Here is a 141044-nt window from a genome sequence, read left to right as displayed (position 1 = left end):
AAAGTTAAAATCAAATGCTACACTTCATTTTTCTCTCCTTGCCTGAAGTTGCGAGAGACAAGATAGGATTGTAATCGCCACTTTTAAAATCATCTCCTATGACAGGCAAATTGATCAAGTGGGGAGGCTGGGCTGCTTTTGAACTTGAACAAACTGATTTTCCATGAAAGATGGTGTTTACATTGCCTCTCAATAGCCTGCTGAAATATGCATACCTCTTGCCATTTCATCACCAAAATTTGGGAAGAAAGAGCATTTCAGGAAAAAGAAAAAAAAAAAAAAGAAAAAAGGAAAAAAGAAAGTGTGCGCAAATCTGGAGCACATCATAAATTCATGAAGCTTTCTGAATGCTGTCAGAAACAAACACGTTTATGTAAACAAAGAAAAGCTGAAAGTCTGCTGCAATAGTATTTTTGGATAGCATGGAAGAAACGTTAATATTTACATTGCACCTGAGACTGAAGTCCATTGTGCAAGGTACCGTGCAAATAGTGAAGTCCTTCCACGTTGAATTTACCCACCGCAGACACGCCAAGCAGCACTTGCATTACTTCCCGTTGCAGCACTCTGCGTCACGGAGGGGAATGGAAATACCCAGGGAAAGCCAGACAAGGAGCAATCCCCACCCAGCCCTGTAAGTTATCTCAGAGGACCTCTTCGCTTGTAATTTCTGCCTGCCCATCCTCACGTGGGAACGGCTTCCTCTGAAATGCCAGCTGGGAAACTCCCGACAGCACGAAATCGAAGCATCTTCCACGACACCTAGAGCACCACATGGTAACTCACAGCCCCCAGCCTCCGTGGCACTTAATGCGAGAGGATTTGACAGCCGTAGTCGGGAAAGCGTCTCCGTTACCACCACGTGCCAGCACATCAACTGAGCCACTGACAGGGGTAAGTGCTAATGCTATGCCAACAAATTAAGTCACTGCTTGTCATTAACAAACATTAGTTATATTTAGGTGGGGGGAGAAGGGGGAATCAAGTTCAGTGAATTTAATTTGTTGAGCTGACAGTATTTATTTCAGTGGGATGGCTTCTCATTCAGTGGGATGTTTATTAAGGCCAGAAGATTTTAGTTCGCCTGCTTCCCGCAGGACCTAGGAGATTGCCACCTCCCCTCTGCTGCCCGGTCGCACCGCCGAGACAGGACGGGTTTGCAGCCACCTACACGAGCGAGATACATTGCTCGGTGAAGCAACCCCTCCATCACGGCAAAACTCGTGCTTCGTATCAGCCTCAACCGCTGAGGTCGGGAAGAGCAGCTCCATGGGTTGCCACAACCCAACGCGGCGAGTAACGATACCCTTTGCTTCCTCCACCTTTCAGCAAAGGGACCCTCTGGGACAGCAGGGTCTCCTGAGCAGCCTGGCTTCAAAGCACATTTCTGAGGAGCTACGGAGAAGGGCAGGAGGACCCCGACTCACTGTGGGGTCACCAGGGTGGAAAACTCCATCCCACAGGCATAAATGGCAAAATCCTACGTAACCTAAAACGCTACGTAGCCGAAATCTCTGCCGTGCGCCGCAGCGCAGACTCCTCTCTCCAGGCTCTTTGAAACAAGGGAGTCCTTGCCCAGAGATGCCGTGCACACCAGACATCTGCCGGGGCTCAAAGAGTAACCAAATCCATGACGGCAAACCCATCACAGCAATTAAATAAATGGATGCCATCTCTGGCTCAGGAATGCATCCCTGATCCAAAAATCCTGCCTGAGACACAGAGCGTGTCCTGCTCTCGGCGACCCTCTGCTCTGACCTCCTCCAGCGGCTCCTGGGTTCGTACCTTCCTCGCCGTGCTAAGCTGCTTTAAACACGGAGATAATAGGGCTTGGAGTGAGATCCTTGGAGCGCCTATCATTCCCAGTAATAAAATACAGCAAATTAATTGCACTTTATTGATTTTTTTTTTTTAATGTAACTATTTTGGCATTCAAACCTCAAGAGACTCTATTGATCAGCCAAAGAGTCAGGTGTCAGTGAATGGAGCTTTGCAACCAAGCCTGACAAATTGAAGAAAATAATCAAAACCGAAAACTAGTGAGTGATGTGGACTTCCCCATTTCAGATACAGAAAGGAGGCTGCAGCATCAGTGACAGGATATTTTTGACGTGAAAAATGCTGCGCAGGGCAAGTCACACTGTTGCCTCTTGCATTCCCAGAGAGCCCAACACCGATCACAGCGGTGATGCATAAATCCAGAGCAGCTTCACTGACTTCAGAGGAGCTGCTCTGGATTTACACTGATGGGAAGTAAAATCAGAATATCTGAAATATATTGCTCTAATGGATGCTGGAGCAAGAGGCAGTATAATAATTTCAGACTTCTCCCCCAACCACGCTATCCCCCAAATCACATCAGTTTGGATGGTCATTGCATAAAATGTGGAAATCTGCACTAATGTGGGGAGAATAACCTACATTTCAACAGTTTGTATGATCACATTCTGCAACTCTATTGTACAGCAGATAATACAGGTCTTTCATTTTTGTTCCTGAAGAGCCTCTGGATAAAGAGTGCCTCCATATTATGTAGAGTGATACAGGGACACATCATAAAATAAGCATAATGTCTCTCCACCCACACCTCCCTGGAGCCAGAGTCTAAAAGCAATTCACAGGTCCTTCCTCACGCACGGTTCACGACAGCCCAAGCGCATCTTACAGGGGCTGAAGCAGTCGGGTTTGTTCAATAAGCCTTGAACGTCCCGTCCCCGCGCTGCCATACCCCCCACCGTCAGCAGCCAGCCCCGCGTTCCCACGCCTGCTCCGGGGTGCACGGCGCTGCCCGCGCACAAGGCAGGGGAGCGAGCCGGTGAGATAGCGTCAGGCAGGAAAACAAAATATTCAGGTAATTCATCCAGGTCATTCACAGGATACCTATTCGTACAACCTCGGAGACAGCTCCGCCACCGCCAGCAAGGAAGACGGCCAAAAACCCTGCCTAGATGCCAGCAACAAACGGGGGCCTGCTGCCAGCAAGAGACATCCTCGAGCTCGGCGTGAGCGGCCTTCGGCTGCCAAACACACACGCACAACCTCTGCTCGCAGCCGCAGGCGCGCCAGCAGCCGGGCCCGCCAGAGACCCGGGGACAGGAGAGTGATCTCTTAATTGGACCTTCACAAAGCTATTTAGGGGACCTGCCTGACAGGTGAACAAATGCCACCCGCTTTGAAGCTGCTGGGGGAACCCAGCCCGGTGCACCTCCGGTCCCTGAAATGCAGCCTGCCCAGAGCCAGCCCCGGCAAGGGAGCGAAGGCAAATAAATAGAGAAAAATGGCAAGTGCCCAACACGACCGTCTGTGTGAGCTGGGAGCTTTGCAGAGATGGCAGCACCGCGACATGACTCATGCAGGTGTCTGCAACAACCCAAACCAAGATGTGGTTCATTAACCCCCGTAATCCAGAGGAGAAAGGCGACTTGGAGCACAGCGAGCCGCAGCAAGGTCAGCACAGCCCCGGAGGGAGGCGTTCCCGGGCACTGCCGCCACTCGCCTCTTTCGGAAGAGGTTTCCCCAGATCCCAAACCCCCTCTTCACAGGCAGACGTTGCTGCGGTCCACGCCGGGGGTGGGACAGGGCAGGGGCAGCGCTCCGCTACGAAAGCAAAGGGATGCTACAGCCTAGAGAGGAGAAAGAGGCGCAGGCTGGGGACGGATTCGTTATTCACAGCTTGAGCTGAAAGCACACTGCGAGTTTCCAACGTGCACATTGTGCAGGGAGGCATTCAGAGAGCCGGGGAGAGGGATGGGTACGACAGTAGGTTTGCAGCCACAAACTGTTTCAAAGTGGGTTTCCGTATGTTTAAGCACTCAGAGCGCTGGAAGCATTACACCCACAGCCCAATCTCACCATGGTAGCTACCCACACAGGAGGAGACGGGAGGGGGGAATATCAGAGAAAAGATTATCATTAAAGTGTCAAAGCAATAAAAAAAAAAAGAAAACCTGCTCCTTTGCTGCTCTTAACTCTCTCCTTAAATAAAAGGAGAGCTTTACCGAGTACAGGGCATCGTGCTGGCAACAGAAAGCCATCGCTCTGCCGGGGCGGTACTGACCCGCAGGCAGCTCATGCTCTGCGTCCCGTGCTCGGTGCCCCATTCCCCACGACCTGCACCCCACTTTCTGTGCCCTGCACCCTAAACCTTGCACCCCATGCTCCCCATGTCCTGCTCAACAGGATTTCCAAGTGGCCCCATGGTTGCACACACCCCAGGGAAAGGAGGGAGCTGGAGGGCAGGGGCAAGCAGTGCTTTTTAGGGTAAGCAGAGCAAGGACCCCCTTCTGTCCATCATGTGTGTGTCCCCTCAGGACTGATGCCTCCTTCTGAGCAAATCGTTCCTCCTGTGCCCATAGGGACCTTTCCTGAAACGCTTCCCTACCACAACGCATTCCCTGTGCCCTCCCCAGGAACAACAGCTGCTGCTTTTACCCCTCCCACGGATCACTCCTTTTTCACCTAAAATCCTTGCATTTTGGCATATTACTAAAGCCCTGGTGAAGTTTCCCGAGGCTCCACGCTACAGCCAAACGTGAGCACCGTCCCGAGCAGCAATAAAGGCAAACGAATTGCTGAGCAACTTCAGCACCGATGCACCTTAATTAATTTGCTTTTAACAACCCTTATTTATTAAGAACAACATCTGCCAGGGAGCTCACGCGAGCAAGCGGAGGAAAACATGCCAGGAGAGAAGTCCTGCAGAAGACTTTCCCAGGGGCAGCGCTTCTGCTTGCCAGCCTGGGGCGAGCCTTTCCCCGGCAAACACCCGCAGCTGGGACCCAAAGGGCTGCTCCCGAGTTCAGCTGGGGGGGGGCGGGGGGGGGGGGAGGAGAAAAATCAAAGGAAAAAAGAGAGAGCTGCTCCCAGCCGCGCTCTCCCAAGCCGCAGGTGTGCTGCCCGGCAGCTGGCCGCGATTAGGAAATCCCCCCTCAGCTCCCCTAAGGGCCTGATCCTGCTCCCCGCCAGCCGATGGAAACCCACTCTGCTTAAAATTCAGGGCAGAAAAGGCGACACAAGCATTATTTTACCGAAGAGATTTAACTCCTGTACATCTTTCCCCCTCACCCACCCGAGGACGGCCAGAGGCGGCGGGGAGCAGCAGGGAGAAGCGGGGGGTCGGGAACCCCGTGGGAAGCCCCAGCCCCGCGACCCTTCCAGCGCTCTGGGAAGCCCAAACTTTTCCTTTTTTCCCCCCAATCCGGCAGCGACCCGCCGGCAGCGGTCGGAGCCGCGGGGCAGCCCCTGCGCAGAGGGCCGGGAGCCCGCGACACGCGTGGGAAGGGGGGGGGGGGACACGGGGAGGCGACTATGGAGGCAGCGGGGGGGCTGCCGCGGTGGAGATGGATGGGGACAACTTTGTGCACCCAAGAGAGGTCTGTGTGTGTGTGTGTCCCATCCGCGGGCGCGGAGGGCACCGCGGAGTGCCCGGGGGGTCCCGCCGCCCTCCGCGGCCACATCAGCGGGAGGACTGGGAAGGGGGAAACAGCTATAAAGTAAAAACAGGGGAAAAAAAAAAAAAACCAATAAAGAGTTAAAAAACAAACAAACAAATAAACAAACACACACGGGGTCGCGGAACTGGGGGTTACCTCGGCACAGGAGCAGCAGCGGTGCCAGCAGCAGCGCGGGGCCCCGGGAGAGCATCCTCTTTGTTCCATGCCCAGAAGTAGTCATGGTGCTGATTTATTTGGAGAGGGGCGGCTTAACGGGGCGGGGGGGCTGGGGGTGTCGCGGCGGAGCCGCTAACCACTCCCCCCGCGCCTGCCCGCTCCCCTCCGCTGCGCGGCTCCGTCCGCCCGCCCGTCCGGCGGCGGGGCCGCGCGCCCCGCGGAGGGGGGGGTCCCCCCGCTCCCCGCCGGCCCCGCGCTCAAGGCCGACCCCGCCGCATCGCTGCCCCGGGGGGCAGCCGGCGCCGCCCCCCCCCCGCCCGCCGCGGCGGCAGCAGCGGCGGCGGCAGCAGCAGCAGCAGCAGCGCTCCCCCGGGGCAGCCGGGCGCTGTGCCGGGGGCTGCGGCGGCGCGGACGGACGGGCGAGCCGGGGCCGGGCCGGGCGGGGGCGGCGCCGCCGCCGGGCTCACCTGCGGGGGGAACGGGGCAGGGGGGGCTCGGCCGGGCCGCCCCGCAGGTGCCCCTCTGCCCCCCCCGGGGGGTCCCGCTGCCCCGAGCCGCCGCCGCGGCCGAGACACGCGGCTCTGGGGAGGCGGAGCGGGGCCAGCAAGAACGGGGGGCCGGGAGGGGGGGGGTACAGGGAGCCCCGCGTGCCCCTCTCTGCGCGACACCCCCTTGTTGGCGGCCCAGAGAAGTTTCTCACCCGCGGTGGGCTGGGGCCCGCCCGAGGCCGGTGCGCCCCGGGGCCGGGCCGGCACCCCCGAGCAGGCGGCGGGGCGCGGGGGGGGGGTTCCCGCGGCGGCCGCGGAGCGCCGGGAAGAGCGCGGCTCCCCCCTCGCGGCCGCCGCCGACACTGCGCGGGGCCGGCTGCAGCGGGCGGTGCAACGGGGGGTGCAAAGGCGGGCACAGGGGTTTGCACAGGGCATCCGAAAAGGTGTGCAAAGCTGTTTGCCAAGAGGTTTGCAAAGAGCCTTGCAAAGCGGCGTGCAGGGGGGCATCCCAGGGGGTGTGCAAAGGGAGCGAAGGGGTGTGCAAGGAGTCGTGCAAAGGGAGCGAAGGGGTGTGCAAGGAGTCGTGCAAAGGAATGCAGACGGGAGTTCGCGAAGGGCATCCAAAGAGGGGTGCGGTGGCAGTGCGGGGTGCGCACAGCGGTGCGCAGGGCTGCCCCAGGGCCGTTGCACAGACACTGCCCCCAGCAGCGCGGGCACAGGTGAGCTGCGTTCCCCTGCCCCCGGTGTGGATTGCGTTAAGTGGCGCTTTAATTACGAAGCCAAGTGCTGCCCGTCTTCTGTAGACCTCTACCCTCGAATCCCAAAATAACCCACTCCTCGAACCAATATTTCACTGAAAATAAACTCAGCCCTTTAAGAGCTGGGAGTTGTTACTGTGATTGCAATAAAAACAGCGAGGTAGGAAAAGGAGAGGAAAAACTAAAAAACTATCCCCTTGGGTTCTTCTGCAGTTTTGCAAACATGTCTCCGAGTTTGACTTTTTTTTCCCTCCCTGCATAAACAAGCTTTTATGTAGTACTTGCTGTAATCTTGTTTGCCTCCATAACCACTCCTATGAATGTCATAAAAAATTTAAGTCTAATATTTTACCACTCCACACGAACAGAAACGTGAATAAATGCTTATCTCCCGTGCAGGGAAATGTATGGTGGCATGAGAGTCATGCACACCGAAATCAAACTCAGACTGGAGGAATTGGGCCCACACAGGTGGGGGGGTAAACCAAGAGAACCCAAAGGTTTAGTTTCCTCAAAGAAGGTAAAACTAATAAATAAATAAAAAAAAAAAAGCTGCAGTAATGAAGATCATCTTGCTGTCTGCTTTTGGTACTTGATATAATAAAATACAAAAAGAACATGTAGCTGCTAGTGGCAACTTGGTGATCCAACATAGTTAATAAGCTACTTTAGCCACCCCTGTTTCTTTCTTGGGGAGTGCGGGGAGCAATATTTGGTTTGCTGTGGGCGGCCAGGTGGGGGTACGTGCGCTGCCCCTGACCCGGCGGGTTGCTGTGAGGCTTGTCCCACTATCAAAGTGTGCAAAGGGGTGTGCAAAGGGCACCCCAAGGGCTGTGCACAGGAGATTGCAAAGAGCATCCAAAAGCTGTCCATGAGCTTTGCCCCGGGGCTCGGTCGCATTCCCTGGGGGTAGCGGCGCAGGGAGGGGTGGGGGTTACAGGCGCTGTGCACGGGGCGCAGGTCGGTACGAGACACCTCTCCTTTGGGGCTCAAAACCAGAGACAAGCCCCAGCTGGCGTATGCTGGACCAGCACCTTCTCCTGTCCCCCTCATCTCTCCTGCGAGGCCTGCGCAGAGCCGAGGGCCTGGACCACAACCTCACCTTTACGGCAACGCTGGAAAGTGTTTAGACTTTATTTCAGCATTGCTACACATTTGTAAGTGTGATTTTATAACCAACATTTGAAAGAAAATCCAAAGTGAGAAATTCTGCAGACTGAAAAAGTGCTGACAAGGAACCGATCCTGCTTACAAAGATCCTGAGAGGGGCTCAGCCCCGATCCTGTTAGCTGCATATAGGACGAGTCTGGTTAATACCTTCCAAACTTGTGCTTAAGATGAATAGTAAAGCTGTACTGATCCATCACGTGCCTCTCTCTCAGCCAAATACAGCAGTAAGATCTTCTCCCTCCTCTACAAAACACTTTAACGCTTTTATTGTCTTTTAATGAAGGCTAATATCATGCAGGTAAAAATGAAGTGGAAAAAATGTGGTAGGTGATGTCTACAGACTGTAAGATGGTTGCTCTGGCTTTGCCCTCTCTCCTCTTCCTGCGGGTTAGCTTGTTTGTGTTGCAAGAAACAAACCCTAACAAAATAAAATACCAACGATAATAAACTCTTCTGAAGGTTTTGCCACTGAACACTAGGGACTGTGTACAAATAAACGGGTGAAAACAGAAGTTATCACGGAGACGGGGCATCAGAATTAGGGATTTCCCAGCACGGAAAGCACCCCACAGGGTGAGCCCGCAGCAGAGGAGTGGCTCCCGTAGCGGGGGCTATCGGGGACCGCTGCAGGCGTTTCAGTCTGGGGGAGCAAACCCCTTGGAGAATCCAGCTCATCACTAACTATAAGGGGAACCGGGATTTATTTCCCTTGCTGAGTTTAAAAGAGGAAGTGTGAGAAAACAGAAGGGGATTATTGGGGAATTAAAAAAGCGTAAGGAAGAATTGCAGATGAATCAACAAAATAAATCGCTACAGCTGATGAAGCGCAGCTTCCTCGTCAAAGCAACAGGACAATAAATGCTCGTTTGCATGTGAGTTTGCACAATTCATCAGAGCTTCTGGGTTCTGTATCAGCCACTGAGCCGTTTCCAAGCTCCTTAGCTGGCTTACAGCGTGGCTCGTCTTTTCCTATCTTCTCCTGGTGCGAGAGCAGCAAAAGGTAAGCAAGGAGCTGCCGCCGAGACAGCCGAGCCGCCCATTGGTGCCATAATCTGGGTCTCCCGTATGTGATCCTCAAAATAATTCTTTTCCCAAAGGAGATTTTCTTTTAAGTTATTCCCGTAGGATGTTCCTCTGCTTCCTTTGTGCCAGCACGAAGATTTGTGTGATTTTGCACACAGAGGCAACCCGTGTTATGAAAGGCTTGGAAGACTTTGCAGCATTACGGAAAGCTGTTGGGTTTTTACATCACTCAAATGTCAAAAGACTGAAGGTTTCGGGAGCGCCTCTAAGTAAACAGTAAGGACGAGAATTTTAAAGATGTCTTAGCATATTAGGAGGCAAAAACCCGGCTGGGAGTTAAGGGGAGGTAAGGATGGAGGCCAGATCCTGAGCTGTTTAGACACTTATTTCCTGGAGGGAATAAGGAGCCTGAGTACCGCCGGGGCTCTGTACGGCACACGGGATTGCAGAGATGCCGTGATTTGGGCTAAGTTTGACTCGTCCGGTCACCACATACTCAAAGCAGGGTGAAAAAGAAACCTCTCTCGGGGAAGGCTGGGGGTCCCTCCCCATCCTGCCCCATCTCATCCGAACACCCGGCGCAGCTGGGGGGAAACCCTGGGGTGACGCCTGCTCCGGCGGGCGAGCGCTCCCTCCTGCTGCTGTCCGCGTTTGGACTTGAGAGCAGGGGAGGGAGGATCTGCTGCAAAGGATCTGCAAAGTTACCATCAGAATTGGAGCGATATCCGATAAAGGGGGCAGGCGTTGAATATTTTCTTATCCCAGCTTTTCCTCCACCAGTGTTTTGTAACGATGGGAAAGAATTCCGTTTATTTACCCTTTGAGGTGTGTTACAATATTTGAAAGCTCCCCATAGCTTTTATCACTTTGTACCCTTGTGGCCAAGCTCATTACATCAGCATTTATAATAAAAGCCTGCCAGGCCTAAAAACAGGTGATTCCAAAAAAAACAACCCTGATTTGTCCTAAAACTGCTGTTTTGAGGATCACTAAGGCAGCTTGTGAATCCAGGTCAAACTCTGCAAACAGTTTTGGCTGGGGGAAGAAAATGGTAACATCTAAATATTTTTGGTCCTTTTGAACGGAAATATTTTGATTTTGTATGTTGAGCAGCCTTTGGAAATCGACCCAAGTTATTTATTTAGTTCTAAGTACAAAGGAGGAGATTATAGGAAAGCAAAAGACTGTGGAAGATCCCAGCTGGAGAAGTCATGACCCGCGGTGCGCTGCGAAATCAGAGGGGCTGCATTTGTCAAGGCATCAGGAGCCTCCAAAACAAGGAAACCTGTGAGCAGCTCTGGAAAAAGGCAATAAACCCCGGTCCCGGCTGCTGCGCGGGGGGTGCCAGCACCACGACTGCCGTAAAGGTCCCCTGGAAGGCGATGAGCCCGGCTCCGTGGCTGTCCCTGGGGGACTGCCCTGACGGACAGGGCAAGATTGGGAAGAAACTGCTGGTTTAGCTGGTGGATTTGCCACTACTGAAAGCCGCCAACCACTGCCCGAGGGGTAGGAAGAGGCTTTGACAGGACCGAGATAAAAGTTGCTCCTGTTTTAGCTTTTCCTCCTTTAAGTGATCGGAGCTTGTGAACAACAGGGGCACTTTGTCCTATAGCTCGTATGGGGCCTCAGATTTAGCTCTGGGAGAGAAACCTTAACAACGAAGAGAAGCAAAACTCAATCCCCATGGATATCCCCATTGCCCTGTGGACGTCCCAGCAAGCGGTGCGGCACGTTTGGGCTCCGGCACCCTGTGAGAGCCCAGCACCACGTTACTCAGTGCAAAGATCCTGGGTGGAAACATAAAACGCTGCTGCACGAGCCGCCAGCCTGCTCAACCTCGGCTATTAATCGGCACCAACTGGAAGCTGCAAATCAGTCAGCCGGTTTCCTTGCAAGAAGCCTCCCAAGTGCGGCGTGCAGAGAGCGGAGAGCCAGAAGCTCTGCCAGTGGTGCCATCTGGCCCCCTTAGAAAGCCTGGTTCATTTAGAGCATCATTAAGGCATGCTGTCCCATCAGACCATGTCTGCCGACTGCTTGCTTGCAAGCATTGCAAGAAAGAGTGTTAGCTCCAGGTTAGAGAAAGCCCAGATTTTGCAAAAATATAATTGCATCCATTTTGCAATGTTGGAAAACACTGGGGTAATGAATCCTCGGTCTGTAGGACCGAGGCTGGTGCGTCGCTGGTGGCTGCTGATATGGAAATTACTGCCAGCAGCCCGGCCTTGGGATGTACCTGCTCCATAGGTTGTTTTACTCTACCTAGACCAGACGAGGAGAGAAACCATCACAGTCCCCATTTTACAGATGGGGAAGCGCCTTAGCCCTGCTCTTCAGGGCTACTTTGAAGAATCCCAAGCCCCGTGAGCTGTCCTTCCCCCGCTGTAGGAACTTTACCACCTGCCCCACAGCTTGTACCCTGGCACCCCAACTCTGCAAAATGGGGTCCTGTGGGGATCTGCCCCTCTCTGGTCCCCGGCATCATCCACAGAGGGAGAAACCAAAGGGCCAAGTCGGGGAGAAGGAGCCGCTGTTCACAGCGTGGGGCCGGCGTGAGTCACGGAGGTAAGTGATTCACCCAGCATCACGCAGGAAACCTGTGAGCAAGGCAGGAACGGGGTGGGTTTTTTGCTTTTAATCATCTTTTCTCTCTCATTATCCTTAAAGCCTCTTCCCAGAGGTGGAGGGGGCTTCGCTCGCCAGAAGGGAGCAGGTTAATCACTCCCAGGAGGAAAAGCGCAGAGCGGTGGGAATTGCGGTGCCCCGCTGCAGCCCAGCACCTGCGGAGACTAAAAGGTGATGAATTGCCGTAATTTCCGCTCCCTCCTTTACCTGCGTTTAATTAAATTGGTTTAAGACAGGTCTAAGCAGGAGACTGACTGCTTTCTCTCTGTGTAATTTAAAACACCTCTATGTGGGGGGTAGGTGGAGTGGGGGATGCTTGGCAAAACCCGCACGCATGTGCCAGGTTGAGGTGCCCTGTGTCTGGCCGCTGCGAGCAACCAGGCAAGACCCCCCGCCACGGCCAGCAACGCCAGTGACCCTGGCCCTGCGCCACCCACAAAGGAGATGGGGCTTGGGCACGTGGTCCCCAGCCCCGTCACGATGTCTCCTCTCTTCCTCTGGTCCAGGAAGCACCACTGTCGTGGTTTAACCCGGCAGGCAGCCAAACCCCATGCAGCCGCTCGCTCACTCCCCCCCCACCCCAGTGGGACAGGGAGAGAATCGGAAGGGTAAGAGTGAGAAAAAGTGTGAGATAAAGACAGTTTAATGGAACAGAAAAGGAAGGGAAAATAATACTAATGATAGAATATACAAAATGAGCGATGCACAATGCAACTGCTCACCACCCGCGCTGACCGATAACCAAGTAGCGATCGCTACTTCCTGGAACACGCCTACCATTCATATACTGAGCATGACGTCACATGGTATGGAATACCCTGTTGGCCAGCTGGGCCAGCTGTCCCGGCTATGCTCCCTCCCAATGCTGGTTTTGTTTTGTTTTGGTTTTTTAAGCTGTATGTCCTTGACTTACAGGGTACTTAGCAACAACTGAAAACATCAGTCTGTTATCAACATTCTTCTCATCAACACAGCACTAGGAAGAAATTTAACTCCATTCCAGCCGAAACCAGGACAACCAGAGAGGGTGAAGGCAGGATCAGACCTAGAGAAATGGCTTATTTATTTATGGCAAGGAACGGGCTTTGCTCCTGTGGCTCTGCGAGCTCAGAGGGCTGGGGTGGGAGCGCAGGAGGGTTTCCAGCACGGCCGAGTCTGTGCCGGCGGCCAGGAGGGCACTGGGGGGACGGGGACCGTGGTTGATCAGGTAGTGGGGAGCACAAAAGAACCGGGGGACGTGTGTTCATCCTCCCTTGGGCTCCAGCCAGAGAGGCTCAAAGGATGATGCATGAAACACCCCCCTTCCACCAAGTCAAGTTCACACAGTCACGGGGAGCTCACAAGAGCCTGGGAATTGCTCAGCCCTGGGGAAAAACAGAGCAACCCCCCCTAAAAAAATAAACAGAAGGAGAGCGTGCGCCACGTGCATGCGTTGTGCTTCCCCCAGCAGCCCGGGGCGCTCTCAAACTCGCATGGCTGCAGAGAGGTTCAGTGCTGCCCTTGGGCCAGGCTGCACCAGCCCAGCTCTCATCCCATCCTTCCCAAAATCCCCAAAACCGTCCCCCACCCTGTGCCCTGATACCCGCCGTGCAAGGACGGGCTGGCACAGAAACATGCTGCTGCTGAAGGATTTTGCTCAGTTGCTGTCGCTAGACTGGGACCAGCTTGGCAGGAAGCAGACAGGCAGCCCGCAGCCCCGCTTCCAGCGCTTGCTCCACAAAAGGACCAAATTCGTATTTGGGTGCTGTGAGCACAGGAGCAAGAGTCTCCACGAGCCGGTATGACACGCCAGGGTGGGAAAGAGGGAAAACAAAGTGGAATGAGTTAATCTCAGATGACACCAGATGCTCCATCCCTGATCTCTGCTCACTAGGAAGGTGTTTTTCAAGGCACCAACAAAATTCCCCAGAAGAGCAGCCCTGGGTTTGGGATGCAGGGGTCAGAGGAAGGGTCAGGTTAGGGGAAAGGCCCAGTCCGGTTCCCATTTCCACCAGCAGAAGTTTCACCGCTGACCTGAGGATAAGCAGGACTGGGACCACCTCTGCACTTCAGACCCTGGGGGGACAGACAGATTATTGGGGACAGACATGCAAATCTTTGCAGAGAACAACTTCCATTACATCCTTATTAGGGGCAAATTGTTATCCCGACGGCAAACTGCTGCGTACGCCGGCTCGACACGTTGGTGCTGGACGTGGCGTGCCGGCAGCGGCACAGCGTGCGCTGGCAGCAGTTTGCGATGGGCTCCTTCAGGCGGCACACGCTTTTCTAAGCATGTGATCTACTTCTCGCAAGCCAACTTAATATCTTTAGGAAAACAACAGGAGCCCAAGGCCTCTCGGAAATTCCTATCATAAAGCATCCTTTGATTATTCTTTCTTTATTTATCCTAATAGCCAGTCATAAAAACCGTTCTTTAAGGAAATAATTGTGTACAAAGAAAATCAGTCGTATGCCACGTGGATGCTGTTATTTGCATAATTACAAGGAACCTGAGTTTCTCTCTTAGCTTTGTCAAAAGAAAGAGAAACGATCTCGTACCATGTTTGGGATGCATCGTTTTCTGATGCCTTTGAACTGGTTAAAACGCCCTGCCCCGTACCTCTGGTGAACCCGGGGCCTGTGGCAGGTCCATCAGCTGGCTTTCATTTACCGCTTGGGACCGTGGCCGGGTTGCAAGGACAAGCCCCGATTCTGCCCTTTCTGAGAAACCTTCTACTCTCCTCCCAGCATCGCAGGGAGGGCTCAGCTCAACTGCTGAAGCAGGGGGAACATCGCACCCAGGCAAACACCGTGGGCATGGGGACAGGGGGGACACGGCCATGCCTGGAGGAGCCGCCCTGGGAGGAGGATGAGGAGCTCAGCCCCCGATAGCATGTGCAACTGGGACCAGCGGATGCTCCCGCACTCCTCAAGACTTGGTGGTATCTAGAAAACAAAACCAACACCAAAAAATCGAGCGTTTGCCATGGAGGTCACAGCTGGGAAAATTCTCAGGTAACTCCGTCACCGAAGAGTTGCTAAAAACAGGAGTCACACAAAGCTACCTGCCTGCCAGCTCATTAAAACAGGCTTTGTGCTCCAGAAATGCATATAAAAGACGCACATAGGTCCTGTCATTCTTACAGATTTTTTCTCTTATGTTTGCTCATTCTCAGCTAAACTAAGAAATGCCTGAAGCCGTCAAAGGGGCTCTTTCAAAGGCAGCCTGGAGACAGAAAGGGAGCAAGCCGGCGCCTGGAAAGCCTCGCTAATCAAGCCGGGGGGATGCGCCTGCTTTCCTCCCTCCCCAAGCACGGCTCGTGCTTCGGCTTTGAAGACCTGTCATCTGTGACGCTGCTTTGCTTCAACTTTGTACTGAGAAATTTTTGCCTAGAATTTTTTTTTTTTTTTTTTTAAAACCAGTCCGCCCACCTTCGCCTCGCAGCACAGCTCTGGGATCTCCGGGCAGGAGCATTTTAGAGCCTTAAATAAACCATAGGGGAGGTGGCCCAGGTGCCAGGACCACATCCCCACCCCAGGCCATCATCTGTATAAACAAAGGGATTTTTCCCAGCGGTGCCAAACAGGCTGTATCGAACACCGGGATCTTTAGAAATTCTGGTCTGTCTCTCAAATGAAAAGGAGAGACTTTTGCCCCCAGGAGCACTAGAAAAATTAATGGATATTATGACTGTAACTATTTGAATCAAATGCAAAGCCATGTGTCACGCAGCCCTTTTGCTATTTTAGCAGCTTATTACAAGCCTGTTTACATCTGTCCCTGCCCGATTTAAGCCCAGCAGGAATAAAACTAATAGAAAGTAAGCAAAGTGAATTAGGCGCAGAGATGCTCTTATGTGACTTGTCCGAGTACAGCCCTCTCCTGGCACCGGGCAGACGGGTCCTGCTGCCGTCTGCAGGGGCAAAGCCTGGCAGGGACCACGGGGAGACCCAAAGGCACAAACCCAGACATGTCCCATGCCCAGGACCCGGTCCTCTTGCCCGGTGTCACCTGTGCTGTGCAGGCAGGGGACATCCCACTGCCCCGCGGAGCTGCCCCTGCATCCCTCCCGCCAGCAAAGCCCCGCGGGCTCTCCCGGCAGCAGCGAGGGCCAGGTCGGGGCATAGAAAGGGGATTGAAAACCACCATCAGGATGCGCTTGAAGTAAAAGCACGTTTCTGCAGCAGCCCCAGATGCAGAGGTGAGTTGCGGGTGCGTTCATTAAGCCGAACAATGCCTTTGGATGATATTTGAAGAGCTGATGGCGTGAAAGGCAGAGGTGTGCATTTTCTCCCGTTCTGCGCCGTCGGCGTCTTTAATCTCAACCTGCTCAGCGAGCTCAGCCCTGACACCGTCCGCATCCCGGCTGGCAAACAACTAATTAGAGACGCATCAGAGGGGGGTTGCGGAGCAAAAAGCGGCGGTGGGCGCACTGTCTGCGGAGGGGGATTTGTCTTGCAGACAGGACGAGTCACTGCTCTCCCCCTTCCTACGTGGAACAAGGTCCCTGGCTGAAATTTTAAGAGATTGCGTTAATAGATCACCAAACTCATCCGTCTGTCAGGGCTGGCATCCCCTGCCCCGAGTTTTAGAGCAAGCGGCAGAGCTGTCACACTCCTTCATCAACCGCTTGCCATCGCAGCGGTGTTTTATGAATTACTTACAGGTAGTCGTAGTCCCTGGGCTGGTTTAATATTTTATTGTGTTTGCATCGGTCAGATGCAGGACAAGATTCCAGAGAAATCAGTGTCTGGGGCTGAGTCCTGTTAATGCCACCACTTAAGTTTGCTGAGGAGCCGCGGCTGTGCTGCTCGTCCCTGCAATTTAGATGTGATGCAGGAGAAATTATTCATACCAAGGAATTCTTCCTGCCCGTATTACCTTCTGGGAGAGGTTGCAGCAAATCCACTGGGCCATACAAGCCCAGAGCTTCTGCTAAGCAGCTACTGAACAGGAGCAGATCCGAGAGCTGCGTGGCAAAAGGGGAGTCGGGCAAAAAAAAAAAAAGCTCAGGGTTATCAAAAAATCACAACAAAACCAGCTGCTGGGCAGGGCTGAACCAGAGTAGCCCAAAATGAACCTTTGGCTGCCCAAAGCCTCCACCACCCTTCCCAAAGGGGCTCAGCTCCCACTCGGCTTGTTTAGCACAGTTTTACCTTTCCGTTTACCTCAGGGCACGGCACCGTTGTGGTTGTCCCTCGGAGCACCAGGCAGGTTGGATCGAGATGATCTTTCAAGGTCCCTTTCCACCCCAAACCACTCTACGATTGTATGATGTGGGTTGCCGCTGCAAACCCCACAGAAACTGGAATTCGAAATCCCTTTTTTTAAGGAGTTTTCCCCAGCAGCCTCCCTGGGCCAGAGCTAGCAGCTCTGGGGGGCTGCGGGCAAGGCCTCTGCGGGTCGGTCTGAGACCAGAAGAGCTCAGCTGATGAGCAATCGATACGCAATAAAATTTAAGAGGGGCCCATCGCAGCACGGCCTGCTCCTCCTGCGTCCAACAGCTCTCGGCACCCGCCCCGCAGCTCTTCCCCTGCCTGGCAGCTCGAGTATTTTTGCAAGGTGTCTTAAACCCAGATTTCTCTGGAATTCAGAGCAGATAAACATTAGGCCAGAGCCGACCGCCCTCCCGGCAGCTCAAGCGGCACGTTTTATTCTGCAGGACAAGGACGTGGACACGGGCCGGGGGCCCCGCTCGGCTGCTGTCGGGGTCTTGCTAAGCCCGGGCAGCCCAGGCGCCCGGACTGCGCGATCCTGAACTATCAAGTGCAAAACGATTGATTTCTGTTCCTACTTTAATAAATGAGTGGGAAATTTCCACTACTTCGATCAGGAGAGGCTCTGAATATTTATGTTATTGTTCACCAATTGGGGAAAAAAAAAGTGCTATAAATGAACATATTTGGTGACCCAATTTGAGTGGCTCATTACAATTAGATCAAGCTAATTGCCGGTCTTGTATTTCATTTGGCAACTTGTTAAGCTAATTGAACAAAATAAAACTAATGAACAATTATAATGAAGTTTATAATTAGACCATTGGAAAAAACTCAGTGTGAGAATATTTAAGGCATAATGAATGTTCGGGAGGGCTGGGGGGTGTCAGTAAATCACACCACTCTCTCCCACCAAAATGCTTCTTCCCAGGAGCTGAAGGTTCTTGGCACATTACCTATTCCCAAATTATGTCAACCTGGCATTTTCTTAATTATTCATTACATTAATGCCTTTAATGTACATACATGGCATTTACAGTGATCCCAAATTCAGGAATTAGCCTGCTAGGGAGGCAGCTCAGAGTTGGACATTACGTTATAGCTCTTCTCAACTCCATCTTTACAATACGAATCAAAGTCTGTATTAAGGTTTATAATGCTAAAAGTGAAAAACAAGCATGTGGTGCAGACAGAGGCGTTCACAAACCCCGACAAGCTGATCTATCACCTCAATATACAAACCTGCATTTCCAGTTCAGGAGCCAGGGAGGCAGAAATCAGGGACAACAGAAAGAGCAATGCTCTCCACGTGATTAGAGCCATTTTTTAAAAATAGAGTTATTTTCGTCGCATTCAATTCCTACATAGATTTGAATAAACCCATTCCAGCTTCCTTTCCCCCCCTGCCGCTGAAGCACAGAAAATTAAACACCATGATAAGACACAGACTGTGACCTTTCGGAGTTTCAATTTACAGGGTCAAGCAGGTACCCACCGAAACCTGATAGAATTGTCACATCAGACTCTGCACCGCTTGAAAACTTCTTTTCCTCTAGTTTGTACGTGAAAGTAATTATTTCATATACAACATGGCAGGAACTGAGGTTTTGGGTCAGGGAATAAAGGCAGAAACTCAAACTAGGGTGGAAACGTGTTCAACCTTTTCTCTTACACTTCTAGAGGTTTCCAGCACTTCTTGCGCTCTGAAAGCAAGTGCGGGTTTTCGTGTGGTGCCAAGTGCCATCAGTGCAGAAGGCAGGGAGGAAGCACATGTGGCCCGGATAGACCAAAGGGTGGGAGATGAGGAGAATCATCACCGGAGAAATTAAACGGTGTGGCGCTGATCACACTCGCTAGCTGTAACCCCTGTAACCCCAGCCTGGAGCCCCGGTGATGATAGGTTTCTTCTTCCCATTTAGATAGCTGCTTTACTTTCCCAAAGATTAAGATAGTAAACTGATTCAGGAAAATAAGAGGTTTATTTTTATGAGCTATCAAAACCACAAGTCCCCCCTCCCCAGTTTTAATTCCAGCTGCATTAGGAGAAAATCTCCGTTCTTGCAGCAGCATCTCAATATTTTTATGCCATCAGAACCAGCTGTCATCTTTCCAATCTAATTACGGGTTTCACCAGGGGAGTGATAACATCCTGGTATCAGTGTGGGTTTGTAGCTGTCTTTGGCACTCTCCGTGTTTCATCACCTCACCATCAGCCTTGTTTTGGGTTTTTCTGCAGGTGTATTTTCATCTGTCACGCTGGAACTGCTGGCACGAACACGCTGGGGCCAGGGCTGCCCTCCCCTTGGCTTGTGCCACAGGGAGCCGGCTCCGGTCCCACTTCAGCATGGGCAGGAGAGAGTTTTGGCAAGGAGGATGCAGAGCACCATGGCCGCCCGCCCCCCTGCATCCCCCTCTGCAGAGATGCCCCAGCATCACCTGTGAACTTATCTCTTCCTTACGCTGGCACCTGGAAGCCCAGACACGGGGCATGAGACAGCCGGTGCCTCTGAGACCGTCTGGCCCAGCCAGAGCAGGTGGAGGAAGGACGTACATCGCCAGCCCTCGTGTACAGCCGCGGCACGGAGACGGAGAGAGCCACCCAGAGAGGGGACGAGCCGCGCTCTCCCCAGGACGCCCAGAGCGTCCTCCTCATCCCGGGCAGGACAGCGATGCTTTGCCTCTGAACCCCAACAGCCACGGGGCTGCCACCCAGCAGCACATGTAACCCCCGCGGGTTACATACAGGGATTCCTCTCATTACACCAACCCTGGCAATACCCGCATTTTTTTTGTCCGTTACATGAAATTAAAGAGAAATCCCTCTGCATGCTTTCCCTGTTCAGCAAAGCACCTGGACAAAAGCAATCAGACCTTCTTCTCCCCCACCCCAACAGCCCAGTAACCCAATTCACACCAGCGGAGTTTAATAATGCCTTCCACCAGACATGCTGCAGACAGCGGGCTGACAGGCTGAGCTCTCCCACTGCCTCCTCCCAACCATTTCATCGCTCGGTAACAACCCCGAGGGCCCCCCATGTGCTAAAAGCTCACACACACGTGCAGGGGTTCCTACGGGCTGTGCTGGTCTGGGCATTTCCTTCCTAATTTCCCTCCCCACGTGCACGCAGGCACCCTTCAACAATAAAACGGTTCAGGAAACGGGGACAAACCTGGAAGCGAAGCGTGAAATAGGCTCCATGATTCCAGATAGCCAGGGCCGTTTAAAGCCTTGCTTGGCATTTGCATTATAAGAACAAATCCTGTACAAGAATCTCTCTTCATGCTTTATGCTCTTGCATTAATTCATGAACTGTCATGTATCTAGCATATTTTATTAGACATGAGAACTCAGCAAATTAAAATTCTCGGTTGAGTATCACGTTTGCACACTCAAGGCCACCTCCTCAGGCCCCGTCAAGGCTTAGAAGTCACACCTGTTTAAACTCAGCTCACCTTTTAAACCGAGTTAGTTAAACTAGCACAAATTCTCATAGTTTTCTTCAGGCAATTTATTTCAATTTGGCTTTAACCTCTTCGTAGCTAATATAAGCTGAAGAGAAATACATCTGGTTCAAAGGGACATAAATGCGCTGCCAGAGAAGTTAATTACAATTGAGTTCTTGGGGTGCAGCCACCCACTTGCTGAACCGCCACAGCCTGTGCCTGTCCCAGTCCCGTCATCCAGGTGCCCACAGGACCAGGGAAGTCGCATCAGTTTAAAATCCACGGCAAAGGAAGGAAACGCAACTCCTCATGTCGGTGAGCTCTTAAAAAACACCTTTTCCTGGGCAACAGAAGATGCCGCAGACCCAGGCAGAGATCACGAGAGGTAACAGCATTATCATCAGGCTGGGACCCTCCTTCTGTGGCTGCTCTAGAAAGAAGAGTCAGAGATAAGCTCTGATTTTTAGAAAGGGAAAAAGCCCCTCATGCTAAGCTGGGGCTTAATGAAAATTGGGCTGCTTGAACATGACCCTAGAGCTCGTCCCCATCGAGGTTAAGAGAAATTTATCGGTTGAGTGAGACTAGGTTTTGCATATAGCTTCCAAAATGTATTTTTCAAAGTACCGAAGCCCAACTGAACAGGCATCTCCCAGGAACGGGCATTCAGCTACAGGCTGAATTCACGAACACGACAGCGTCCCAGGGCTGCAGAGCGAAGAGCGCTGCCGTGACCTCCTCCTCCGGCCTCGCCTCCTGCTGCCCAGGCACACACATCCCCATCCATCCACCCTCAAACCTTCACGTTGCTACTGGTCTCAGCTCTCCTCTTGACCTGCTCTTAGGGCTCAGCTTAGAGCTAGTTCTTATAAAACAGACCCCTCCTTGAAAGGGTGGTGTTCGAGCCATTTTCCGTGATACCACATCCAGTGCTCTGGAGAACAAGGCGATATAACCAGGCCATTTTTTAATGGCATGCAAACCACACAACGAGAAGAAATACTCTCCTACTCCTTGGCAAAACAAAGACTATAGATCAATAGGCTGGAAGTGTCAGAAACGATCTCTTTGTAGAACGAAAACAGAACACACAGGAATATACCCATCAGTGGGACCGTTACCCTGCAACAACCAATTCTTGACTTCCTTTAAATCACTACAGAAGAGGGAAAAAGGGAAAAACCGAAAAAGGGAATTTCTTTGAACAGGTTCCCCGTTAGTGATGTGAATCTCTACATGTATACTTCAATATGCTATTGTAAACTAATTAACGATCCTGGAGATGATGTTTTTTCCGAGGGACATTATCATTTCAGCTGGAGTCTCAGGCTGAATGCTGATAAGCCTCTTGAACTTTGCAAAACCACTTGTCAAAAGTAGTAAGATGAGAATTCGTTAAGGTCTTCTAATTAAGAAGTACAAGGTCCAATTAAGCTTTCGCTAATGTGCTAGATAACCCAGTTAAACAACAGCATGCCAAGGATTTTCCCACCCCCACCAACGCTGTTTTATCACAGAAGTTCATCTCTGACCAGTGGTTTGGAAGAATTTCTCTGGCCATTTGAAGCAATGATGAGAAATTGCGTGGACAGCTGCAGCCTGCTACATTAATACTTTGGGACGTCTTATTGTTCTGCAGCTGAAATTGTTCTGAGACACTCTTTGACTCACTAATAGCATTTCAGAGACTGCTTCCCTCTCCTTTGCATAACAGATTCACTCCCACTTTGCACACAGATCATGTAGAGCAAGATGCTCAAACCGATGTTGATTTTCTCATTATTTGAATCTAAAAAGGCCCTTAATTCCCAGCAAGGAAAATGTGTGATTTCATCAGCTCGAAGGCTGCCGTACTGGACTGTGGCCACGCTGCTTCACAGCGATTCGTACCCTGATTTTATTTCTGGAAGAATACAATGTATGACATGTAGCTTCCTCTTTCTACAAAAGATGTAGAAGAAAATTAAGTTGCATCTTGTTGCTGTCTAAGACCTGATTATTTAAGGGCTAAAAATATCATCCTCACGAAGGGAGAAAGATGAGCCAAGCCTTTTTGGATTTATCATCTCAGCTCTGTAGACATGAGATCCAGCCAGTAGACAAGACACCTCAGGAAACCAGTAACGAGCTAAAAGATTTAAGTGGAGAAATTGCTCAATGCAGAACTCCGAAGATCACCAGTAGGAAGACCAAAGCCTTCCTATCTACTGAAACGTCTGTGATCAGAGTCTCCGAAGTGGACAGAGGTTAAATGCTCAATAAAGTGACCCTCTAGAAGAAAGGGAAGTGCAGAAGCAGAGAAATAAAGTGTTATTCTTCCAAATAAATGGCTGTTCCATGCTCTGACCCAAGCACAAGCACATCAGGCAATTTCAAATACATTAGTTGACAAACGTGTCTTTCCCACCTCACCCAAGCTCTCGTACCTCTGAGCACCAAGGACAAAAATCATGGAATTTAAAGGGCCTGATCTTGTGCCGCTCCTGCACTGTGCTCCACCACCAGCCTTCTCCAGCAAAGGTCTCACACGTTCGCAGAAGGGCTGGCTATCCACGAACCTTCTCCTCCCTCAACAGCCTGTTGAGCACCCAAGATTCACACGCTATCTAGGAAGATATTTAATAACTCCGCCTCGATATTTAGCCACACCAAAGCCCTGGTGTGTGCCAGCTGGAGCCGCGCTTACCAACATGAAGACTATGGCAGCACTTGCATCCAGGGATGCGACATGGGGAAGATCATTCCCAAACATCTTCCACAAAAATTCACTTGGACACAATCCATCACCTGGACACCATCTCCCTACCTACAGCATTCCCTATAGACACCGGTTTTCCCCAAACCAAAACCCTACAGTTCTGTCTCAAGAACAAACTGGTACTTCTTACTAATGCATTTTAAATATTATTTTAACACCCATTTACCTGTGTGACTGACTGCTCTGCCTTGTAAATGATACCCTTTTAAATATGTATGCATTAAACTGAAAGACAATAATGCCCCAGGGAAGTTGCATTCCATCAGGCAATTACCTGTGTTTTTAAAATCACTGAATAAGTAATTCACGCAACCATTTTCCCTTGCACATAACAATAAACAATTTTATCAGCTATGCCCTGCTTGGGCTGTTGTGTACCAGCTCATTTTATTTCTTTGAGAACCATCACTAACCAGGGAAATTAATTGAAATCATAAGGTAGCGGGAGGGGGAAGTACCTGCTCTAACAGCAGCTGACAATAGCACATTTTAAAAGGGGAGTGATAAAACGATGTCTCTCAATGAGTCAAAGGCAAATGGGCTGATTCTATCACATAATTCAACAGTAGCTCTCAAATTTGCAGAAGACTGAGTGAGAAAAGCACCTAGCCTGAAGTACCTCTGCTCTGAATTTCCTTGCTGTTAAACGTTTATGTCAGAGGCTTAAAGCAGTTTCCAGAACTGCTGTTCTACTTGCATGCCACTAAAATCTGCATATGTAACTTTCCAGCCAAAACACTGTGAACCCCCAAATTATAAATAGGCAACAAAAGCGAAGGCTACACATTACAAGGTACGACGAGTTACGCACCGACAGCCCTCAGGCATCCAGACTTTCCGGATTACAAACACCCGAGGTAGATCAGCACTCCATCCGCTCAGACAAGGGTTACCTGGCTGACGCCTTCGGAGCATCGCAGAGCTATGGCGCTCCCGGGATCTTTTGTTGCCAACACTACGGTATCAGGAGCTGCACCACCACGCCAGACCTCTTCTTTGTAACCAAGCATCTGGATGCCACCAGTTTGCAAGGACCTCCTTGAAACCACCTTTGACCACAACTACCCTAGGCCCAAGCCCCGGAGAGAAGCAGCTAATTCATAACCAAGAATGGGAAGCAGAAGGAAAACTGCTCTGCTCTTCCTTCGCAAACTGCCATGACTTTAGTTCCCTGCTTTCACGCCAGTGGTATTTTGAACTATCCCCAACTGGAGTATGTTCATGTTCACAGCCATGTTCACAGCTCCATGGCAGTATCCAAAGAAATGGATCACCTGCATTTATCTTTGCTTACCTGTAGTGCAAGCTGGTTGTTTGGAGGACAGGATTTGGAATGGGAGGAGCTGGAGTCAGGAAGTCTGGATGGTTCCCAGCTCTGCCACAGCCTCCTTTCGAGTGCTCGCACAGCCCAAGGCAAGTACCCACTTACCTCTCCTCTTCCCTGGACTTCCATGAGCTCAGTGTCCAGCACTTCTGAAACTCCGATCCTTGAAACCAGCTATGAAGTACATAGATCAATATATAAATATATCTACTTTAGATCAATATATAAACATATCTACTTTTTTGTTTGTAACTATAGTCTAGGAAAAGCTTTGCAACATCTGACATTTGCAAGAGATCAAATTATATTCGTTAACAAAACTTTCCACAGTGTTTCCAGCAGGATAAAGGATTAAAAAAGCAGCCTCTAGGCACTGTGTATGTTCTTAACATATTTGTGCTTCTAAACTATCTTTAATTAATGAAATATCCCAAAATTACTTATTAATAAGGATCTGTGGGCTTCGTAAACTTCAGACATTTTGCATGAATTAAAGAACAATATAATGAAGTTTTAATGAATACAAAGTCACAGTTAATGTAAAATTTATATATAGCATGCCAGAGGGGAAAGGAATTTAAAAGTACTTTTAATCATAGGTTATTGGCAGCTGGATAGCTCATTTTTGTATTTTTCTAATGGGTGCTTGGTATTTATATTGTCACATTTATCATGCCAGCATGGTATATTGTCTGACTTGGTACAGTTCAGAAAGTCAAATGGAGACCAGCTCATTTAAAGCCTCATTTGCTAATGAGGCGTTTCTGCATCCTGCAGCGAATGTGGAGCTGGTGTCCACAATGACTGCGTTCTTTTGGTTCAGTCATCGACCACCTGAGAGGGGCAACGCCGCAGCTCCATGAAGAGGCAATTTCACTCTTACTGAGTTTTAGCAGCAATATTAGACATATTCTGCAACAGCCTTCAGCTTACTGGAGCTAGCGAGCTGAGATGTGTCACAGGGTGGAATAAATATACAATAAACTCTCACTAGCTGCAGCTAAACATGAGCATCTAGATTTTGCCCTACGGAATGGAGTACGTACCTTTCAGTGCACAGATGTATCCCTTTTAGCAGCATTAATATATCGCAACCTACAACTTCTTTCTGTACTGACACAAGGCACATTTTCAGCAGACTTTCTTCCACTCCTGTTCACCTGTGACCTTCTCAATGAGCCAACCACACATACATAACTAGCAGCAGTGTTTTACTTGTCCTGGGCTCCGCATAAGAAAACAGGGTAAAACTTTCAGAGAACAGTAATTTTGTAGTGGGGTAGACTTAGATTAAAACCATTAAAATCAGTAACAAATTAAGCTAAAAAGGATTCCATGACACCCAATCGAAAGGAAAATAAGACAATAACTGAGTGAAAGTTGAAACAAATGTAATATATATTATATATATAAAGAATCAATTTATTTTAATTAACTCTTTATCAATGCTGAATGCATTCAACACAATTGTAAGGATATCCATGATTTTAATGCATTAAATACTTAACCCACAAAACTCAAATAGTGCAGGAGACACTGAATGCCAGAGATTCGGTACAACTACCGCAACTGTATTTTATGAAAAACAAAACAATGTTTTAGTGCTTCCATTTTACTGTTTTTAGTATGCTCATTACAGTATTTTTCCCTTTATAAACTGGAAGGATACAGAGCTAGAAAACATTTTAGTCTTTCACTTTCAACATGACATTTAGTAAAAAAAGTTACAAAAACCATCAGCTTTTAATAAAACAAACACACTGGAATTCTTCAGCTAACATAACACGGGATTGTTGTCTTACAGCCAATAAAGAACTTCAAAACAAGGAAGCAAAATGCTGTCTTCAACTGCAATGATGTTAATCCAGAGTAATGACAGTAAATTCCATGGAAATAACCTGGAGTTACACCAGGAATAAGGAGGAGGTGATAGCTCCCCTCGCCGTCTGAAAGCCCAGAAGTCTATCAACTAAAAGCTTAAAACAACAGGAAGGTTACATCACAAAATGAAGCAGCAATTACCTTCAAGGGTACCGTGAGATATTTCAACACTGAATTTATTCTGAGTCAAGTCAAATGGGTTTAGTGCATTATGATTTGGCTTTTATAAAAACATTTAAATGCACACTACATATAGAACACTCTCATGTTTCACAGTCAAGTAGTTAAAATCGCTGTATATTCCTTACAGATGACTGAAACACATGGATTGAAATAAAATGGTGCTAAAAATCCAGTTTAAAAAAAGAAAGCGAACATTTTACGAAAGAAATATTCTATTTGCAACTGAAACTTATGCTGTTGGTGCTCCCATTTGATGGGCTGCTGATCTAACCAGAAAAGATGCACTCATACATATAAAAATCAAAACAGGCAGGTTCCTCCTTCCAGGCTGGAAAAAATGTCCAAGATATATGGCATATTTAACCAATAAAAGGGAGCTAAGCTTTACCCAAGCCTTTCATAATGCACTTAATGAAATATTTTTTCTTTTAAAAGAACCACTGGTATTAAATAGAGCTTTTTCTTTACATACAGTATTGGTATATACAAAACAAACACAGAACAAAGACAAATGCAAAAAAACCAAACAAGTGACTTCAGAAGTTCTGAAGCTCAGGAATATTTTGGTACAGGTCCAAAGTCTCTGGGTTTGAGAAAGCTCCCCGCTGCTCAACTTCTTTCCCTGCAATTATCTGCTTCACAGCCACTTCCACTTTTTTCCCATTTATTGTATACTGAAAAACAAAACCAGCAATGATAAAATTACACTTTTCATGTAGTAGCTTTATGGAAATATTCATGAAACCCACCACCCATCCCAGAACTCAATCAAAACTTAGCACAATGTCTTCCCTTCTGTTACACTTGACGCACCGGAATCTTTCTTCCGAAAATCACTGGAAGAGTAAGTGGAATTCAAAGGAGAGTTTATATGTGATTTTAATTTATTACTCCTATTTGGTAATACTGTGAGAACATGATCAAGCTCCAACTTAAACTAATGAAACCAGATCAAGATCACGGTATAAACACTAAAAATCTTTAATATTTTACGTTCCGACACATCCAATTTTCAAACAACTTTTGATTTTCTAAGGGTGGGCTCAAAGCCCAAATCCACTGGACTTTGAGAGAAGAAAACCATGACTTTTGTATCTTAAATAGGCAGTCTTTTTCTAATAGGGTGAAATGAAATACTGAGCTTAAATGGTCCTCAACATTAAAATGTTTCAAAACAAACCATAACAAACAAAGGCTTCACCGCCACATATAAATCACAAAAATTATATTACATTGTGTTACTCTAGAAGTAAGGACATTGCAGACAATAAAAACCCTAATTCTTCTCTTCTTGGGATCAGACTTACTGACTAGTACAGTTCAGTAAGGAAGAACTACTCCAATGTTAACAGGAACTGTCAAGGCCCATTTTAGATGATCTCTGCTTTTATAGGCACCAAGGCTTTAATATCGCCTTCATTTGGGCTGGTATCACTGAGAACTTTTGGGAGACGACAACTTTAAAAAGCTGCCCTCCAAATATCTCCTTAGTCTTGTCTGTCTGCTCTGGGAACAGAAACCGCACTTGCTTTACTACTGAATCTGCTGATCGAGCAACCCAGGTTGGTCCTGGCCTCCAAAGCCACTGAAACTCCTGAACTCCAGGCATCACCACTTTTCATTAGAGATCTTTCAAAGCTGGCTAAGTAATCCTCAACGCAATGCACTCTTGCAATATTGATCTTCATACTAAATCAAACTTTTCCTTATTAAAACTACCGAACTCATGTGTAATCCTACCCTCCTGAACCACCTTAATCAACCACTCTTCCTCCTCAATGATTAGCAACCTAATTTTCACAAGTGCTCAGAAACCACAACACCTCAGTGGCCTGCAAGAGAACTGCCCCCTTTAAAAAATATTAGACAGACTGTTCAGCAAAGCAAATTTGTTTACTTTCATCAGTAAACATCTTGTGGATGGTGACCAGAATGCTTATCTGGTCAGGACAGGACTAGAAAGATTCACACAGAGCTTGCAGTATGTTTTTTAACACCTGGATATCTCATTAAAAGCCACGCTTTGTATTACTAAAGTCCTAATCACTTCAACACAGCTATACTATTTCTACCAGTATACAGTGTCAGTATACAGTCAGGATTAGATTGTGTTTTCAGATGAGGATTCAAATACATTTCTAAAAGTAGCAGAAAATAGAAAGAGGTTTTCCTTCCAAGCAAAACTTTCAAAGAAAGGTGGGAGTCAGCTTTGATCACTTTACCACTGGCATATTTACCTGAAAGGTAATTAAAATTCACTCAATTGTAAATTCAAAGCGTGAGCTAATTAGTGATCTAAGCAGGCTTTCCTGAGGGGCAGCCCATCACAAACACCTCACTGCCATCAACTTCATGCTGTACATTCAGGTGATTTACACAGCTTACAAGTTCAATGCTTCATGCAGAAGCTAAGTTGCAGCCCAGAAAATCTAGACTTCACCATTTAACAGGTGCAGGGGATTTTACACTCATGCAAAGAAGACACTTTGAGCCAAGTAGTATTTGCCAACAGTGGTCTGAAACAGAAGTAACTCAACAGATCAGAACCAGATCGCTATGTGCACTGTGGCAGTCCTGACCACTTTCACATAGAAACCTACGTTGGCAGTAAATGGGTTTCAGAATATCAGACGATTGGTCTGAAGTCTCAGGCCTTTTCTCTAGACACACTCAAGTCTATGTGGAAACGGCCTTGAGACAACTGCACCCCCATTCTGCTGCTCATAGAGCTGTTGAGGAGACTCTAGCATCAGAGAAGAGTACAAAAACCAGGCATTCCAGCTGAAGAGTTCGTACAGCAAGGAAGAGCGCTGTAGAGTAACGCAGCTCCAGAAGACTGAGCATGCAGAACCTTTAGCTATACACATTTCTCCCCCTCCTCTCTCATAAGCACAAAGATTTTGTTTTAGTTACTGCTACAGTTAAGACAATGATAGAACTACATTTAAGTGGCTAAATAGATGTAAAAGTGAAATGGTTTACAAAATGATTTTATAAATTTGCTCAGTGCTCTCAGCTTTCATAAGAATGTCATTCAAAACAGGAAAACAAAACCAAGATAAGCTTATGGGTAGCCAGAAAAGCTAAAGTTAAATTACATTTTTAATATTTTCATTTAAAAGGCTTAAGTATATATTACTGCGCAAACGCAACACATTTATAAACTAAGAATGGGCATTTTTAGGTATTGTTAAAAAACAAAAACATGCTTAGCTGAAAAGGACATGAAATGATGTTGCTAGGCAACATAGACAAACTATTTATAAAGCTCGAATACACTTTTGAGATGCTAAAATTTCCATGCATGTGGGTTTGAAGAGCAATGACAACTGCTCCTTAATTACTATTCAAGGTGACAAAGAAAAAAAGTAGGCAACATTTTTCATGACATACCGGAATGCCTTTGGTTTCTAGAATGAGGCTTGGAACATGCCTGGCAGAAAGCGCTATACGTATTGCATCTCGAATTCTTTTCACCAGATCCTCGCTGAACGCATGGTTTAATGCCATCTTCAGGAAGAGAATCACCCTCTCCTCCCCATCTTTGCTGTACTGAGGGACACACAGGCTATCGGAAACCTCCTCAAAGGCTTCAACTGAAAATAAAGGAAGAGTCCTTATAAGCACTTGCATTTGTGTATTATCCGGGATGCACATTTTTTGTGGTTGCACCAAAAGAAATATCCCCTCCCCTAGAGCTGCAAAGGCAAAACAGACATCCTGGCTAGGTTATTTTAAATGAGCTTCCCCTCTGGGTGCTCTGAAATTTTAACTCCTGCTCAGGGGAAAATCCAGGTTTAAGGACCACATATATTTAGGCCCAGGACAAAAAAAAATTTGCTATAACTTTTGGGACAGATAACAAGCTTTTATACTAAGCCATTCTCTTTGGCTTTCCTCACAATGCCCATTGCTGCATAGACAGAAAATTAACATGCCTGATCACACAAGAACAAGGAGAGGCATCAGGTCCTTAAGTCTCAGATTAGCAACCTTTGCAGGCATACAGTTTCACCACCTTTCACAAGATAAACCTTCTTTGAAACACTAAAGCACAAGCTCAAGAACTTCATCTAAGTATTAGGAAAGATACAATAAAACCAGTGTCAAGAGCTTGTTTTGGGGGAAAAAAAGAAAAGCCTCAGAATTCCAGTATTCTCTTAAAAACCTGCATGATATAATCAGTCTGTAAGGCCTTATTATATGAAAGCAATAGCTTATGGAGAACACATCTCCACTGCTCATCTCCAGTCCTACAGATACTTCAGGAAAGCAACCAATTTCAAGTCTACAAAACAGAATTTTACTGTTAATGCTAATATGCTCTGTACTGTCTTTCATTTGAAAAACAGCAAGTCTTTTATTACTTAGTCCTTCCAAACACCTTTATAATGCTTACATTTCAGATTTAAGGCAACAATGTCATAGCTGAAGAGGTGGAAAGTTAATTCCATACCTATGTTGTAGATTTCAGAACTTCCGAATCTTACTCCATTTGGATTTAATGTACCATCACTGAAAAATCACACACAAATAAAACAAAGCAGCATTAAAATGTGATTAGAGTTTGATGAAAAGAGAAAAATCGATGCAATTAACCAAGTCTCTCTACTTTTCATGCAGTGAATATGCAGCCACATTAGAAACAGAATTTTAAAAGAATTTGAATCAAAAAGGCATTTTGCTCATTAGAATGAAGTTGTACAGAGAACCTCAACATTATTCATTCACTCTTCCTAATCCCTCCCCTTTCCTGTAGCCTACAAATAAACACACATACCACTGACGACAAAACAGACCAAGAACCTGCGGAGTACTCCATCATATTGCAACTGCATATCATTACTTTCCAGTCTCTTATAGCTGGAACTTGTGTTTCATATATAGCAGCCTCACGCTGTATGTCTGTTGAGTAGGTCTATTTGTGACAATGCCAGACACAGCTTCAAGGCATTCACTCAACTTTGTTCCGAACAGCAACTTTTAAATGCAAGCAGATATTTTACGCACAGTTGTGATCTTGAATGTCTATGATCGCTAACACAAGCACAACTTAATACCTGACCTTCTATAATTAGTTTTGCTGTAAAGCAAGTCAATGGCAAAGCCAAGACCAGAAGACAAGTTTCCTGATTCACCACTTTGAATGTGCTGCACTCTCAATTCAAACTCTCGTACAGATGATCATTATAAACCATGGAACACAAAACCAAGTCCAACATTGTCTTGTGTTCACATATACAAAAGTGGGGTAGAACTTTGAAATGGGCTTTCTTCCCTCTAATCCAGCTGCTCTGATTAATTTAAGAGTTGAAATCCTCAATACTGTATTTAACAAAACAAATAAAGCTAACAGGCATGACGGAGAATCACGTACATTATGCTCTAAGGTGAAGTGTGCAAATTTTAACACTTGTTTACTCAAAATACTATACCTGCGACCCAGCATGACAATTCCTCCTGTTTTGGGATTAATTTTGCAGTAATCACCATGGGCCCAAACACCTGTTAGAGAATGACAGAGATTAAGCAGCTGATTTCTTATTCATCCAGTCACAGCAGACATTTGTGTAACTCAACTCACGTAACTTAGTAGAATACATACAAAAATATAACGTATCAGGTATACTTTGAGAACTACCCACAGCAAATGTAGCAGTACTTAAGCTACACAAACAATCCACCTCGCATTTACTACAGATAGCTAGCACACACAAGAGTAGCTCACATATTAGGATCAAGCCTTAGGTTATCTTCTAATTGCTTGTTTGCATGACTATAGAGCATCCTTTAGAAAGCAGATGAATAGCTGCTCTGAATACCACATTTTGAGGAAACTGGAAGAATCTTCCACAAAGGTAACTATATTCCCACCAGTCCTTCTTGATCCACTTCTTTTATGATGTACAATTCTGTGCAAGCAGCTTTCTGGGTTTGCACAATAGGTCTCAACAATTCCCTAGGGAGCTTATGTGCTTAATGTTCTTGATTTGTGTTAATGTAAAATGAGATTTGACTTCTCAGAGCTGGAATAACTTTTATATTATTTTTAAGATTGATAGCACTACAGCAGCCTGCCACAAACAGAAATACAAGCCAATTCTACTCAAATTTTTCTAAAGAAAAAACAAACCTCAATAATTTGCACATGTATATGCACATAAGACCATTTTCTAACTTAACTGTTGCAACCTTAAGCCCATTTACAAGGAAAAATAAAAGAGCGGTTTCAGACAGAACCTCTGGACCACAGTGATTTCAGTCTAAACTGCCACACAGATTTTTTTTTTAAATCATTTATTGTTGTCAGGCTTACATGCAGACTGCAACTTCCACATTCCCTCAATTTTCCTGCATGATTATCTCCTGCTGCACGTCCTGACTCCTCTTGTGAATTCACTCTGTATTGCTGCTATTTATAAAAAAGCTTCCATCTCCAAAAGGAAGCAGCTTGAGGTCCTGCTCCTATAAAAGCCCCTGCCCAGTAGGCAGCAGGGAGTTCAGCATTGCTGTGCCACATAAGCAAAAGCTCTGGATGAGCAGAGTCCTCCACAATTATTAGGAAGAAAGCCTCTGGCCCACAGTACCTGTTCTTTTACTCTTATCACCACTGGAAGACTGTATGAATGCAGAATATGCATGTCTGAGGCAGCATATACGTAAACCTCATGCTAATGAGGTAGCAGGTCAGCACTTATCCCTTAGGATTCACTCCTCCGGCTAGGTAGGAGCAGTCTGGCAGAGATGCAGTGGCACTTATTAATGGAGGATTGCTCCCTGACCTATTCAGCACTTTCATTTCACACTCTTGCCAAGCAGCCTATGTCTGCACTACAAATTATCAGGCTGTTACAGTCATATCTGCCTAATGACAGCAGGAGCAAAATGGGATTGGAGCTTTCCAGAGATTCTTATTAAACTGATTTGGATCCATATTCAAAACAAAGCACTAGAAAACAGAGTGAGATATTATGAAACATGCCGTGGAGTTCTCACCCTGGAAATCTAGATTCAAAGCTGCACCTGCCTATCACTGGGCAAGAATAAACCTGTACCTTCCTAACAGCAGCAATACAATCTATATCCTTGGTCAGTTTGAGCAATATCCGAAGCCCTTCATTACATACCTGGGAATTTTGAAAAATAAGCCTTCCTGTATTTGTTTCCATTCTCATCGTTCCAGAAGTGCGTAGGCTGACAGGGAATAGGCTTGGTACAAACCAGCTCTCCACTTTCACCCCAAACTGGTTTTCCTGTTTACAAACAAAGAGGTATTTTCTGCATTTCCCTTCTGCAAACAATACAGTACCAAAGCAAAGAGCATCTACAGTTATTACTTACATGCCAGATGCTGATGTAGATATGAGATGAGCCGTGACTAGTGGTCTTAACAGCTTTTGTTCAATTCTTAAACTCATCCCTATCTTAACCTCAGTAACTTCAAGAGAGTTACACCACAGGGTGAAACCAGCCTGGCATCCACAGCAACATAGCTAATTAGCACGCACATCAGAGGCTAGAATTTGGCCTGATGTGCTTTATCAGATTAATGGAAAAGGGCCTTTTTACACATTTCTTATCTTCACCAGAGTCCTGTACAATCCAGATCAAATGGATCCAGATCCAGGCTTTACAGAACATGTTTCCAAAGTGAAATCACCCATTTACAGCTGTTTACCTTCTGATGACTGAAACATAAGGTCATATAACTACTGTATTTTGTAAGTGTACATAATATTTTGGATAATAGTTACCTTCATCATTCCATGCTTCTACAGCCATTGCAAGATTTCTGGCCTGAATTTCTCCTTTGTAAACTGGAATTGTAACATTCTGACCCATGAAACATGAAATTATATCTGTCCCACCTACAATAAAAGAAGTCTATTAAAATATACAGAAAATACTTCTGGAAAAAGCAAAACTTCTAGAGAACAGCAAGCTGCCACCTTTGCCAAATGCTTCTGATCCACATAAAGCAGCATAGAATATACAGTCAGTACTATCTAGGATGTTATGTGACTTAATAGAAAAAGGTTTCTTTTCTTACTTTATATGTCTTTTTATATTTGTATGCCCTTCATGCAGAAATATTCCTTAAGGCAAAACTCTTCCTCTTCCAACAGTTTCTCTAATCTCTTTTAAGGAAGTTTCCGTTTATATAAGAATGAGAAAATAAAGAGGCCCTATTACAGACTTAGATATCTAAGATCACTAAGAAATGTTTTCTTGTTTGTTTTCATTAGTTTAAACTAACCAGTCAAGCTATTCCACTCAATGTTTACTTAGCTTTTATACCTTGTTCTCATTAGCACAGAGGCTGGGGGAACCATGCCTATAGGATGAACAGTTATCTTAATAAAAATAGATACTGTCAAAGTGCTTACTTAACTGGAATACTTACAGTCTTTCTACGACTTCCAGAAAGTAGAATTGTAAGATACAAATCAATCTGTTAGCTTTACTCATAAAAATAGTCTTCTGCATTTGAGACTATTAATGTCTATAGTAGCAAGTTCAAGATTCAGCACTACTCTTACTAAGACCAGAGTCAGAGGTGACTTTAGTTGCATAATAGTCAAGACTTTAAAAATCAAACTACACTGAGTTAAAAAGCCCTTTGAAAAAGTCAGCCCTCATTACACAGCAGAATGAGGAGTTCTGTGGTGGACCTTACGTGAATAGAAGTTGCCTCAGCTAGCACTCCTCACAACAAACTGCACAGTATGTGGGCTTGATATTTCTCTAATTATATAATTTACAAAAAAATCTGTCTGCAGTGCCAATTACTTAGCACAAAAGAATTGAAACGGGAACATGGAAAAACCTCTCCAAGAGGTATTTTCTGCTAAAGTCAGCTCTTGGCAGAACAGTATGTTCTGTAGGTTAATAGACTCTTCTTGATCTCACCCTACTACCCCCTAAGGACAGCCAGTCAAAATAAATGATCCTGCTGAAAAAAAAAAAGCTAAAATTCAAAACATCCACCATGTCAGAAACATTCCACCTAAAAGCCTTTGAGTGTACGAGCTTCATTATGGCACACTGAATTATGCAGAAAATCTCTGCACTAAAAAGACAATTAATTCCAGTTTAACTGTAACCAGGCCTGAATGATCCAAGGCTTAAGCTTCCCAACTATACAGCAGCAAACGGGCAAGAAGGAAATGCACAGGCAATGAACAGAATTAGCAAGATGTATGCAGCATAAAAGCATCACCTGAAATGGATCCCAGGAGGACACTGCTTTTTATGTGTTTGTAGACATACTCGTAGCTTTGAGATTTGAGCGGTGATCCTGTAGACAGTATAGTGTGGAGCGTTTGGAGATTGTGTGTTTCACCTTAAAAAGGAGGAAATCAACAAAATAGGTTAAGGTAGAATTTTTACAAGTTTGTAACTATTTGTCACTACAATCCGGAATAATTACATAAAAGACTGTTACAAGATACAGGGCCAGAACCTGGAGAGGAAAGGCAAGAGGGAAGATAGAAGGGATTCAATAGCTTTTTGAAGCTTACATGGTTTTAAATTTTTCTCTTCTAGCACAGCCAGCCACTTTGCACCCGTTCCAAGGATGGTGATCCTGGAAGGAAAAAAGTTTAAGTGTTTTGCATATTTAAATATGCTAAGATTCTGAAGACCTGCAATTCCCACTGCAGTAAGCAGAGGCTGTAGACACTCTGTACATTGATCAGTGAAGCAATGGAGTCTCTTAAAACTTTCTAAGTGCAAGGCACATCCTTTTGCGCAATCAAAATTAGTCAGCTCACATGTTATTTCTGCAGCTTTGAAGCTTTTAATTCTATCTTTAATATTAAGCAAAGCTTTCTGACCTCGTGGAAAACATTCACTTTCATTTACAGGAATTCATAACTGCCCAACACTCCAAAGACATCACAAAATGTTAAAACATCTTCTTCATTAATGGCCTATAATTGCCACTAAGCTGTTTAACACAGAACTGCTGCCTTGTTACACTCTTAGATATAAAAATTTTGCCATTTCAGGGCACAGTTTAACAAAGAATACTTCACTCTGAAGACAGCAGCCAGTGATTTTCTCTTAGATACCTGTTCAGTTTCCACTGATGAAAGTCTGAGTTGCAGGTGCCTAACTCAACATGAAATTTGGCCTAGCTAACTGAACAATTGAATTCCACCCTTGCAAAGAGTGTTTTTAGAGCTCTCCAATACAACATAATTAAAACTTGAAACAAAGGCCGTACCCCTTCCCTACTCTATTGATGGAAGTGCTACTTTAATGTTTCTGCTGACTTTCTCTTCCCTGCCTTCTGCTAATTCATTTTATATTACAGCAATAAACTCACCTCACGAAAATGCACAGAGACAGATAAGGATAAGGGATACAGTCTGAGTGCACTCAACATGGGCAATACATACATCAGTAGAACTTAAAATAAGATCCTGCTACCTTTGCTTTTACTCCAAAGGCTAGACGGAAGGTAGAACAGCTCTTGAGACAACAATACAGCTTCAGAAATGGAGAGAGGGCTATTTCAACACTATCAAAAGGGGATGTCTTCCTTTGCCATTTAGGTGGATGACAGTTACTGAGAGGCTGCCACCTCTTGGGCAAGAACAGGGACAAGCTATTTGCGCAAACACGTTGGCGCACAGAGCAATTTATCAGGTACATGGGAACAGCACCATGAGAGCCCACAGAAGTATATCGCTCCTCCAGTTACGTACCATAATCACGTGAACTATTTCTACTCTTGTGTAATATCTTACTTTCCTTCCATGCTTCAAATTATTGCTTTCTTTCACATTAGAATACATAATGCTTCTCTGTTTATTTTTAAGCTCTTTGACACTTCCTCTACAGCACATGTAGAGCCTAGTCTCCTATTATTTCCTTCCAAATGCTACATAATTGGTGGATGGTGACTAAATACAGATCTGTTCACTTGAACAGATCTTTAATTGATGTCCACTTAAGTAATTCTTGTCATGCAGTATGAGTTATCTTGATGATACCATGAAGAACATGCTAGCTGAAAGAAAGTACGGTACATCTTCAGAGAAGTGAGGTAGCCTTACATGTTGAAGCCTTTTTTTTAAATATGTAACATATGACTGAGTTGGGAACAGACTGCAGTATGAAGTACCACACAGATGGCCACCACTTTTAGCACCAGATTACAAAAGTGAGACATGCAGACACACTTCAGTTATGTTCACTTACTTTTGGCATGTAGAAACAATGCTTAAAAATAAGCCGTGTTATTTCTTGATTCTAAATTTTTGCCTGTTGTTCTACTAGGGGTTTTTTTTGGGGGGTGGAGGGTGTCTTAAGTTTGTGGTTTTGTTTTGTGTTGGTTTTTTTTTACTGGACACATTCTGACCAGGCATTAACCTTCAATTATAATAGTCAGAGACAAAATGTCAGTCTTTAAATATTACATGTCACAAAAGACAGTGAAGTTTAAATTATTAATTATCAAGAGTCAGAAAGTGAATCTTTCGGCATCCACTTTGCACCACAAATGAACTGATTTTAATTATCAATTAAAAATGACACTCATTATTTTACCAGTAATATCATTCAGATCTATTCCTTACATCCAGTTGGCAAAATAGGGAAGTTACCCAAAAAAAGCCGTTAACCAGTACAAAGCTAAATACCACCACAGGATTTTACAGCTGTTTATCCAATACCTGCCATTTCTCTAGGCTTCGAGAGAGGGCACTGTGAGCATTTTTAGGCGCAAAGAACTGTGACAATCAGCTTGACAGAGAGAATTAGGCATTATAGATTAAAAAGCAAAATATGAAAATATAAGCAACCCTGCTAAGCCTTTCCAGTCAATTTACATCTTTAAGTCAAAGTGTTATATTGAATCTTATGTTGAAGTGCTTGAAATAAAGGATTCTTATTTTCTAACTTCTGAGTGTGCTCATAAATTACTCTTCAGATTGCTCCCAATTACTGCCTTTTGAAAAGGCTGCTCTTGAAAACTGACTATTGAACCAAAATTCTTTGTTTGCTTGGAATCCAAATACTTGTCTCAAATTTGAAACAGTCAGCTCTTTGTCTCTTCTGCTCTCTCTCAAAGACTGTTTTAGTACAAAATTTTAAAAAGTAGTTCCACTCAAGGCTACAACAAAAAATAAATTAGGTCATACTACATACTCGTTTCTGACCAAGGGCACGACACCTTTAATAAGGTTGCTTATATGCGGTCATCGTAACAGAAGCAAAGACCATTATCCTTCCATTTAATCTTGTTTACATACCCTAGTCTGTCAGTCAAGTCCCAGAGCACGTTTGGTGATGGAATTAGAGGAGATCCATCATACAGGACCACTGAAGCTCCTGTAGCAAGTGCAGTCACTAACCAATTCCACATCATCCAGCCAGTCTGGAAAAGAGAAAATACCTACATTAGTTTCTATCCTGGTCAGCTAGCTGTCTGCTTTCCTGGCAGCTCTATCACAGGATCTGGAGTGTTGCTTGCTGTCATGCGCTGGCAGAGGAGCTACAGGCAACTAGAAAATGATGGACAGGTATAGCTCTTGGCAGAATGATCTGGACCAAAGCATGCTCCCTGCCCTTATACAAGAGGTGCCATCTTCCCCTCCACTTTGCCCGAAATTTTCCTGTTTTAAGAAACTGTTAAATGAACACTTGAGTTTATGCCCATCTCTGCTAATTACGTCTAATCATATTATTTAGGAATCAGAAAATAAGGCTGGAGCACTGTTTTATCTTCTCACCTGCACAAGACTGAATCAGCTACGTGTTCCTGACGGATGTTCATCTAACTTACCCTTACAAATACCTAATGAGATGGGGATTCCACACCTCCCTATACACATACCTTTAAAGCATGAAAGAGACAGCATGAGAGAGCAAGAGACAGGACAACTTTGGGACAAGGTAATTATAATGATTCCTCTATGGAGATATTACAAACTGACTATAATGTTAAAGTTCAGAAAGGAACCCATGAGGAAAGACACTAGCCTTCTCAAACCATTCAGTAATAGAAGACTTTGGAATAATTTTCTTTACCACAGTATTAGTAAAAAAACCCACCATATAACTGAACTCCCACATAGATCAGTTTTATTCCCTCTCCTTTACTGAAGTTAAGAGTTGTGCAGCTTCCTTCCTCCCCACCAAAACAAAGACATAACAAATTCTCATCTTCAGTATGGTCAAGCCTTGCATGATGCAGGAAGGTGGCGCCTGTTTCGCAGGTGATATTGATGAGGCAGTTAGATCAATAAACCTAAGAGACTGCAAAAATCAATCCATTTTCCTCCCTAATTAGATCAGAAACATTTAACATGGGTTTGACCTTTCATCAGAAAGGTCCCTGTTGCATTTTATTATTCCACCTTATTTTTTTAAACTCAGTTAAGTAGGACAATCCCTTGCAGAACAAGAATTAAAAATACATAAAATTGTACTTGTAGATTTGTAGGAAAAGCTCTCCCACCCTTATAAGAAAAATATATTAATGTGTTTTTTAAAATGCCTTAATAAGCCACACTTGCCGTTGTATAGTACATAATAATGTCATTGCTGGTCACGTTGCCATGAAGAATGTGTTCCTTCAGATGCTGTATTAGCGTACCCTGAAAAAACAGTGAAAGAAAAATAAAAGTTCACGTAAAGGAAAAGCAAAACTCTGACAGCACATTAAGACTTCAAAAAAAACTAATGTTGTCAATGCTTCGCAGGATGTACTCCAGGATTACAGGCAAGTATTTCCTTTCAACCACAGCTGAAGTAAATCCCAGGGCCTATCTACAGCAGCAGCAATTGCATTCTCCATTTTCTCACATAACTTTTCAGCCTCTCTCATTAGGCCTCAGCAATTCCCACTGCACATCACTTGTAATCCATGGAATAAATAACTTCCTTCCCTTCCAATTCTGCCCAGCCATCAAAGTTGCAGAGTACGCCATGCAGGCTATAATTTTAACAGCATGCTTTTACCAGTCAGATTTTCCAAGATAAGCCCTTTGACAGAGTTTCATTTTCAGTATATCGGGCAACTGGCAAGAATGAAGGACCTAGAGCTGCTATAAACTGCAGCAGCTTGTTATACATTAACACTGTTTATCCGAACTATCTTATCTATTAACATCTAGGAGAGGAAAGACCTAAGTATACACATCTCTTGTAAATACTGAAGTGACTAGCAATGTGAAAAATCTCACTGCTTAAAGCATCAATATTAATAATAATGTAGTTAAATATATTAACTCTTTTCTCTTTTGTTGGAAATGCCATTGAAGTACCTTTCTGATCATCATTAAAGCATAACTTGTTAGGATAAATAAACTTACAAGCTACTTCACTCAGTCACTTCAATGCAGTAACAAATTAATGTGGTTGATTTTAAAATAAAGATGCTTGTTGCATTTATGCAAGGAGTTACAGCAGAACTATTAAGAGCCTCATAAGCATGAAACAAGATTTATGCTGAAAGAAAATAGATTATAGATAAACGTTTGAAATGAAAATGTAGAGTCATAAAATAGGCACACGCTTTGGGAGAAAAAGCAGAAAGCATTAAATAAAGGAGTAAATCTTATTTTCTCTTCACAACCCAAAGGACCCAGGTCTGAATTCACCTGCTACTGTTTGAATACACTAAGCTGACACAATGCTGCCACCTAGCTATAGCTACCATTCTCTACATGTAAAAATTAAAAAAAAAATTCACGATTTAGAAACACTGTGTCTAACTTAACTGTTAAGGTTGCCAAAAGAATTGCAAGTGTTAACATAATTATTCCATTTACAAAATTAAGCTCATTGCCTCTGCAGGAGAATCAGAGAGCCACACAAAGTAGTGAAATTAAAAGTCAAATTCAATTAAAAAAAAAATTGGCTTTCCTTTTCCTCCATTTAGTTGTTGCTATTCCACAGGTTTGGAACCAAAAGGACATTTTTTAACAATAACTTTAGATAGAGGGTATGAACTATTCCCCTGCAAAATCTGGTAACACTCAGTCTGGAGAGGAAGGTATTGTGTAGAAGGCATAGCTGTTCTAAAGAGCTAACGGCCCAAGATGCTCTCTCAAGTTTATTTATAGGACTTGTTTATTTATAGGATTTGTATGACCCTCAAAATAAATCCTAAGCATTTAGCATTTCATGACACAGATCTGGTAGCTGATAAAAACTTACGAGTTTGCTTGTCTTCACTGGGCTTAACATACGGCTGATAAAGCGCTGAGCATCTGGAGTGTCAAAAAAATCAGAAGGCACTGCTGCTCCTGAGCCACACTATCGGCACATAAGGGACCAGTGCTAAGCGGTTACGTAGCTGAGGGAGAACAGTCGTGGCTGCTGGTCCTGGTCTCAAACCAGCAGTGTTCTCTACACAGCGTTCAGAAAGAGTCCGAGCACGAAAAATCCTCAGAGCGATTTGCCTACAGTTACAAGAAGCCTGTAGCAGCGCAGCTATTTAAGCCCAGGTCTTGCGAGTCCTTACGATGGATAGAAATGAACTGATGAGGATTTTACCAAAAACATTCTCTCCTCAGATAGTCGGGAATATGGAATAACTGAAAAGGGGCCTGTAGGAATGGGGTAAGAAGCAGAACCAACATTTTTAGGGCTTCAGAATAACAATTACTCAATTAATGTTTTTCAATAACCCTCCAAATGTCTTTCTGTAGCACACCCAATTGTTCAATACCATACAGCTTTGCTCCCAAGACCAGAGAAATCTTACTGCCTCTGAGGCACTACTTTTTAAATCATGTCCCATGACCTGGTTTCATTTTCATTATTTACATATGCTATTTCACTGTGCGTCAAGAAAACAGACTATGTGCAGAGAAAACAGACCAGAAACATACTGCAGAATTAGATAAACTGAGTTGTGAATTTAAAGTAAGCTGCCTATTAGCATCTATAAGATCAGTACAGTAACAAAACAGCATTGAAGTGCACTGCAAATAAGCAATAATTGAAATGTCTTTACTGAAATGTCATCTCGTCTTACGTTTTTAAACTATCAAAATCAAACTTCGGTTAATCTGAGGCTGGAAAATGAGACAAAGACCGTGGGCTAATTCTGCTTTTGTTGAAATCAATGAGAATCCTCCTATTAATTACAGTGGAAACAAGATTAAGTCAAGAACAAACAGAGGAATGCACTCAAGTGTGCCGAAGACATCTAAGAATTTATTTGCATGGATTTTACTGTAGGCCTATTCAAACTGACACATACAAAGCATGCAAACCAAGGAAGCCTCTGATGCAACAATTTGCTTTTAAGCCAATCAGAGGTGTTAGCACCAGAACTTAAGAAAAAAAGTCACCCTGCAATACAGGAACTACAGAGCTGCCCAGTGGGAACACAGAATCCTCACAAATAACATACCCTATTCAACAAACCATCACATTCTCTCCTCCCCAGCAAGGATGAGTAGTCTGTATCTAAACTCCAAAGCAGCTCTGTATGAACTGAAAAGATGATTCAGATGGAGAGCAGAGGCACGATTAAGGGCAAGCTAAGCAGCCATACAGATAACATGGGAAGAGAAAGAACTTTGCAACAGAAAAAAGTCCTGTTGTCTGATCTACATTGGTGTTTTCTATCTCCCTACTGTTTATCATGCAACAAAACACCTGTCCTGTTTTTGCTAATCCATCTTTGCAAGTACTTAATCAGCCTAAAGCCAGCACAGCTTCAAAACAGCTGTAAAACTTCAAAATATACCTCCTCCTTTCCTCTTCACAAACATAGGATTTGTGTCCCAAAGGGACCATTTTGTACGCCATGTGCAGCCTGGTGTGATCTCCTATTGATAATATATAAAGCAGAGTGTTTACAGGCAGCATGGGATTTGTCTGTGGGCAAATCCTCCAGTCCTTGCCATCCAAGCGAGGCAAGAACATACACACACCACTATGGGTGTAACATCAAAGTGATCCTGCCTTCAGGCTACCTAGAGAACTCTATAGCCAGTCTCACAAGATCTCGCAAGATCCTGACTTTCAGAGCAAATAGCAGAAACAATGGACACTGACTAATAGTTGTGCAGTTACATTACACAAGTTGGTACAAATGTGCTAGACGACACATTCTGCCTGCCTTAAGGGGAAAAAACCCTGCCTTTTATTAAGGACTATACTAATGGCAGAGTTAAAGTTTCGACACTATGCCTGACTGCTGGAGCTGACTTCCTGAGCTTTTGCCTAGAACAATTTCTAGAACATGAACAGTAAATGGGAAGCATGTGAGCATCGGTGATTTTGGCATTAACGTCGTATATGCCTTTAGTCATAACAAGACACTGCCTAAAGCAAAGCTTCCATAGAAAGCAAAACGTACACCCGAAGAGATAGCTAACCTTCTGGCTTCCTTCCTTAAAAAAGATTGATGAGGATGACATGCTCTGGACTGATAAACATAGGGACTAAATTTTAAGGTAAAAAAACTTCTAGATAATAAAACCTGCAAGTTCCCTACGGGCCTCAACTTGACAGTGTCCAAAAGTCAGTTCCAAGCCCCCAATTTAAGTTCTTTGGCCTTTTTTCTACAAGTATCAGTTAGGCCAGTTCTACTCGTGCTTTTGTGAGAGACACTTGCTCCCAGGAAATAGCTGAAATCTCTGAAAGGTCTCCACACCAATCTCTAAACCAAATTATTTTATATCCTTATTAATCTGTATTTGCTTTCAAACAGTCATGTTTCATTCAAAATAGAAAGTTTCATTGCAAGTTCCTGAAAACCTGTCAGCAATCAATTCTTCCTTAAAGTACATTATGATATCATACTGTTAAAAGGAAAAATATAGCCCAGGCAGTTATATATAGATAGTGCAGCTCCAGGAGGGAAGACATACCCCTGCTGAATGAACCATGCATTTTGGTGCCCCTGTTGTGCCTGATGAATACATGATAAAGAGAGGATGACTGAAAGGCAGCTGTTCAAACTCCAGCTGGGGGGCCTGGTCTCCTTTCCCAGTAGCAAGGAAGTCTTCTAAAAAGACACTGCATAGGAGGAGAATAAAGGAACATTGCATTTTTTTTTGACAGCATTACCCCACCCCATATATAAGATTACCTCTGTATCTGATAGTTCTTTTACAATAAACTATATACTCAAACTATACATATTATTTTCATTCCTAGTCTTTCTACTGTTTGAATTGCTAGTTGTTTTGTTTCCTTTTTCTGTTTTAAAATAAAACCTTAGTATAATATTGAGATGTAACACAACAAAATCAAGCCGATAAATCTGCACCTATGATCAGCTGCCAACCCTAACAGCACAAAGCAGACTGGAACAATCTGACCCTCAACACAAAGTCTGGAACTCAACCATTTCCAAAAGGTATCTAACATATGTAATCCAGACCAGTAAATAAGCAAAACAAATTATGTCACTTAAATTACTAATTGTTCATTTCTGGAAGCCACTTTCTTCTCCCTGCTGTATGTTATTGAATTTTTCCTTCGTTTGAGAACCATTAATATCAACAGTGGTTTTGTAGAAGCAAAACATCTGCAGCAATGTGCTACTACTGTTTCCAGTATGAAGGTGGACCCACATTAAGAAATCTGGCTAAATCCTAGCTTTTGCAAGTTCAAGAGGTCAAGCAGTTTCAATAGCTATCAGCATCCATCTCATCCCTAGTTAGGACAGTCACACCTCAAAAGCTCTCATTACCTGTTTGGAATCTTAGAAATATCTATGGTTTCTCTTGAGGAGACATATGGAATCACCACCACTTTTTTTATATCTGGAAGCCCTGGAAGAAAGAAGAAAAAAATTATTTCCTACATTCAGTTACATAAACTGAAGGTCTTTTCTGTCTGATTGGATCATACAGTGTAACGCACTATGTAACAGAAATAATTCTGATGTACCGAGTATTGGATACAGTTTTAAATGTTAAGAAACCTCAAAAGACTAAATTGTTACCCAAGATATGATTTCCTCAATATTGCCAGCCTTTTAAAAATACATGTGTAAATCTGCAAGCTTTAGTGCTGTAATACCTCTTCATTTGTCTTCAGCAGCACTTCACTTGGGCTTAAAAAAAAACAGTATTATCAGTCCCTGTTCCCCCACTTATACTGCTGACTAATTTATGATGACATATTTAAGCTAAGCTAGCAAAAGACTGTTAGAATTACACAAAAGATTGGTTAGTTTTTACTCAAATCAGTTCTGAAATTCTAAGTGGCCACAGAGATACTGTAAAGAAGGAAGGACAGCGACAAGCAATCAAAAGTGCCACTTTTAGTGGAAGTGCAGGCTTTGAGTGCTCACAGAACTACAGCATAACGAAGACTAGATGGCATGCAGTGAAATACCTTTTACCACGCTAAGCAGCTTTTCCAAGTGGTTATGTTCTTTGCCATTGTATGTAACAGCTTCAACAGAGAAGATGAGCTTAGGCTGAATTTGGGAAAATCTGTCCAGTACACCCTAAGGACAAAGAGAAAAACAAGTTAAAAAAATTGCTACAAGTTAAAAAAATTCAAATTAATTGCTACAGCAGGAAAACTCACCGGATGCTAAACGCAAATCTCAATTCAAGCAAGGAATAAGGACAGAAATTAGCAGGAGAATTGTTAAAAGACTGCCTGCTTGTCTTTCACTCACTCAAGATCTTCAAAGTACAACAGGTTTATAACAATCTATTTCATGACCCCCAAATATATCAACCAACAACAAAGATAAAATCACCACAGAACATCGTTCACTGAAGGATCAAGTTCACAAAGCTATCTAAGCAGTTAAAAATTCACCTTGAGAATCAGACTTACTATCTAAAGAAGATAAGCACCTAACTGATGTGAGCAGGAGGTAATTTAGGGCCCTTAATTTACTTGAAGGCCCACAAGACTCCTGTCTGCATCTGCAGGCAAGCGCTCTACATGCCCTTGTAAACCGCCCCCAGTGCTGCTACAATGTACCAGTAGTTTGATAGTATGCATGGGGGGAAACTGAAAAACACCAGTCTTCTGAAAGATGCATTCATCATATGGCAAGGTGGCACTTACACGAACTGGCAGCTTTGTCCTGCTACGATTAACAAAGGAAACTGTACCACTGATTTTTACCAGAACAACTAGATATTGAAAACACACATACATACTACCAACAAAAACCTACCACAGCTCCTTTAGAACCTCGAGGGCAGAACACATTCAAATGCTCAATTTTCAGGTGTCTCCTCCAGCTTACACTGCTTTCAGGAATTTACCATAGCTATTATCACATTTGAGAGAAAAACCCTTCTGGTATTTTTTTTTTCAGGTACACTGCATGCAGCAGCCTACCAGAAATGGATCTTTTTGTATTCAACAGCGAGAAACAAATCCTTTTAGTAAAAGCCCTCAGCACACAGCAATGTTCATCCCTCTCTAGCTGCATTACTTGAATCACTCAATACGGTAAAACTGTCAGCTAACTAACTGTTCAAGAACAATCTCCTAAATCATTTTGCAAAAATCAGACTTCAGATATGTGCTTATTCTTCCTAGCATTCTTTATTCTTCTCTGTCTCCTGCTTTACCCTCTACTTTGCAGCCAAAATGAGAGACAAATTATTACCAAACCAAAAGACCAATGCAAAAACAATCAACTAATCTCTATTAAACTCCTCCTTTCCAAGCTGGGCCGGTGAGGGTTGCAAGAAGGCCTACTGCAAAAGTACAGAGGTCCTGTCCTGACAACTTCTCCATGTTGTCTTTTTAGGAAAGCTCACTGAACACCACCGATAAGGTACAGGGATATGACTAAATACAAATATGCAACTGTCTCGGCTGAATATGTCACTTAACAGCTTTCTCTCCTATCACCCGAGATGCATTTGCTTCTCCTTGTTCTCATCATAAGAAAATACAGTGACAATGTATTGACACCTAACTTTATCGATTAGTTTGAAAGAAAAATCACCAGAATCTGTTTCAGTGGTAGAAGAGGTTTTCAAGAAGCCCCTAATGCATTAGCTAACAAACTCAGAAATGTAGATTTAGTTAATACATTAAAGCTACTCTCTAAGGGAGTATGATATCGAATTTCCTGCTTTCTTAGATATGTTATCATACCTACTCCTTTGTACCATTTTCAAAGCACAGACCAAGCAGCCAAATTCAAAGAACAGACCAAGCAGCCAAATTACACACAGCATATGTGTATATATATGTGTGTGTGCGTGTGTATACACATTCATGCTGAGCACAGAGCATACATACCCCATATCCATGCTACCTGATGTTTAAAAATTAAGACCTATGAGAGGACTAAGGGTACTCTAACAGAAGAATCAAATCTGAAGAGAAGTGTGAATCGGAAACAGAGATGACTACAATTCTCAGGATCTTACTAATCCTGCTAACATACCCAGTTGGATTCATTAGCACTGGCAGGATCAAATCCCACGGGGCAGCCTGGTATGATACAAAGGCAATACAAACAGATGGAACATGTAATTGCTACACTGGAACTTTAATCCAACCAGATGGCTCAGGAAGGAATTGCTTTCATTAAAAGCTCAGGTATACCACAATACCAGGCTATTCTACGAGCTTCAAATCCAGTACTAAAAATTGTGCTGGGCCTCAGGAATGGAGCTGCACTGACTTTGCTAGGGTTCACCAAAGGTTTCTCACATAGTTCTAAGAGCAGAGCCTCTTTTTAAACTTACATGTCCAACAATTCTTTACGCACAGGCCGCAAAGAACCACTTTCCTATTAATATACGTAAATGGGTAACAGGGACTAGAGAAATGAAGCAAAAGCTGCCAGGAGAGGCATTCTGCGTGGGAGGGAGCTCACTGGTTCTCTGACAGCAGACTTCCTGAATGCCTGAGAAGTCTTTGGATGTACAGCATTCAGAGCCTGCAATGTGTAGGCAGTTCTGAAAAGTAACATTTCTAAGCTTCACAAAACATATATACACAATTGGATTTGAAATGTTGAAAATGCTACACTATTTCCCAAAACACAAACAAAATCTTCATTTATGTTAACAGAACCAATGCAAGTGCACAGAAGGAGGAATATCTTTTCTTTAGGGTGGAAGCCAATATCCCTGAGGACCCCTGCTGATCTCCCTCAAGATTTTAGGGTTTGAATTCATGCCAACACATGCTGCCAAGCCAAAGGAGAATAAATGATATCAATGGCACTGCTGCTCCAAGGCTAAGTTTCATTAAAAAAACTATCACAAAAACTAAATAAAGCTGGGCACTGAGAATAACAGCACATCAACATGGACAGAAAATATACCAGTACTCTGTAATGCAAGCAAAATGAACAATCTTCCCCCAGATGAGAGATCAAATCACATTGCAAAGAAAATACTCCATACTGTCATTTTCTGAGCAAGCAGAAAATATTTGTAGAACAGATTGATCATTACATGCTGTAATGATTTTTTTAATCGTTTTTCCCCCCAATGATACAACCTCAAGTGTAAGAAAGTGGAATGCTGCTGCCCTCTAGTGCTAATCCAGAGATGACAGGTCCATACATTTAACCAGCTACTGGGGTTAAACACCGAGACGGAGGGTATATATTATCTAACAACTTTGGTATTTTCTGTGTTCTGCAATGCACAGAGTACATTCTCCAAATGCTTTCATGCAAACTTTTAGATAGAAGAAAAGTTCAACACTTCATTTTAGAAGTGATTTATATCTGTTGCTGCTAAAGACTTTGCAAAGAAAGCAGAATATATTCCCAAAGCTTCCAGGGCACACTGTAATGTCCATTGGGATATCATGATAATTTTTACCGTATTTTATATACAACGTTTATTCCTACACTAAAAAGAGTTAAAAGGTTGGTGATACTAGCCTGAAATTCCTCACCTTGTTGGCAAACATAAAGCCTTCTGGAAAAGACCGACTGAGGTGTGGCTCAGTTTACCCACATAGGAGGCAGAGGAAGGGACTACTTAGGCAAAGAAACTGGAGTGTGGCTAAGCAGCCTGGGGAAAGATTTGGGAAGGAAGGGCCAAGCCCCAGACAACTCTGTTGCATTGCTGCTCATCTGCACATTTAATATAATAAAAGCTCACCAAAACTATGGATTCCGCCTGAAAATATCCCAACAGTGAGTTAGCTAAAGATACTCAAATTACTACGCCAAAAGTCATTACTGACAACTGAAAGCATGGGTTTTTGTTCTAGTAGTAGCTAGAAAAAAATCTGGTGTACTTGGCTGTGCCAGGAGGTGGCAGTAAGACTAAAGTGAACAGAATCTGCCGCTTTAATTTATCACCTTCACATTTTTCTGAAACACACTGATAGCTTTCTTTTCTGCAACAGGCAGTAATAAGGCTACTCACGTTAATGCCAAAGTCTGGTGATGTTGAACTCCAGATAGCACCAATACTTGCAGCAGCCAGCATTGCTTCCACTGCATGAACGCTGTTTGGCAAGTAACCTATGGCAGAATTTGAATGGTTAGAGATGGAAGAAAACTAAAAAATATCAAATTGTACAGTAAATATAATGTATACAATAGCCAGTTGAAGCAGATTAAAAAAAATGAAAAATCCTAGACTGAAGCATCCTTTAAAGTTTTCTGCACAATCGTAATGTCCTCCTTCAAAGTCAAATCACTTACACAAGGAATTAGAAATAATTCCATTTTTATAAATAGTTGTTTCATTTTTTATATCTAGAAGGTTACTCCCAATTTACAAATGTTTCTGCTTAATTAATGAGACTTTCAGGATAAGAGGGCAGCACGCTGAAGAGAACTGGGAGAGCGAGCAAGTTTGTGGATCAAATAGGGTACATAGAGACTAAGAATACAGCACCGTGCAGGGGAATAGAACAGGTCTACAGAAACAGCCATTAGAGAAGGAACGAAAGAGTATAAATATTCAGTTCAAAAGTGGAGATTCAGCTTTACAAAGCTAAACATTGTCTGGTAGACACTGCCAGAATCTTAAACACAAACAAGCAAAACCAGTGTCTCAGCTGATAAGGGAATAATACAGTGGGACAAGCCCTGGAACACTCCCACACAAATGTAGCTCTTCAGGTTTATCTCATTAGCTTGCAGCAAGATTTCAAGCTTTGAATTCAATTTATCAAGGCATACAGAAGAAATCAATGTCAAGAAAGTTAGATTTTCAGTAGGCTCAATTTGAGCAATTCTCCAGAATCCAACCCACAAATGAAAACATGCAACTGAAATTCACAAACTACACTAAAGTAGATCAAAGATCTGGAATTTCAGATCATCCTTCTCAAGCAACCAAAAAGATGTCCAAGTACTTAAAAAAAGGCACATGACAGGCCTAAGTGCAGTACTTGGGTATCTAATTAGAATTCAGTGTTTGAAAGCAAACTTAAATGGCCATAAAAACACTTTCTAACCCATTTAACAAAAGTGGTGAGCACTGACAGATCTTGGACTGCAGTGCGAGTTGCAGGTGCTCCACAAGTATCTACCAGACAGAAAAAATTCACTAGTGCTAGGCACTTTTCAGAGAAAGATATTTATGGATGTACTTTTCAGGACAGGAACAAAGATCACAGATCTTAGCAGCAATTTCTGTTACGTTAACTTTATCAAGTAGGAGGGTACTGAGCTTGATTTTTGCCAGTTTGTCTACACAGCTTGAAAAAAAAAATCTATCCTTTTTCAACTTCACAAGTAAGTCTTAATTTAAACTGAGATTTTTCTTCACAATTCAAAAATCAGTGAAATCAGTTTCTTAAGCCAGCTTGACCGCTTCAGTTAATCTGTAAGCTGCTATGCTTTTGGGAATAGCAACTTGGAAAACAGCATTATGACTTAAGCCCAACAATTTCTGGAAAAAAACCACAACCGTGAATAAAAACCTGTTAAGGTTATAAATGTTAAGATATAAATTACTCCCTAGAACCACCTACAGTTTGTGGTGTTTTGTTCGGTGAAGTTCTTAAGTACACAAAGTGCAGCAAAACCCCAAGCCCGTAAAGGCATTATTTGTTTTGCTATTTTCCCCTTAGGGTCAAGGTTTATGAAACAAGGTACAGTATCCCAAAATTCTAGTGATTTTTCTTTTAAGAGAAATCTTCCTCCCTGAACAATAATTTGAAATATATAACCAGAACAGACTAAAATGTCATTTTGTGTAATGGAAGCAGTTCTTTTTTAATTGATGCCAAATATTTCCACTGAGCATTTCTTGGATGGGACTATCAGGGGGCCAGAGTGCAATGAAAACTAAAAGATGTCTCTTCGTGCTTTGGAGCAGTTATTACCTCGCCACAGCTTACAAGCATCAGTTCTATTATAAGCAAGTTCTCCTTTTCACCACTCCTGCAAAAGCCCTCAGGGCAAGAACACAAGTCTCTGCGTATTATTGTGAGCCAGACAATTAAATCATTACTTTCATTTGTCAGTTGGCTTTGAGGTGGTGTTTGAGTTTCAGAGGGTATCAGCCAAAACTGCCAAAAGGCATGAAACATGCAAGGCAACTTACTCTGCATTTCTGTATCTTTACCCGATCATTGCAGGCAGCCAACCTGCTTGCTCACTGGGATTTTCATGTATTTGTCCTAATCCTCAACACCAGGTCTTATGAATAAAAATGTGGTTCTATTCTGGAAAGAGATCCTCCAAACATAGCAATGTAAGAACTCATGTTGCTTTTCTCTTGACAGCTCCCAACTCTAAATGATACAAACCACTTCTCCTGTCAGTCTTTCAGATTAAAACTGGATTCGCAGAAATAAAAATGATTTCTCCCCTTCTCGCATCAGAGATTCTGCAAACCAATTACAGCAACTGTCATGCATGTAAAAGTCCCTGCATTTGACTGTGCCCAGAGATATCAACTGACTCCTCAAAGCATTCAGTAGGCTGACACAGGTCATAAGTGTCTAAAACTTGGTAAACAGGAATGTTGCTGACAGAGGATGAAAAATCCAACTTTTTTAGCTGGATTCACATCAGGGGTCACAGAACAGTGACCTATGTACAGAAGCTCTGTAATACAGAAGAATAATGGTACAGCTAATTTAAATATTCATCATATGTTTGTTCATATATTTAACTAGAGCCTCCACGTTCCTTGATACAGTATTTCAGCTAAGGATCAAAACTAGCATTTGTCAACATGGGTAAAGTCTACAGAAGGTTCTTCCCCATCTCTGTATCTTAACTTACCCCTTTCTTCAAGCTGGTAAGAAAGGTGGAAACTACCTTCTGTTAGAAAGAGGAGGATCTTCATACCCTCTTTGGGTGAACTAGAAAGCAATTGAATAGAAGGCTCAAACACAGGAGATGGGAACCCAGCAACTAGGAATCCAGAATATGTCATATCAAGGGTCGTAGCAGCACTCCTCCTGACTTGTAAGTATGTGTAAAATCTCCATAAGGGCAAAGAAATAAAAGCTTTACTTTGACATAAAACCTGTGACAAATCTCTAAGCAGAACAAGTGATATCTTAAAAACACTGTACGGATTTTTTTGAGAGGCACTTACAGCCTGATCTGCTCAGGACAGCATTTTCTATCAGTTGCTTTTCACTTATTAGCATACTCTGAGATTAAACTTAGATTTGTTCATTTACTCTTAGATTTGTTCATGTACACATTAGTACTTTACCAACAAAATAGGTGAAAATTATAGTCCACAAGTTTCTGGTATAATCATGCTGGAAACTATGTCAAAAGCCTCATTTCTCAGAGTGCTGAGAACACATTCCCTGCAACCATCTAATGCCTTCATAAAGTAGAATAAATGCATACTCAGAAACAGAGGCATCCAAACATTTGTAGTCATCTGAATGAAAAAAAAAACACAAACCCAAAACACCAAACAAAAACTTGTACCCTGCATCAAAGATTTCATTTGAGCCTTGAAAGAATGCATCAGGAGGAAGGAAAGCAGGGAGCTGCAACTGAAATATCCTCTCAATAGCTTATACTATTGATTTACACCAGCTCTCAAACAGAAGAGACAAATCAAAGACCAGGCTTCCAGTTCCTCTTTTTGATGTTATACAGCATTTCATACTCCTGTAGGACTTTAAAGTGGTTATCCTACCTAACATTACTGGCCTGAGACTATTAGTAACATGTTAATCTTCTTACAAAGCTAGTTTAAAACCCACGTAAGCAACTACAGCTAATACAGTTACTATAGATAAATCACCAGCTTTAAACAATGTAATTCACTGATGTTTTGTTGAGGATTTTTTGTGCGAACGCATGGGGAAGATTAGTTTGTTTTTAACTGCTGACTTGTAATAGAACAATGCTGGCTACAGGGATATAATAGAAGCAACCTATCCAGAGATTAAAAACACAGATACTCCCTGTTTTATTTTATTGCTGCTGCAGTCATTGTTATTTGCCAAACAGATGGCCGGTGGGAGACCAGGAGTACTTCACATGTGGATTTGTGTAGCTTGCATTAGGTACTGTATCTGTTTCTTCCAATTGTTTGAGCATCATTGACAGTATTGCAAGACATCTTTAGAAGAGATGTTTCACCACACATCTGCTTCAATTATGTTTACTATTAAGTGCTATCTCCTTAGTGATGGAAAGGAAAGACTAGGATGAAATCAAGCTGAAAAAAAGTGCTCGACATCGCCGCTTGTCCACCCACACTCGCCCACCTCCAACTTCAACATACTGTTACTGTCATGATGCAACCATAAATTGCACTGAACAAACTAGGGGATATGTTAAGTTTAATGAAAAGTTAAAGTCGTCTTGTCTTAGAGGCAGTAAAGCATGGAGATGAAATTCACAAGAAGAAAACAGCTCAAGATTTTAAGAGAAAGTGGCAACAAAGGGCATCAGAACCTGGCAGGCTGACTAGGTGTTAGGCAACCATAATAAAATTAATAAAATATCTCCGTTCTATTTAAAAGCTGATTTTTCAAAAGCATGCCCTGTATTACTGCTATAAACTACATGAAGAATCACCCTTCCTTCTGCCATCTGCTATAAATTTTGGAACAAATTAGGGCCCAGTAGATTTTGGCAAGCTTTGGAGAGCCTTATCTTTGATACCACAAGTGGGTGTATGACTCAAACTTTCCCACCCAACACTTAACATCTCTCCCCCATTTCAATTTGAGATTTGGAGAAAAGCCTGCAGCCTCCACCTCTGACTGCAATGTTACGGTTTAGCTCTTCCAAGGACTGCCAATATCCTCTGGCACAGGAGAGAAACATATGAAAGAAGTTGAGACCCAATTTAAAGTATGTCTCTTTCTCTAAATAGCCGGATCACTGTTAAAAAGCCCATCGGATTTCTTTCACAGGGAAGCTCTCCCTAAATATGGGCTGCTGCCCAAGGCAAAGCAATCTGTCAGGGTCAGGAGTCCAGGACGGGGGACACCAGGGGAAGGGAAGGAGGGGAAACTGCGCAACAGCTCAACTGATAGGAGCTGATATGGTTCATCTGACTGAAGATTACAAGGAAAAGAGTCTCTCACCAGCCAGGGTAAGAGGGCAGAGCGGAAAAAAGTAGAATGTGAGAAATTGCCCAGAAGAAAAAAAGCATGTGAAGGCTCTGGATAATCTAAAAAGCTCTACCTGAGCCCAAAAACATACCATGATTTTAAGGAAACAAAGAGGTTGCCTAGATTCATTAATCTTTTCTGTTATCAAAAGTAAAGGGCTTTGTAAGAACTCCTAGCACAATGCAAGCCTGCTTCCACAAATAAGCTATAACTGCTCATAAAGACGTACTTAAGCTATTGAAATGCTCAGGGGGCCCAGCACAGGTACATGGTACCTACAGCAGCTCGGCAGAAAGGTTTCTGCTGTGGAAGTGCCAGACAGGAAACTTTCGCTCAGGAAATGCACAAAAAAGCCAAGGGAAAAAACAGAGCTGCAAGCTTACTCAAATGATGGGAGCTTAACTCCAGAGATTTAGGGAGCTGGGATCCAAATAGTGTTTTTCATTACATTTTCAATGTATTTGTTTCCTTTTTCATTTGTTTTCATTTTGGGTTTGGTTTTTTTTGGTTGGTGTTTTGTTTTTTTTTTTGGGGGGGGGGGTTTGTTGGTTTGTTTGTTTGTTTTTTGTGGTGTTTTTTTTGTTTGGTTTTTTTTTTTTAAATAACAGTACCACCACCAGATAGCCAGAGGCCGCAATTTGTGCCTCCTCTTGAAATCACTAAAAATCCTTCCAGGCTTCCCATTGGAGTCAATGTGCACGTTTTCTCTCCCAAGAACAGGACAAAGTGCACAGTTAAAATCCTGTCCTTTCTGTGGATTAAGGATGCATTTTCACCAGAAACTTGGAATTGCTACCTTCTGCAGGCATGTAAAAAACCTTTATAAATAAAAATAAGCAGTATCTAAAGCATGCAATTTTATTCATACAATCTTATTTTTTTAAAGTATCAACTACGCTTTTCAATTTAAATAAGTAAAGAGGTGAGCCAGCTGCCAAAACAAACAAGATTCAGGAGTTAGCCAGCCTCCAGTTGTGCTAAGTTGTGCTAAATACAGTCATTAACTAAAAGGAACTGTTATTGAAATTATAATAATAGCATTATTAGCTCAATTATTAGCACCACTGACTACAGCCGTATTTCAGTAGCATGTTGTCTCCAGCTACAGAGCACATTTCCCCTGCACAGTATACCTTACTAAGAACTGCTCACAAGATGAGCATAAAATTACAGCATCATATGTTGTCTTCTTTTTCCAAACGCAGTATTTCTAACTGGTTTTGATTAGAAGAGTTCTAGCAGTGACAACCAGGTTGCGAACAGGCCTTTAATTCGCACCTTAGCACACAAAACAATCTCATGTAGGCAAAATTCTTTAATCTTAATTCAGAATGAATGTTCCCATTAAATGTGACTGCACCTGGTCATACTTAAACATTAGTATTACATCTGTTACCCTAGTGAGCAGTATTTTCTTCCCAGAGATTAAAAAACTCCCATTTAGCATCAAACATCAGTATGTAAAGTCTAAGAAATGGACTTTAACCTGAGAATTAGGCCAGCAGCAAGGAACAGCAGGTTTCTACTCCCAGGAACACACCAAAGCTACAGCTGTTGCTACTCACAAGTTTACAGCTACTGTCCTCCCCCATCGTAGTGTGTTCACACACAGTTTTCATTCACACAGAGTATGAAAACATATCCAGTAACTACTCTTCTGCATTGTCCATCACTTTCCCACAACACATTTCATCATATTATGGGATCTGAAACTGGTACAGAGCACCCTTTTTGCCACTTACACATGAGATTTAATCTTTCAGTTTACCATAACCAGCAATACATATGGAAGAACTGTTTCGAGCCCTGTTACGAATTTTTTTACATCCTTATTAAACAATAAGGAATAGTGTATTGTGTCCCCACAAGCAGCCTACAAAACAGAGCATTTGAATTTGTTTTGTACACATCAGGAGAAATTCCACTGCAAAAGTCAAAAAAGAGTCCCAAATTGTGCGCTTCACAATGACAGAAAGCATTAAAAGAGGTCAACAAAAACCTGACTAGGACTTTGATTGGTTTCATGATGTCCAAGTTTCCAGTTATATGCATAATTACATATTATTTTGCCAATGTGGTTGGGGCAACTTTTTAAAATACACGCAACCCACTTTTACCACTTGATGTACACATTAGAGGACAGGTAGTAAGAAACACTACACTTAAGTTCTAAATACTCAAACTTTGTAGAGTGTAAGTTTTCCGATTCATTAGTTTGGTTTCAGACAGAGGCTGTTGCTCCTAACAAGTCAGCTATGAACATGACAGTGTTAAGATTGAAAATGGAGACAAAATTGGAGCATCTTAACTTAGTCTTAATTCAGATAAACCTTCCTGACTTTGCTGGATGGTTCATACCCAATTAAGGATTTAGCTCTAATTCTATGTAAAAAAAACAAGCCACCAGTGCTGACAATTAAGTGTTCAGTTACCAGTTCCGTAGAATACTTATACCATATGCATGAAGTATGAGCTCTCTTGAATATATTTTACATTTGCAGGTCATATTTGTGGGTTTAATAAAAATAATAATGCATACCCTTCTGTTTTTGAAGACATGAGTTCAAGTTCTGGTTTGTAACATGCAGAAAACAAACCAAATAGTTTCATCGCTTTGGGTTTGCATCATATAAGAATTCACACATACTTAGGATAATGGCCAAGTATTGCTCAAAGAACATGTGATTCCAGTAGTAAGATGGATATGCACATCAGCAGAACTACCGGGTAGGAGTGAAGGAGCTTCAAGGATAATACAGTTCTGACTTGCACCACGCTGACAAAACTAAAGAGCATATGTTACAGAGCACATGAAATACAGAGATGAAGCGGCTCGGCTGGAAGATCAAAACCAGCAATTTAGAAATAAATGGACTGAAGCCAGCAACTCCTTCCTATGCCTGGACTGTATACTGTACAAGCTATTCACGAGACAAAAAAATGTTTATATAGAGAAATCCACATGACAGTCTTATGGCAGGAAACATTACTCTAGAAATTTTTGTGAGTTAGAGAAAGGATCACTGGGTTCTAACCACTAAGCCTGCGTTGGTGTGACTTGAGAAGTTACTGCTCACCAGCTGTTCACTACCATCATTCTGGAAGTCACTACTCCCAAAAGTACTGGTGGCAGAAGGTAGTAGAAGTCCATTCCTCAAGAACTGCAATTCACAGTGCACCGTATTTCCTGGGGCCATAGGGTCAGTAATTGCCAGCTGGCACCAGAACAACCAACCTGGGACCATAATTTCCATGATTGCCCCCATGTGAATCTGCCAGACCTTTGAGTCAAAGCTCAGCTAGATGCAAAGTCTCCATCACCTCCGCTTCCACGGAGTGCTTATGAAGCAGACCTTAGTGAAGCTATGAATGAGGTATTTTCCTTCCCACTCCAGTGCTAGAGAACTTGCAGGCTAGTCCAGGTTCCTTCCCTCTAGAAGTGTATTTCATACAAATGTAAATATAGCAGCATAAGAGCCTTTTCTTTACAATGTTTCTGTGAAATAGTATTTCATATTCATGTTTCTATAACCTTGACTACTCACTTGCATATTTCAAGAAAATTTCACCTCTTGTCCTTTAAAAGTTACTCACCCACAACTCTGTCTCCTACTTTTACTCCCATCTTCCTCATGGCTGCAGCATACAAAGCTACAGCTTGTCTCAGTTCTTCAAAAGTAACTTTCAAAATTTCTTCTTTGCCTTCCTCTGAGGAAAGAAGATTAAAACAACCAGTCAAAAGTTATGCATTGCAACATAAGTAGAGTCTAGTACAAACAACTAATTCTGGAAGAAAAAGAATATGAAGGAATTTTAGGAGAAGAGTTTCCACTAACATTTATAGTTTTTGCTTTTCAAGTTCCTCTTATGCTGTACCAAGCTTTTCTTTTTAATGGGAATCAAGTATTAATCAGTAATATTCATTCAGCAGGCACCAGGACATTTTTAAAGACAGGAACATACATCTGCAAAAATGCAAACTATTCACTGGAGAAAGGTGTGTTCTCAAAGAGTATTCGTGAAAAATAGATTGCAGTGACCAAGGCTGCTTTCTAACATGGAAAGAACCACCTCATTTTCCCTTTTTAATCAGTTTTCTCATTAGGTATAGGAAGCAGCAGCAAGGTGCCAACTTTAGGTTTTATTATGGCAAGTCACCATTGACTAGAAAATGACGCACATAAAATTACTAAGGTCTGACTTTCAATATGCTTTTTAGACATCTGCGTTTGCCAACACACCACAAAGCAATTAAACTGAACTGGACTCCATTCATCTCTGAAAAGATCTGCAGGGTGTTTTCATTTTTGTACTGAATGTCAGATGTTACATAAGCTGTTAATAGATGACTCGTGAAACAAAATGAACAAATCTAAATGTTATGAAAGGCAAAGTTTGTCATCTTAAAGGTCCCTTCCTGTACTTCCTCAATGTGACTCCTGCAAACCATTTGGCCTGTCCTGTTTCCAGTATCCAGCACTTCTTATGAACACACATATGCCAAGGATGTCGCAACAAAAACGTACTGCATGCCCTGGTAGAGCAGGTCCTTGCAGAACTGCTACCATCAGTCTGATTTTCTTAAGCAGGGAACAGTATTTTTACTCTTTTGCCTTCTTAGACTTCCATTCCAGTAAATTTAGACCTACATGGAGCAAAAGAGCAGGTTGTGATGGGAAACAAAGCAGAAGTCAATGTAACATGTAGTTCATAAGGTGAGCAGGCACCGCTGACAGATTTTGTGTTCCCATACAACAACAGAAAAACGGGACTCTGATCTTGCTCCATGATTAAAGCCCCCAGAAGAAGGGAGTCACAAATAAGAGATTCACAGTAAGAGCCAGAGACAAGTGAAATTGTTTAGGAAAGTTACATTTACATTCCTGTGCTCTATCACACCCACATTGCTCCCACAGAATCATCTCTAGTGAACACACGAATCGGACACAGGTTCCCTAAACACCACTCTGACCTAGCAGTGAGGGGTTAACAAAAAATACTCTGACTTAAGAGATCTTAAGAAGATTAAATACAGCAGAAGGTCATGAAAAGAAATGGAGGTGGAAGTCTGTTCACCACAGAGAAGCAGATGTGTTCACTCCAGGACTGATACAGCATTCAATTGGAAAATAATTTTGCTCCTGTTGGTATCATCACCCGTGATTATGTGACTCAAAGCAGTGAGTCTCCAGTACACCCCATAACTTCCTAACAAGAAACAAGATCTACAGGGACAACGTAATCACATATCAAATCAAATAATTCACTAAGTTGATAATAATTCCTTCAATAATTTGAACTGGAAGTATTTAACTCCACTTTTTTTCCTCAAGTTGCATGTTTAGTTTTTAGCATTAACAAATCAATGACATCAATTCTACATAGAGTTGACTTACTAATCAGTGTTTGGCTTTCAGCTATTGCACAAGATGTACTTAATAACTACATTGGTTTTTTTTTCCCCCCATTAAATAATACATAAGAAGCTTTTCTAATGATCTCGAAATTTGAAAGTGATGAGTTCATCACTTTGAAGCCAGCTTTCTGTTACATGCCCCATTTCTATCAGACTTTACCAGATCAATTCTTATTACACCAAAACTGGGTCACAGATTTTCCCATTCTCTCTGAACTGGTAGTTGATTTTTTATATATATATAATATATCATATATATTATTATAATATGATACATAATATGATATAATATGATCAGAGAGGTTACTTTCAATACCTGTAAGCAGTAAAATGCAACTGATAAGCTTACTGCTGAAGAAGAAATACTTACAGAAGACAATTCTGTTGTCTCACGTTGTTTTTAAACGGCTATCAGAACAGTAATACACATGTGATTCAAAAACTGATCTCCATGCATCAGAAATCAGAAACTAAGATTTTTAACACCTACACAATCAATCCATAGTTCTGCATAATTTTCCCTGCTAATGAGCTGTAAGACTGCATTGTTTAGTGTTAAGCTATTAAGAAGCATCACCGCTTGGTCAGTCTTATGATAAGGATTAGGTCCAGCAAAAGGGAAGCTCAGAATACAACTCCCTAAGGAAGCATCACACACCTGCACAGAAGCTAATCCCATCTAACAGAGATTCGAATTACCAAAGTCAGCAGATACAGGAAAGGGACTTTCTGTCTTAACACGACCATCCTCATTACGACTATACCCGGATTTTACCAGATTTATATCTCCTCTAGTATAACAAAAAATTAAGACTGAGCTTTAGTGTTCTACAAAAGTGAAATTCCAAGCCTTCCATGCATGTAACTGCCCTTTCTTTTTGTATGTCAAAAGCAGAGTTAATTCCTACTACCCTGTGTAGTCCTTAGTATTCCTAAAATATAAGGTATAGGAAGAGGGTGGGAAGGACAATATCAAGCAACAGTGCCAAAATACTTCCTGAAGGCAAGCATTAGGCAAGCGTTTATGAAAAACGTGAAGTAATAGCTCAAATATTGAGTGATGCTAAACACAGCATGATCTCCAATACCTTAACACAGTTAAGCACATTTTAAGAAAACTTCATTTAGTTTGCCAAGGAATTTTCAGAACTTCTATATTCCCAGAGCATGTTTTGCTGGTTTTTTGCAGAGTTGTATCATAGATTCTGCAGAGTTTATTTTCCCCTTTTCTCCTCACCCAAGCCAGTTTATTTCAAGGTTTCGTAAAAAGCAGAGCTGTTCTATAAGGCCTAGTCCTGCGAACTATAAATAAATACAAGCCATTAGTTCTTTCTTACTTGCTGCATACAGTGCAATCTTGTCATTGTCCTTGTGCTTCAGAAGATTTTCTGCATAGTTCAGACGGCTACCTTTAAACCATTCCGGGACATCTGCAACGCTTTTGGATGTATCAACCACCTGAAAAAAAAATACAATACATTCCTGGAAAACCGTAACATAATTTTTTTTTCAGAGCATTGTACAGAAATCAGCTAGTTAATTCCAAGCTCTTTATACACTCAATTAGGCAAGAATCATTTCTCCCAGCTTACAGATGGCACACACATACTAGATCCTGTAATTACAGGCCTGGAAAGATTAATTATTTGTCAACTGTCACAAGACATCATTACAACAAAACTAGAAAGAGTTCCTTGCTGACAGCTCCCTCTTTGGACCAGCCTTAAATGCACTAGTGAAGCAAACCACTATGGCTACATCCAGACAAGATACATGCAAACCACAGTGCACGCTGGGGTTTTGCCTCTGGGGACATCCCGAACAGGGACTGAGCTACAGCATATTGTAGGTCTCTACCAGGCCATACGCTCCAGCCTCCCTCCTACAAAAATCAAAACATAGGAAGACGCGAGTACCCAGTCCTCCCCAGCAGGAGTCGCAAGGTACAGAGGCCAACATCAGGAACTTAGACAATGGTAATTCAAATTAACCCTAGGCTAAATAAGTGACCTGTATAGTCAAACGTAACTAAAAAGTTCAAGCTTTTTATTCCAATTTTCCATTTTTTAAGAATTAAGTTGCAGTAAACATTTAAGTACTCCACAGCTTCATTCAGAGTGCAGAAATACTGCTACTAACCTCTACAACTAACAAATACTGCATTACAAACTGTCAGAGTGCACATTTCTACCATCCCTGATTTACTGTTTTCTAAAAAGAGTGTTCAGCAACCTAATAAGCCCATATTAAGTAATGCCCTATTTAGGACTAAGACATGCAAAGAATTGAAAAATGCAATGAAAAGAAGTCACAAAAAATATGTTCAGCTGAAATAAGTTCCCCCCATCTTTAACTAATTAAGCCTCAAAAATATTAAATTATCCCTTGATAAGTCACAGTTAGGACTATACCTTTCATAACAGCGATAGGTAAAGAACCCCTTAGCATTAGCCACAAAGGTCTGTAAATTCCTTCCTAAATGCCCCACTGTTTGGAGATTCAACTGCCCAGCAGCACATGTATTTTGTAATCTTTAAATTGAAACTTTATTTTATAGCTGTGTTTTTGAAAGCTTCAGTTTATACCCTCAGGTTCTCTCTCATGGACTGCACATGCATTACAGAAACAGCATTCTTTCAGACCAAGTAAAAGGCTCTTCTGAAAGCCAGAGAGAACTCAAAATACCTCCCATTGCAGAAAATCCAATGGTTTTGTGCTTTGAGATGTACAGTATATGCACTACTGGAGGCAATCCCAAAATTAATTTTTATAAGAGAAGTTAAAGCTCATGTGGAAATGCTCTACTGTATTACTTTATTTCAAATGAATTTTCTAAAAATGGGAACTCAAGATTTCTTTGCTTGTAACAATTAACTAGAGCTGAGTTATAGCATTTACAGTTTATCAACTCAGGCTGCAGAAATATTTTTTTTTACATCAACATATATTACTGAAGTAATTAGAAGCCACTCTTAAAACTGACTCATTACTGACTTCCTTAGCTTGAAGAAAACTGAGCAGAATGTTTTCAGCATTTTCCAGGACAAGACCTAACCCTATTTTTTTCCTGAAGTGGAACACCCCTTTGAAGAGCTCTACTAGGATAAGATGCTGGAATCACATACTTGATGCTCCATTATTTTCCACTCTGGTAACACCTATGACTGCTAGTTAAGCCAAATCTCTTTGGTAGAGATACTCTGTTATATGAACAACCTGATCGCTCCCTTAGAGGAAAGTTCTCAGCAAGCAACAGAAACTCAAGGTCTGCTAATTTAGTGAAAGATCCCAGCTAGATCTCAGTTCTAGCAAGTCTATAAAAATGCAGAGCTTTGCCACAAGCCTTTCACTTCATACAGTCCCAATAAATGCCCAGCAAGTCTACAGGAAAGGTAAAGAAGTGCAGTCTACAGTACTGCTGACTGCAGTCCTCATTAAATGACTAAGACTCCACTCCTCCGCACAACAGCTCTAAGGCATACAAGGCCAATTTGCGCGGTTAGGTGAACAAGCCAAGTATCAGCTGTACTCCCATGCCACCAGCTCCTGTTCTACAATTGCTCTTCACAGCAGCTAATCAGTGACCACTTCCCAAGCCTCAGTAGCTACGAATAAGCATCACATTAGCAATATCCTCTATCCACACCTCTACCGCATTTCCCCTCCTTGAAGTGGTTTGCTCTTTGTGCTATAATCATGCATTATCATGCCCCAGAGATCCTGCTTACCCTAAGCAGAGACTACACCTTTGAGAATGAATCTCACCATCACCATTAGACAGAGAATCTTTGCCTTACTGCAGTACGTGATGTTCTGTATGACCTGAAGAGCAAAATAGCATGCCTCACGAAAAGCGAGAAAGCAGATGCTATCGGAATGCTCAAAGCAGCCCCTCCACAGGAACAGCTGTCAGGTGCTTCTTGCAGCAAAAAGAGAAATACATTTAGACTACATTCCTCATTTAAAATCAACAGCTACTTGTGACTTGACATAACAATGCCAGTGCTGCCATGCCAGGACACTGCAAACTTTGTACACTGCAAGTACCTTTGTTCTTTCCAGAAATGACATGGATATCAATTGCTATAGAGCGACATGAGCCTGTCGACATAGAATATTTCAAGCCTTTACTAAGTTTAAATAAAACACTGGCCATCTGTATTATATATACACAAAATTTTATTGTTTTTCTTAGAATGACCTGTGAAAGTAGACACTGTTTCACTAGCTAGGAACAAAGGAGTCAACTCCGGTTCATGAAAAATTTTATTTTCCTCAAAGCATAATGCTTACTTCCAACAAGCAGCAGGGATCAGGTTGTAAGACACGTCAAACTTTTCAGCTCTTTAGCTACCACAGAACAGCTCAAGTACTGTGACCAGCCTTTCCTCCAGACATGCAACAGAAATGGACCGATGGTAAGGACTAACAGTAAGTCAGCTTCAAGGCTCAATAAAGCTGGAGTCAGGCCTTGAAGCTGACACTATGCTGACACCGAGGGAACATTAGAGGCAAACGGGTCCATAAAAAGTAAGTCAGGTATCTTTTGCAGTACTTGTCTACCAGCTGACTCTGCCTCTCCTGTTTTAAGATCTCACATCACAGCAAGACCCTTGTAGAATAGGCATGCAGGGGCCTAGAAGCTCACAAGTAGTCTAGTTAAAGCCTTCCTAGATATCCCCATCTTCTTGCTTCTCATCCTCAGGAAACATCCATTTTTAGGCCACCATTGCCAGCTTCAGTCTCCCTTCCAGTTCACCAGCCATTGGTGGTGTCTGGAGAGACAGACTTCCAGCAGTGCCAGTCCTGTAAGACAAGAGAATGAGAAGCGTTACTGTCCAGCTTGCTCAGTACAGACACAAGGGTGTAAAATAGCTCCTCTGAACTACTCGCTCGGGACAATTTGCATTTATGTGGAAATTTAGAAAAATAGCCTTGCTAACAGCACAGAATATGTAGAAAACAGACAGTATCCAAACACAACCTAGCCAGATTTCAAACTACCATCTATAGAAAAAATAAAAGATTAAGTGTTTATAGCCTTCAGACTACATATACTGCAGAAAGCAGGCTAGTTCTTACATTCTTGCTGAATTTGCTCTTCTAAAGGGTGGGTCACATTAAGACACCTCAGCATGCAGTTTCATAGCAGGAGGAACCACTTGATCTATCACAGCATGCAGTACAGAAATTTTTAAGACAGGAAAAAGCAAAAGAAACTTACCGGTTCCCTCTGCAGAACTGCCAGTACTCTGAGTGTTCTTGGAACAGATGGCCTCCAGGGATTAAGATACAAGTCCAGGCCTCTCTCTACTAAGTCCCAGGAAGGCTCCTCTGCATCAAGCTTTTGAAGTAATTAGTCCATCTTCCTCAGATGGAAAACCACAGGGTGATGCTGATATCCTACAACGGGACTGTACAAGGGCTCCAGCTTTGCTCTCCATTTGCAAGAGCTTCAGAGTCACCTTTATCTCAAGGCAACACTGTGGCATGGTCTGGTATTCCACCTGTGATTGCATTCAACCGCTACCATTCCCTCAGAGATATTTCAAGCCTACATCTGATTGCAGAGACTTCCATAACCAGTTCTACAAAACTGGAGTGGAACAGGTGTGCTGATCAGGTAAGCTGACTCAGGGAACACAACATGAACTTGACTGCATGCCAGCATTTACAAAATCAAGATGACATTCTACCAGCACAATCCTAAAGCAGGAGGCAGTATATCAGTAGACTCCCCACAAGCAGCCGGGACTGCCAAGGTGTGAGAGCACATGACCACAAGGACAATAAAACTTGAGGAGTTCACTGTCCTGAAGTGTGTCAGCAACAGAACACCACCATCCACCACACAAGGAAATTCAGGACTATACACTTGACAGGTTCTTCATATCACTTGCAAAGGTTCCACAAACAGGTCAAAAGATTGATTGTAAAACTGGTTTCTGTCCCCTTTGTGTTGCACTTGACTGTTTAAAATAAATACTGACTTACCTCATCATACAGGCGAGAACACGTGATGTTACTGTACTTCCAGAATTCTGCCCAGAAGTCTGAGTAGGATTCCACTGACCACTGGTATAAGTCATCGTAGTTGGCTAGAAGTAATAGATGTCTGTTAGTGTTATGCAGAGAATTACAGGAATTTAGACAAACTACAATTACGGATATCCCGGATAAAGAACATTTGTGGCTAAAACAACCAGTAAGATAAAACTGATCACACAGAGTAGATCACTTCTCTGTTCAAGGCAAGTGACTATAGCATCAGCAGAAATAGTCTACTTGAACACCTGAACAGATGGCATCATCTCACCTGACTGTGTTACAAGCCATTTGCCACCACAAAGACAGGGACCTTTTCTAATAACTGTGCAACATCTACACACACATACCCACCTCCATCACTGAAACTGAAGATGAGACAGCAGAACAGAGTCCTGCTTGCTGACACTTCTGCTCCCTATCATATCATCAACATGATGCTTTCATACAGCAAAAGATAAACAAGTCTTCCTGACAAGATATTTGCTGTATGGTTCTAGTCTGGGACCAAAGACCTCTGATAGCATGGTAACATGGAGATTAGATGCACTCATTATCTAACTGTAATATCAACAGTGCTGTTACAAAGGAAGCATGCACTATTCCTCAATAAATAAGGAGTCTGACAGACTGCAGCTTACCTTTTCATGCTAAAACAGCATGAATGAAGTGAAACAAGATGTTTACTAGCTAGATATTAAAACCATGACCTGGCATGAAAAAACATGGAAATCAGCAGTTTAAGTCTTACATGATTGAGACAGATAACGTAACATGAGGAATACATACTAAAAAAACACAATTCAAACGAAATACTGAAATTCAGTGTGTAAAACAGTTTTAGGTATGAATAACTGAAGCTGATTTCTCATCACCAGCTTAAAAGTGACATTCCCAAGTCATGTCCATGTTGTCTGAAGCCGTGCCAACAGCCAAATTAATCATTAATATCTATAAATGCTATCAGTGACAGTAGTAACAGTTTCCTGCTCTGCCAAGTGCATTTCCTATTTGATGCTTTCAGCTAAACGCCTGAAGTCATTTTCTCCAATTATCTTTGGTTTGTCATCCTGTTATCCAGCTGATTGCTTCAGAAGTCATCTTTGCATCCTCTCCCTATGAGGAGGACATCTTCCAGCTTTATAAGAAAAAACATTCAAAACCATCTCTACACTGTTACTCACACTTGATCACTACAGCTGTTTCCCCACCCCGTCTGTCCCTTCCACACCTTATTCCACTCAATTTTTTCCATTAATGTGAGATTACTCTCTAGGTATTACTGACATAGTAGAAGTCAAGGCAAAGACTCTTCTCCGTAACTCAGCTTTTGCCCACATATTGCCTCAACCCCAGCCTCCTACATTCCTTTTTTACACTCCACCCAAATTACTCTTCGCTATTCTGCACATCAGCTGGTGTGGGGGAATAAGACTTTACCAGAGAAAAGTTCAAGCTTCCATCTCCTCCTTCAAAAACCAATCGTAGCGCATGCTCTGAATCATTTGATAAATGCAAAAAGCTACAGGTAAGCACTAATTTGATTTCTTGCAATATGAACAGTTTGTTCTGTCTTATCTATACAGTTTGTCCCCGAATGAGATTTAGCATGCAAGTCCTTCGGGGCACAGATCTGTTATTCAGAAATTAAACACTGCATCTCATCACTGTATTTTCAGGGCTGGACAGAGCCAGGCTGTTTAAAGGGTTATATTGCCCTTAGCCCTCCTCAGTCAGTCCACATCTTGATGTTACATAAAGAATCCATTCTTGGTTGTTGAATAGCACACAGACCAATGAACATCAGTTCAATTCTAATGGAAGTTGACAGAGGTTTCTATACAGGAATCCACTTTTAACTGGAGATAGCCAGTTCAAAATGGGGTGAAAAAAGTTCTAGTTGTTACAGCCATAAACATGGGCAGCCCATCTGAAACTGCATTCAATCTTGATCATGAGTACCAGTTACATGTCATTTCTCCTCAGAACTTAGATAAAAATCCTGTAGTAATTTGCTTCTTATGTAGCAGAAGAGTTAGACACTATACATTTGTGTTCAAATGGGAAACTCCCCAGCAGTCAAACTAATGACCTGGCTTGCCCACATATTAAGTTCCCAAACAAGATGCACAATTGTTTTCCAGACATGAACTGCTAAAAGCACCAAATACATTGCTATTACTCCAGAATGTCTCTGCTTGCACTACAGACACATTTATACCAGACTGACCAACTTGTCAGGCCACTTGCCAAAACTACTCCCTCCATCCCCTGTCAGACAAATGATTACAGGAAAGCTACTCAAGGACCCCAAGTACTCAGGGAGAATGGATAGCATAAAGCAAGCCAGTCAGAACTGGAGGGTTTGACCCCCCACATGCACTGAAGTCCACCTGGCCCATGAGGTGAATGAGCCCACACAGCCAGCACCACTGACTCCTGATACCCTGGAGACACCGCCCATAGCCAGCAGTCATTGGAAAAACCAGAACAATCTGAGTTGAAAGACACATTTGGAGGTCCAACGCCCTACTCACAGCAGGGCTAAATTCAAAGTTGACAGGTTGTTTTTAAGTCAAAGGGCTGCACGCCTATTCACAGCCATACAGGTATTTCTGAATGAGCATGAAGCAGAGCCTGAAGTTCAAGACTTTGGGCAGATGCATAGCAAAAAACCTTGGTTTCCATCACTAAACCTTTCACTTCTCAGCATACTTAGTAGTTACAAAGACATACTCTTCACAAACAAAGATGAAATTACAATCATGGCCTTAACTCAAATCTCTCATGCATAAGTTGTTAAAGCACCATATTAAGGCTTACATTAACCTCACAGTCATGATGGCAGTGATCCCTCCTTCCCACACCCCCTTAAAACACCAAGTCACTTCAGTATTGCTGCTCTCCCCAGTAAATCCCTGCAAGCAGGACCTCGGCTGTGCACAGGAGCAGCCAGGAGCACGCAGCAGGTACCAATGCCGACGCTGCCTGGGCTGACATCTAGCAGCAGCAGCACCAGATAAGGCTGTTTGCATTTCCCAGCACCGTGTACCTTCACGCTATGCGAGATGCTGCGCCGGAGGCCTCTGCATGAGGCACAGGCAAAGCATCCCACTCGCAGCCTGGACCATTTTGCCCCCTCCCGCCCCGGGGAGGGAGGGGTGTCCGGGCACCCTGACCCCTCTCTAGGGTAAGGGCAGACGGACGACCCGCAGCCCTGCCGCGGGCCCGCGGTAAGGCCAGCCCCGGAGAAGCAGAGCCCCGCCGGCCCCCACAGCCAGAGCACGACCCCAAGAGAGCCCGAGGGCCTCCCCGCCCGGGCGCTGCCTGCCTGCCCGCCCCCGCCCGGCGCTCACCCAGGCGGAGCCCGCAGCTGCTGGCCACGGCGGCGCGGAACCGGTCCATGTGGGTGTTGCGCTTCGTGTCAGGCTCCCACATCACCTGCGACTCCATGATCTCGGGCTCCCGGGACATGGCGGCGGTGGCAAACGAGCGAAGCGAGCAACCGCCCGTCCGTCCCTCCTTCCCGCGGGGCGCTGACGCTTCACAGTCCCGCCACAGCCCCTCAGCCCTGACTGCGGGGCCCCTCCTCCAGGCGCAGCGCTTTAAGGGCCGCCGAGCCCTTCCCGGTCACCTCACTCCGGAACCTTCCGCCGGCGAGAAAAGAGTGCGGGGCGTTGCGCCCCGCCCCCGCCCGCCGAGGGGGCGGTGAGCACGGCGCGGCGCCGAGGGAGGGGCGGTGAGGCCCAGCCCCGCCCCGCCACCGCCCCGGCGGTCCCCCGCCGGGAGAGCAGGGGGTCATCCGGCTCCCTCAGGACAGCGGCAGGAAGCGCCGTCGGTGCGGAATGAATGGGGGGGCAGACGCGGCTGGCGCCCGGCCGCGGCACGGCCGAGCCGGCGACTGCGGCGAGGCCCCTCGCGGCGGCAGGGCCCGGCCTCGCCCTGCCGGGGGTCTCGGCGGTCTCTCGCCTCAGGCGGCAGCGACCCCCCGGGCCCCTCCCGCCAAGTAATCGCGTCCTGTCCCCCCGGGGCAGCCCCGACCCCGCGGTTCTCCACCCTGACAGGAATCCCGCGGCGGGACTTTAACCACCGGGTTGTAGCAGGGTTAAGCGGCAGATCCCGCCCGCGCCCCCGCGGCGGCAGGTATCGTGCGGCGCCTGCGGCGTCGGGGCCATCTCCCGCCCGCGGAGGCCGGTCGGGGCACCGCCGAGAGCCGCCGCTTGGGACCCTGTCACCCCTGAAGGTCATCAAACGCCCTGTCGACACCGCGGAGGAACCATCGCTTCACGCTTTTCACGAGATCTCTGCAAAATTACCGCCGCTTTATTTTTTTTTTTTCCCCAGAGAGGTCTGAAGAAGTCTTTGACCCAATAATGAGGCAAGAAACGAATTTCTCCATAGCCTCGCTATCCCAGTTACACTTTAGTAACGCTCTCTGCCTACATATCTTGCACCTTGGATTAAAATTGATTGCTTCTCTTCTTTCAAAATGTAAGGTCTGTCCCTTATTGTCAATCGCTAAGTCGCAACAGCCGATTTTAGCCAAGAAGTGGTGGTAATGAAGTACCTGACAATGTGCAAGTCACTGTGTTCACATGCTGTTTATGTAACATTTTCAACGTCATGAATCTCTAATTCATACAAGCCTCGACAAAGACAAATTTGATGGTAAATTGTACAGACATGCAGTGTAAATATGAAAGTAAAATGTATGTACTAGATAGTGTAGTTGCTATAAATTTAATTTAGATTTTTGTGCTACAGGAATACAACTTTATTAAATTTGCAGGCCATGGTAACATGATTTGAACAACTCTGCAATTTTCATTTGCCTCAAGAAAGACCTTACATATAGCGTATTTTTAAGTAACTCTCTCCAGAGCCTAGAGGACTTCAAGACACCGGGGAATCAGGACACGTTATCTGCTTTTATGCACCTCCTTGCGGTGCTCAGAGAGATCAGCGGAGGTGTGAAATCCGCGGCACAGACATCCTGCCAAAGCCCCGAGATAAGAGAGGGACGCAGGACACATGCTCCGGTGCCCAGGCCCCGGGTGTTTCACCGTTTCAGCTGGGCTTGGGAGCCACGGTCTGTGTATGGAGAAAATGGATTACCTAGAAATCCCATCTCTCTGCACGCCCATGGAAAAGTAACTTTTTTTTGTCCTTCGGGTTGTGAAGACATTTATTACAGTAACAATGCATTAATCAACGTGGATATATATACTAGCTTGAGACACGAAGTATTGCGGTGCAGCTGCCAGGGTCAGGTTTTACGAGGGTATTACCTCCCCCGCTCTGCCAGGGCTCGCCAGGGCCAGCAGACGTGTTCCTCAGCCGCTCTCGCCCTTCGCAATTATTTACCCGCCGTTGATACATAGTCTGTCCTCCTCTGGGGTGTAAAGTTGAGCTTTTGGTCAGGTTTCCTTCAGTTCTCCGAGAATTACACCTGACGCAAATACCTGGTGAGCCTGTCATGGCCGCCGCTGACGCGCTCCCAGCAAGCACAGGAAGCGAACCTGCCATTTCCCATTTTTACCTCACTTGTGCTTCATCCGGCCCCACTGTGAGGCCGCCCCCGCACCTGTGCCCCGAGGGAGCCACAGCGCCGACCTCTCCCGCCGTCCCCTCGCTCAGGAGGGTGGCACCCAGGCACCGCCCGCCGCCGCCCCTCAGGCGCCGCGGGACCGGGCGGCCCCGCGCTGCGGACGGATCCCGCGCGGCGCTTGGAGGACAGGCCGGAGGCGCGCCTGATTGGCTGCCACGAGCCTGGCCCCACATCAGCCCAGAGCCCTCTCTCCTCACGGCTGGGCTGACGGAGGAAGAGCTGACACCATGAAGAACCAATTGGACCCGAGGTTTCTCAAGCCCTCTTCTTTGTTGACCAGTGAGCGGCCAGATCAGAAGGAGGTGTGCCCAATCGGGAGGGAGCTCTCATCCTGCTCGGCGGGAGAGGGTGAGGTCCCTCCGTGATTCCCTTCAGCGCTGAGGAGATTCCGGTGTCATAGCGCGCCAATGCCGATATTGCCCGTTTTAAGGTCAAAAAGCAGCAGCAAACCAGCAGCTTTCCTCCACCCAAAGCAACCTGTGCATCTAAAAAGAAAATGCGCAGGCAAATCACCTGAGAAGGGACCCAAAAATCCTCTCACTGAGCTGAAAAAGGCATAGTTTAAAATGGACTGACCCACTTACTGTTCAAGGAGGAAGGGGCACACTGGGAATTTGGTGATAAAACCTGGGCTTTTAGGAGAGCCTGACAGACCTTCTCATTTATTAACAGCAGTTTTACTATTGCATCCTTGTTTAGAATGGGCCATGCCTCCATGTTCCTCACCCTCATTCCAGTTTTTCCTTATCCAAACCATTTTTTTCTTTCAAAAGTGACTTTGGAAAAATGGGAAGAAAAAGAAGGAAAATTAAACAAGCCTTTAATGAGAAAACGGGCATTAAGAGGACTGCAGTGACTACTAAAAATAGTTTGGAGACTAGATTAGGATAGCTGGAGGAAAATAGCCTGAGTAAGATTAACTGGAATTGGCCATTTTCAAATCTTTTTAAGCCTTGCTTTATACCTACTAATAGTAGTAATCGGTTAAACATTAAATCATGTTTTCTGCTTTAGATTAGATTAGGGGCCCTTCAGAAGAGGCTTCAGAACCGATTAACAGTAACCATGATGATGGCACTGCCTTCCTTGTGATCTGCAGTCAGTCTGTGAAATTAAAACGAGTCATGAAATGCATGGACCTGTGAAATAAAAGTTTTGTAATAATACCTCACGGCAATCTGTGCAGTATGCTGAGGCCTGACCATGATCCATTGATCCAACAGCTGGGTTAGGAAATCTAAAGATTTTGGAAAGTTTAAAAAAAATCCTGTATTCAGAGTGGCCACCAGCTGGTTAGTAAGTCTGTATAAGAATAAGAAACTTCTGGCTCCTTTGACATCCATGATCTCTGCAACCTCTACATGGTGTCAGGAGTGCAAGTAACCAGAGTCAAAATCAAAAGCATTTGCAGAAAGGGAAGAAGAAATAAAAGGAAAAGGAAAAGAGACAAAGAAGAAAAGAAGCAGTGACATTGCAAGAAAAGCCTCACAGAGCTAGCAGCAAAACATGAAGATAAAAGGCCTAAAATGACAAGAGGTCATAAAGCGATCAGCTCTGAGAAGTTGAGGCTGTGAGACAGAAAAATAAGGGTCAATGAGGGTAAGGAGTGGTCCACAGTAACCACTCCTTTGGGTTTCTTTGTTGGTTTTCTTTAAGGCTATGCCATTTTTTTCAGCATAAAAATTATTTAAAAAGAGAGAACCCTATGATCTGCTAAACCTTTGACATCTAGAAGACCCCAATTTATTCTAAATACTGTTCAGATTGTTGTTAAATCCTTATATCTGAGTAAGACATCTTACGCAGTTTCAAGTTCAGATCAGGAAACAGGAGTACACTCATTGTACTTTTTTACAGTAAGACCTTCATCGGAGGATCTTTCTAGAAACCTCACAGTTGTCCTAATTAAAAAGTTCAATGTGGTTGAGATCAATGTCTCATGCCATGATGCAATGTATTCTTTGAGCAGACGGGATTTCATTTATTTAAACAAAAAGGGTGAAATACTGTGTAATTTCATAAGAGCTGTGGATTTGGAGAGATGAACATACCTGAAATAGGCCCATTGAGACAGGTTAGGAAATCAATTAAATACCAGGGAAGATTCCCAGATTATCCTGACCTCATATGAAGGACAACCCTGAGCGCAGGCTTCCAAAGGCAGCCACTAAAATAGGCCTCTGAGCCCCTGTGAAGAATACATGGAAGGAAATAAAAAGCACTCTGCAGAAGTGATTTTGAGGGGGATCCCATGATGGAAACTCACGTAGAGAAATAGGAACATCCCCAAATTCACAGAAACAAGACCCATCGGACCAGAAACAGCACAAGGGGACCCAGAGAAGGCCATGCCAGCTGGAAGCAAATTGAAGAATTGTGACTGGCACAGGAAACAACACTCATGACAGTTAATTACATTATAGTCGTGTTTTTCTACCGCAAGATTCTTTACATGGAAGAAATGCCGCAGAAGCGGACACTTTACCATGTTCTGGGAGTCTAGACACAGCATGATACTGAGGGCAGATAACCAGAAACCTCATAAGAGCCTCAAAAATACCTGTCATCAGTTACCAACCCGTTTTGAAGAGTATGAGATAGACACTTCAGAATATACACAGGTATTAACACATCAGGAATTTCAGGGCCACCTTAAAAGAAAATGAAAGCACCATTTATAAATATATAAAGAATCTATATCCTACTGAAATCAAGTAAGATCCCAAGTACCTTCCTGGATCTGGGCCCAACCCTTTCAGGGCCAAATATAAATAAATGCTAAAAGGTCTAGGCCATTCTGCTAAATGTGAAAATAAGTGTTTTGGCCAGACTAAAACTGGGAAAAAGGCCATAATAAAGATGTCTATATTCTAGATGTCTACTCGACTACTCAGCAACCAGGCTTAGGCTCCGTCACAAGGTTTAAACATCGAGGACACAGGGTACAAAATCGGAAAGAGATACTTCAAGTTATTCCGGTGACTGGAAGAGCTACCAGCTGTGCCCCTGCCTCTCTGGGAACTCCCCAGGAAGGGGCAGGAAAAGCAGAGCTCTGCCCCGTAAGTTCGGAACAGAGATCCTGAATGGTGCGCAGATGTGGTCGTGGGCCGCCTACACCTTCCCAAGCACAATCAGAAGCTCAGGGGAGGGTGTTGGGATTCCCTGTGCCTTGAACTTACTGTTGGGCAATTTAGCAAACAGCCCCAGCTCACATTATCAGTCGGTGCAGAATCTATACTACAAACCTATGGATGTGTTTTTATATTGCCAACGTTGTGTTCCTATCTTGTGTAACTCAGACTCCTGTCAATTAATGATGAATCAGAATGTGCTCTGAAGGCAATAAAGTACTTCTATGTCTCCTGGGGATTCTTACTTCACTCTGCTAACATCCTGACTGGGTTTCACTACCCAGAAGGAGCTAATAACATTGTCTAATTTGTACTTCCCAACTGGTCTTTTGTTGGCCTGGGTACTCAGGAGAGATCAACATAAAACCTGTCAGAAGAGGGAGTCACACCATTAAGCGTGCTGAATTTCAGCATATGCATCTGAGTCAGAGTTTCTCAAGGGTAAAGGACACGAGAGTCCTTCAGAATGCCTTGATCTGAAGTTGGCAGTGTACTGAAAAGATGTCATTTTTTGACGTTAGACTTCTATATTCCCTTTGTCATTTGGGGATTGCGCCTGGGCATCTCCTCAGAGAGGGATAGCCACGCAGGAAAGGCAGGTTGCCGTACTCTCTGTAAAGATTGTGATGAGTCTCGAGAGCCCAAATAGGTAGCTGAAAAATATAAAAGCTCCTCAGGAGAGGATCTGGGAGCCAAGAAAGCTGATCGTGAGTCGGCAATGCGCCCTTGCAGCAAAGAAGCCCAACAGCATCCTGGGCTGCGTTAGTAAGAGCGTAGCCAGCAGGACGAGATCCTTGCCCTCAGTGTGGCACTTCCGAGACCACACCTGGAGTAGCGTGCCCAGGTTTGGGCTCCATGCTGCAAGAGGGATATTGATACTGGAGCGAGTCTGACGCAGGCCACTGAGCAGAGCAGCGGGCTGGGGCACGGGGTGCCTGAGACTGCTTGGAGAGGGCAAAGGCAAGACCTTATCTCCGCCTACACCTACCTGAGCGGAGAGTACGGGGAAACGGAGCCAGAACCTTCTCAAAGGTGCACGCTGACAGCGGGAGAGTCAACGGCCCTCCATTGAGACATGGGAAATCCTGATTAGATAGTAGGGAAAAAAATTTTGCCAGGTGGATTATTAAATATAAAATTTAGCCTGGAACAGGCTAAATACTGTGACAGATCACATACTAGAAGAGGTTAAATATTGGGACTGGTTATAGACGGGGATGAGCTAAATTCAGGGGCTTAGAGAGGCTGCGGGATTTCTGTCCTTGGAGGTGTCCAGGACCGGGCTGGACATAGCAGTAGACTTGAATAGACCTTTTTGGCTCGGGTGGGCTGTACAGGGAGACCTTCGGCTGCCCCATTTCAACCTAAATTATTATTTTGTGATTTCCATAAAGCTATTGCTTTGGGGGGGGGCGGTACGCTCGCAGAGTGCACCGCCCCCCTCCGCACCCCCTCCCCAGGACGGCGGCGGAGTTCGCGGCGCGGCCTGTAGGCGGCGCTACAATCGCGGCGCTGCCTGGCGCGGGGCGCAGCGCGGGCGGCCATGGCGGCGGGGCGGCTGCCGGCGCTGCTGCTCCTCGCCCTGCTGCTGGGCGGCACGGCGGGACCCGGCGCTTGGGCAGCGCGGAGCCGCGGCGCCGAGAAGCAAAACAGCCTCCGCCGCGCCGCCAGCGGACTCTACCAGGGCGTCAGCGGCCTCTTCGGCGAGGACAACGTGCGGGCCCTGCAGAAGGTGAGGCGCCGGCCGCTTCCCCCCCACAAACCCTTCGCTTCCTTTCCCTTCGCGCCCTCTCCCCGCGCCGTTGCTGGCGGGGGTGACCAGGCGGTTCTGTGAGGCAGAGCCCCGCGGTTGGCCGCTCCCCCCGGCCCCGGCGCGGTGCTCGGCGCTGGACCCGCGGCGGCCTCGTCTCCTTGCGAGCCCGGCTGCGGGTGAGGCGGCGGAACGGCTGGAGCGTTGCTTTGGGAAGAAAAACGGGAGGCGAGGCTTGACGTGGAGCAAACTGCAAAAAATATTAATAAAAGAAATCTCTAAATAAAGATTAATTTAGGTGGGGGAGGCGGCCAAGGCAGACCGCTGTCGGTGAGGAGCCCTCCAACTGAAATATGGTCAGTCTGCATCAGCAGAGCATCCTGTGTTTGCGGGGCCACATAGGAACTTGCAGGAAATAAGGCATGCAGGCACGCAGGACCTGTACATTCCTCTGCTCCTTCTCTCCTGTTAAATTGACCTGTAAATGCATTTGAGACATTTTGGTGGGATGCTGGGGACATCTCTCAGTTGCTCGATAAAACTAATTCTCTGGTTTGCTTTAGCAATGTCCATTGGTAGTAACAGTGTTCTCTTTACACTTCAGAACAATGGTAAAGCTAATAAAGTGCATTTTAAAATCCTGTCAACATGCACATTTACATGCCAAAATACCTAGAATAAGGGCAATTGTAATAGATAAATTTATGATTCACAGAGTTAAAAAACATTTACAGAGTTACATTTTTTTTCCTTGGGGACTTAAAAATAGCCTGCAATTCTTGTTTAATGAATTAAAATTCTATTCATGACTAGTAAGTCTCAAAGTGTGTTTATGGAATTGAGGATTTTTTTTTTAATTTTCAATTTTATTTCTCAGTTTTTCTCAAGGTTGACAGAGAGGTTTGTGAATGGGGTGGATATATTAATGGACACATTCTGGAGAATATGGACTGATTTGTTAGATGTTCTTGGAATTGATGGTAAGTGTGATGCCCGTTAACTCTTGAGCTATATCAGCCTGTATCAATGTTTACAAGCATAGGCTGAGTGGGAAAATAGTTACATTTTATCACGCTGTATAAAACATCCATCAGTGGTATCTCTATCTGTTTCACATGGCTTTGATTTTGCTATTAGTACCTTCAAACAAGAGGACTAAAACCAGCCGTTCCGTTTCTGTGTATGTATCTACGGGATGTCTATAAAACGCATTACAAGTCATGGTTGGTTTCTTGGTATCATCATTAAATGGAGGCACACGGCCAGGAACGGAGCGGGAAAATAAAGGAGGATTAGGAGAAGGAAGGGTGCAGTTGAGAGCCTTTAGAATCAAACTTTTACAAAGCAGGATCTTTAGCCTCAGTATGAACTTCAACCTTAGGCCCTACTGTAGCTTGTCTTGAAAGAACCTTTAGCACCTCTTCTTTAAAGGAATTAATTCAATTGCATCATTGGAGCTGAGCCAGTGATTTGAAAAAGATCCATGCAGAAATGGATGAACTAGCTTTACCCCTTACTTCAGAAAACACAGCCGTGACCCCACTGCATGACCGTTGAAGCTGTGCTTGCATTTTTACCCTTATCATTTTGGCATGCACTCGTTAATATTCTGTAAATTTTCCTTTGTTTTTCAGCCTCCAACTTGACTCATTATTTCAGCCCAGCGGCAATTGCCAACAACCCAACCCGCGCTCTTCTGCTGATTGGTGCCATCTTACTTGCCTATTGGTTTTTATCTCTCTTCCTTGGATTCTTCTTCTATCTCCTGCACATGCTGTTTGGTCGCTTTTTCTGGATTGCGAGGGTTGCCCTTTTCACTCTCTCGTGCGTGTACATCCTCCAGAAGTATGAAGGTGACCCAGAACACGCAGTCCTGCCTCTCTGCTTCGTTGTAGCAGTCTACTTCATGACGGGGCCGGTTGGATTTTACTGGAGAAGAAACAGCAACAGCAGCCTTGAGGAGAAGATGGACCACCTCGATAGTCAGATCAGACTTCTGAACATACGTCTTTCTAGGGTGATTGAAAACCTGGACAGAGGCAGTGACCAATGAACCAAGCCCTATAGACCACTGTACACCAGCTCTAGAAAATTCCTAAGCACTGTCTCATTCGAGTTACAAAGCAACAAAACATCACATGGTAAAAAGTGTGCAAAGTTATAACTTTTCATCATGTGTAAGACTAATTTATCTATATTATACAGTCAGCCATTATACTTGTAGGGAAAAAAAAACATTTAAAAAATTCAGCTGTATATTCAGAGAGTTTTATCCAGTACTAGAATTTTCTCAGTAGATAAACGCTTACTTTTACAAGCATTTAAAAACATCTTTTATAAAGTTTTTATAAAAGCAAATTGAGTAGTCTTTCAAATATTGAAATTGAGCTAAACATATGCAAATTTGACACTTAAAAAGTTAAAAAGAAAAAAAAAATCTCAAGCTACCAAACACTTCCATTGAGAAGTAACTGCTGTGGGTCCGCATTTTTTTTCAAAGTTGCGAATGTTTTTGTTTTATTGGCTTATTTCATTGCCTTGAAGTTGCCTTTCATAGAGTATCAGATGAGGAATTTTCTGGTATCCAGGCCAAAAAATTCACACCATAGCTTTTAATAGGAGGTGGGGAATAAGGGAGAAGGAAGATTTCATGAATTGGAAGTCCTTAAATGCCAGTCCAATATGAGGAATTGAGAAGTGCACGTGTGGCATTATTTCATTGCATTTCATCTCAAGAACTTTAATTTGGTGTTTGAAAAGAAATCTGTTTTGATAAATTGACACAAAGGGAAGAGCTGTAGTGTGGCAAATTGTAATTCATATTTGATCTTCACAGTGAAGCATTTTCCAAGCATAAGTGCGTAGAATAAAACATGATTTTTAATCTCAGGACCCACGTACTTTCTCAAAAAAGGCAGCAGTTAAAACACTTGCAAATGTATTGTTGCTTAAAGCTTTCTCAGGACCAATAAGCGGCAATAAATTATCTTCAGGAAGATCTGGATTTTTTTCTAAAATTGTAATAGTTTTATAGGAGCTTTTTGCTTGAAGTCTGTGTCCTCACTATATTGGGTTTTGGGGAAAGTGAGTCACCTTACGAGAAGGGTGTATTAAACAGTCGTATTTCAAAGTGATGTAGGAGCTTTGAAGCAATTTTATTTTGAAGGATTCGATGTATTTGTAATCTTAGAATTAATTAGCTTGGTAGACTATCACTGGCTTTGTAAGGTTTGCTGAAATGCATTGAAACAAAGGTAACCTCAGGGAAGAAGGTCCGATAAGTGGTTTAATTTGGTACCCTATAGCATTCAAGGATGTAAGTGGAGGAGGGCGGGGAAGCATCTAAACCATAGTGATGAGCACAGTATCCATACCACGAGAGGTAAAACGGACCGCGGCTGAAGAACTACATATTCCATAATACCTAAACGAACATGCAAAGAAAAAAACGGAACAAAAATTGGTCTGTGATGGGGACTGGCTAAAAAGGAAGGGGAACAGATATGAGTAGATGATGCGCGTGCTGTTGCTTCGCCTGCGAGTGCCGGCTCCCGCGGGACTGGCCAGGGGCAGCTGAGCACAGCTTGGCACTTGGTCCTCGGCTGCTTCTTTTGCTGGGTAGAGCTTTTGTTGGATGTGACGCTTAACTGAATGTAACTGTGGGGTGAATTTATTTTTCTCTTTATGCTGAAGTTTAATACTCTTCTTAAAATGTGTGTTACTTGCCTAATCTCTTTTGGTCTGTATGTGACATTTACATGAGGGATTATTTTAAAATCCATGTTAACGGCCTTTACTCCTAACTGTGATCACTTAAGTTCAACACGGTTGAAGTTCATATGCACTTGGCACTGTTGTAATCCATTTTAATTTTTTATGACATCTGTAAATCCCCCTGCACCCCATTTTTCAAGAAATACACATTTAGAGTTGCAAAGTAACAGCTTTTCATAACTTAAAATCTTTCCCATGGACAGATAAGTACTATGGCAACAAATAGCCCGCTTTGCAAAGCTGAAAATGTAAATTACAGTACATTCCTTTTTACAGCTCATTTTCCATAGTATTACAGTCTTCCCTGTAAACTCAGTTTTCCCTACTGTTGTGCACACAGGACTGGGCCAAGATACCAACCTGGAAATTAGGAATTGATTAGCAAAGCTTGTCAGGTCTTTATGCGTTTTGCTAAATTTGAGGCCTGAGGACCAAAGTCTGCAAACCTCGCTCATGTAAGCGGCTCCATTGACTTCGGTAGGACTATGTGCATGAGTCGGTTTTGCATAGATTGTATTTTATGTAATCCATATTTAATGTTGAAGTTAAAAATACTGAATTGTTTATATATTAAGAGTTGTCTATGATAAAGATTTCTTTTAAAATACTATATAAAAATTAATTTGGATTATAGTTCCTCCTGTCTCGCTCTAATCATTTATCTTAGTTTTGTAAAATCAGCCCTCCTATATTAATACTCTTAATTTTGATCACCCTGCTGCTTGAAAAGAAGTATTTTTATATTTACTTGCATCCCATGTATAGCAAAATGTTATGTGAAAAGCGGTATATATAAAATTGGATATTTTTAATCAGTATTTTTCCCAGCGCTTAGTTTTCACGTTAGTCAAATTCAGAAGTAATGATTTTTTTTAAAGCACAATCTAATCTTCAATATGTATACTTTAAAAATGCTCTGTATTTTTAAACATGCACGGTAGTGAAAGCGCTTTTGGGACATGAATGTGGTATTGTATTTAATCTCTTTCAACTTTTGTAAATAACCTTTTACAAATACTTTCCATACCAAGTCGTCTAGTTTATCCATCGAGGTTTTTGCTCTGTTTTTTAGAACTCGTTCCAGTGACAGTGGTTGCACTGCTTTTGTATTGCCATTGGTAGGAGCATCTCGTATGAATTCGCAGAGGTGCGCAAGTATCGCCTTGTCACCCCCGGATAAACCCAGACACAGAATTTGAGAGACTTGCCCGACTTGGTGGCAGAAACGGGAACAAAACCCAGATCTCGCAGCTCCCAGCCTCTTGCTCTGACCGCTGGAGAGCTTAATCGAAGGTGGGTAGCAGCACCTACGCACTCCTCCGACAGCCGCTTCCCTCGGCGTCTGACCTGGTGGCAGGGGTGACCTGGGGTGCAGTGGGGTGCGGGAACGCGCCCCGTCTGCCCTCGCCTCCGCGGCTGCTCGCCCAGAACGGTTCCTATTTATTGACCTTCCCGTTTGCAGCAGCCGCGTGAAGGAACGTCACCCTCTGTAATCTGACGTAACTGCTTAAGATGGGCTTCAGACTGTCCAGTACCAGAAATTCCAGTAGGGTCTTAAGTGTTTTAAACTTCATGCTTTAAGACCTAATATTTGAAACCACTGTAGTATTTTCAATACATTCATGTTTGGCAAAACTAACGTCGGTAGCAGTTTCTTTGAAAGTACACTCCTCACCTATAGATAACTGATGTCGTATTCGGAATGTAACGCTTTTAAAAGTGGTATTGGGTGTCAGAGTACAATGTGTAAAATCTGGTGTAATTCAGTGCTGTACTTAATAGTGCGTCCTTCAAGTTGTGATTTGCTTTTACAGACTTGTTGCATAATTACTGTGGAAAATAGACCAGTATCAATCTTAGCTCTTCGATGATGTAGAAGTTTTTAAGTGTGATTTGCCTCACGTACTGATCCGTATTTGGCAGCTAATGATGTAAATGACTGTAAGTTCTCTTCGTCTGGGTTGGAAAATAAAAGGTTTTATTGTATTCGCATGTATTTTAAACTTTTGGATAATGCCATCGAACTGTGATGACAGCACATTTAAAAACTGATCTTTTCCTTTTAATTGGAAATCGTTATTTGCCATGGCAGCACTCGTTATCGGCACTGATGTTAGCGATTCCACATCCCGTTTTGTACATCGGATTTCAAGATTATAGTGTTTAAGTTTGTACAATCGTGTTTATGTAAAAAATGATTTGGTCTGAAGAAATGATGTATGTATACTTTTGACCTATGATCCATAGGAAAATACTAGATTCTACTGATGATATTGTTAGTAGTTACAAATATATCAGACTTATTTTTTACAGAGCTATACATGCCTTTATTTATTACTTATCTGACCACCAAGTCAATGTACTATGTAGTTCAATATTTGTAGACCAATTTCACAAATCAACTATGGTATTGTGACAAAGCTTCAAATAAATGTTTACTGAAACTTTGCACTGAGGAATGGGTTCTGTTTAAGACTTGGCTTTGTCGGAGTCTCCCGGGCGGGCGGTTGTGTACCCGGCCTGTGGCCCTGCCGGGGCTTTGAGGGACCCGGCTGGGTTGTGAAACACCCGGGAGGCAACGGAGGAGCGGCTCGGCCAGGGTGGCGGTGGCGGCCGGCCCGGCGGTGCCCGCGCTGGGCCGGGCCGAGGCCGGGCTGCCGCGGCTGAGCTCCCACCCCGAGGGCTCCGCCCCCGCCCCGCGCCTGCGCACGCCGCCGCGCCCCGCCCCCTTCTCGCGAGACCGCGCGCCCCCCGGAAGTGAAGCCGCGGGGAGTCGCACGTGGGGTCGCGCAGCGCCGGGCAGGGCCCGCTCCCGCCACCGCCGCCGCCATGGGCCGGGCGCGCCGCCGGCACAACTGGAAGGCGCGGCTGCCGCAGGGCACCGCGCAGCCTCCGCCCGCCGCCGAGCCGTTGGAGCTGCCGCTGGAGCTGGGAGGTGCGGCGGGCTCCGGCCCGGGCGCCGTGTCGGGTCTCCCGGCCCGGCCCGGCCCGGCTCGGCTCTTCCCAGGCGTTATGTTCGTTATTGCAAACTTGGGTTGTTAACGTGGCTGAAGTGACCGTAGAGTTGCTGAGATTAAGATTATTGTCCTGTCTTTACTATGTTTTTCTTATGCTTTCATTGGAAGCATTGAAGTTATTACTTAAAAGTATCTTATAGGCTTTGCACTAATAGCTCTATTAAAGCAATTACTGCATTTAAGCAATTCTTGATTAAAGTAATTATTAAAAATACGTTTAACATTTGCATTCTCAAATGTTACTTCTAAAAAAACCCACGTTTATTATACTATTTTTATTATTCAAACTTTAGTAATACGGGTTTTTAGTGTTAAAAACCGCTTCTGTCTGGGAGAGGCAGGAGGCCGCGGGGTCACCCCATGGCGCGCCGTGTCCTGGGCTGCTCCAGTGCCCCCCGACCCCGGGGAATTAAATAAAAAAAAAAGGCAAAAATTGCATAATGTTGTTGCATAAGTCAAGGAAAATTGCCCTAATGGCTATAGTAAGCACAGGGTTATCAGGTCCCAAGTTTTATGGTCTTTTGCCCTTGCTGATGATGTGGGATATTTTTTTGGGGGGTGAGGGTTGTGTTTGTTTAAAACAGCTAAATCTGGTATGGTTTGTGATAAGGCAGTAAGCAGTGTGCTGAAAATAATCCTCCTGGCACAGGTGAATAATCAAACAAATGCTTTCAGATGAAGCAACGCTGAAGGGAATTGATGGAAGTAATGCCCTGGTCCTGCCAGCAAAAAAAGCAAAGAAGAAAAAAGTAGCCTCTGTTGTGCAACAACAGAAGAAACCCCTAAGCAAGAAACAGAAGAAAAACCTGCAGAAAGTTTTAGAGCAGAAAGAGAAGAAAAAACAGGTACATTGCTGCTTGCTGGTAACTCCCGCTTTGTGACTTCGATTAAAATCATCGAGTTAACTTAATATCAGCGCATGGAAAAGGCTGATGTTGATAAGCATCTGCAGAGGTTTCCCTTGCGCTGTGACTCTGGCAGTCCCCGATACGTGATGTGGTCGCATCGCTGGCGTGAAAAACGGCAGTGCTAGCGAGCGGCGTCGGGGCGAGAACTGCCCGGGGCGTCTCAAGGACGTGCAGATGCTGAAGTTTAAGAGTTTATGTTACAACAGCGTTAGCCATCCCTTTGCTGGGTGTTTTGGCAAAAATATGCCATCACCCATGGGCTCTTGAATGTAACTCTAGTGGGGAAAAGCATTCCCCTCCCTCTCAATGGATCGGGTGTTGCAGGAACGCATAATTTCTGGGTCCTGGTCGCCACACTCTCTTTGACCCTGACCGAATAGATGTGTGTTGTGAAGTACATCACTAGCAGAGTAAATGACGTCATATTTTAAAAGCATTCTTGCAGATTGTATGAGAAGCTTTGTCCTGCTGCAGAATGCCAAGCTTGAGGCACCCCTAACTCTGCTACTGCTGGCGCTTCCGAAATATTTATTTCCAGCTCTTGTATTTTTTCTGTATGCAAATGCAGCTTTTCTGTCTTTGTAAAAGCTTTCCAGGCAGAATTCCTGTTCAGTTTAGTGTCTGAATAATGGCTTTGACAAACGAACTCTATTTTTGGAGGTAGTTTAAAACTGCAGCTGTCTGACCTGCGGCCAGCGCTATGTCCCGCGTGAGGGAGTTGAAGGGAGGCTTCCATTGCTCCAGTCCTCACTCCAGCATTTGAGTTCAAATCCATTTTCTTCGCTGTTGTTTGAAGGGTGCAGCTGAGCTTTTCATTGCAGCGGTGAAGGGTCAAGTCCACATTTCTTCTATTTTTGCTCTAGTGCAGGGCTGAGATCTTCATCGGGCCGGACTGACCATGTAGCAGCAGGAACATCTTTACAACTTCACAGCAAGATTTGCCAGAGCACACCCTTTAAAACTCAAGTGCAAATCTTGAAATGAAATTATTTCCTGGTGAAAATAAGCACTGATTTTGGTTGTTTTTCCCAAATAGCGAGCCGAGTTGCTGAGCAAGCTGAATGAGGTCCAAGCTTCTGAGGCAGAAATGAAACTTCTGTACACCACTTCCAAACTGGGTATTGGGGAGCGCATGTATCAGACTAAAAGGTAAAGCATTATTTGGAAAGAACCATTCTGATTTATGGCTGTTGTTGAAAACTTGGCAACCTTCATAGCTTTTTTTGCTTGATTTTTTTTTTTTTTCCTTCTTACTTTGTACAGGTTCTTCAGAATGGATTGATTTAAATAATTTTCTATTTCTATCTGATAATATGGTAGTTCTTTTCTTGTTTAACTGACATCCTCTTAGAGGATGTTAGTTAAAATAACTTGGTCATCCCTTTTGTAAGGGACGAGATGGGTGACAATTATATCTGCATACTCTTACAAATTATGCTAAACTACATAGTTGGTGGATAAACATTTACTTTTTTGTGGTATTGGAAAACATTGACTGATGCGGTCCTTAGTTGCTGGATTTATCAAGTGCTGCATTTAGCAGAAGCTGAAATAAATTAAGCTACTCTTAGACATCTTCTAAAGAAATTAATAAATATTGCTATAGAGCGTGCTTAGGTATGAATCCAGCAATCAGGTCAGCGAGGCTTTACCTAGCAGAGTTGTGAAAACCTGCAAGAGTGGAGATCCTTGGAGAACTGGGTTAACCTCTCTGGGTAACCTCTTCTGGCACTGCACTACACCCAAGGTGTAGAAGTTTTTCCTGTTTGAGCAACACCTGGGTTCAGGCTCAGGCAGTGACTTTGGATGACGTGACTTTTCTGATTTGTGTGGAAGATGTGTCTGGCTTGAGGTCCTGGAGAATATTGACCGAAACGTAGTCCACATGTTGATGTTTTGTTCTAGGATGATACAGGAGCCAGGGACTGCTGTTCCTGAAAAGATCAGGAGCATCAGCGGTGCAAACAAGAGAAGACACAGCTCAGACTCAGAATCGGAGCCTGAGGAAGAACCCAGTAGCTCTGAGGAGGAGAAGGAAGAGCAGAAACAAGAAATTGAAAAGTCCTCAGCCAGTGGTTTGAATACTGCTGAAAAGCCAGAGGAAGGCGTGAAGGCGGCAGCGGCTAACCAGCAGCCGGCTGCTCCTAGTGCGCCGGTTTGCCAGACAGCCTCCAACAAACCGTCCTGCAAGCCTGCGGTTTTCATTCCCGTGGACAGGTCTCCTGAGATTCAGGTGAGGCTCTGTGAACAGTAAAGTGCTTATTAAGGGGCTGGAGATTACGGTGTCTTCCGTCAGGTTAGGTCACTGCAGGCGCTGTAGCATTATCTTCTGTCTCCTGCTAACGCTGCGCGCAGCAGCGTGCGCTTAGGGTCCTTGTTCTGGCAAGTTGTACCTGTACATCCCTGAGCTTTAAGCCTGTCTAATCTAGCAGAAGGAAAACTACTTTTGTTTTAGGATATGAGCATTTATCTGGAGTTTTAAATATAGAATCTATTAGCAGTCTTTTATCGTTCTTAGCTGGAAAATCTTGTGAAGTCACTTTTAGCTTTCCATTATGCTGTATCTTAGGGCAGTTTTATTCCATTTGCTGTAGGTAGGGTGTTCTGTAGAAATGGGAAAAGCTCTGCATGTGTCTGAACAGACGAGACAGAATTGTGAAATTACTTTTTGCTTGAAGTGCTAAATTAATAAACTCAAGGGACTCTGAAATTTCACAAATTAAAGTGCAGGGCTTGCAGCTGCTTTCTGGGAAGCTGTTCTAATGACTTTAGTTCCTGGACGTGCTGGTGTGATGTTCACTGGTTTAGAGCTTTTCAAGCCTCAAAGCTTGCAGAATTCCTTTTTGTGGGTTTTATAATCTGAGGAAGGTAACAGTTTTCAATCCTGGGGAGAACAAAAAGGCAGAGAGAGACAAAACAGTGCAACTAAAACATGTGTTTTGTATTATTTAGGAAGCAAGACTAAAGCTTCCAATCCTTGCCGAAGAGCAAGTAATCATGGAAGCCATTAGTGAGAATCCCATTGTCATCATATGTGGAGAGACGGGAAGCGGTAAAACCACACAAGTACCTCAGTTTCTTTATGAAGCTGGCTATGCCAGGTATGAGTCGTCTTTTATTTGCACCAAATGTAATTAGAGGAATTTACGCTGAGCTCGGCCACTTCTGATTTGGTTTCTTCTCTTCTGATGTGGCTGAACTGAGCCTGGTCTTTTCTGTGCAGTGGTAGTGGCCATGTTGAATGGGCTTTTAAAAAATCTGAAGGGAATAAGACTGATTTGCAAAAGTCTCTCCACATAAGCAATCTTTTAAAACCTCTAAGGTAAAAGTTTTCTTCAAAGTCACCGGCTTGTTTTTCACAGAGGGGCTTTATTGCCTGCCTATCTCACATAGCCTCTGCTTACAGAGGTTTGTTTTTACCTTTGCAAGAAAATGTGCATATTTCTTAAGAACAACTTTGAAAATAGCTGTGGCGCCATTGGTAACATTTGTAAGCTTGGGCACCTCGTAAGATGCTTCTTGCAGGCCGCATCAGGGTGCCTCCAGCTTCTGTGCTGCTGCCGCCCCAGCCTGAGTTTCTTCTGAGATGGACCCCGTTGCCAGAGGGATGTCCAGGGGGACTGGAGTTCAGTCTCTGGAATTACAGAGACAACGTTTGGGGAAAAAATTACTGTGATACATGCATCTTCAGATCAATACACGTATAATGGAAGAGTAATCCCAAAGCTTCCTTTCTGACTTTTTCTTCTAACTATAACTAAAGTGATACTGTGTGAGTGATGCTACTTAATTCAGAACCATTGTGCAGAAATCCTGTTGTCATCTTTCCAAGTGTTTCTCTCTTTAAAACAAGCAGCCAAACAACCCCTCCTTTTCTTTCCTTCACCCCTTTAGTTCAAACGGTGGTATTGGGATCACCGAGCCTCGGCGTGTGGCTGCAGTGTCCATGTCCCAGCGGGTCGCTAAGGAAATGAACTTGTCACACAGGTGAGGAGAAAAAAAGCTGAGACCTTGCCAGAAAGATAACGCTGAGATGCTCTGTGTATGTGATAGACTGAAATCGAGACTTGCACATTGCTTGTTCAGTCTTTGGCGAAGAACTGTGGGGAAAGTTACTTATGAACTCCTCTGTGGGGTTGTCTATAAAAAATATATGCAGATTTGTTGCTACGAATGGCTCTAAATTACTTTTTAGAGAGAGCTTTGTGGAGATGGTGCATGGGAAGGGGAGCTACTTTGTCTCCATATGACAAAGCGTCCCATAACAGTGAAATAATTCAAAGTGACATTGCTGTATATCCCAGCTTCTAGCGTTTTGTGTGTGCTAGGCTCTGGAGAGCTGATGGTGTGCTTTTTGTCTTGTCTTGGCATCAAGTCTTAATTTAGTTAGGCTGAAGGCTGCCTCCTGGTCTGAACGTGAATTTTTTGTTTCTCCCAACACTTTTTCCTGTGGCTCACAGAGTGGTTTCATACCAAATCCGATACGAAGGCAATGTTACAGATGAAACACAAATCAAGTTCATGACGGATGGTGTGCTGCTGAAGGAAATTCAGAAGGTAAGTTGCTGTCCTCAGAATTAAAAAAAGGAAAGTATTTTGTATAGCTAGGAAGAGAGGCCAATTGCTTTGGATGGATTTGTCGCCAACCTTTCAGAGCAAAATCACTTTCAGCACCAGAGATGTATTTCCTCTCAACCTTTTATATTCCTGCCCAAGTCCCTAAACGTTAGGTTATCTTGCTGGGTAGAATGAGAGTGTGGAGGAGAGTCTTGGGAACTAGGCTGCTTCGTGTAGGGTAAATGCATTAAACTCTGCTCAAATATGTAGGAGAGACTACAGCCGTGAGGATGGCGGGGTCAGTGTTTGTGTTGCTGTAGCTTGTCTTGACTTCAAGATGGCCTTGGGTGAGGTTTCGTGTGGTGAAATCGATCTCTCTTCTCAGGACTTTCTGCTTTCAAAGTACAAAGTCATTATTATTGATGAAGCCCATGAAAGGAGTATGTATACCGATATCTTGATAGGCCTCTTGTCCCGCATCGTGCCCCTTCGTGAAAAGGTAAGAGCAGCAGCATTTCTGTGTTAGGTGCAGGTGTGCTGGGGAGGGGGATGTTAGATATGAAGAGGCTCTGTGTGAGGTGGGACTCTGTGATGTGGAAGTTGGTGGAAATCTGACGGAAACCATGGAATAACACTCAGATAACATGTTTGTCTTCCCGTACAATCAATAATAACCTGTTTGTGTCCCTGCAGAATAACACAGAATAACCTGTTTGTGTCCCTGCAGAAAGGGCTGCCGCTGAAGCTGATTGTCATGTCGGCTACCCTTCGCGTGGAAGATTTCACCGATAACAACAGGCTGTTTTCTGTTACACCTCCTGTTATTCAGGTATCGTTCTCCTCACTGGGATCTGCGTCAGATGTAACGGCTGAAATACAGTGAGGGCTTCCTTTATGAAATGAATTAAAAAATAGGGGCACTCTAATCTTTGCAGTTGGTGTTGAAATCTTTCAGATATCAATGTAAAAATAGTTGTTTTGTTTAGACTTTTTTTCTTTTGGGACTTGGTATTTTTCTTTCCACTTTTATCAGGAAACTGCCCTGGCGGAATCTGATTATGTTGAAGGACGGGAAGTTACAGTTCAGGAGAACTAGAAAGCCTCAGTAAGAGTTGATGGTCTGAAAGAGAGAAAAGTTTTGGATTTTAGCTTGGTTTTGTGGCGTTCAGGATAGACAACACTGATGACTTCTGTGGGTCCAGTGTTTTGTAGGTTACCAAAAACAAGAGCTGAACAGAAATACAGGGTGCGCTTTTCTAGTCCTCCTGATAAAGCTGCAATGATTGTGCTGGAGTTAAACAGCAAACAAACCTGGTTTGTATTTCCTCTCTAGGTAGATGCAAGGCAATTCCCTGTAACCGTTCATTTTAACAAGAAAACCCCCCTGGATGACTACAGTGGGGAGTGCTTCAGGAAGGTCTGTAAAATCCATCGGATGTTGCCCTCGGGTAAGGTCACTGCCGAGAACCTTTCAAATTCTTTACACTTAACATGTCTAAAGTTTTCCGGGTTGTTTTGTTTTGTTGTTTTTATTTTTGTAAGTTAAGCATGGGACTGCAATGATTGTGTACTTTTACTTAGAAGGTTTTTCTTTACCCTTCAATAAATCATAGCATTAGCATGCTTTTTCAGGGAGTAGTAGAAGACAGATGCAGTCAAACACCCTGTTCCTCCTTGTTACTTCATAGTATATTCGACCTGTCTTCTATCAAGAACGAGGTCTGAAGCTTTCCAATGTGAAATACCTATGCTGAGATTGCGAGTGATTTCTTCTCTTGCAGGTGGGATTTTGGTGTTTTTAACAGGCCAGGCAGAAGTTCACTCTCTCTGTAGAAGGCTAAGGAAAGCCTTTCCCTTCCAAAAAAACAACACTGCAGGTAATGCTATAGAATAAAGGACTATTAAACTTTGAATTTATCCCACTGAGAAGTGAGTTTGCTTTGCATCTAAAAATAAGAGCTTTTATTTAAAAAAAAAACAAAAAACAAGGGTTGGGGAAAGCGCTCATTGTGGATGATTTTGACGACTGATTGTTAAGTTTGTGCTCTTTTGAGTTTGGGGAAAAGGTTTATGTGTATGATGCCTTCTAGTTCCCCAGAATCCGTTGCATTTCTTCACTTACTCTGTTGGTTGTGGATTACAGTGGAAATGCTGCTGCCTGTTGGAGACGGTTTATTTTCAGGATAGTGGAATTTCCCAAGATGACTTTCTGAAGTCAAATTCTAATATAGCTCAGCTGATCGTCTCCTAAAGCTCAAGGCATACAGTTGCTGCTGTCGATCCTCTCTATGGTTCCTAAGTGGGATTAGAACGTTAAACTTGTGTGTCGTCCCTGTCCCCTCTGCCTTCAACGTGACGATTTGCTTCTTTCATACTGCGACACTTTCTGAATCCCCAAACAGATGGGAGTGGGACCAGGCTCTCCTCACTACCTTTTCGGAGAGGAAAGTGTGCTCAGCTAACAATAATTCCACTGGCTGTTTTTGTAGGAGGAGATAATGACAAAGAAGAATCGGTGGAAGAAATCAGAAAATTTAAGAAATCGAGGAAGCGGAGGAAAGTTATGGTAACGTGTGATGGCTAGAATTCCTCCAAGAGACAGGAAGGAGCAGATACCTCCCTGCAAAACCGCACTCCTGTGCAGCTGTGTTTCTCATTGGGCTGCTTTAGATTTGCATGAAGCTTTGCAGCCTACATGTGTCCTCTTCGGGAGATCCAGTAACGCTACCTACACTGATAACTGCTGCATTATGAGCAGCAGAGTGCTAAAATGTGTCCCTGGATATTATGGGCAGGAGATTGATTTCAGATTTGTACTGACCATTAAAACTTTAATGGAAGGAGTTCCAGACTCACTGGCTCCAGGGCTGCTCCTCATCTCGCCGTTAGTTACCCAAAGTGGGACAGATGCATCTGTGGCGAAGGGTAGCGTTTGCCTTCCACCCAAATCCTACATGCGCTTTGTGAGCAGGAGATCTTGATGTTATAGATAGACTGTCCACTGACATTGGATCCTGGTAGCTGAAGGGGCCTGAATTAAAGAAATTTTACCCTTTACCACTATCCTGCAAGTGAAGAAGCTTGGCTTGTCACAAAATGATGTTTAAAACACTTGGGTTATCCCTCCTGACTTTCACAGACACCAAATGCTGAACCTCAGCCTTGAAATACAAATGAAATCTCTCAATCCCTCTCTCACCTTCAGGTCAACAAATGTTCAGAGTAAGTGCTCAGCTTTGCTTTCAAAGCAATAAAAAGCGCTGTTTGTGTCCCCCCCTTAATGCTCTGTGGTTGTCTTTCCTGTCTTTCTCAGACACTCCCCAAAATTGATCTGGACAATTACTCTGTTGTACCAGTGGATGAAGGAGATGAAGACAGAGATGCTGAAACTGATGATGACATTGCAGGGTCTGATATCGACCTTGATTTAGGAGATGGAGACTCAGAAGAAGGTTTGGCACTTAGGAAATAAAAATTCCATATCTCCTGTCACCTGTGAAATGTGTGACATAGCTGTTGTCCTTTGCTAAACTGGTGTGGTAGCACATCAGACCTGTGTCATGGAAAAGCTCTTGAGATTGTCCTGCTTCAGCCTTGTACCAAATACTTTGCTGGTTTTAAATGAAGTGGTGTTTTTGAAGACATTGTTGGGGCTAAGCCTGGAAGTTGACTTACTGTGTATTTAAGAATATTGTTTTGTTTCTTCACAGATGAGAAATCTGATTCATCCCTTCCACTCTATGTGCTCCCGCTCTATTCTTTACTAGCACCAGAGAAACAAGCAAAGGTAAAGGATTTATTGTCACAACGAGTAAATAATCCTTACAGATACGTGTGATCATTGTCTAAAGTCACATGTGCTTTGTGAGTTAAAATTTCCATCTTGGACTGTCCATCAGTGGGCAAACATGAATGGCCCAATGGGCAAGTTGGGATGGGATCGGAGCAGCCCTTGCTTGGGCTGGGAACTCCCTAATGTGCCAGTTCAGCAAGTTGGGAGAGATGAAAAGCGACAGTCCTGCAGCGTGTTAAATTTAGTCACGGCCACGAGGCATGTCAGGATCCTACTGTCTTCAAGCAGTTCTTACAAATTCTTGCGTTCCCTCTTGGGCTTCGGAGGTGGCAGCAGTACGTCTAAATACGACTCAACACTGGTGCCTGCTCCACCTGGAGCCCCCGTGGGTGTTTCTGAGGGATTAACTGAGCTGGATAGAGACCTCCAGAGCTGGAGACAAAGAGTTAGTCTCTGGTCTCACTCTTGGGTTTCACCTGCAGTGCCATATGCATTGCATCCCTTTGCAACCCATCCAAGGTGACTGCCTGTCTTTTTTTCCGTTGTTGGCGATGCATTTCACATGCCCATCTGTTTCTTGCAGGTATTCAGGGCTCCTCCTCCTGGCACGAGGCTGTGTGTGGTAGCCACCAACGTGGCTGAAACATCGCTTACCATCCCGGGCATCAAATACGTGGTTGACTGTGGAAAGGTCAAAAAACGTTTCTATGACAAAATTACTGGGGTTTCATCTTTCAGAGTCACCTGGATATCTCAAGCTTCAGCTAACCAGCGGGCAGGTCGGGCTGGCCGGACGGAACCAGGGCACTGTTACAGGTTAGCTACCTGCCGTGGAGAGAGCTAGGAGAAAGAAAAAGCCCAGTGAGTGTCAGTGTGAATTTGACAGCTTCCCTCGTCCTGCTGCCCCTTCACAAGGACCTAATGGTGCTTGAAACGTTTTGGTTTTGCCTGCTCTTCATTCAGATAGGAGAGGTGAAGCCAAACGTAACTGTCACTGGTGATGTTGGTTTGACAGTTTGGCTTCTCAGGGACCTTTCTCTTGCTGAAAGCCCTTATTTTGGTGGCTAGATTAGCATGGATTCCACTCCGAGCCAAGTCAACGTTTGTGAATAAGGTGGTATGCCCCAACCATGTAAATAATTACATGGTTATGTAAATAGTACCCACAACTGCCTTTTAAATCCCTTGCCAATTTTTCATGCATATCTTTTGAGATAAGTTTCGTTTAAGTCTCTAAGCAGCACTTCTGGTCCACTAGGTTATACTCTTCAGCAGTCTTCATGGACTTTGAGAAATTTTCTGCTCCAGAAATAACAAAGCGACCAGTAGAAGACTTGATTCTGCAAATGAAGGCATTAAATATAGAAAAGGTGAGGTGTAAATTGGCTTTGTACTACAACACTCATTAAAGTGGTTGCCCCTAGGAGCCAGAAACAAACACAAATTGTCTATTGTCATTGCTTGAGGCTGTGCCTTGTATTAGAAATTAGGATCCTGGGACTTGATTTTGGTTCTGCAAATTGCAGAAGCTGCTATGAATTCCACCAGGTCTTAACAGACATGTTTGTTCAGGTAATAAGAGCTTTCTTACATTCTTAGTGAAAAAAACCCTGTCCAAGCAGGGGTTGTGTTTTGGAGATACTTGAGCACTTGCAGAAAGCACAAAACTTAAAGTTAGAGCTTAAAGCAGCCTGCCCTAGGCGGTGGCTGGAGTCAGTGGCAGCTAAGGGTGACGCTGGTATTCCTGTTTCCTAACGTTTTTGTTCTAAGCGTTTCCTCCCATTATATGTCCTTTCCTCTCGCTCCTGACAAATAGCCTAAATGTTTTTCTTTGGTATATGTAACCAGAGGGGAGGGTTTCACTCCCTTCCAGGACTTCTTACTGCGTTCAGACTCGGTTTTTCAGTGGGAGCCATGTCAATGATGTACTGAGAGGCGTTTTCTCTTGGTGTCCGTAGGTAATCAACTTCCCATTCCCAACACCGCCTCCAACAGAAGCACTTGCAGCAGCTGAGGAGTTGCTGATAGCCCTGGGTGCCTTGAAGGAACCCCCTATGACGGGAAGGTAACGTCTGTGGTCCCCCACAAATTTCCTCTCGGCACCAGTTACCGAGGCAGTGGACACTGCTGTTCTCCTGCCTGCTTTTCTGTCTCATCCGTTGCTTCTGAGCGTGTGCTTTTGTACAGAGACTGGCATCATTTTAACAGTCTCTGGTTCACCTGTGTTTGTTTTACTGCCCCGGGTGTGTTTGGGCAGGGAAACACTGTGCTGAGTGTGCCGTGCAGGTGGGAGCTGCCTGAGGAAGGGGAATCTTTCCCCCAGCCTTGGGGACCATCACATAACAAAATCTGAGGAAACGCATCAAAATAATTGGGCTGTCAAAACCAGAAACACAAACTTGTTCTAATGCAGAAGTTACAGGGCTTTTCTCTTCCTCCCCCAGGCTGAAGCAGCAGCTGGCAGCAAAGCTGAGTTGCCCTATTAGCCCCCTGGGCAGAACAATGGCCACTTTTCCTGTAGCCCCCCGCTATGCGAAGATGTTGGCGTTAAGCAGGCAGCACGACTGCCTGCCCTACACCATTACCATAGTGTCTGCAATGACCGTCCGGGAGCTTTTTGAAGAGCTTGACAGGTGAGTGAGTGAGCCTGACGTCCTATTTCCAGGATGCATCCCCTTGTCGCGGCTGATGCCTCTCTTACATTGAGGCCCCTCTGCGTGTAAGCACAATACCCACTTACGCTGCTTTATGTTTCTTTTAGGCCAGCAGTAAGTGAGGAAGAGACGGCGAAACTGAAGGGGAGGAAGGCAAGGCTGTTACAGATGCAAAGGATCTGGGCTGGGCAGGGGCCGATGCAAAAGCTAGGAGACCTCATGGTGATGTTAGGTATTGCAGGCAGCGATTTCCCTGAACTTCCATTCTGTTCTCCTCCCCCTCACCCTCAGCTCTCGGCTTTATACAACCAAAGGCGTCCTTGTGCTGTAGGACTAAGTCCAGCCATATATTTTCTAGGCTGTTCTCTGGGCAGCCTGCCGGTGTGATGAGTGGGAACTGTGATATGCGTGTGTCGACCGTGACAGTGCTGTCCCACAGTTGGTTTAATTAGCGGAACTGATCAGCTGAGTTGTTTTCTCCACCTGACTCTTCACTTCCAGGAGCAGTGGGGGCCTGTGAATATGCCGGGTGTACCCGTAAATTCTGTGAAGAAAACGGGCTCCGATACAAAGCCATGTTGGAAATCAGGCGCTTGAGGGGGCAGCTGACAACAGCAGGTGAGTGGGTTTTGAGAGGAATTATCGTGTTTTATTCTCTTTCAGGGGGTGACGAATCAACTGGGCTGTTGGTTGCAACCTTTTTTTTTTCTATTGAATCTGAACTCACCTTTTTTTCCCCGCAGTGAACTCAGTCTGCACTGATGCTGGCCTCTATGTTGATCCAAAGATGAAGCCCCCAACAGAAGCTCAAGCAACTTACTTGAGACAGATTGTGCTGGCAGGGCTGGGGGATCACGTTGCCCGAAGGGTTCAGGCAGAAGAGCTTCTGGATGACAAGTGGAAAAATGCCTACAAGGTAAACAGCTGGATTTGAGCAAATTCCTCCTCCCTGGGTGGCAGAAAGACACTCCTGTGCAAAGCTTGGGCTTCTGGCTGGATGCAGTGTTGGGGCTGCACGTGCTGGCTTTTTGCAACTTCTCTCCATAGAATTTAAGTTTCCAGTGTTGCAATTTCTCAGTCCTCACGTAGGAATTGTTATAAAAGAGCTAAGAAGTAGCATTAGTCCATCTTGCAAAGTCTCCATCTTGCTTGATGTCTCCAGAGAAGGTGAAGCAGAAAATTACAGGGTTATTAAAAACCTCCATCACTTAAGGAAACCATGTAAATGTATATCTGAGAGAGCCTGAAATTAGATGCAATCAAGAAATTGGATTGCCAGTAACTCATCTTACTCTGCTTCCATCCTTTGTGCTTTCTTAAAGACTGCTCTTCTGGACGACCCAGTGTTCATCCATCCAAGCTCAGTGCTCTTCAAACAACTCCCAGAGTTTGTGGTGTATCAAGAAATTGTTGAGACTACAAAACTGTATATGAAAGGTGAGACTGCTGCGGTCCCTACTTGTTCTGCAGGTACGGTGAGGAACTCAGAAATGCCTTAGCAGAAGGTTTCCCTTGCTGCAGTGACCAAGTGCTCTCTGTGCTTGGTGGTCGTGCCTCCTGAGATTTGGATCCTTATAGTTTCTAGATCTGGACTAGGGGAAAAACTGGCCTGGTTTATTATTCCTCTAGCAGAATGGGCTGGAGCAAAGATCAGCTGCTGTGCACCAGCCCCCAGTAAGTCAGCAATACTTACCTATTGCTGGTCTCCAAACAAAAGAATGTAAAGCTGTACAGTTGACTTGAAAAACGAAGCACAAGTAAATCTGTGGAGACGAGATCCTGACCTTTACTCACGGGACTGCTAGCGCGCGGCAGCTCCTGGCAGCCAGCCTGCATTCGGGTGTGTGTTTTTCCTTCCTAAGGTGTGTCCGCAGTCGAACCCGAGTGGATTCCTGCCGTGTTGCCGCCGTACTGCCACTTTGGGAAGCCTCTGGAAAATCCTCCTCCATCTTACTGCCCCGAAACAGGCCGAATTCAATGTCACAGGCCAAGTGTCTTTTGTAAGTGTCTTGAAAAGTGTCACTCAGTAGTTTTGTCCGAGAGCTGCTCTATAGTTACTGCGATGCTGCTTTTAACAAGGCTCTCAGCAGACCCAAAAGGTCAAGCTCAGCTTGGACTGTTCGTAGAGCTTAACAGCAGTAGCTCCATGGGATTCGTAGCATCTTACCGTTGGCACGGCCGTTTTATGCCCGTCTGCTCCCCTGTTAAGGGGCAAGGCTGGTGGGCGGTGGCAGTATCCTCTCCACCTCTGTTAGCACCTACGTTGTCACATCTCCTTTAGAAATTACCCTCCTCTTTGAGCATTTAGGAGACTCAGTGTGATCTTTCTTTCCAGATCGAGTTAGCTGGCAGCTCCCTGCTGTGGAAGTTGATTACCCAGAAGGTATTGATCGCTACAAATACTTTGCCAGGTTCCTGCTTGAAGGAAAGGTAAGTCTGATCCAGCTGTGTTACTTCCTTGACGTTAGCAGTAAGTTTTTAGCCCAGTTTCTGGAGGAGATGAGCCTTGTGGCTTCTTTCTTTGTGTGTGTGCCCGTTCCTCGTAACTTGCTGGTAGCTGGAGGAGTTTGCTGCAGTTGGTGGGGTGGGGAAGAAATCTTTAAAATAGAAAATGGCGTGAAAATCAGCATTTGGGTGAAAGAGACGCCCAAATTTAAGTCCTGTTTTTGCAAAGGAAAAGAGCTATAGCTCATGTCTTTGTCCATTCTGAGACACAGGAGTCATCTAGCAAGCCAGTCAGGACAAGACTGGTATGGAGACATGGATGGGACAGAGATGGTAATAGAGGATATGGGATGGAAATCTATAGCAGTCCAAGTTCATTGATGATTGTCTCCGCAGAACAATTAATTTACCTTGTTCATTACATACTTGTTATCACACATCTTTCAGGTCATTGAAAAATTGAGTTCTTATAGCCGGTATCTGCTGTCCAGTCCTCTCATAATGCTGAAGACATGGTCCAAGTAAGTTGTTAAAAACAAACTTAAGTTTGTTGTCTCCACCGAACACTTTTAACTTCCTTTTAAAAAAAAAAAAAGTAAAAATTAAAAAAAATTCAATGCTGGGAAGGGTGTTTTAGATAGTGATCTAGGCTGTAGCTGCAGGGAGAGGAAAATGAGTTTTCTTACCAAGAAAAATTGTGTCTCAAGAGAATGGGGCTATTGTAAGGGCAGTGCAGAAGCACACAGCAACCCGCTGGTCACACTGACCTCTGCGGGCGGCTTCATGCAAACAGATTGCTCACACATGTAAGAAACCGTCAGAGGAACACTGTTACTTTCCTTGCTTTTCTTTGCAGTTTGGCCAATCACACTGTCTTTATTTCTTTGCAAAAACATATTGCCAACAGACCTTATTTTTCTTGGTTTTGATTACATTTAAAGAAATGTGGCCCTCAAAAGGACTGTCAGCTACTGCTTCCCTTGCTATCCCCCCGGTGTTCTCTCTTGTTTACCAAAATAACCTTTCTCCGAGTTTTCTATGAGTTTTCATCGAGTTGATAGATGCCAGGATTTTGAAAGACTTTGTTAAAGTGACTGATGTCACAAATTGTTATCCGAAGGTCCCACAATTACAAAGTATTTTCCTTTTTTAGGCAATTAAGAGTTCAGGATGGGACCTGTGGATTCCTTTTTGCTTTACTGTGTGCTATGCAGCTGCATAGCAGACAGCTTCATGCTGTCAGCAGCAAGAGCAACCTGCTACTTCTTTTAGCAACAAAAAGTTGTGGAACAAACTACTTCTAGTGAACTTTCTTGAGCCGATGACATGTCTCTGTATCCAGAGGTCGTGTATTTCTACGTCTATATTTAGCCTTTTAAAAATACTAAGAGTATGAATTCAGAAAGGTAAGCTGAGTGCTGTAATGCTTTGCTAAACTGCGCTAATGAACATTGTTTTATTGCGCCATTTTATTTTGGACCGATTTAGACTTCAGCCCAGGACAGAATCCCTCCTGCAGGCTCTAGTTGCAGAAAATTGTGATAATCGCGATGCTTTACTGGCTGCATGGAAGAAAAATCCTAAATGTAAGTCCTGCTTTCTTAATTATTAGTCATATCAGTGCAGACTTTGATTTACGTCAAGCACAGTTGGCATTTTGAATTATAATTTTAAAAATGGATGGTTTCACTTGATACGCTCCAAATATTTGCCATTTTCTTATCAGAAACCGTAATGCTCTGTGTTTGATTCTTGTGAAGAACTGGTGTTTCCTGTACTTTAGAAAGCAACATTACTTTGTATTTTAAGATTTTTTTTTTCTTTAGTTCTAGCCACAGTTAAAATGTTTGGTTTGAGCTTTTGAAAAACTAGACTATGATGGTACTGTCAGTGCATACAGGAAGAATTCTTTGCCAGGTAGAAGAGATTTTGTTCAATACTAGGGTACCAGACTATGCGAGTTCTTTTATAGAAGCAGCAGCAAAGATTAAAAAAAAGAATTACAATTCCTCCAAATGGGATTGCGGTGATGGCTTCCACCCATACGTGATACTTTTATATCTGCATGCGGATGTCCAAGCTTGAACGCTGTCCCAGTGATGGAAAGTTGGTTCTTGCTCTCAGCAGGAGAGGTGCCTTCCTTCCCCGGCCTGCCTGCGGGCAGGGGGGTGCCACAGGACCTCGTCCTACCCGAAAAGCCACTCCGGTCCCTGACTCCCGTAACCATCTAATCGCTCCTCGCTTTTGTTCCAGATTTGCTCGCAGCTTATTGTCAGTGGATCCCTGAAGCTATGCATGATGACCTAGCCAAGAAGTGGCCACCGGTAACACTGTGAAGTGCCCGACTAGTTCTTGGGGGACTCCTTTCCTCCGAGATGTTTCAAGAGCTTGGATTTCCTTGGAAATCTGATGACACAGATGGACTTGCTAACTGTTAGCGATACCTTTTTGTAAGCAAACGGGGTGTTACTCTGGTTTTCTGCGAAGCCCTCTGTCTTCTCAGAAGCCCTACCAGCTATTTCGCTGGTATTTTGTAATGTTTGGATAATTTTATCCATTGTATTTTACAGATTGGGTTTTTTTAAGTTTCTCTTTGGACTATATTAGTCATATGGACTACAATAAATATGTATAGTTCTTGGTTTGGACGGGAGAAATGTTTTCTATGTGGGATGCTGCAATAAGGAGAATTTCAGACCTTTGGGGACCCTTCCTCATGCGTGACTGCAGCTCCAAAACGCAGACTGAACCTGTCGTCCTCGTGGTGGGTTGACCCTGGCCAGCAGCTCAGCAGCACACAGCCGCTCGCTCCCTATCCCTCCGGCAGGGCAGGAAGCGCAAAAGTGAGAGAAATCGTGGGTTGAGATAAAATGAGTTTAATTAGTGAGGAAGAAGACCAAGAAGAAGAAAAAATCGGAATGATGCAAAAGCAATCACTCACCACCTCCCACACGATGACCGGCTGCTATCCGAGCATGGCATACAGCACAGATTATCCCTGTGGCCACCTCAGGTCAGCTGTCCCGGTTGTGTCCCCTCCCGGTGTCTTGTCCACCCCCAGCCTACTCGTGGGGGAAGCAGAGGGGGGAAAAGAGAAGGCCTTGACGCTGTGCAAGTACTGCTCAGCAACAGCCAAAATACCCGCGTGTTATCAGCACTGTTCTAGTCACAAATCCCAAACAGCAGCATCTGGGCTGCTGTGAAGAAATCAACTCCAGCCCTGCCAGAGCCACTACAGTCCTAATACTTCTTTTCCTGCTTCTCTAGGAGTTTGCCATGAATTCAGAGTATCCATTCATCTTGCTTTCAATAATTTTTTTTCAAATCTCTCCTCATACCTGGCCTGGTGCTGCAAGCACGCGGATCTCCTGGTGCCTTTGCTCTGCCATGTGGTTTGCCAGTACTGTTCTGTATAGCCTGGTGCTCCTGAGCCACCCTGCCTTTCACGGCCTGGAGCACTTTGGGAATGCAGCAGCTCTTAGGAGACGGGGCAGACTTTAACCACGATATCTGCTCATTTTGCAGCAAGAAATTTTGGTAGTCCCAGAAGAAAATGTACAGCTCGAGTTTACCTTTCCTTTCACCTAATGTTTTTCCTCCTTAGTCAACCCTGCGCTCCAGGTGTGTTAATTTGCTGTTGCTTGTAACACTGCGCTAGGAGAGGGGGGGCAGTGGCCCTCCTGTCCCCACGTTCTGGAGGAAGCTGGTGCAACCCAAGCACAGAAGAGGCTGGGTGCCTGCACCCACCGCTCCCGCACACTTCCAGGACACAAGTAAGTGTTAAAAATACCCTGTTGCGGCTGCGTGTTTGTAATGTAAATGCCGCAACGCCCTAGTGTTTAGCGATAACCACAGGCACGAGGGAGCTGGAGCTGTTGGCTGGGCTCCTTTCTCTAGCAAGAATTGCAATAGAAGTTTGCAAACTGGTCTGTGCTTATGGGAGGGAAGGAAAAAAAAGGAAAATACACCTATTTACAAATCATAAAACTGAAATTACGGCTCCTCTGGGAAATGGGGCGAGAGAAAGCGGAAACAACCGGCTTGGCGGGACGGTCGCCCGCCCTTTCCCCGACGGCGGGCGCAAAACAAGTGGAGATGCCGGGGATTGAACCCGGGGCCTCATACATGCAAAGCATGCGCTCTACCACTGAGCTACATCCCCTCGCTGCTGCACGGCGCCGGCGCGGCGCAGACAGAGATGCTGCCAGCCGCACGTCAGGCCCGGCGGGCAGCCCCGCGCCGCGCCGCCTCCCCCGCGCCGCGCAGCCCCGCGTTGCGCCCCGGCAGCACCTGCGGGAGCGGCGCGGGGTGTGCGCGCGGCTTTGCTTGGGGCGGGCCCCGCGCTGCGGGAGGCGGCCGAATCCTTATACTGAAAGGCGGGAAAGGAACTTTGCGTGCCCGTCCTCGTTAGTATAGTGGTGAGTATCCCCGCCTGTCACGCGGGAGACCGGGGTTCGATTCCCCGACGGGGAGGTTGTGCGTTTTGGCGCCCCGGCTGCCGTTTTCCACGGGCGGCCCCCCCGCAGGGTTGTGTCTGTGGAGCGGCGGGACTGCGTGACGCGTCACGCCCCCCCCGCGGGGGGAGGCTGTGGGGGGCGAGGTAACGCAGGCAGAGCTGCTTTTTTATGCCAGGGGAGGGGGAGCGGGATCCGCCGCTCTTCCCAGGGTGCCTGCTGAGCACGCCGCAGCTGCTACCGCCGGTATTGGGGGGTTGCCGGGGGTGCCATCGCCGCCCTGCGGGGCACTGGAAGGCAGTGCGAAGGAACCCCTGAGCGCCCCAGGAGCCGGGCCCTGACCCCGCGTGGGGAGCGGGGCAGGCGACAGCCAGGGCCGCGGGCACCCACGGGTGCGCTGGGCGGGGTCGTATCAGCGGCCAGTATGGCGGCTTTCGGCCGCCGAAATAGCTCAGTTGGGAGAGCGTTAGACTGAAGATCTAAAGGTCCCTGGTTCGATCCCGGGTTTCGGCAGAACTTTTTTCTTTCACCCCGCGGGTGACGGCGAGTCCTTTTGCCGCCGAGCGGAGCGAGGGCCGGGTCTGCGGTCCCCGCACCGGGCGAGGGAAGCTGCCGCGGGTGTCACCTCAGGCGCTCACGCGTGTGGTGTTTTTGCGGCAGGAACCGGTTCCACGCGGGGGGCGGCTGCGGGAAATCCCTTCCCAGCGGCGGTGGCTCGGGTATGGCCCGGCCCGCCGGGACACCTTGTCAGGCCGTCCTCGTTAGTATAGTGGTGAGTATCCCCGCCTGTCACGCGGGAGACCGGGGTTCGATTCCCCGACGGGGAGGTTGCGTGACTTTTTTTTTGTTTTGTTTTACGTGATTTTTTCCTCCCGGCACGGATTTTTCTAATTTCCGAAGGAGGAAAAAAAAAGCAGAGTTTTGTGTGTGCGCACCCAGAGCTGTCTGAAGTTCACCCGTAGCTTTGTACACAGCCCTACAGCACTCCCAGCCCGATGCCGGGAGCCGCATGGCTGCCCGCGTCCCCTCACTGCGCGGGGCGCTGTCCGTGCCCGGGCACCTCAGCCCTCCCTTCCCGCACGTCCTCTTCGCTGCTTTCCCCCCGTCGCCGCCGCAGCGCGGGCAGGGGAGCGCGGCCCCGGCCGGCTACGGACCTGGCCGCCAGGCAGGGCGGGCAGCGCGGGGCAGGGGGATGTAGCTCAGCGGTAGAGCGCATGCTTTGCATGTATGAGGTCCCGGGTTCAATCCCCGGCATCTCCAGGAGAGTCCGCCTCTTTTTTGATTTGGGGTTTTTCTTCCCCCCTAGATGTATCTTATCCGGGCTTAAAGTTGCCACGTCACATTAAACAGCAGAAAACTGCACAAAAAAGGCCCACGGTGGCAGTTTCCCAGTGTCACTTGGTTCTCCTCAGGGCTGTGCAAACACACGATTCCCGTGTCTCTCCGGGTATTTCATTGCCACGCTGAGGCCCTGCAGACGCAGAGCAGCCCAAAAGGAGGAAGCACCAAACCCTGAAATGCAGGGGGACGCTGGCCTGCTAACCCCGCCTGACACCCCTCCACCCCAGAACCTAGCGGAGCTGGCTACCTGCAAACCTGCAGTCGGCACAGCGCTGGCTCGGGGTGGCTGCACCCCATTCCCAGAGGCAAAGGGGAAGGCACAAAAGCCGCGACACTGCGCTGGCTGCAGTGCTGCAGGAGCTCTCCCCTGGCTCCGCGGTGTCCGCTCGCCTCTGCTGTCCGGCTCCAGCTGGGGGCTGGCGGGCAGCCCCGTGGCAGCGTGACCGGGCTTCGCTCGGAGCCGTTCGGGAGGAGCTCTCGGGAAACAAGCTCCCTGCTTTGATCTCCTGGGGTTGGCCGGGCTCACACGGTTCTGTCTCGCCCAGGAAGCTCTTCAGAGCTGGGAGGGCTGAAAGGTACGGCACAGAGAGACCAAAGCCCTCGTAGAGCTTGAAATAGCTTTTATCTGCACAGTTCAGTCACCAGCTGTTTTATCTGCGCTGTTACCAACAGCGTATCCAACTTCTCTGGTAGGGAGAGCGGACTAGCGACAGATGTAAAATGGCATTTTCTGCCAGAGTGGTTAAAATGCTCCTTGTGATATTTATTTACTCGTGTTACTTCTAGTTGTTATTTTGAGCCAAATGTTTGTCTACAGCACTGATAAGTGCAAGATCCCCGTTGTAAATAGCTCCCTGGAGAGGATCTCTCTGCGTGGCTGTACTTCTGGAATATACCCTGCACATGAATAGAAGAAAGAGATGGTTCCTGCCCCAGAGAGTTTGTAGTAACAGGCACGAAGTGACAGACTTCTTGGCACAGGAAATCAGTATTTGTCAGTATAATAGGTCATGGTCTGTTAGGACCAACAGACTACTATTCGCCAAGCTTGTCTTGAAATCGTAGCAAGGGGTACTGGTTCAGACAGTGCTGGAGAAACACGGAGTGGCTTTGTTCGCAGAAAGCTCAGGAAAGCATGGTTCTCCTGCAAACCAGCCGGACGTATTTAAGGACTGTGTTGCATCAGGGCCTAACATCTGCCTTGCAATCTGAATATAACACAAATCTGAACCTTTAAGGTGTGCTGCTCCACCGTTTGATTCAGACGTCAGGTACAAACTCACTCAGGATGCTCCGTGGTTGGCTGCCTACACTAATTAGATGAAGAACAGCACTGTATCATCTTAATTTCTTCCCATTACAAAACTCCATCTTGTCATGAAATACATTGCCATGTGCCTTTTCGACTACTTTCAGACCAGTCCTGAGTGCTTACTCTGTAACTAAAAGAATAAGCTCAGCATTATTACCCACTTTCAGATGAGGAAAGACCTAAATCTGAAAGGCTATTCCAATCTTTTATATTTATACAACTGCAAATGCATACAATATAAGCCACTGAGCACGATCCTAACCTGAGAAGAAACCAGAAGACTTTTGTGGATTTTTTTTCCCCAGCTAAGCAACCCGGGTGTTTGAGATATTATTACTATTGCAATGATGAGTTTTAATACAAACGCAAGGCAGCAGAGGCTGAGAAGCTCCCCAGGCCATTCCCCTCCTGTAAAAGCTCCATGTGTCAGGCAGTGCAGGCCAGTTTCCCTCAAACCAATCACAAAGCTGTTGCTGGGCCTCCGCTCCCTTCCTACTGGTGTGCAGCCCTGGGTGTTATCTGTGTCCGTTTGGTAGGCAGCGGTTTTCCTTGGGTGCCGGCAAACACAGGATTTTGTAGGCGGACTGAACCGAATGGCATCTCACGAGTCTTGCAAACAAAGCCCTATTTTGTTCTCAGCTATGCCCTTGAATTGCTGTATAGTGTGACTAGGATGGCACAGGAGCCAACAGAGTGCAATGGAGATCTACCAGAAGGTGCTCTGTAAGTGAGAACAGAATAAGAAATAGGCATTATTATTTCTACTTATGATTGATTTTACCCGAGTGGCAAGGCCTTAGTCCTGCTTTATAAACTCCATTATATCCCAGACGCATAGTCCACTTTATGTGTGCATATATATACTCACTGATTATATCTCGGGCAGATAGGCTGTCTGCAGGACTCCGATCTCTTTGTCCATCAGGCCTTTTTTGTCCCTTGTTTCACCTCTCCCCTTTCCGGGCTCCCTGATCTCCATCCCCTGGCAGGAGTCTCCTGCAGCCTCCCTACCCTGGTGTGGTCTCTTCAGGCTGCTCCGGCCTCAGGCCCTGGCGGGCATCCCCGCATCATGACGGCTGACACCAACTTGTTTTCCCTGTGCCTTGCTCCACAGGCCGTGGTGGCACAGAGGGCCTGGCACAAACCTGCCTGCAGGCCTCACCTGTGCCTGTCCCAGTGGGTTTGTGCCTGCTCACACCGGTCCCGCTCCTGGGTGGGGGAGACCACGCTCCCCCGCCGCTTCTCTCCCTCGAGCGTGCTGGAACACATCGGATATTTCTTAAATAAAAATACACGGCTTCCTTCGGACTAAAACAACGGTCCCTCTCCCTACAGGCACCTCAGGAACTGCCTCCCAGTGAGGCCCACGGACAGAGCTGCCCCTCACCCTGTCCCAGGGAAGAAAATCAAGGAGGCGCATTAGAAACAGGGAGTTTAGGGGTTAAAAACAGGGAGTAGGGGTTTAAATCCCTGAATAAAACGTAAGGCTCTGACAAGAAGCTTTAGGCACAGGGGCGTCTCCAAAGTCGAGAGGGCTCGGCTCGCTGAGGCACCACAGTCCCCCCCCGCCGCTCCGGGCCCTGGCCCCGCTCCCACGGTTCCACGCCAGGTTTTTCTCCGCGCGCCCTTGCGCACTGAGTGCCGCCCCCCGTCCGCCACTGCGGGCCACCTCACCTCGCGAGGCGCTGACCCCTCCGCGCTGCCGGGCCTCGCTTCCTTCCACGCGCACAGTAGAGCAGCGGCGCGCGCCGCAGAGAAAATAGTGCCTGGCGGAGTGATCTGAGCCGCAAGGGCGGGGCGAAGGAGGCTATATAAGGGACGGGAGGGGAATGTGTGGCGCAGTTGCGGCTGTGTAAGTCCCGGAGAGCGTTGTGCTGTCGGCTTGGCGTGTGAGCCCCCGCGGTGAGTGCTCCGCGGATCGGCTTCGCCGTGCCTCCGCGGGGAAAGCGGAGGGTAGAGCCGCTTGTCGTGGCGGCGGCAGGGCTTAGATGCGTGCTGGGTGGCCGGGCGGGAGATGTGCGTGTGCTAAGAGGGAAGGGGATGCGGCTGGAGGAGATGGCGGGCGGGGCGTGAGCCGGGACGTTCCCCTGCCCCTTAACGGCAACACCACGAGCCGGCGGCGGCGATGGGCGGGAGGGGGGAGTACGAGCAGCCACCGGCAAAATGGCGGCCGCGCAGGCGCAGCGGCCCCTCAAGATGGTGGCGGGCGCGCGCGCTTCGGGCGGGAAGGGGAACGGGGCGGGTGGCCCCGCCTCTTGGGGATGTGGGCGGTACCTCCACTCTGACGTCACAGGGCGTGGAGAGCAACCCCGCGGGTGCGCTGCCTCGGGGCAGCTGGCCTCCTGCTGCTTGGCCTTCCTGCAGCTTCCCAGGGGAAGGAAGGGGAAAAGCGACTAAAGTGCAGTGGTTTCTCTTCCTCCAGAGAAAAATGCAGATCTTCGTGAAGACCCTGACAGGCAAGACCATCACCTTGGAGGTTGAGCCCAGTGACACCATTGAGAACGTCAAGGCCAAGATCCAGGACAAGGAAGGCATTCCCCCCGATCAGCAGAGGCTGATCTTTGCTGGCAAGCAGCTGGAAGATGGGCGCACCCTGTCCGACTACAACATCCAGAAGGAATCCACCCTGCATCTTGTCCTGCGCCTGAGGGGTGGCATGCAGATCTTCGTGAAGACCCTGACAGGCAAGACCATCACCCTGGAAGTTGAGCCCAGTGACACCATTGAGAACGTCAAGGCCAAGATCCAGGACAAGGAAGGCATTCCTCCAGATCAGCAGAGGCTGATCTTTGCTGGCAAGCAGCTGGAAGATGGGCGCACCCTGTCTGACTACAACATCCAGAAGGAATCCACCCTGCACTTGGTGCTGCGCCTCAGGGGTGGCATGCAGATCTTCGTGAAGACCCTGACAGGCAAGACCATCACCCTGGAAGTTGAGCCCAGTGACACCATTGAGAATGTCAAGGCCAAGATCCAGGACAAGGAAGGCATTCCCCCCGATCAGCAGAGGCTGATCTTTGCTGGCAAGCAGCTGGAAGATGGGCGCACCCTGTCTGACTATAACATCCAGAAGGAATCCACTCTGCACTTGGTGCTGCGCCTGAGGGGTGGTAACTGAACTGGCTGGTTGTTGCTTGCTTCAAGTATAAGTTTCTCTGCACTTGTTCATTCCAATAAAGCTGTTGCATCCACAAAAGTTCATGTCTCAAGTTATGTGAACAACTATTTATGCCATTAACCAAATCTAGCTATCTAATGAACTATAATTACATAGCTTCCACGTACAAAGGTATTGCAAAACTGCCTTACGCAGGCTTATGTGTGCCTGGCAAGCGTAACTAATCCTTCAGCTGTGGTTTTCCTGGGGTTGTGTAAGCGCTCACATAACCAGCTGAAGTTCAATGCCACTCTGCAGATGTTACGCAGCTGTTAAGGTTGTATAAGGGTGCATATGTAATGCAAAACTGCAGTTGTTTCTGAGCCGAGAGGCTTTGGTAATGCCCAGTAATTGCCAGGTCCTAACTCCGGTGTTTTTGCATTAACGGAGTAACAGCAAAAGAGTAGTCCTACAACTCGATCAAAGGCTGGCAACCTGCTCGATGGTGGGATGGCTGCGTGGGGGGCAGTGGTAGAACGTCATTGCTGATCCTGCAGCCTGGGGACCGGGGCTTGAAAAGTTTTGGCTAGGGTGAGTCATCAACCAGTTACGGGGTAGGCTCCATTTTTTGAAAGGTTAAGCATATTAAGCAAACGTAATTTCAGAAGTACTAGCTTGCTTAAAATCTTCAGCAATGTGCATTCGTTCTAGCTCTGCACTAAGTGGAAATGCTGCAGTATTAATGAGCTAAAACAAATGCTGGGGAGCAGTTCCCATGTGAAAAGACCGGCTGAAGGGAAGTCTCCCGTGAAGTATTCTGTGGTGAAGCGGAGGTTGCTGAATGGCTTGTGAGCAGTTAACCACGCTGCGCTGGGGGTCGGGAAGTGGGGGAGGCTGAAGAGTAAAAAACCAAAAGTGCGCCTGAGGAGTGGCAATGTGACTTGCCTTCGGAGGGGATGTGGTGGGAGCTGGAGCAGAGGTTTCAGCTGATGACTGATCTCGGTGGGATGTGAAGTGATCTTACACCATCCAGAGCGGAAGGATGGGATAGCAAGATTTGACTCGCCTGTAATTATTCTTGATTGAGGGTGAAAGATGCTTTTAGTGCCTTACGGCCTGAAAGGAACAAGTTTGGATAATCAAGATTGTGCTGAGTCGGAGAAAGCTTTTAAAAGCCACTGAGATAAAACCCGCGCCAGGTAGGAGTTGGCGTTGTGCCATCGCTGAGCTCCTGGCACCTTCCCACGGGGGCTGCCCGGGGGCTTCACCGGACAGTCGCTGCTGGTGGGCAGGGTGGGGGCTTCATGGGGGGTGCCGGTGCAGCGTCCGCATGGCGGGCAGAGGACCCTTGCTCAGTTCATGTACTTCACAGCAAGTGTAACTGACCCCTCAACAAATACAAACTATACAGCTTGCGATGGTATGGTTTTTCTGGCTTCAAGTCATCTGAATTTCTGCAGCAATTAAAAATTCAGCAGCCCTTCAGCAATTTTGGGTATGATGTAATGGAGCTCATTAAACGTGGGTGTCTGATCCAGTTCAGGGGTGGGTTGTTTCTGGGATGAAGGGAGCTGCTCTTATGTAAAAAGGAAAAAGCTGCATCCTGGTTATGTTTTCGTAGCTCCTTTCTCTCATGCCTGGGAAGCTTCTCCTTGGAAATGATGACCAAAAAAAAAAAAAAAGGCTGGAAAAGATAACTGCAAGCAGTTCTGATTTGAAGGTGGCTTGATCGCTGAGGGGGAAGAGCTGCAGGAGGACATGGGGACACTGTCAAAAGCCTACACGAATGACTGCAGTGCTGTGTTTTAAGAAATTCTTTTATTTCAAATGCCTCAATGAAAAAAAAAAGTACAATGCCGTACTTACAAACTACGGTGCCGTACAAATATGTAATGGTGTGCAGCGTGACCCAAGTGGCTGTGCTGCAACCAGGCAAAGCGGAGAGCTTGTTGGAGGAGAAACCTGCGCCATGGTCTTGTAAGCGGAGTCAAAGCGCTGATCTCTGCAGGTGGCTTTGCTGGATTTGATGAACTTCAAGGGCGTCCTGGTTTCGGCTGGGATAGAGTTAATTTCCTTCCTAGCAGCTGGTGTAGCGCTGTGCTTTGGATTTAGTACGAGAATAATGTTGATAACACACTGATGTTTTAGTTGTTGCTAAGTGGTGCTCACATGAAGTCAAGGACTTTTCACCTTCTCATGCTCCACCGACTGAGCAGGCTGGAGACGCACAAGAAGCTGGGAGGGGGCACAGCCGGGACAGCTGACCCAAACTGGCCAAAGGGATATTCCGTACCATATGACGTCATGCTCAGTATATAAAGCTGGTGGAAAGCTGGCCGAGAGGCCGCTGCTCGGGGACAGGCCGGGCATCGGTCGGTTGGTGGTGAGCAATTGTTTTTCATTTGGATCACTTGTCTTTCTTGGGTTTTCTTTCTCTCTCTTTTTGTTATTTTCCTTTTCCTTTTCATTGCTATGATGATGATGATTATGATGATGATGATTATTATTATTATTATTATATTTTATTTCAATTATTAAACTGTTCTTCTGTCAACCCATAAGTGTTCTCACTTTTACTCTTCCGATTCTCTCCCCCATCCCACTGAGGGGAGGAGTGAGCGAGCAGCTGTGTGGTGCTCAGTTGCCAGCTGGGGTTAAACCATGACGGTCCTTTTTGGCACCCAGCATGGGGCACGAAGGGTTGAGATAACGACAGATCTGACCAGAGCATGTTAAAAAGAAATTTGTGGTAAGCATTCGTTATATTAGTTTAACAGTCGCTGTTCACAGTGTTGATTCATTTGCTCTCGGAGTTGTTGTGCTTGTTCTCGGAGCTGTGTCAGGTAACACCGTACTTGCCGTATGCACGCCCTGCGGTGCTGTTTATCACCTCTGGGGGTTGGATTAAAGTTACCGCTTTGCTGTACTGTGTAACACTGGCGTGTGGTATGAGAGAATTATTGGTTGTGAGATTGTACTCATCACTGCCGTCATCCCCGTACTTCGGGAGCCATCTCTCAGAAACTATTAATAATTACAGTTTTTACCTCTTCTCCTCGGAGAGCCAATCTGTGGCGGAGACACCTTCCTTCACCTTCCCCTTCTCCTCCAGGCTGATTACAATAGCTCTTGAGAATTTTGAATATCCTTGGGATGTTCAAACCAGCATGTTCCTATTGCTCCGTCTCTTGAATGTGTTTCAGGCCCTGTTTAAGGTTAAACAACTATTTAAGAATACCACCTGGAGATCTGCCCCGAGGCGGGATAGTTTATGAGTGGCAGGGTGTGGGGGATAGTTGGGCAAGTGCCTAGGACAGTGGTCATCTCCAGTGTTCTGGAACTTCACCTCTGAACAAGTGCCGAATCCTGAAAAACTAGTAAAATATTTGGAAAAAGCATGCTGTCACCCTGGCAATTCCAGAGGGACACAAATCTCTGCGTCGTGCTGGGGCCTGGCCCATGCCTGCCGAGCCCTGTTCAGCACCATTCAGAACCATTCAGAACCCTCAAGGGGAAGAGATCTCTGGATTCGAGGACAAAATGACAGGCACGGTGACTACCCAAACCCCGGCGACAGGCACTGCGGCTGAACCGGAGAACCGACCCGTGCCGGTATCGGTCGCCCCCATGCACAAGAAGAAATATTGGAAGCAGAAGTCAGCTTGTTTAGAAAGGGATGAAGAAACTCCTCCTAAGAGGGAGCAGGAGGAAGAAGCATACTGTCCCACCAGCGAGGAGGCAGACTACTCTAAAGCAGGGTCACCACGAGAACAGGAGGAGGAAGAGGAAGAATTACCCACTTCCACCCGAGGAAGAACTCGGAGGGAGAGGAAGAACTCATAAACGAGACGGTAACCACCCGATCTCTATCTGAGTGAGCTGCGAGAGATGCGAAAAGACTTCAGCCCTCGTCCAGGCGAGCACATCATCACCTGGCTGCTCCGATGCTGGGATAACGGGGCCAGCAGCCTGGAATTAGAGGGTAGGGGAGCCAAGCAGCTGGGATCCCTTTCTAGGGAAGGGGACATTGACAAAGCGATTGGACAAGGGGCACAAGCCCCCAGCCTCTGGAGGCGACTCCTGTCAGGCGTGAAGGAAAGGTATCCCTTCAAGGAAGATGTTATATGCCACCCAGGCAAGTGGACCACCATGGAGAGAGGTATCCAGCACCTGAGGGAATTAGCTGTGCTGGAAGTGATTTATGATGACCTGAACAACGAGCAGTTACCTGAAGATGCAGATGAAGTCAAGTGCACGCGATCCATGTGGCAGAAGTTTGTACGGAGCGCACCAGCGTCATATGCCAACTCATTGGCAGTAATGACCTGGAAGGATGGAGAGGGACAAACGTTGGATGAATTGCCTGGCCAACTCCAGCAATACGAAGAAAGTCGGGGATACAGAGGATCCGAGGCCCGCTACACTCCAACTGAGAAGGAGATATTGGCAGCACATGAAGGGGTTCGAGCTGCTTCAGAGGTGGTTGGTACTGAAGCCCAGCTCCTCCTGGCACCCCGACTGCCGGTGCTGGGCTGGATGTTCAAAGGGAGCGTCCCCTCTACACATCATGCAACCGATGCTACGTGGAGTAAGCGGGTCGCGCTGATCACACAACGGGCCCGAATAGGAAACCCCAGGAATCTTGGACGGGCCAGAAGGCAAAGATTTCAGAATATCGCCAAAGGAGGAGGTGGTGCGTGCTGAAGAGGCCCCACTCTATAATAAACTACCAGAAAATGAGAAGCAGTATGCCCTGTTCACTGATGGGTTCTGTCGTCTTGTAGGAAAACATCAAAGGTGGAAAGCTCCTACACGCCAAGTCACAGAAACTGCTGAAGGAGAATGTGAGTTGAGTCACTTTGCAGAGGTGAAAGCCATCCAGCTGGCTTTAGATATCGCTGAACGAGAGAAATGGCCAGTACTTTATCTCTATACTGACTCATGGATGGTGGCAAATGCCCTGTGGGGGTGGTTACAACAATCGAAGCAGACTAACTGGCACCGCAAAGGTAAACCCATCTGGGCTGCTGAATTATGGCAAGATATTGCTGCCCAAGTAGAGAACCTGGTTGTAAAAGTACATCACATAGATGCTCACGTACCCAACAAACGGGCCACTGAAGAACACCAAAACAACCAGCAGGTGGACCAGGCTGCTAAGATCGAAGTGGCTCAGGTGGATCTGGACTGGCAACATAAAGGTGAATTATTTATAGCTCGGTGGGCCCATGACACTTCAGGCCATCAAGGGGGAGATGCAACATATAGATGGGCTCGTGATCGAGGGGTGGACTTGGTCATGGACACTATTGCGCAGGTTATCCATGAATGTGAAACATGCACTGCAATCAAACAAGCCAAGCGAGTAAAGCCTCTCTGGTGTGGAGGACGATGGTTGAAATATAAATATGGGGAGGCCTGGCAGATTGATTACATCACACTCCCACAAGCCCGACAAGGCAAGCACTATGTGCTCACCATGGAAGTAACCACGGGATGGCTGGAAACATACCCTGTGCCCCATGCCACTGCCCGGAACACCATCCTGGGCCTTGAAAAGCAAGTCCTATGGCGACATGGCACCCCAGAAAGAATTGAGTCAGACAACGGGACTCATTTCCGAAGCCCTCATAGACACCTGGGCCAAAGAGCACGGCATTGAGTGGGTCTATCACATCCCCTACCATGCACCAGCCTCCGGGAAAATCGAACGATACAACGGGCTGCTAAAGACAACACTGAGGGCAATGGGTGGTGGGACATTCAAGCATTGGGACACACATTTAGCAAAGGCCACCTGGTTAGTCAACACGAGGGGATCTGCCAATCGAGCTGGCCCTGCCCAATCAAAACTTTAATGTGCTGTAGAGGGAGATAAAGTCCCTGTAGTGCACACAAAAAATATAGTGGGGAAGACAGTCTGGGTTATTCCTGCCTCAGGCAAAGGCAAACCCATTCGTGGGATTGCTTTTGCTCAAGGACGTGGGTGCACTTGATGGGTAATGCGGAAGGATGGGGAAGTCCGGTGCGTACCTCAAGGGGATTTGATTTTGGGTGACAATAGCCAATGATTTGAATTGTATGATGTTAATTGCTATATAATACTGTATGTCATCACTACTATGGTCGCTATATGCCATATCAACAGTATTACAGTAAAAATCACCCGGATTAATGAAGAATGAATTTTGATGGAAACCGAGCAAAGTGCAGCGATGATAGAACCGGTCAAGCACAGCGATGATGGAACCAGAACTGGCTTCAGCATGCAACAATCCAACACCACACACCACCTCTCCTGCCCTGAAGGACTACTGTGACAGATGGAGCCCAAAGTCATGGACTAAATGAACTCAATGGACATTTTAGAGGGATGGCCCATAGACTAGGGGAATGATATCTATGTGTATATATCATAAGACTGGAAAGGTGGTGGTGATTAATTGGCATGTATAGGAAAGTGTGGGACCTGGGCATGACGTAGCTGGTATAGAATAAGGGGTGGATATTGTCCTGGTTTTGGCTGTGATAGAGTTAATTTCTTTCTTAGTAGCTGGTATAGTGCTGTGCTTTGGATTTAGTACGAGAATAATGTTGATAACACACTGATGTTGTAGTTGTTGCTAAGTGGTGCTTACACGAAGTCAAGGACTTTTCACCTTCTCGTGCTCTACTGACTGAGCAGGCTGGAGATGCACAAAAGTTGGGAGGGGGCACAGCCAGGACAGCTGACCCAAACTGGCCAAAGGGATATTCCATACCATATGACGTCATGCTCAGTATATAAAGCTGGTGGAAAGCTGGCCGAGGGGCCACTGCTCAGGGACAGGCTGGGCATCGGTCGGTTGGTGGTGAGCAATTGTTTTTCATTTGGATCACTTGTCTGTCTTGGATTTTATTTCTTTCTCTTTTTGTTTTCTTTTTCATTACAATTTCTTCTTCTTCTTCTTCTTCTTCTTCTTCTTCTTCGTCTTCTTCGTCTTCTTCGTCTTCTTCGTCTTCTTCATCTTCTTCTTCGTCTTCGTCTTCTATTATTAAACTGTTCTTCTCTCAACCCATAAGTGTTCCCACTTTTACTCTTCCGATTCTCTCCTCCATCCCACTGGAAGGGCGGGAGTGAGCGAGCAGCTGTGTGGTGCTCAGTTGCTGGCTGGGGTTAAACCACGGCAAAGGGGTTGTTAAGGGTGGCAGTGTGAACACTTCAGAGCCCAACACCCGTGTGTGGAGACCACAGCTCGGGTAGGATAAACCACAGAACAGCAATGTTTGATGAAAACAGCAAAGCATTTCATAAACTTTAAGGGCATCTTTTGTTCTAACCATGAAAGTACCTGCTGCCTCGCTTCAGACAACTTCACACGGTTTGCGTTGTCCCGCAGTGCCTCAGGGTATCTCCTGGATGTTACTTGGGTTTATTGGGTTTTGAAGGAAAACTCCTTTCACAGGATTTTTTTTCCAGCAAAGTGTTTTAAAGTAAAGGAAAATACAATACCTACTTTGTGCTGGATCTGAAAGCATTTCTGCTGGGGAAATGGGGTACAGCCAGCAGCTGCCTCCACTTCGGAGACCCAGCTGGTATTGAACAGAGACTTGTTAATTGCTGCAGCAATTAAACAGAGGCAACAAACGAGGAAAAAGGTCTAGAATGAAAAAAGGCATAATTAAGCTTAAAGACACAAATGCAGGTATTCCACCAGGGTGAAGACCGTGGCAAGAGTCAGGACCTCTGCTGTCCTGGCCCCTGCCCAGGTGGGAGCCGTGGGCTCGTCTCCCCGCGGTGCCCACACGTCATGTCATGGAGACAGCGTCTGGCAGGTAGATGCACTCCAGTTTCTAGACCCATTAGCTCACATCAGCTTACAGTTTGGAGAACGGGATGATGCGTATAATTGTTTTAAAATAGGCTGCCACAAACTGGACTCTTCCCTTTGTTTATTATTTTCTGGTGACTTCTAGCCACTTTTAGGGATGAGTCTCAACTGGGCTTTTATTCAGGGCCACTTTAGATGCACAAGGTAGACAAAAGACCCAATTCCTTGGAAAAACAGAGGCGGGTTAGAAGGAGGCAGTGGATGTTTTCCCCTCGGGGAGAGCCGGGGGTCGAGCCCCGGGTCACCGGCCAACGGCTGACCGCCTGCCGAGCCCCTTACAGCCGCCGGCGCTTGCCCCCTTTCCCGAGACACCAAATACCTGCTGTGACAACAGGCTCCCAGCCACCCTGCCTGCTAATGCGGTGGCCATGGAGGGACCCAGTCCTTCCGGGGTGTGACCTGGGCTGTATATGTGTGTATGTATATATATGTACACACACACTCTCTTATATATTTTTATCTATTTATATATTTTTATCTAGTTATATATGTTTATCTATTTATATATTTTTATTTATTTATATAATTTTATCTATTTAAATATATTTATATACTAATCTATGTTTTTATATTTATAGATATATACAGGGTTCTCTTCTCCATAGGGTCACCCGCCCCGCCGCTCCCCGCCCCGGGTGCGCTGAGCGAGTGGGCGGGGCTCGGCGCGGCCCGCCCCGCCCCGCCCCCGCCCCCAGCCCGCCCCCGCCCCGGGCCCGGCCCCGCCCCGCCTCCGGCCCCGCTCCGCCCCGCTCGCTCCGCCGGGCCGGGCCTGGCCGGGCCGCGGGGGCATAAAGCGGCGGCGGCGGCTGCGGGCCGGCTCCGCTCTGCTGCGCTGCGCCATGGCCGCGGCCCGGCGCAGGGTGTCGGTGGGGCTGGGGCTGGCCGGGGCGGCTTGCGCCCTCCTGGGGGTCTGCCTGCTGCTGGTGGGGCCCCTCATCATCAAGGAGCAGGTCGTCAAGGTCAGCGGGGGTTTTTGGATGGTGGTGGGGCGTCCGTGTCCGCTGTGGGGACCGGGGGGTGGGGGGTGCACGTTTGGTGCATGGGGGCTGGGGAGGCTGGAGCCGGTGCGTGGCTGGGGCTTGGTCTGGGGCTGGTATGCGTGCAGGACCCGGTGCGAGGTGCAGGGGTGATGGTGGTGCGGAGCAGGGTGTGCTGGAGCCGGTGCGCAGCCAGGGCTGGTGCATGGGCACGTTCTCCCCCTCTAGTGTAATCCGAGGGAGCGGGAGACAGCTCAGCACCGAGGGTCTCTGCTTCAGTGCCCCTCTGAGCAGCCCCACTATCTTAATGCGGGCGAATCGGGGCTTGGGATGTTCCACCCTTGGTTACAGCAAACGCGCCTGGGCTGAACGGGCTCTCATCCCTCATTAGCAAAGGCTTTTTGTGTGGCTGGAGTTGGCTGGGGGGACAGTGCTGGTGGTGCTGGGCTGAGCGTTGCCCCGAGCACCAGCCCTTCCTCCTGGCCCTACTGCCTTTACCTGCAGCACTCCTTTTGTAAATAGGTGCGCAGATTACCGGGCTCAGATGTACTCTGGTGAGATGCTTTCCCAACTGGAGATGGGACAGGCGGTGTGCAGGAGTGCTCTGAAGGAGCCTCGTGCATGGAGCAACCTCCAAGTCTTCTTCTCCTGCTCAACTGGGAAACCTAAAGAGCAGCCTCTCTGAAGACCTCTCTTACCCGCAAGAGAGGTCCTGAGGCCGAAGGGGTGTTTATCCCCCATGGTTAAGGTGTGGGGCTGTGGATGGAGTTGTTGGTCTGTTCAGTAACTGCTGCACAGAGACTTGGGAACCAGTGCTCCTGTCCTCACTGTCGGGACACCAGTTATCCTGCTGCGACAAACCTCATTCCCACATTTAGCCAAACCTTTTTCTCCCTGCCTAAAGGAGATGAGCCCCCTGCCTGGGTATTTCTCCAAGCTTGCACCTACCCAGGTCAGCACCTGGAAATGTGCTTCTGATGAAAGAGGTGAATAAACACCCCATAGCCAATGGCTGTGGTTACATGTGCTACAAAGTCTCTGCCAAAAATAAATTTCTACTTAAACGTATCCTCTGGAAGTGCTGCTGGCTGGGCAAAGCCAGACAGTCCTGTGGCTTAAGCAGTAAAAGTCAATCTTGGTCCAGTTCATGGAGCTGGTACCCGCAAAGAAAAGGCTGAATGGCCCCTGCAGAACTGGAGTGACATTTTTGGTGCAAAAACCTTTCTGCCCTCCTCTTTTTAGCCAGTCCTGATTCTTTCTACCTGATTAGCTATTTCCTAATAACTTGCAGTGAAACAAAAGATGAGGAAAAGACCAATCCTTGTTTCTCCTCAGGTCTCCCTTCATCTCAAGCCCTTGCTCTCCACATCTTCAGCGTGACCCAAATGGTCCTGAGTTCTTATGAGGCTTAATGTGAAATGGAAAAAAATAACTGAGTGCTGATCTCTAGGGTGGTGAGAAATATCCAGGGCCTTACTAAAACTCCTGGGTTGGTCTTCAGAGTGGTGGTAAGAGGAAGAGCTGGGCCATGAAGGGCTAGTGGCAGGGATTGGGCAGTTGAAGGCTGACTTGCCAGTCCTGGCTTCCCAAGATCTGCATGGAAGGTCAAGATGGTGTATCCTGACGGAAAAGCACTTAGCTGCAAAAAAGGTTGTAGCTTTGGGGATATCTTTGAGTAAAGTGTGTGGGGGAATGCGCAGTAGAAACAGGGAACTTGGAGCCCATCTCCTGCCCCGTTTGCAGAAACTGAATCTGCATCGGCTGCTGTCCTGGTAGCCGGGCTGCCTGCGGCATTGGCTCTGTAAAACCTGGGGACGTCGCTTTTCTGGAAGCACCTGGAGTGCCACAGACCTGCCTAAGATACGAGCTTTAACACAGTGAGACTGCATCGACTCATCCATCTGCCGCTTACCATTTCTTCTCCACCTGGGAACTCTTGTGCTCTCCCTCCTGAAAGCTGGCAGAAGACTGCCAGCGCTGTCTGTGCTGTTCTGGCAGGGTGATGAGGATGGTGGTGAGAGGATGTGGAGGATGAGGTCTGACACAGTGGTTGCACTTGCATGCAGCATGACTGCTCTTCTCAATCTGAAGAGGAAACCTCAGCTCTCGGTTTTACTGAGCAGGGTGGCTGAAGCCTCCCTCCCGGAGAAGCAGGATTTGGGCACTGTTGATGGAGCTGCTGCTCCTCTGGTCCTGTCTGGAGGAGATGAGCAGTAGCCAGTTCTTTTCAGTTCCTCAGCAACAGAAATCAGCATGGTCAGGAGGAGTCAAACCTCTCAGTGACACTTTGTAACCCATCTAAGTGAAAAATATTCTATTTTTATTTCAGACATATGACCATGTTTGTTTTGACCTACAAGTAGCTTAATTGTAAGGCTACCCTTAGTAGATCTTGCTTAGCAGCAGCTGTGGAGTACCTTGAGCTGTTGTGCCCAGCCGGGAGAGGACCGAGAAAGGTAGCAGGGATCTGGGATGCAGCTCCATCCGACTGTGTACGTATTATATAAATAAATACATATGCAATAAGGGCTCCAGGGAGTGCAAGACAGAATAAGCAAGTGAAGGAAAGCAGATGTTGCTATTCAGACTCTATTGGACACTCAGGAGTAGGGATTATAAAGCAGGCTAAATAAAATCTTGTCCTCCAACTGCTTCTTTGCCATGAAACCCTCGAGGCTGGCAGGATGGAGGCTCTCGGCCAGCAGCAGGCGGGTGTTGACGTGGAGGTGGGAAGGGTTTGCTGGGTGAGTTACAGGGCATGTGGAGGTGTCTGCTCAGGAGTAGGGCTTGGAGGGTCTGGGCTTGAGCGAGGAGCTTGCAAAGCCCTGCTGCTTGCAGGTGGCACAGCCTTGCCATGAAATGGCTGAAGAAAGATGGGGCATTACAGGGAAGCCTCCGGCAGCTTTCTTTCTCAACCCCCTGTGGCAGCAAATACGTGCACGGTCAGATCGAGCTGCTCCAGGGCAGGAGAGCCGTTGTGGGGCTGCCGAGCTGCAGCGGGTTAATGCCCACATACCTTGACGCCAATTAGTGGATCAAACCCGCTTCCATAAGCTGGCTGGGTTACTTAACCACGGCAAGGGCTTGTGCGTGCGGAGGAAGCAAAGATTATGGCGGCACATCCAAAATAAACGCTGAAGAAGGAACAGGCTCTTGTCCGTAAGGCAGCCCCCGGGAGGCAGTGGAGACAGATGTGCCCAGATGCCAGCTCCTGGTGAGGGCTTAAGTCATGTTTGGGCTCGTGCAGGCATTTCCCCGCAAACAGGACGGTGACATGGGAACCACGATGTGCATCGCCTTTGACCTGCCTTGTGACCAACTATGAGTCAGGATGGCAGCTGAGAGGAGGCAAAGGTGACCTGCATGGTGCTTTGGGACACAGCTGGGTTGCCGTCCCAGTTCTCTATCCGTTTTTCCGGAATTTAACGGACTGTCCCTGCCAGTACCCAAGCAGTTGTGTGGATGGATGTGCCACCTCTCAGCCCTTGCTTCTGGCTGCGTGGAGCTGCCAAACCTGGCAGAGAAGCGGAGGCCTTTGGGACAGGGTTGCTTGTGCCAGGGAAGTCAAACATGCAGAGCTGTGAATAATTCAGTGCTGGCTTGTCTGGCGCCGAGCGAGCCTCCAGCATGTCAGAACAGCTCTGAAATCCTGTGGGTAGGATCTGGAAAGCTGAGCCTGAATAAATAAGCCTACAGACATCCTGTGGCATGAACTTGATGCTTCTGCATACATAAGAGTTCCCAGTTTAGATCTGGCTCTGTTTCAGTCTGCATAACATGCCTGGATCCTCCGGAGAGCCCCTGCTGGAAGTGCTGCCTTCAGCTGGGCCTGACGTGGAGCCGAGGGTGGATGTGCTCAGCTGCAGCCACCGAGCCGAAGAGTTGTGTCTCCTTACTCTTTCTTTTTCTTTTCCTCGCAGAACGTCAGGATCGACCCCAGCAGCATCTCCTTCAGCATGTGGAAAGACATTCCCGTTCCTTTCTACATGTCGGTGCACTTCTTCGAAGTGCGGAATCCCAAGGAGGTCCTCCAGGGAGCGAAGCCGGTGCTGAACCAGCGTGGACCCTACGTTTACAGGTCAGGTACCGCTTGTGGTCCAGCTAGGCACAAGCCCGGCCACCGTGCTGCCTGCCAGGCTTTGGGCTGACTCCTCTGGCAGGAGGGCACGGCATTAGCATACTTGGCGTGAGTCCAGTGGCATAGGATTTTAAAATGGCCCAAATGTGCTCTAATTGCTCTGCTCTTGCTAAAGCCACAAGTAGGGCCTCTGGCTGCCCGTGTGGTAAGGCTGGTCTGAGCTTCACTGAGTTGTGGAGCTCAGTCCTGTGCTGAGACCTGTTGGGCAGCCAGACTTGGGCTGATACGGTCCAAACATAGGCATGAGGGGTGATGGTGGGCAGTCCTCCTCTTCAGAGTGGACTTGTTTCATCTTCGCTGTGCGTTTAAGAGTCCAGCTCCAGAGCTGGAGTCACCTCAACATCAAACATCATGGGTTGGCCTAAGACCTCTTATCTAACATGAGATCCAGAATCTGCCTAACATGAATGCTCTGGTCATGAGAACCAGTATGGAGCACTAAAACTTGCTCAGGCCCACCTACAGCAGGGCTGGGTCTATTTGTCATGGCTGAGGATGGTGGTTGAAGTCCCAGATGCTTTTCTGGACCTGAAATGTAAAGTGATGGTTTATGTTGAGTTGAGCGTGTGAATTTACCCATAAATAGCGGTATTCAACACATGTAGGTAAAGTTAGGTCAGCAGCCTAAGCAAGCTCATGTGGGAAGATTACTGATTTAATCCAAAGCTGTTTGAGTCGCGCTGGGGGGAAACCTGGCAGTATGTATATGCCCTTGTTTCCCCTGGGCTTGCTAGGTCACACCATAAGACCATGTGGAATTCTGTATGTTGTGATGGCATCAGTCACTTGGCTTGGGGAAAAGGCTTTACTTACCATAAATAAGAATAAACAAAGGGGCAAAGTTTATTAGTGTCCTTGTGTTGTCGCTGAGCAAGATTAGTGCCCTTCCCTAACCATAAAGCCATATTGTGGGCCATAAAGCAGAGGCTCCACAATAAAGGACTTTGTTTTTGCTGGTGGGTTGAGCTTCAGCTGCCTCGGGAGCTGTAACAGGCTCGTGGTGTTGGGGACGACCTCATGCCACTGTGGAGCATTGCAGCCCCCGTGAGACGGGGTTGCGGCCGTGGCATGGAGCAGAGTGGTGCTGGGCAGATGGCAGTGGAGATGGCATGCCCGAAGCCCTGAGGAGCAGGAGAGCCGTGATGCTGCATGGAGGGTTGAGCTGCCCTGAACCTGGGAGCCATCAGGGAAGCTCTGGGGCAAATTAGTGTGGGCTCATTGGTGGGGCTTGTGCCATCTTGTTTGGTCCTCTCCTTTTTGCAGGTTATTTTGGCACGTGCATTGGTGTAGGTCTGCTTATCTGGGTGTCTCTCTGATAGGGCTGGGCTTTTCAATGGCTGTAGACAAGTGACAGAGGTGATTTATGCTTTTGTCTCAGACTTCTCATCAGCTGGGAAGAAACACTCGGTGTCTGCAGGTTGCTGCAGAATCCCATCCGTCAGGGACACCTCACTCCCAGGCTGCCATCTCCTCCTAGCCCTGGGCGCGGTGTGAGGTTGACATCTGTTCCCTGGCATGCTGCCTCCCCTGCTGCCCCATGGCTTCTTGCTGGGTTTCGGTCTCCTTCATCTGCTCTTCAGAAGCAAGCCCAGGCCTGTGGAGCCCATCCTTGCTCCACAGGCGTTGCAGGGGCACTGCATGGGGGAAGGTTCCCATGATCTCTCCCATCTCTTCGCAGAGAATTCAGGTATAAAACAAATATCACATTCCATGACAATGACACCGTCTCCTTCTTGGAGTACCGAAAACTCTTCTTCCAGCCGGACTTGTCCAACGGCAGCGAAGAAGAGTACATCGTTGTGCCAAACATTTTGATGATGGTAAGAACTTGCTCCCTGACGGGTGCCAACATCTGAGCTTGTGGGGAGGGCGATGATGCCGCTACTGACTCAAAGCTTACTTTCTTGTAGGGCTTAAGGCTAATCAAGCCATGAGGTGGTTAAGCTTATAAACGGAGTTTTCTGCTTTCTGGGTGTTGGTTGTTGTGTTGGGCTGTTACCCTTCCAAAAGCAGAGCGTGCAGAGGGGCTGGCAAAGTGGCTGCACTCAAGTCTGCAACCTTGTCTGAGTGTCCTCTGGGAAAATGAAGACTGAGCCCTCAACTGCTTTCTTCCCCAACTGGGGATAAATGGTGAACCTCAGTTTGTCCAATGGATTTCTCTAGGACTGTAGATCGGTGCAGCGGAAGGACCTTGCTGAGCACCAAAGATGCATTGCTTCCTCTTTGGTAAAGATGGGGCTCTCGTCTTAGAGGTTTGTTTTCTTTCCCAGGGAGCGGCTGTAATGATGGAAAACCTGCCAAACTTTGTGAAGCTTTTATTGAGTGGAGCCCTGGCTGGCCTGAAACAGGAGGCGTTCATGAACCGGACGGTGGGGGAGATCATGTGGGGGTATGAAGACCCTCTTATAGACACAATAAATATGTTTGTTCCTGGCCTGATCCCTTTCAAGGGGAAATTTGGCTTATTTATAGAGGTAAGTAAACTGTTGCTTGGGAACACTAAAATCATAGCAACATTGGTCTTGGGGTTGAGTGTCTGGGTTATCCCCCTTACAAACTGTTTGGAGCAGCCATGTGTAGCTGGTGGTGGTTGTGTCAGGTTGCTTAATTCTCTCCTCAAGCAGAAATGCATGTGGTGAAAGCTATCGCTGGCAACTGAAATAAGTAAAAGTTCAGTAGCCTCCAGCGTGAAGCACCCCAGAGCTGCCGAAGCATGCAAAGTCATTAACATATTGCAGTCTTGCAATATTAAAAATTAGTTTTTTCTCTCTGCAGCTTAACAACTCCAATTCGGGACTGTTCACAGTGAACACGGGCATGAAGAACATCAGTAGAGTTCACATGGTGGATTCATGGAATGGGCTAAAGAAGGTAAGTGTCGGGCAACAAACCTTTAATACGGGGGGCAATGCCTGATCTAAAGCGAGATAAACGGAAAGCTCTCAGTGCTGTTGTATCTCTGGGTCATAGGTTTGAAGGCAAGTTTCTATGGGACTTCAACTGCTGCAACTTCTGTTCTATCAAATTGCCAGAAGGCAGCCATATGACGAGAGGCTTGTCACAAACCATGAAGTTCAGCTGATCATCAGTGTCACTTGGACTCCCTTGAAATGCTGATGGAGCTGGTTGCTTCTAATGATTGAAGTCCCAGGCTCCCGTGGCCTGTGTTTAAGATGTTATTTAAATGTCCTTGTTAAAGGGGTGCTTATTCTTCCCTTGTGGAATTCCACTCCTAACTAAAATCAACTGAATCTACAGACCAACCATTGCAGGAGCACTTGGGACAGGGGGATCTTGTCCTGTTTTTCCATAAATTGGGCAGATGTTTGCATGGGAAAGATCTCGGAAGCTCTTCAGTGTGGCTATCTCAAGCTCCTATGGAAGCAGTGTAGAGCGGTGGATGTCCCATGCAGGGGTGGAAGCCAACTCTCCAAAGCTCATCCTCCTGAGCTCTTCTCTCTACATCTGTCCCGCAGGTGAACTACTGGCGGAGCAGCGAGTGCAACATGATCAACGGGACCACAGGGGAGATGTGGCCACCGTTCATGTCCCCAACATCATTGGAGTTCTACAGCCCTGATGCCTGCAGGTGAGGCCACAGCTGCCAGCTTGTCCCTCTGCAGGTGGCAGGAGACGCAAAGCTCCTCCTGTGCCCACAGAGTACCTGTGCAGTGACGCAGAGGGCTCGGGACTAGTTTCTGTAGTTAAAGTTCAGCTGCAGAATCTGAGCTTTGCAAACAGAGTTGTCTAATTAGCAGCGTCTTGTGGTATTCATAAATACCTTCCAGATCACTGGAGAAGTCTAATTTGCCCATGATGAATCAGTAGAAAATAACCAGTCTAGATAAGATGTGGGAGGCGAGAGGGAGAAGTAACAGTTGTCATAAGGAAATGCTGCTATAACCATTTGCAGAACTATTTCAGCTGACTAAATGCTTGCAGAAGTGATGTTGTGGGGGCTTCTGCCACCGTTTCCAGGCTGCTTCCCTTTTTTTGCTGCCTACTTCACGCACTGCTGTGCATCTCCGTCCTGTATAAGACACCCTGACCTTAGCTGATCACGCAGGGGTTAAAGAACCCCGCAGAGCCTGCCTGAGGCTGGAAGCAGGGGAGGCCAGGAGGCAGGCGGTGGCACAAAACCCTGTCCCCAACTTGGGGAAGATAATGTGAATTCAGGCTTTGTAGATAGTGCTGCAAAACAAGCAAGTGTTCATGCAGAATAGAGAACAATGACCTCTTCAGCAGAACAAGCACAGTCAGCTGAGCCAAGTATTAGTGCAGGAATTCCTCTACACAAAGGACATCAGCAAATACCAAAATGACCCGGAGCCAAGGACTTGCAGGGAAGTTTACCAGTAATCAAAGTTTAAATACACCTACCTGTTTCTGTAAAATTACAGAAATTTTCTAGGGAACAGAGCGTGTTTCCAGGCCATAAATAAAGTGAAGTGGAGGAAATCAAGCTTGGTTTCTTGTTAGCGCAGGAGGTTCCCGCAGGACAGTGCTGCGGAGGAAGTGGCTCTGCCTCTTCACCAGGCAGTGCTGTCTCTTCTTCCCAAATCTTTCTCGGCCTCTCTGCTAGCCCAGGTGGCTAGGAAGGAGTCAGTTGATAGACTAAGAGCGTATCTGCCTTGCTGCAGGGCATGCAGGGCTCATCTCCTGCTGTTTGCCTGTTAAGTGCAGCTGATGCTGAGATGCAACTACCTGGATGTCCCTGCAAGGTAGGCAAGGCTTTATCCTGCTGATGTGGTGCAGCAGCCTCTGCCTCCTTGCTGGAAGGTGAGCACAGCCAAGGGGCACGCACGTAACTGCTGAACGTGCCCGGAGTCCCCCATCCTTGGTCCTGGTGTCAGAAGGCAGCTGTAGGAATAAGCATCCCCTTGGCCTGCCCAGGCTGTCTGCATCCCTGCAAACCTCACTCGAGTGTGAAGGGATCAAACTTCCCGCCTGGAAACTTGCATCTATCCTGGCCAGCTGGTAGCAATAATGTAGTGTAACATCACTAGCCTGTTGTATCAAGAAAAAAATCTTGCTGCACAATGTAGGAAATTTTTCCACTCCCCGGACAGCCTATGTGCTGGAATTGTGCTGCAAAAGAGACTTAGCTGGTGTCCATCCCCTGTGACAGAGCACTTCTACCTGGGAGCCAAGGTTTGCACAAAGAGGGTATTACCTCTTGGAGAGCAGCCCTGGGGATTACTGCATGCCTTTAAACAAATCTCATCTGGATACGGCAAACAGATTGATAAGCCTGTGGTTTCTCTCCGTAACTAGTCCTGACCAGCCCTTTATCTGTGCTTAAAACATGGAAAGCAAATGGCTTAAATACTCATTCCCCATCCAAAGCACTGCTCTGAGTGTTTATCTTGATCTCAAAGTCTAAGTTACGTTGCAACTGCATCTTATCCAGCGAAGATAAGAGGCTGGTTCTGGGCTGGGAACCTGTTGGCTAATCCTGATCCTTCTCCACTGAAACCCTTCCAGATCCATGACACTGGTGTACGAGCGGTCTGGGAAGTTTGAGGGTGTGCCCACCTACCGCTTTGTGGCACCGAAAACTCTTTTTGCCAATGGCATGGACTATCCACCCAACGAAGGCTTCTGCCCCTGCATGCAGTCCGGCATCCAGAACGTCAGTACCTGTAGGCTAAGTAAGTCCTTTCCTCCCCGGGCTCTCCCTGCCGACCGATACTGAACTGTAGGGATGTGATACGAGCTTGCCTGTCTGGAAAATTGGCTCTGCGGTCTGCCAGAGTGCCAAAAGGTACTGCCGGGGTCTGCGTGCACGGCGTTCTGGCTTGCACTCCCGCCGGCATCTCAGCAGTGCCCGAAGTCCCCTCGGTCCACGGCCTGCCTGGCGTTTGTGGGAATGCCCCAGGATGTGATGGGAGCGTTATGTCCCCGGACTGGGGGGGGAGCAGGCAGGAGAGGAAGCGTAGGAAGAGACGGGCCATGTAACTGCCAAATTAAATGTTAACTTCGGATGTGAGTGCAGGTCGCACAGGAGTGAGAATTCAGACTTAGTGTCCTAACCCAGGTACAGCGAGTTACCATGGCATCGCGTGGTGCATGGAGGGAGAGGGTGGCTTAAATACTGGGTCTTCACCCTCCCAGAGCAATGGAATAAGCTGCAGGGAGGGAAGGGAAGGAGCTTTCTGGTTGGGAGGAGAAAAGTGTAAAAGCCTGTTCAGAACAAGTTTAAAGCCTGTTTAAAGCAATGGCTTTAAAAACCTCAACAAAAAGTCTCAGATGGGTTTGGATGAGCTTAAGGTGTCTTTGTTCTCATCCAGATGCACCGATATTCATTTCCCATCCTCACTTCTACAATGCCGACCCAGCCCTGGTGAACGCCGTCGAAGGCCTCCACCCCAGCAAGGACCAGCACGCGCTCTTCCTCGACGTGCACCCGGTGGGTGAGCCTGGGGGGGCCCTCTCCTAGAGCTGGGGGTCCAGCCCGGGCTGGGTGGCTGCGTGGTGGCCTCGCTCTGCTCTTGTGGCACTGATTTGAGTAGGTTCCATAGTGCAAAGACTGGCGAGGACATGTGCAGATAAAAATGTCAAAGCCATAAACTAATTGAATAATTAGCCTGGCTTCTAGAGAATTGCAGAACTAATTATAAGCATAATTGTTTCGATAAGCACAGTCGAGTTCTTTCCACTGACTCCCATCAGCAGGAGGTGAATCCAGCAGCAGCCCAGTTATGCCCCAGATCTGCAAACAGGCACTGCCGTGACTGGCAAAGTCTGAAGACCACGTTGTAGCTGAAGCTATCGCCATAATTTTTGGGCTGGCTTCTGCTACTCTCTCAGCTTGCTTATCTGGCTGCTTCTGCACTGGACTGTCGCAGTGTTATGCTTTGTGCATGTCTATAGCGTAAGGGTGAAGTCACTACTCCAGTGGTGGTGAGCTGGGCTGTCCTGAGCCATTATTGTCCCAGCTGCTGATGGGGAGGGAACGTTGGGATCTTCCACCCAAGGCCTGTGTTGCATGTGGTCAGATCTTCCAAACGTTCATGATGTTTCCTCCAGCAAGAAAGCGATCCCCCCTCTTGAGGTAAGGGAAGCTGTGCTTCTTATCTAGGCGTTGGGTTCTCTCTGCTTTTCTTATCACAGTTATGAAAATCTAATTAAGTTATTACAGTATCAAACATCTACTGATAACAGCACAATTAACTATATCCTTATCTAGCTGCACCTGGCTGAGTACAAACAGGCAATCCAACAAAAACTCTCTGCCCTTAGAAATGTGTTGCGAAACTGCAGTGTCATGAGGAACCAATGCCTTAATGGGTGTCAACAAGACCAACTTTGAAGTGTGGTGTTTTTGTGGGCTTAGGGAGTTGCTGGACAGTGGCTGTTGGTTCCTAGTTATGAGAAATGTTTTGTCCTTTGCTGTGTGCATGAATCTTTTACATTGATGTGTTTCCATCCTGCTGCTGGTAGGATGAACAACAGAAGAGGCCCATCAGACTTCAGAAAACACTGAAGTTGCTATTAAAACATCCTGCCTAGGGAGTGACTTACAGGTTGGCTATGCTACTCGGTAATTTGAACTCGTCTAGGTTCAGTCCCACAAGCCCTGGGTCACACAACACCTCCCTGGTTCATGCTGTCTGCCCGCTGAATGCGTGCTGCCTTCTTCTGCAGAGCCACGTCTGTTCAGGTTAGCTTTGTGCCTTCAGACCACCCCAAGGGAGGTGCTGCTTTCTGGATGCTGCTGTGTGCAACACTCGCTGGCTGGTGAGTGTTCAAGTGAAGGGGACAGACTGCAAACTGCCCTGGGGACAGTGCTGTCCCTCCATCAGCAGTCATCCCCAGAGCCTGGGGACCAGCGCCTGGTTGACTGATGCTTGTGCTTTGGTGGTCTTGTGTGTGGTGACTGCAGTGGATCTCTGGATGATCCAGTCCATCGCTCTGGAAGCTGGCACCCAGAGCAGCTATGATGGAAAGCAAAGGGCTGCTTTTCTGCAAATCTTTCCAGACAAATGTTGGCTGTACTGATGAACTGGTTCATCTCTTCCTATGCAGATGACGGGCATCCCCATGAATTGCTCCATCAAGCTCCAACTGAATCTGTACATAAAGCAGGTGTCTGGTATAATGTAAGTAGTCACCTTTTAGAAATGGCCATCTCCCTTTCTCAAGCAGGGAGTGCTGCTGACACCGGGGTCGCTGCAGAGTTTACTCTCCCCAAAGATGAAGTAGCTTTAACATTACCGGTTGTCAGGGTTGCAGAAGCCAGCTGGCTCACGTGGTGAAATGTCAGCTATTCGGTGACCTCAAACTGCCACCCTTTAGCAGGGCAGTGCGTGGCTGCCTGTTTGCTTGGCTCCTGCAGCGTTCCTGCACCTGACCCGACAGCCGATAAACGAGCTGCGTCTCCGGGTTGGGCACAGGAGTGGTTCCCCTGCACTGTGCTGCTGCTCAGAAGGTGTTACAGCCAACACGGAGGGGCGAAACACACTGCCTACAGGGTTGACAGTTGAAGCCTGTGTCCAAAAAGACACTTTCAGCTCTGTGAAAGCAAACAGAAGGGCTCTGTAACAGTTGTGTGGTGCCAGGTGTTAAATACTGGCAAGGGTGGGAGCGTGCGCTTGCTGCTTTGACTGGCTGCAGCGCATACGCCAGCAGACAGCCCCGACGCCGTGAACTTGGCTGCACCGCCCTCTGGTACCACGCAGGTGACGGAGATGTCTTGGAGCTGCGTGGAGTTTAGCATTCCAGTTCACCGAGTTCATGTCCCTGGAGCCCAGATTTGGGATGGCACTTACTGCTGTCGTCGGGCGGTTAAGCACGAATGGAGGCGTAAGCTCTGCTCTTGCATGAAAGGCCCAAGCTGGGACCTGGTCCCTCCACTGGGGACCAGCCCACTGAAGCAGCAGGAATCGCTACCTCCTTACTGGTTTCCTGGCCACTATCAGTCTGTCAGACCTCTCCCTTCAGGAAGAATTTTGACACTGGTTGTAGTCTGATCAACCAGAATCTAAGTGTTATTTCTTTTTTTTTTTTCCCTCCTCCCCCCACCCCAAGTCAAACCGGGAAGATTAAACCAGTGGTCCTGCCGCTGCTGTGGTTTGCAGAGGTGAGCTGCCTTCCTCGACCTGATTCTGCAGAGCCTCTCCGTGCGGGCAGGGGGGACACTGCTCCCCCAGCACCCAGGGCTGGGGAAACTCCACTTCGAATAAAGCTTCAAGCCAGCCAGACTAATTAAGCACCAACAGGAGGCTTTGCATTACTTGGCTATGTTGTTAATCCCTCCGAGCTGAACAAACCCCGCACTATACTGGGTAAACCTCTGGCTCTGTCCTAGATGTGGGGTTAAATAGGGCCCAGAACAGAGCTGCCAGCATCCCCATGCTAATGTGGGGCAGGGAGCGCAGCGTCCAGCTGACTCCGACTATTTAGTAAAAGCTTCTAGCCTGACTGAGTCTTGCATAAATTCCCTAATCTGTGGTGGGAGGTGGTGGGAGAGGAGTTGTGCAGCTGGTCCCTCAGCCCTGGATGAGAGGGAAATGCCATTGACAAGTTTTGCTTTTTCTGAGCAGAGCGGATCCATTGAAGGCTCAGTCCTAAAGCAGTTTTACACCAACCTGGTGCTGATCCCATCCCTGCTGGACTACCTGCAGTACGTCTTCCTTGGCCTGAGCGTCCCGCTCATTATCTCAGCAGCTGTACTCATGGCAACGAGTCAGGTGAGAACTTGCAGATGTCTAATGGGAAATGCTGTTAGTCAAATCAGACTTAATCAGATGATGTAGATTGGGCTGACAATCTAACACTCCTAAGGAAACATTGGCTGATGCCACGAACCATGTCCTAATGGTGCCAGGTGCCAGCACGGAGCAGCAGGACTTCCTCGGCCACCTAGAAATTGGGCTGCAAATAGATAAGATAAAAGCATTTCTGGCCATCTCGGCGCACAACAGGGATGGAAATGGGCTCCTGTAGGAGGAGGCGTTTCTCAGCGCATCCAGCTAATGAAAGAGCAAGCCTAGCTCGTCAGCCCAGCCTCATGGAAAGCAGCAGGTCTGGGCGATTGCACAAATCTGCGCATCTCTGCAGGGTCCCCAGCAGTTTTGTAATCTGAGTAGAGCCTTCTCGAGGGGATGTAGCTATGCGAGCACAGCTTGTTCACAATGAAATGTAGTCGCTGTGGTCTTGCAAAAGGGGCGCAGACACCGTGGCTGCTTCTCAACCCAGACTGGACCCTGTCTTTCCCTGCAACTCACTTGTTTCCCTGCAAACTACTCCAAATAGTTCTGGAAGCTAAACCCTCAGGGATCTGGGCTTTCTGAGAAGCGAAGACCTTTGAAGCCTGCAGGGAGCTGGCAGCTGGGTGGAAGTTGGCCCATAATGGGGCGGGCAGTCAGGGTGCCCGGCTGGCACACAAGTCTGATCTGAGCTGTAAGGACAGAATATAAAGCAGCTAAAACACTTGGAGAGCTGTGGCTCCGGCTCCAAAACATTCATCTGATAACACTAAGCTCTCTAAAAGCTTTAGCTCTTGAAGCAGAGATCTAGCTCCCTACCCTGGCCTATATCAAAGCAAGTTTATTTAGTTTTGCACTACGGTCAAATGGCTTGAGCTGGCTCTAAAGCTGCAGAAGTGAAGAGGCTACTTGTGGGGGTAAAAAGGCGATGCTTAGGATGAGAGCGGGCTAAGGGGAGAGCACGTGCGAGGGGCTGCTTTTGCTCAACCTCCTGTAACTGCCCTTGTTGAAACACTAATGCAAACCCACTTTAAATAGCACCAGCGTTCTCAGACTATCACATAACTGGATTTTAACCAAGCCTACAACTGCTTAATTGACTTAAACACATGATCCCCAATCCCCTTGTTCCTCCGTGCACTTCCCTGCGGGGTGGGAGTGATGCTAGGGCCGAGGGCTCAGCGTTAAGCCCTTACTGTGCTCCCGAGATGGTCAGGCTTTGTGTGCTGAACCTTTGCGCTTCAGCAAATGCAAGTGGTTGCTGGCAAACAGGCTTCAGCCTGCTGCATAGCACCAGCATATCTGAAAAATGTCTGTAATTGCTGGGCGGCTATTTCTAAGCCCTTATGCAGCCCTGGGCTGGTATTTCCTCACCCTGCTTTGTGCAAGCCTTAACTCCTGGTATCAAAGAGCCTTAACAATGCCAGAAAGAGTCAGGAAGAAAAGCTGGATTTTAAATTCACTCAAGTCAACTGAATATCTGCTTGTGAAATATCCCAAACCCAGGCGTAAGCCAGCTGTATTTGGGTGCTCAGCCAAAAGTGTCATGAAGTGCTAGAACTAAAAATCAACTGCAGGAAGTGCCTGACTACCTGGAAAGTGATTAAAAAGCCTCAATGACCTTATAAATCTCTAAGGAAGCCGTGCAACAGCACAGGAAGTCTCTGCCTAATAAATAGATAAGAGCTCGTAAACTGGAAGACAACGATTGGCAGCCAAGGTGTGTTCCTCATTTGATTGAAGTGTGGCTGATCTAGCGATGATTGCTTAATCATGCACAGTCCTCCCTCCTGAAGTGACAGGCAATGTCAGAGGGGACACCGAGCGGGGGCATTGTCCGCACCGTCAGGTGTCTGCCAGCGTGAAGGTCTCCCTGAACCCAGCTCCTTCTTGGAGTATCTTGTCTGCCTCTGGCTTCTGGAGGGAGTGGTGTGCTCTAAACCCCGTCCAGATGAGGTACTGCAAAACACTTCAATCTTAGTCTGGTGTGTAGTGGAGCCAGTTTGAAATGCATCTGTTGGACCTGCAGTTCTAAAAAATGTGTAAATCTGTACAAGTGTAAAACATGCCCAGAGGCAGCATTGTAGCTCCCTTCTGCTAACGTGGCCTAAGGCCTGTCTGGTGATGCATTTGAAAGGCAAGCAGACCATTTTAAAACTGGCTTGACACTGACCGAAATCTTAACTAGGGCGTAGTTTAACCTAGATTTTGAAATCTTCATTAATAACTAGATTCTAGTTAAACAGTGATTTAAAATCTCCTCCTAAAATTGGAACCCTTGTGGAACTCATGTCCAAGTGTACCATAAACTAGCCTGATTGTCTTCTAGGAAAAATGCTCTTTATTTTGGAGTAGCAATAAAAAGAGCTCAGACAGTAATAAGGCCAACCAGGCCACCTCTGCCAAAAAGCTGCCTCCGGTTAAGGGGACGGTGTTGCGGGAAGCCAGACTGTAGGTGGGTACCCAGTCAAGGTAACACACTTCTCTCTCATCCTGATTTGATTAAGCTTTGCTTAAAACCAATCAAATGGAAATGTTTACTGTTCACACCTAGCAGCCGTGCCCTCTTGGCAATGGATGGTATGATGATGTTGTCTCATGGCTTTATTCAGGGCAATTTAGATGTCTTAATACTCTCACTTAACCAGGCTGCAAGCACATGCTCTTATTGTTTCTCCTGGTCTACCTGATCTGCAGCCCTAATAATATAATGTAATATAATGTATCAGCAGGGGTCAGGGTGAAAAGTAGGACTGGTGTGAGGAAACAGTTTTCTCACCTTTCCCCCCCGCCCCCCCCAAGTGTTTGAGATCCAGAGGTAAGTTTTTAAATGGGTAAAAACTCATCAGGGGGGTAACAAAGGTAGTCAACTGGTGGGTGTCACTCCCCTCCTGCATGCGGGGAGCCTCGACGGAAAGGCTTTCAAGAGGGAATTTCTGGTGTAGGAAATAATCTGAATTTGTATTACAGGATCGTAAAGTCACTGAATCGTTGAGGTTGGAAGGGACCTCCAGAGGTCATCTAGTCCATCCCCCTTGCTCAGGCAGGGTCACCTAAAGCCGATTGCCCAGGACCGTGTCCAGATGTCTCAATATCTCCAAGGATGGAGATTCTCCAACCTCTCTGGGCAACCTGTTCCAGTTTTTACAGTTTTCACAAAAAAAAAAGTGTTTCCTAATGTTCAGATGGAACCTCCTGTGTTTAAGTTTGTGCCCATTGGCTCTTGTCCTGTCCCCTGGACACCACTGAGTAGAGCCTGGCTCTGTATTTACACCCTCCCTTCAGATACTTGTATGCATTGATAAGATCCCCCTGAGCCTTCTCTTCTGTGGGCTAAACAGTCCTGGCTCTCTTGGCCTTTGCTCACATATGAGATGCTCCAGTCCCTTCATCATTTTAGTGGCACTTTGCTGGACTCGTTCCAGTAGCTCCATCTCTCTTGTCCTGGGAAGCCCAGAATTGGACACAGTACTCCATGGGTGGCCTCACCAGTGATGAGCAGAGGGGAAGGATCACCTCCCTCGACCTGCTGGCAACACTCCTAATGCAGCCCAGGATACCGTTAGCTGCCTGTCAGGTCCTTTTCTGCCAAGCTGCTTAGAGTTGGATGACCCTTAGCATGTACTGATGCATGGGGTTGTTCTTCCCCAGGTGCAAGACTTTGCACATCCTCTTGTTGAACCTCCTGAGATTCCTGCCAGCCCATTTCTCCAGCCTGTTGAGGTCCCTCTGGAGGGCAGCATGACCCCTCTGGTGTATCAGTCACTCCTCCCAGTTTTGTGTCATCAGCAAACTTGCAGATCATTAATAAAGATGTTAGGATTGGACCCAATATTGACCCCTAGTGTACACTGCTAGTTACTGGCCTTCAACTAGACTTCATGCCACTTCTCATGACCCTCTGGACCTGGCTGTTCAGCCAGTTTTCAGTCCGCCTCACTGTCTACTCATCCAGCCCATACTTCATAGCTTCTCTGTGAGGATCTTATGGGAGACAATGTTGAAAGCCTTACTGAAGTCCAGGTAGACAATATCCACTGCTCTTCCCTCATCTACCAAGCCAGTCATTTCATCATAGAAGTTTATCAGGTCAAGCATGATTTCCCCTTGGTGAAGCCATGCTAACTACTCCTGATGACCTTTCTTGTCCCTCATGTGCCTGGAAATGATTCCTAGGATTAGCTGCTCCAATGCCTTCCCAAGGATTGAAGGGAGGCTGACTGGCCTGTAGTTCCCTGGGTCTTCCTTGTTGAACTTCTTCAAGATAGGAGTGATGCTTGCTTTCCTCCAGTCTTTGGGTGCCTCTCCCAGTTGCCAGGATTGTTCAAAAATGATGGGGAGTGGCCTTGCAGTGATATTAGCCAGCTCCCTCAGGACTCATGGGTGCGTCCCATCAGGGTCCCTGGATTTATGCATGTCTAGGTTGCTTAAGTGTTCTCTGACCTCATCCTTTTCCACCAAGGGTACATCTTCCTTGCTCCAGACTTTCCTCTGGTCTCTGGGGTCTCCTGCCTCTTTCAGCAACAGGCCCACATGTCCCCTAGTCATCCTTTTGTCACCTGTGTACCTATAGAAGCTGTTCTTGTTGTCTCTGACATCTCTGGCCAGATTCAATTCCAGCTGGGCTTTGGCTTTCCTAACTTCATCCCTGCATGCTGGGAGAGGGCCTCTGTATCCCTGCCAGGTTACCTGTTCCTGCTTCTGCCTTCTGTATGCTTCCTTTTTGCGTTTGAGTTTGGCCAGGAGCTCCTTGTTCATCCACAGAGGCTTGCTGGCATTTTTGCCTGACTTGGGATGCTTGTTGGGATGGACCACTCTTGAGCTTGGAGGACGTGATCCTTGAATATCAACCAGCTTTTTTGCCCTGACTGTCTCCCCCCACCTGAGTTCTGTAGTCACTTTTGATACTTTCCAGGTGGCCCTGGTGGTATCATTGATGCTTACACAGAAGAAGCAGTGGGTAATAATGAAAGGGTTGGATAAGCCTCGCAGTCCTTCCACAACACCCTGGATCCAGGTCTCCAGTGAGCAGCAAATGTCTCTAGATGACTGGTCAGGTGGGAGATGGGTGCCTCTGTCCACAGCAGCAGAGAGTGAGCCACTACTGTCACTTGCTGCTACCTCCTGGGGGTCTCGTACGATTTGGGGTCAGGGGACCCACATGATCTGCTTGAAACCATATCTGGCTCCTCTTCAACTTTGAGGGTGATGAACCTATTTTGTAGTTGTAAGCCTTTAGGTGGAGCAGGAGCCTTCCTCTTGGTGCCAGAAGGCACCAGCTTCTATCCTTTGCCTTCCCCAGAGGTTGCACTTACCATTATACTAGGGATGGGAGCTGACTGTGTCTCTACTGCCGCTGGGGTCTGGGGGTCTTCAAGCTGTTGTGTCCCTGAGAAGACCCGTCCATCTCCCTTTCATCTTCTCTGACGCTGTGCAGCATATTGACTTTGCCCGTAGCTCCTCCACTTGGTGACACAGCTCTCCAGGCTGGGCGTTGGGGGGTGGTACAAGTGTCAGTAGGTAGGAATGGAAATAACTTCATTTTATTAGGGGAGGAGATGGAAAAATCTTCAATTTAAGAAGCCTTCAGAAAAGGGTTCTTGGCCATGTGAAAGTCCAAGAGGTTTGTGGCACGTGTGTCCCAAGCGGGCATGTGGTGACACCTGCACACTAAGGTCTGACCACAGTGCCACCGCCGAGTGCGTGGCTGTAACCCCTGTCCTCTCCTCTTCAGAGAACCGCCACCGAGAAGAGCCCGCGCCATCCCACCACTCAGAGCAAACCACCCCCCTCCTCCGAGACGACACCGCTCCTACACGACGCTGGCACGCTGAGCCGGGACGACGCCGAAGCCTGAGCCGCCGGCCCCGGCACGCTTCCCACTGGGACACGTCCGTACTGGGGGCGAGACCTGCTTTGGATCCCCAGAGGTTTCTGGAAGGTGAAGTTGTCCTGGGCAACTCAGTGGAGACCCTGCACACCACGGCAAAGCCACGGGACAGTAACTGCTGCACCAGCACTCCCGTGCCGGGGCACGGGACACCTCGTCCAGACACCCGAAACACAGTGTTCATGAACCCTTGTCCCCAAGGGTTTGCCACAGCCCCTCTCTCCCCGTGGGCCAGCAGGAATGAAGGCGGTCGCTGGCTGATCCGAGAAGTTATTTTGCAATTTAAAACTGCCTGTTGCTAGGAATAAAAGGCACTTTAATAGGAGCTTTTAAAATAAATGAGGTCTGTATACGTAGCATTGATGGGATTTAGTCATCTTTTTAAAAGCCACCGTTCATCTCAGGCAAATGGGGCTTGCTGTCCTGAAGCCACTTACGGTTTTATTGCCACTTGATGTGACTGGACTACACCGCAAATCAATTCTGGGTGCTGTCGCTTCAGTGATGTCTCTCCTAAAGGCTTCCCAGGTGCCTGGAGCCTGCCCGGGGTTGCTCCTGCCTTTGCATGTGTTGGAGAGTGCAATGGTGACTTTTAAAGCCCCCATTCTGTGCCATGACCTTGTGCTCCAGCGATTCCAGTCCAGAGCCCTTTTACTTAGCCTCTCCTTGCCAAAAAACTCGGTGGTACATCTGACCTGTCACTCAGCTCCTGACAGACAGTTGTCCCTGCTGCCGGCTCGGCCGTCCAGGGTCAGCTCTTCTGGCTGTGCACCGTCGGTGCTGGAGGCCATCGCATCGGCCTGCCCATGCTGCCTGCGCATGGGAAGGGAGCAGGCAGAAGCTTGACCCTCTCCTTGAGCATTAATGAAGATACTTGTGCTTTTGAGATGGAGGAGGTTATGTGCAATCATGAAAGTAAGATTTGATGAAACTATTGCAGATTTCTGAAATGAGGTCTTGGGGGATCTGGGGCTGGATGTTAACTGGGGGGTGGGTGGGTTGGGGTCACTCTTTAGTGGGAAGGAAGCCCAAAGCCCAGGGATGTTCTTGGCTGACTACAGATCAGTAGTTGTCTACCACACCTGCCTTCCCTGCTTCCAACTGGGAACCAGGGTAGCCCTTAGGAAAGTGAAAAGGGCCGGTGCTGGTGCCTCTGGCAAGGACGGAACAGAGTGTGGAGGACCTCTGGTCTCTCTTGGACCAGAGGACTTGTTGCACTGCATATGGCATGGATACTGCCGTGAACTGCAAACCGTTGCATTTGCCTAGGACAGCCCTGTGACCTTTTAGTGGGGTAAGCAATACTTTTCCTCTTACACCTCTGTCCCTCTTACTAGGCAGGACGAGCTAAAACTGACACCAGTTCCTATGCTGGTGCATTCCTGACGGTCCCCAGTCCTGCAGCTGGGCTTAGGCTGTCTTATCATGGAAACAGTTGTGATACAGCCCAGGTACCAAGGGGGAGGGTAGCAGCTACCCAGAACTTGGTCCATCGGCTGAACTTGCCTAGATGCCCAAAGCATGTCTCGCAGGCAGGATGGGACTAGCCAAGTCCCTTCTTGTGGCCAGTACTGCTAGATTATTTCTGTGGCATTAGTCCTCACTGGGGGTGATGCTTAAACTACAGCTGTAATTTCCCTCTGGCCTTGAATCCAAAATTATCCACCTGCAACCAGCGGCTCACAACCTACAGCCTCAGGCAAGGCACTATAGGACGCTCGACCTGTCAATTCATGCGAATAAGACCCAGCTGCATTCGGCGAAGGTAATGGTAGCTCAGAGATAACGACCCTGGGGCTCACCTGCTTGAGGCTTTAATGATGCACTGGTGCTAATTGCTGTTGTACAGGTGAAAACAAATAAAATACTGGAATACTGGTCCTAGTGCGAGCTTTTTTTTTTTTTTTTTTGTTTTTGCAGAAAAAATATGTTGCAAGAGCTGTTATTTTTAATACCGCGTGTTGCAGTAAGTCTTTGTCTTGGGGGGGTGCCTGGCTGCCCTGGGGGGGTGGGCGCGGGGCGCTGCGGCGCGGCCGCTGGGGGGCGCTGTGGTGCCGCGGACGCGCCGGGCCGGCCCCGAGCGGCGGGAGGGCCCCGGCGGGGCGGGGGGCCGGGCCCGGAGGGGGCGGTGCTGCCCCCGGCGTCCCCTGGGGCCGCCAAGCCGCGGGGGCGGGACGCGGAACAAGGCCGCGCAGCGGGGCGGCCCTTGGGAGGGGCTGAGCGCGGCCGTGCCCAAGCCCTCCTTAGAGCGGGGAGCGTGAGCTGACCCGGCCGGGAGGGTCCTTCACCTCTAAAGGAGGCGGCCGCGCGTGCAATCCGTGCATTAACCTCAGGGCGCTTTGCAAACCCCCCCCGTGAAGCTGGGGAAACTGAGGTGGGGCTGGAGAGCCCCGGGTCCTGGCCTGCTAACAGCTTGCATGGACGCAGAAACCCCAGCTGGCTCTTAAGCCATCTTCCACCCTCAGCAGCCCCTGCCCGCCCGGTGTACACCACTGCCAGGCCGGATTGATCCTGGGTGCTGGTCCCCCCTCCCCGCGTACCGGCTGCGGCCGCAGCTGGTCGGCCACACTGCAATCCGGTTATTCATCGGCTCAGAGCGCTCTGATTATATTTCTCCTGCGCTTCAGTCACCTTGTTGGCTGCTTGTGAAGTTTCCAATTCGTTTTAAAATGTTTCTCATAACCCCCAAGTCCTTTCCTGGCCCTGACGCGTTCTCCCTTGCCAATTCCCTTCGTACACGGTGTTCGGGGCTGTCGCAGCCCAAACGCCGACAAGGCACAGCCAGCACCCCGGTGCAACGCGCGTCCACCCTGCAGAGGGGCCAGCACAGCACCTCCTCGCCCTCCCCTGCGCCAAGCCGGGTTAAAGTCATTTACATTCTCCCAAGGATTTTAATTGGCCTCCACAAGCTCAGTAATTATCACAACAATCTCATTTTACTTTGCAGAGCCTTGGGAGCCCCATTCCACCCAGCCTGGCACGGCCGTGGGAGATGAATGGGTCACCTCCAGCCGGGAGGTGCTTTGTCACTGGGGGCGTCTCCAGCTGAAAGTGGTTGAATTTTGGTCTGGGCAGGTGGGGGGAATCAGAGGGGTTGGGGGGGACTTTCAGGGCTTGGTGTCTACCTTATTTTCCCCCGCTGCGTGACAGAGCCTCCACCAGCTCCTCTGGAAGACAGACCAGGGATAACACAGCCCTCCCCATTTGCACTGGGGGTAGGGTGCTTTTATAAACGTGGTATAAATGCAGCACAGGAGCTGTTCCCATTCCCTTCCTCCAGCCCTATCCCACCTTCCCTGAAGCACCCCCATCCCAGCCATCCTCTGGGGCTGCGGGGCTGGGGAGGGGGCTCAGACCCTCCTGCACCAGAAGCAGCCTCTGTGTTATCCCCTCCACCTGTGCCCCAGTGCTCCCAGGTGCCCATCACTGGTCGTGCTGGATTAAAACCCCATCAGGCACAGGAAGCTCTGGTTTGAGCCTGTGGTTTGAGACCCAGCGAGCCTTTCCTCTGCGGTGATGTGTAGCTGCTCTGCTTCTCCTCGTCGCATCCAGGTTTGCTCCTGAGCACACGTGGGCTGTGGCTCCGGTCCCCGGCACGCAGGACTCTTGCAGCAGTGACAAAACCCTCCAGCGATGTAGGACGGTGAGTGAGTTTGCTGCTGTGGAGGTTGTGGGCAGGCACGTCTCCTGGGGCAGAGCTGTGGCTCTCATTGCTTAAAAAAACCCAAAACAAAACACAAAACCCAAGCAGACAAAAAAAAAGCAATGTGTAGCTGATGCTGTTGCAGTTATAGGGGTGGCATCATGATGTTTGATGGGGAAGTGTTTTTCTCCCTGGCAGCTACAGGGGACCGAGCTTTATGTGCATGCTGCCTGTGCGAGGCCGCAGTGTGGGACTGCAGGGCCCAAAGTCCAGCCAAGAGGTGCTGGGAGGAAATGAAGTGAATTGCGGCACCTGGTTTCTCTTGCATTTTGGCCACAATAAACCTCTCTGTCTGGGAGGAAATAGCCGGAGGGAGGACAACAAGCTCATGGGATTTTGGAGGAGAGCCTGCATGGCCTGCCCGTGCCTGGGCACTGCGGGGTTTGCTGTGCTCCCATGCTGGTTGGGTTTAATCCTATCTCTGGCAGGGATCTCTGCTGTGTCACATCGTGGTGCAGGACTCAGGTCCTGGCCAAGTGCACGCAGCTTAAACCAGCATCCTTCCTGCATGCGAGCTGGGGGTTCAACCTGGACCCCCCTCTCTAGGGTGT

The 141044-nt window shown here is 46.5% G+C and overlaps 5 protein-coding genes, 1 long non-coding RNA gene and 5 other non-coding genes across 25 annotated transcripts; 8 read left to right on the top strand and 3 right to left on the bottom strand.

Annotated features, from left to right (window-relative positions):
- Window positions 1–25774: 25774 nt before the first annotated feature.
- On the bottom strand, window positions 25775–70070 carry AACS (acetoacetyl-CoA synthetase). The gene is made up of 18 exons (XM_075167852.1): window positions 69720–70070; window positions 66313–66416; window positions 61656–61776; window positions 58497–58610; window positions 49766–49863; window positions 45777–45891; window positions 45127–45208; window positions 44300–44447; window positions 39983–40063; window positions 38717–38841; window positions 35978–36042; window positions 35677–35799; window positions 34211–34324; window positions 33584–33709; window positions 31892–31961; window positions 30913–30971; window positions 29850–30052; window positions 25775–27130 (listed from the first exon to the last, which is right to left on the bottom strand). Exons 1-18 carry the CDS (start codon window positions 69835–69837, stop codon window positions 26993–26995), a joined length of 2004 nt encoding a protein of 667 aa, XP_075023953.1. The 5' UTR covers window positions 69838–70070; the 3' UTR covers window positions 25775–26992.
- Window positions 70071–76622: 6552 nt separating this feature from the next.
- Window positions 76623–83075, top strand: BRI3BP (BRI3 binding protein). 5 transcript variants are annotated; one of them, XR_012676480.1, is made up of 4 exons: window positions 76623–76834; window positions 77730–77832; window positions 78487–81081; window positions 81699–83075. XR_012676480.1 is itself a non-coding variant. In XM_075167850.1 (3 exons), the coding sequence occupies exons 1-3, from the start codon at window positions 76646–76648 to the stop codon at window positions 78903–78905; spliced, it is 711 nt and encodes a 236-aa protein (XP_075023951.1). In that variant the 5' UTR covers window positions 76623–76645; the 3' UTR covers window positions 78906–83075. The 5 variants fall into 5 exon arrangements, 1 of the variants encoding a protein (XP_075023951.1); XR_012676479.1 differs by having other exon boundaries at window positions 78487–81103; XR_012676478.1 differs by having other exon boundaries at window positions 78487–81919; window positions 82089–83075.
- Window positions 83076–83387: 312 nt separating this feature from the next.
- Window positions 83388–100648, top strand: DHX37 (DEAH-box helicase 37). 2 transcript variants are annotated; one of them, XM_075167844.1, is made up of 27 exons: window positions 83388–83561; window positions 84319–84488; window positions 85588–85700; window positions 86457–86784; window positions 87504–87652; window positions 88446–88538; window positions 89012–89108; window positions 89494–89607; window positions 89836–89937; window positions 90442–90556; window positions 90890–90985; window positions 91598–91674; window positions 92422–92560; window positions 92819–92895; window positions 93485–93717; window positions 94160–94271; window positions 94860–94966; window positions 95346–95534; window positions 95663–95787; window positions 96057–96173; window positions 96299–96471; window positions 96878–96992; window positions 97418–97555; window positions 97891–97985; window positions 98448–98521; window positions 99489–99586; window positions 100254–100648. In XM_075167844.1, the coding sequence occupies exons 1-27, from the start codon at window positions 83456–83458 to the stop codon at window positions 100334–100336; spliced, it is 3435 nt and encodes a 1144-aa protein (XP_075023945.1). In that variant the 5' UTR covers window positions 83388–83455; the 3' UTR covers window positions 100337–100648. The 2 variants fall into 2 exon arrangements, 1 of the variants encoding a protein (XP_075023945.1); XR_012676470.1 differs by having other exon boundaries at window positions 97891–98521.
- LOC142090250 (uncharacterized) lies at window positions 87646–106866 on the bottom strand. Of its 6 annotated transcripts, none has more exons than XR_012676476.1 (5): window positions 106270–106754; window positions 104186–105828; window positions 100699–100775; window positions 97340–98577; window positions 87646–88185 (listed from the first exon to the last, which is right to left on the bottom strand). It is a non-coding gene; the product is annotated as an uncharacterized LOC142090250 (long non-coding RNA). The 6 variants fall into 6 exon arrangements; XR_012676475.1 differs by lacking the exon at window positions 87646–88185 and adding an exon at window positions 106782–106866 and having other exon boundaries at window positions 97891–98577; window positions 106270–106495; XR_012676477.1 differs by lacking the exon at window positions 97340–98577.
- On the bottom strand, window positions 102091–102162 carry TRNAA-UGC (transfer RNA alanine (anticodon UGC)). Its single transcript has one exon. It is a non-coding gene; the product is annotated as a tRNA-Ala (tRNA).
- Window positions 102216–138674, top strand: SCARB1 (scavenger receptor class B member 1). Of its 5 annotated transcripts, none has more exons than XM_075167846.1 (12): window positions 102216–102418; window positions 120973–121130; window positions 122869–123010; window positions 123461–123664; window positions 123966–124061; window positions 124667–124779; window positions 126675–126841; window positions 127481–127599; window positions 129219–129292; window positions 130221–130272; window positions 130736–130882; window positions 136635–138674. In XM_075167846.1, exons 2-12 carry the CDS (start codon window positions 121009–121011, stop codon window positions 136755–136757), a joined length of 1359 nt encoding a protein of 452 aa, XP_075023947.1. In that variant the 5' UTR covers window positions 102216–102418; window positions 120973–121008; the 3' UTR covers window positions 136758–138674. The 5 variants fall into 5 exon arrangements, 4 of the variants coding, with proteins under 4 accessions (XP_075023947.1, XP_075023948.1, XP_075023946.1 ...); XM_075167847.1 differs by lacking the exon at window positions 102216–102418 and adding an exon at window positions 108593–108795; XM_075167845.1 differs by lacking the exon at window positions 102216–102418 and adding an exon at window positions 116853–117034.
- Window positions 102402–102473, top strand: TRNAD-GUC (transfer RNA aspartic acid (anticodon GUC)). Its single transcript has one exon. It is a non-coding gene; the product is annotated as a tRNA-Asp (tRNA).
- TRNAF-GAA (transfer RNA phenylalanine (anticodon GAA)) lies at window positions 102895–102967 on the top strand. Its single transcript has one exon. It is a non-coding gene; the product is annotated as a tRNA-Phe (tRNA).
- On the top strand, window positions 103210–103281 carry TRNAD-GUC (transfer RNA aspartic acid (anticodon GUC)). Its single transcript has one exon. It is a non-coding gene; the product is annotated as a tRNA-Asp (tRNA).
- On the top strand, window positions 103643–103714 carry TRNAA-UGC (transfer RNA alanine (anticodon UGC)). Its single transcript has one exon. It is a non-coding gene; the product is annotated as a tRNA-Ala (tRNA).
- UBB (ubiquitin B) lies at window positions 106792–108303 on the top strand. Its single transcript, XM_075167849.1, has 2 exons — window positions 106792–107009; window positions 107530–108303. The coding sequence occupies exon 2, from the start codon at window positions 107536–107538 to the stop codon at window positions 108223–108225; it is 690 nt and encodes a 229-aa protein (XP_075023950.1). The 5' UTR covers window positions 106792–107009; window positions 107530–107535; the 3' UTR covers window positions 108226–108303.
- Window positions 138675–141044: the final 2370 nt, after the last annotated feature.

This window comes from Calonectris borealis, chromosome 18, assembly GCF_964195595.1.
Source record: "Calonectris borealis chromosome 18, bCalBor7.hap1.2, whole genome shotgun sequence".
Lineage (NCBI taxonomy): Eukaryota > Metazoa > Chordata > Aves > Procellariiformes > Procellariidae > Calonectris > Calonectris borealis.
This window is presented reverse-complemented; position numbering and strand designations above follow the sequence as displayed.

Bases quoted from the DNA above. Each gene is read 5' to 3' on its own strand.
- AACS (XM_075167852.1), bottom strand. From the start codon at position 69,837: ATGTCCCGGGAGCCCGAGATCATGGAGTCGCAGGTGATGTGGGAGCCT. The intron at 45,209-45,776 runs GTATTTCACTGC...TCTTTCTTCCAG, and splicing joins GCTGCTTAGCGTGGTAAAAG to GGCTTCCAGATATAAAAAAA. The intron at 34,325-35,676 runs GTGATGCTTTTA...CTTTTATTGTAG, and splicing joins CCTCCTGGGATCCATTTCAG to GTGGGACAGATATAATTTCA.
- BRI3BP (XM_075167850.1), top strand. From the start codon at position 76,646: ATGGCGGCGGGGCGGCTGCCGGCGCTGCTGCTCCTCGCCCTGCTGCTG. The intron at 76,835-77,729 runs GTGAGGCGCCGG...TTTATTTCTCAG, and splicing joins ACGTGCGGGCCCTGCAGAAG to TTTTTCTCAAGGTTGACAGA. The intron at 77,833-78,486 runs GTAAGTGTGATG...TTTGTTTTTCAG, and splicing joins AGATGTTCTTGGAATTGATG to CCTCCAACTTGACTCATTAT.
- DHX37 (XM_075167844.1), top strand. From the start codon at position 83,456: ATGGGCCGGGCGCGCCGCCGGCACAACTGGAAGGCGCGGCTGCCGCAG. The intron at 85,701-86,456 runs GTAAAGCATTAT...GTTTTGTTCTAG, and splicing joins CGCATGTATCAGACTAAAAG to GATGATACAGGAGCCAGGGA. The intron at 96,993-97,417 runs GTGAGACTGCTG...TTCCTTCCTAAG, and splicing joins TACAAAACTGTATATGAAAG to GTGTGTCCGCAGTCGAACCC.
- UBB (XM_075167849.1), top strand. From the start codon at position 107,536: ATGCAGATCTTCGTGAAGACCCTGACAGGCAAGACCATCACCTTGGAG.
- SCARB1 (XM_075167845.1), top strand. From the start codon at position 116,915: ATGGCCGCGGCCCGGCGCAGGGTGTCGGTGGGGCTGGGGCTGGCCGGG. The intron at 127,600-129,218 runs GTGGGTGAGCCT...CTTCCTATGCAG, and splicing joins TCTTCCTCGACGTGCACCCG to ATGACGGGCATCCCCATGAA. The intron at 129,293-130,220 runs GTAAGTAGTCAC...CCCCACCCCAAG, and splicing joins AAGCAGGTGTCTGGTATAAT to TCAAACCGGGAAGATTAAAC.